Here is a 142,363-nt window from a genome sequence, read left to right as displayed (position 1 = left end):
CCTTTCAGGCTCACTACTGGGCTCAAAACATGCAGCCCTGATGTCTCTCATGATAGCAGGTGGTTAAGTAGAAATTTGCTGCTCGGCTGACCCAGCAGGAGCAAACGTATGCTATAAATGTATGCAGAACCAGCTTTTCAGTGAAGAGCAGCCAGGCACATTTTAGTAATTTTCACTTGTAAGTGGGGTTGGAAACGCCTTTCAGGCTCAGTATTGGGCTCAAAAGATGCAGCCCTGATGTCTCTCATGATAGCAGGTGGTTAAGTAGAAATTCGCTGCTCGGCTGACCCAGCAGGAGCAAACGTATACCAAAAATGTATGCAGAACCAAGCTTTTCAGTGAAGAGCAGCCAGGCACATTTTAGCAAGTTTCACTTGTAATTGGGGTTGGAAACGCCTTTCAGGCTCAGTACTGGGCTCAAAAGATGCAGCCTGATGTCTCTCATGATAGCAGGTGGTTAAGTAGACATTTGCTGCTCGGCTGACCCAGCAGGAGCAAACGTATGCTAAAAATGTATGCAGAACCAGCTTTTCAGTGAAGAGCAGCCAGGCACATTTTAGCAATTTTCACTTGTAAGTGGGGTTGGAAACACCTTTCAGGCTCAATACTGGGCTCAAAAGATGCAGCCCTGATGTATCTCATGATAGCAGAAGTAGAAAGTAGAAATTCGCTTCTCGGCTGACTCAGCAGGAGCAAACGTATGCTAAAAATGTATGCAGAACCAGATTTTCAGTGAAGAGCAGCCAGGCACATTTTAGCAAGTTTCCTTGTAAGTGGGGTTGGAAACGCCTTTCAGGCTCACTACTGGGCTCAAAACATGCAGCCCTGATGTCTCTCATGATAGCAGGTGGTTAAGTAGAAATCGCTGCTCGGCTGACCCAGCAGGAGCAAACGTATGCCAAAAATGTATGCAGAACCAAGCTTTTCAGTGAGGAGCAGCCAGGCACATTTTAGCAAGTTTCACTTGTAAGTGGAGTTGGAAACGCCTTACAGGCTCAGTACTGGGCTCAAAAGATGCAGCCTGATGTCTCTCATGATAGCAGGTGGTTAAGTAGACATTTGCTGCTCGGCTGACCCAGCAGGAGCAAACGTATGCCAAAAATGTATGCAGAACCAGCTTTTCAGTGAAAAGCAGCCAGGCACATTTTAGCAAGTTTCACTTGTAAGTGGGGTTGTAAACGCCTTTCAGGATCAGTACTGGGCTCAAAAGATGCAGCCCTGATGTCTCTCATGATAGCAGGTGGTTAAGTAGACATTTGCTGCTCGGCTGACCCAGCAGGAGCAAACGTATGCCAAAAATGTATGCAGAACCAGCTTTTCAGTGAAAAGCAGCCAGGACATTTTAGCAAGTTTCACTTGTAAGTGGGGTTGGAAACGCTTTTCAGGCTCATTACTGGGCTCAAAACATGCAGCCCTTGATGTCTCTCATGATAGCAGGTGGTTAAGTGGAAATTTGCTGCTCGGCTGACCCAGCAGGAGCAAACGTATGCCAAAAATGTATGCAGAACCAGCTTTTCAGTGAAGAGCAGCCAGGCACATTTTAGCAATTTTCACTTGTAAGTGGGGTTGGAAACGCCTTTCAGGCTCACTACTGGGCTCAAAACATGCAGCCCTTATGTCTCTCATGATAGCAGGTGGTTAAGTAGAAATTTGCTGCTCGGCTGACCCAGCAGGAGCAAACGTATGCTAAAAATATATGCAGAACCAGCTTTTCAGTGACGAGCAGCCAGGCACATTTTAGCAATTTTCACTTGTAAGTGGGGTTGGAAACGCCTTTCAGGCTCAGTAGTGGGCTCAAAAGATGCAGCCCTGATGTCTCTCATGATAGCAGGTGGTTAGTAGAAATTGCTGCTCGGCTGACCCAGCAGGAGTAAACGTATGCCAAAAATATATGCAGAACCAGCTTTTCAGTGAAGAGCAGCCAGGCACATTTTAGCACTTTTCACTTGTAAGTGGGGTTGGAAACGCCTTTCAGGCTCACTACTGGGCTCAAAAGATGCAGCCCTGATGTCTCTCATGATAGCAGAAGTAGAAAGTAGAAATTCACTTCTCGGCTGACTCAGCAGGAGCAAACGTATGCTAAAAATGTATGCAGAACCAGATTTTCAGTGAAGAGCAGCCAGGCACATTTTAGCAAGTTTCCTTGTAAGTGGGGTTGGAAACGCCTTTCAGGCTCACTACTGGGCTCAAAACATGCAGCCCTGATGTCTCTCATGATAGCAGGTGGTTAAGTAGAAATTTGCTGCTCAGCTGACCCAGCAGGAGCAAACGTATGCTATAAATGTATGCAGAACCAGCTTTTCAGTGAAGAGCAGCCAGGCACATTTTAGTAATTTTCACTTGTAAGTGGGGTTGGAAACGCCTTTCAGGCTCAGTATTGGGCTCAAAAGATGCAGCCCTGATGTCTCTCATGATAGCAGGTGGTTAAGTAGAAATTCGCTGCTCGGCTGACCCAGCAGGAGCAAATGTATACCAAAAATGTATGCAGAACCAGCTTTTCAGTGAAGAGCAGCCAGGCACATTTTAGTAATTTTCACTTGTAAGTGGGGTTGGAAACGCCTTTCAGGCTCAGTATTGGGCTCAAAAGATGCAGCCCTGATGTCTCTCATGATAGCAGGTGGTTAAGTAGAAATTCGCTGCTCGGCTGACCCAGCAGGAGCAAATGTATACCAAAAATGTATGCAGAACCAGCTTTTCAGTGAAGAGCAGCCAGGCACATTTTAGCAAGTTTCACTTGTAATTGGGGTTGGAAACGCCTTTCAGGCTCAGTACTGGGCTCAAAAGTTGCAGCCCTGATGTCTCTCATGATAGCAGGTGGTTAAGTAGAAATTTGCTGCTCGGCTGACCCAGCAGGAGCAAACGTATGCTAAAAATGTATGCAAAACCAGCTTTTCAGTGAAGAGCAGCCAGGCACATTTTTTAGCAAGTTTCACTTGTAAGTGGGGTTGGAAACGCTTTTCAGGCTCAGTACTGGGCTCAAAACATGCAGCCCTTATGTCTCTCATGATAGCAGGTGATTAAGTAGAAATTTGCTGCTCGGCTGACCCAGCAGGAGCAAACGTATGCTAAAAATATATGCAGAACCAGCTTCTCAGTGAAGAGCAGCCAGGCACATTTTAGCAATTTTCACTTGTAAGTGGGGTTGGAAACGCCTTTCAGGCTCAGTACTGGGCTCAAAACATGCAGCCCTGATGTTTCTCATGATAGCAGGTGGTTAAGTAGAAATCGCTGCTCGGCTGACCCAGCAGGAGTAAACGTATGCCAAAAATGTATGCAGAACCAAGCTTTTCAGTGAAGAGCAGCCAGGCACAGTTTAGCAATTTTCACTTGTAAGTGGGGTTGGAAACGCCTTTCAGGCTCAGTACTGGGCTCAAAAGATGCAGCCTGATGTCTCTCATGATAGCAGGTGGTTAAGTAGACATTTGCTGCTCGGCTGACCCAGCAGGAGCAAACGTATGCTAAAAAGTATGCAGAACCAGCTTTTCAGTGAAGAGCAGCCAGGCACATTTTAGCAAGTTTCACTTGTAAGTGGGGTTGGAAACGCTTTTCAGGCTCAGTACTGGGCTCAAAACATGCAGCCCTTTATGTCTCTCATGATAGCAGGTGGTTAAGTAGAAAGTTGCTGCTCGGCTGACCCAGCAGGAGCAAACGTATGCCAAAAATGTATGCAGAACCAGCTTTTCAGTGAAAAGCAGCCAGGCACATTTTAGCAAGTTTCACTTGTAAGTGGGGTTGTAAACGCCTTTCAGGATCAGTACTGGGCTCAAAACATGCAGCCCTGATGTCTCTCATGATAGCAGAAGTAGAAAGTAGAAATTCACTTCTCGGCTGACTCAGCAGGAGCAAACGTATGCTAAAAATGTATGCAGAACCAGATTTTCAGTGAAGAGCAGCCAGGCACATTTTAGCAAGTTTCCTTGTAAGTGGGGTTGGAAACGCCTTTCAGGCTCAGTACTGGGCTCAAAAGATGCAGCCCTGATGTCTCCCATGATAGCAGGAGGTTTAGTAGAAATCGCTGCTCGGCTGACCCAGCAGGAGCAAACGTATGCCAAAAATGTATGCAGAACCAGCTCTTCAGTGAAGAGCAGCCAAGCATATTTTAGCAAGTTTCTCTTGTAAGTGGGGTTGGAAACGCCTTTCAGGCTCAGTACTGGGCTCAAAAGATGCAGCCCTGATGTCTCCCATGATAGCAGGTGGTTAAGTAGAAATCGCTGCTCGGCTGACCCAGCAGGAGCAAACGTATGCCAAAAATGTATGCAGAACCAAGCTTTTCAGTGAAGAGCAGCCAGGCACATTTTAGCAAGTTTCACTTGTAAGTGGGGTTGGAAACACCTTTCAGGCTCAATACTGAGCTCAAAAGATGCAGCCCTGATGTCTCTCATGATAGCACGTGGTTAAGTAGAAATTTGCTGCTCGGCTGACCCAGCAAGAGCAAACGTATGCTAAAAATGTATGCAGAACCAGATTTTCAGTGAAGAGCAGCCAGGCACATTTTAGCAAGTTTCACTTGTAAGTGGGGTTGGAAACACCTTTCAGGCTCACTATTGGGTTCAAAACATGCAGCCCTTATGTCTCTCATGATAGCAGGTGGTTAAGTAGAAATTTGCTGCTCGGCTGACCCAGCAGAAGCAAACGTATGCTAAAAACTGTATGCAGAACCAGCTTTTCAGTGAAGAGCAGCCAGGCACATTTTAGCAAGTTTCACTTGTAAGTGGGGTTGGAAACGCCTTTCAGGCTCAGTACTGGGCTCAAAAGATGCAGCCTGATGTCTCTCATGATAGCAGGTGGTTAAGTAGACATTTGCTGCTCGGCTGACCCAGCAGGAGCAAACGTATGCTAAAAATGTATGCAGAACCAGCTTTTCAGTGAAGAGCATGCCAGGTACATTTTAGCAATTTTCACTTGTAAGTGGGTTGGAAACGCCTTTCAGGCTCAGTACTGGGCTCAAAAGTTGCAGCCCTGATGTCTCTCATGATAGCAGGTGGTTAAGTAGAAAGTTGCTGCTCGGCTGACCCAGCAGGAGCAAACGTATGCCAAAAATGTATGCAGAACCAGCTTTTCAGTGAAGAGCAGCAAGGCACATTTTAGCAAGTTTCACTTGTAAGTAGGGTTGGAAACGCCTTTCAGGCTCAGTACTGGGCTCAAAAGATGCAGCCTGATGTCTCTCATGATAGCAGGTGGTTAAGTAGACATTTGCTGCTCGGCTGACCCAGCAGGAGCAAACGTATGCTAAAAATGTATGCAGAACCAGCTTTTCAGTGAAGAGCAGCCAGGCACATTTTAGCAAGTTTCACTTGTAAGTGGGGTTGGAAACACCTTTCAGGCTCAATACTGGGCTCAAAAGATGCAGCCCTGATGTATCTCATGATAGCAGAAGTAGAAAGTAGAAATTCGCTTCTCGGCTGACTCAGCAGGAGCAAACGTATGCTAAAAATGTATGCAGAACCAGATTTTCAGTGAAGAGCAGCCAGGCACATTTTAGCAAGTTTCCTTGTAAGTGGGGTTGGAAACGCCTTTCAGGCTCACTACTGGGCTCAAAACATGCAGCCCTGATGTCTCTCATGATAGCAGGTGGTTAAGTAGAAATCGCTGCTCGGCTGACCCAGCAGGAGCAAACGTATGCCAAAAATGTATGCAGAACCAAGCTTTTCAGTGAGGAGCAGCCAGGCACATTTTAGCAAGTTTCACTTGTAAGTGGAGTTGGAAACGCCTTACAGGCTCAGTACTGGGCTCAAAAGATGCAGCCCTGATGTTTCTCATGATAGCAGGTGGTTAAGTAGAAATCGCTGCTCGGCTGACCCAGCAGGAGTAAACGTATGCCAAAAATGTATGCAGAACCAAGCTTTTCAGTGAAGAGCAGCCAGGCACAGTTTAGCAATTTTCACTTGTAAGTGGGGTTGGAAACGCCTTTCAGGCTCAGTACTGGGCTCAAAAGATGCAGCCTGATGTCTCTCATGATAGCAGGTGGTTAAGTAGACATTTGCTGCTCGGCTGACCCAGCAGGAGCAAACGTATGCTAAAAAGTATGCAGAACCAGCTTTTCAGTGAAGAGCAGCCAGGCACATTTTAGCAAGTTTCACTTGTAAGTGGGGTTGGAAACACCTTTCAGGCTCACTATTGGGTTCAAAACATGCAGCCCTTATGTCTCTCATGATAGCAGGTGGTTAAGTAGAAATTTGCTGCTCGGCTGACCCAGCAGAAGCAAACGTATGCTAAAAACTGTATGCAGAACCAGCTTTTCAGTGAAGAGCAGCCAGGCACATTTTAGCAAGTTTCACTTGTAAGTGGGGTTGGAAACGCCTTTCAGGCTCAGTACTGGGCTCAAAAGATGCAGCCTGATGTCTCTCATGATAGCAGGTGGTTAAGTAGACATTTGCTGCTCGGCTGACCCAGCAGGAGCAAACGTATGCTAAAAATGTATGCAGAACCAGCTTTTCAGTGAAGAGCAGCCAGGCACATTTTAGCAAGTTTCACTTGTAAGTGGGTTGGAAACGCCTTTCAGGCTCAGTACTGGGCTCAAAAGTTGCAGCCCTGATGTCTCTCATGATAGCAGGTGGTTAAGTAGAAATTTGCTGCTCGGCTGACCCAGCAGGAGCAAACGTATGCTAAAAATGTATGCAAAACCAGCTTTTCAGTGAAGAGCATGCCAGGTACATTTTAGCAATTTTCACTTGTAAGTGGGGTTGGAAACGCCTTTCAGGCTCAGTACTGGGCTCAAAAGATGCAGCCTGATGTCTCTCATGATAGCAGGTGGTTAAGTAGACATTTGCTGCTCGGCTGACCCAGCAGGAGCAAACGTATGCTAAAAATGTATGCAGAACCAGCTTTTCAGTGAAGAGCAGCCAGGCACATTTTAGCAAGTTTCACTTGTAAGTGGGGTTGGAAACGCTTTTCAGGCTCAGTACTGGGCTCAAAACATGCAGCCCCGTATGTCTCTCATGATAGCAGGTGGTTAAGTAGAAAGTTGCTGCTCGGCTGACCCAGCAGGAGCAAACGTATGCCAAAAATGTATGCAGAACCAGCTTTTCAGTGAAGAGCAGCAAGGCACATTTTAGCAAGTTTCACTTGTAAGTGGGGTTGTAAACGCCTTTCAGGATCAGTACTGGGCTCAAAAGATGCAGCCCTGATGTCTCTCATGATAGCAAGTAGAAATTCGCTGCTCGACTGACCCAATAGGAGCAAACGTATGCCAAAAATGTATGCAGAACCAGCTTTTCAGTGAAGAGCAGCCAGGCACATTTTAGCAATTTTCACTTGTAAGTGGGGTTGGAAACGCCTTTCAGGCTCACTACTGGGCTCAAAACATGCAGCCCTGATGTCTCTCATGATAGCAGAAGTAGAAAGTAGAAATTCACTTCTCGGCTGACTCAGCAGGAGCAAACGTATGCTAAAAATGTATGCAGAACCAGATTTTCAGTGAAGAGCAGCCAGGCACATTTTAGCAAGTTTCCTTGTAAGTGGGGTTGGAAACGCCTTTCAGGCTCACTACTGGGCTCAAAACATGCAGCCCTGATGTCTCTCATGATAGCAGGTGGTTAAGTAGAAATTTGCTGCTCGGCTGACCCAGCAGGAGCAAACGTATGCTATAAATGTATGCAGAACCAGCTTTTCAGTGAAGAGCAGCCAGGCACATTTTAGTAATTTTCACTTGTAAGTGGGGTTGGAAACGCCTTTCAGGCTCAGTATTGGGCTCAAAAGATGCAGCCCTGATGTCTCTCATGATAGCAGGTGGTTAAGTAGAAATTCGCTGCTCGGCTGACCCAGCAGGAGCAAACGTATACCAAAAATGTATGCAGAACCAAGCTTTTCAGTGAAGAGCAGCCAGGCACATTTTAGCAAGTTTCACTTGTAATTGGGGTTGGAAACGCCTTTCAGGCTCAGTACTGGGCTCAAAAGATGCAGCCCTGATGTCTCTCATGATAGCAGGTGGTTAAGTAGAAATTTGCTGCTCGGCTGACCCAGCAGGAGCAAACGTATGCCAAAAATGTATGCAGAACCAGCTTTTAGTGAAGAGCAGCCAGGCACATTTTAGCAAGTTTCACTTGTAAGTAGGGTTGGAAACGCCTTTCAGGCTCAGTACTGGGCTCAAAAGATGCAGCCTGATGTCTCTCATGATAGCAGGTGGTTAAGTAGACATTTGCTGCTCGGCTGACCCAGCAGGAGCAAACGTATGCTAAAAATGTATGCAGAACCAGCTTTTCAGTGAAGAGCAGCCAGGCACATTTTAGCAATTTTCACTTGTAAGTGGGGTTGGAAACACCTTTCAGGCTCAATACTGGGCTCAAAAGATGCAGCCCTGATGTATCTCATGATAGCAGAAGTAGAAAGTAGAAATTCGCTTCTCGGCTGACTCAGCAGGAGCAAACGTATGCTAAAAATGTATGCAGAACCAGATTTTCAGTGAAGAGCAGCCAGGCACATTTTAGCAAGTTTCCTTGTAAGTGGGGTTGGAAACGCCTTTCAGGCTCACTACTGGGCTCAAAACATGCAGCCCTGATGTTTCTCATGATAGCAGGTGGTTAAGTAGAAATCGCTGCTCGGCTGACCCAGCAGGAGCAAACGTATGCCAAAAATGTATGCAGAACCAAGCTTTTCAGTGAGGAGCAGCCAGGCACATTTTAGCAAGTTTCACTTGTAAGTGGAGTTGGAAACGCCTTACAGGCTCAGTACTGGGCTCAAAAGATGCAGCCCTGATGTTTCTCATGATAGCAGGTGGTTAAGTAGAAAGTTGCTGCTCGGCTGACCCAGCAGGAGCAAACGTATGCCAAAAATGTATGCAGAACCAGCTTTTCAGTGAAAAGCAGCCAGGCACATTTTAGCAAGTTTCACTTGTAAGTGGGGTTGTAAACGCCTTTCAGGATCAGTACTGGGCTCAAAAGATGCAGCCCTGATGTCTCTCATGATAGCAGGTGGTTAAGTAGACATTTGCTGCTCGGCTGACCCAGCAGGAGCAAACGTATGCCAAAAATGTATGCAGAACCAGCTTTTCAGTGAAGAGCAGCCAGGCACATTTTAGCAATTTTCACTTGTAAGTGGGGTTGGAAACGCTTTTCAGGCTCATTACTGGGCTCAAAACATGCAGCCCTTTATGTCTCTCATGATAGCAGGTGGTTAAGTGGAAATTTGCTGCTCGGCTGACCCAGCAGGAGCAAACGTATGCTAAAAATTTATGCAGAACCAGCTTTTCAGTGAAGAGCAGCCAGGCACATTTTAGCAATTTTCACTTGTAAGTGGGGTTGGAAACGCCTTTCAGGCTCAGTAGTGGGCTCAAAAGATGCAGCCCTGATGTCTCTCATGATAGCAGGTGGTTAGTAGAAATTGCTGCTCGGCTGACCCAGCAGGAGTAAACGTATGCCAAAAATATATGCAGAACCAGCTTTTCAGTGAAGAGCAGCCAGGCACATTTTAGCAATTTTCACTTGTAAGTGGGGTTGGAAACGCCTTTCAGGCTCACTACTGGGCTCAAAAGATGCAGCCTGATGTCTCTCATGATAGCAGGTGGTTAAGTAGACATTTGCTGCTCGGCTGACCCAGCAGGAGCAAACGTATGCTAAAAATGTATGCAGAACCAGCTTTTCAGTGAAGAGCAGCCAGGCACATTTTAGCAAGTTTCACTTGTAAGTGGGGTTGGAAACGCTTTTCAGGCTCAGTACTGGGCTCAAAACATGCAGCCCCGTATGTCTCTCATGATAGCAGGTGGTTAAGTAGAAAGTTGCTGCTCGGCTGACCCAGCAGGAGTAAACGTATGCCAAAAATGTATGCAGAACCAGCTTTTCAGTGAAGAGCAGCAAGGCACATTTTAGCAAGTTTCACTTGTAAGTGGGGTTGTAAACGCCTTTCAGGATCAGTACTGGGCTCAAAAGATGCAGCCCTGATGTCTCTCATGATAGCAGGTGGTTAAGTAGAAATTCGCTGCTCGACTGACCCAATAGGAGCAAACGTATGCCAAAAATGTATGCAGAACCAGCTTTTCAGTGAAGAGCAGCCAGGCACATTTTAGCAATTTTCACTTGTAAGTGGGGTTGGAAACGCCTTTCAGGCTCACTACTGGGCTCAAAACATGCAGCCCTGATGTCTCTCATGATAGCAGAAGTAGAAAGTAGAAATTCACTTCTCGGCTGACTCAGCAGGAGCAAACGTATGCTAAAAATGTATGCAGAACCAGATTTTCAGTGAAGAGCAGCCAGGCACATTTTAGCAAGTTTCCTTGTAAGTGGGGTTGGAAACGCCTTTCAGGCTCACTACTGGGCTCAAAAGATGCAGCCCTGATGTCTCTCATGATAGCAGGTGGTTAAGTAGAAATTTGCTGCTCGGCTGACCCAGCAGGAGCAAACGTATGCCAAAAATGTATGCAGAACCAGCTTTTAGTGAAGAGCAGCCAGGCACATTTTAGCAAGTTTCACTTGTAAGTGGGGTTGGAAACGCCTTTCAGGCTCAGTATTGGGCTCAAAAGATGCAGCCCTGATGTCTCTCATGATAGCAGGTGCTTAAGTAGACATTTGCTGCTCGGCTGACCCAGCAGGAGCAAACGTATGCCAAAAATGTATGCAGAACCAGCTTTTAGTGAAGAGCAGCCAGGCACATTTTAGTAATTTTCACTTGTAAGTGGGGTTGGAAACGCCTTTCAGGCTCAGTATTGGGCTCAAAAGATGCAGCCCTGATGTCTCTCATGATAGCAGGTGCTTAAGTAGACATTTGCTGCTCGGCTGACCCAGCAGGAGCAAACGTATGCCAAAAATGTATGCAGAACCAGCTTTTCAGTGAAAAGCAGCCAGGCACATTTTAGCAAGTTTCACTTGTAAGTGGGGTTGGAAACGCTTTTCAGGCTCATTACTGGGCTCAAAACATGCAGCCCTTTATGTCTCTCATGATAGCGGGTGGTTAAGTAGAAATCGCTGCTCGGCTGACCCAGCAGGAGCAAACGTATGCCAAAAATGTATGCAGAACCAGCTTTTCAGTGAAAAGCAGCCAGGCACATTTTAGCAAGTTTCACTTGTAAGTGGGGTTGGAAACGCTTTTCAGGCTCATTACTGGGCTCAAAACATGCAGCCCTGATGTCTCTCATGATAGCAGGTGGTTAAGTAGAAATTCGCTGCTCGACTGACTCAGTAGGAGCAAACGTATGCCAAAAATGTATGCAGAACCAGCTTTTCAGTGAAGAGCAGCCAGGCACATTTTAGCAAGTTTCACTTGTAAGTGGGGTTGGAAACGCCTTTCAGGCTCAGTACTGGGCTCAAAAGATGCAGCCTGATGTCTCTCATGATAGCAGGTGGTAAGTAGACATTTGCTGCTCGGCTGACCCAGCAGGAGCAAACGTATGCTAAAAATGTATGCAGAACCAGCTTTTCAGTGAAGAGCAGCCAGGCACATTTTAGCAATTTTCACTTGTAAGTGGGGTTGGAAACGCCTTTCAGGCTCAGTAGTGGGCTCAAAAGATGCAGCCCTGATGTCTCTCATGATAGCAGGTGGTTAGTAGAAATTGCTGCTCGGCTGACCCAGCAGGAGTAAACGTATGCCAAAAATATATGCAGAACCAGCTTTTCAGTGAAGAGCAGCCAGGCACATTTTAGCAATTTTCACTTGTAAGTGGGGTTGGAAACGCCTTTCAGGCTCACTACTGGGCTCAAAACATGCAGCCCTGATGTCTCTCATGATAGCAGAAGTAGAAAGTAGAAATTCACTTCTCGGCTGACTCAGCAGGAGCAAACGTATGCTAAAAATGTATGCAGAACCAGATTTTCAGTGAAGAGCAGCCAGGCACATTTTAGCAAGTTTCCTTGTAAGTGGGGTTGGAAACGCCTTTCAGGCTCAGTATTGGGCTCAAAACATCCAGCCCTGATGTCTCTCATGATAGCAGGTGCTTAAGTAGACATTTGCTGCTCGGCTGACCCAGCAGGAGCAAACGTATGCCAAAAATGTATGCAGAACCAGCTTTTCAGTGAAAAGCAGCCAGGCACATTTTAGCAAGTTTCACTTGTAAGTGGGGTTGGAAACGCTTTTCAGGCTCATTACTGGGCTCAAAACATGCAGCCCTTTATGTCTCTCATGATAGCAGGTGGTTAAGTGGAAATTTGCTGCTCGGCTGACCCAGCAGGAGCAACAAACGTATGCCAAAAATGTATGCAGAACCAGCTTTTCAGTGAAGAGCAGCCAGGCACATTTTAGCAAGTTTCACTTGTAAGTGGGGTTGGAAACGCTTTTCAGGCTCATTACTGGGCTCAAAACATGCAGCCCTTTATGTCTCTCATGATAGCAGGTGGTTAAGTGGAAATTTGCTGCTCGGCTGACCCAGCAGGAGCAACAAACGTATGCCAAAAATGTATGCAGAACCAGCTTTTCAGTGAAGAGCAGCCAGGCACATTTTAGCAAGTTTCACTTGTAAGTGGGGTTGGAAACGCTTTTCAGGCTCAATACTGAGCTCAAAAGATGCAGCCCTGATGTCTCTCATGATAGCACGTGGTTAAGTAGAAATTTGCTGCTCGGCTGACCCAGCAGAAGCAAACGTATGCTAAAAACTGTATGCAGAACCAGCTTTTCAGTGAAGAGCAGCCAGGCACATTTTAGCAAGTTTCACTTGTAAGTGGGGTTGGAAACGCCTTTCAGGCTCAGTACTGGGCTCAAAAGTTGCAGCCCTGATGTCTCTCATGATAGCAGGTGGTTAAGTAGAAATTTGCTGCTCGGCTGACCCAGCAGGAGCAAACGTATGCTAAAAATATATGCAGAACCAGCTTTTCAGTGAAGAGCAGCCAGGCACATTTTAGCAAGTTTCACTTGTAAGTGGGGTTGGAAACGCCTTTCAGGCTCAGTACTGGGCTCAAAAGTTGCAGCCCTGATGTCTCTCATGATAGCAGGTGGTTAAGTAGAAATTTGCTGCTCGGCTGACCCAGCAGGAGCAAACGTATGCTAAAAATGTATGCAAAACCAGCTTTTCAGTGAAGAGCAGCCAGGTACATTTTAGCAAGTTTCACTTGTAAGTGGAGTTGGAAACGCCTTACAGGCTCAGTACTGGGCTCAAAAGATGCAGCCCTGATGTTTCTCATGATAGCAGGTGGTTAAGTAGAAATCGCTGCTCGGCTGACCCAGCAGGAGTAAACGTATGCCAAAAATGTATGCAGAACCAAGCTTTTCAGTGAAGAGCAGCCAGGCACAGTTTAGCAATTTTCACTTGTAAGTGGGGTTGGAAACGCCTTTCAGGCTCAGTACTGGGCTCAAAAGATGCAGCCTGATGTCTCTCATGATAGCAGGTGGTTAAGTAGACATTTGCTGCTCGGCTGACCCAGCAGGAGCAAACGTATGCTAAAAAGTATGCAGAACCAGCTTTTCAGTGAAGAGCAGCCAGGCACATTTTAGCAAGTTTCACTTGTAAGTGGGGTTGGAAACGCTTTTCAGGCTCAGTACTGGGCTCAAAACATGCAGCCCTTTATGTCTCTCATGATAGCAGGTGGTTAAGTAGAAAGTTGCTGCTCGGCTGACCCAGCAGGAGCAAACGTATGCCAAAAATGTATGCAGAACCAGCTTTTCAGTGAAAAGCAGCCAGGCACATTTTAGCAAGTTTCACTTGTAAGTGGGGTTGTAAACGCCTTTCAGGATCAGTACTGGGCTCAAAACATGCAGCCCTGATGTCTCTCATGATAGCAGAAGTAGAAAGTAGAAATTCACTTCTCGGCTGACTCAGCAGGAGCAAACGTATGCTAAAAATGTATGCAGAACCAGATTTTCAGTGAAGAGCAGCCAGGCACATTTTAGCAAGTTTCCTTGTAAGTGGGGTTGGAAACGCCTTTCAGGCTCAGTACTGGGCTCAAAAGATGCAGCCCTGATGTCTCCCATGATAGCAGGAGGTTTAGTAGAAATCGCTGCTCGGCTGACCCAGCAGGAGCAAACGTATGCCAAAAATGTATGCAGAACCAGCTCTTCAGTGAAGAGCAGCCAAGCATATTTTAGCAAGTTTCTCTTGTAAGTGGGGTTGGAAACGCCTTTCAGGCTCAGTACTGGGCTCAAAAGATGCAGCCCTGATGTCTCCCATGATAGCAGGTGGTTAAGTAGAAATCGCTGCTCGGCTGACCCAGCAGGAGCAAACGTATGCCAAAAATGTATGCAGAACCAAGCTTTTCAGTGAAGAGCAGCCAGGCACATTTTAGCAAGTTTCACTTGTAAGTGGGGTTGGAAACACCTTTCAGGCTCAATACTGAGCTCAAAAGATGCAGCCCTGATGTCTCTCATGATAGCACGTGGTTAAGTAGAAATTTGCTGCTCGGCTGACCCAGCAAGAGCAAACGTATGCTAAAAATGTATGCAGAACCAGATTTTCAGTGAAGAGCAGCCAGGCACATTTTAGCAAGTTTCACTTGTAAGTGGGTTGGAAACGCCTTTCAGGCTCAGTACTGGGCTCAAAAGTTGCAGCCCTGATGTCTCTCATGATAGCAGGTGGTTAAGTAGAAATTTGCTGCTCGGCTGACCCAGCAGGAGCAAACGTATGCTAAAAATGTATGCAAAACCAGCTTTTCAGTGAAGAGCATGCCAGGTACATTTTAGCAATTTTCACTTGTAAGTGGGGTTGGAAACGCCTTTCAGGCTCAGTACTGGGCTCAAAAGATGCAGCCTGATGTCTCTCATGATAGCAGGTGGTTAAGTAGACATTTGCTGCTCGGCTGACCCAGCAGGAGCAAACGTATGCTAAAAATGTATGCAGAACCAGCTTTTCAGTGAAGAGCAGCCAGGCACATTTTAGCAAGTTTCACTTGTAAGTGGGGTTGGAAACGCTTTTCAGGCTCAGTACTGGGCTCAAAACATGCAGCCCCGTATGTCTCTCATGATAGCAGGTGGTTAAGTAGAAAGTTGCTGCTCGGCTGACCCAGCAGGAGCAAACGTATGCCAAAAATGTATGCAGAACCAGCTTTTCAGTGAAGAGCAGCAAGGCACATTTTAGCAAGTTTCACTTGTAAGTGGGGTTGTAAACGCCTTTCAGGATCAGTACTGGGCTCAAAAGATGCAGCCCTGATGTCTCTCATGATAGCAAGTAGAAATTCGCTGCTCGACTGACCCAATAGGAGCAAACGTATGCCAAAAATGTATGCAGAACCAGCTTTTCAGTGAAGAGCAGCCAGGCACATTTTAGCAATTTTCACTTGTAAGTGGGGTTGGAAACGCCTTTCAGGCTCACTACTGGGCTCAAAACATGCAGCCCTGATGTCTCTCATGATAGCAGAAGTAGAAAGTAGAAATTCACTTCTCGGCTGACTCAGCAGGAGCAAACGTATGCTAAAAATGTATGCAGAACCAGATTTTCAGTGAAGAGCAGCCAGGCACATTTTAGCAAGTTTCCTTGTAAGTGGGGTTGGAAACGCCTTTCAGGCTCACTACTGGGCTCAAAACATGCAGCCCTGATGTCTCTCATGATAGCAGGTGGTTAAGTAGAAATTTGCTGCTCGGCTGACCCAGCAGGAGCAAACGTATGCTATAAATGTATGCAGAACCAGCTTTTCAGTGAAGAGCAGCCAGGCACATTTTAGTAATTTTCACTTGTAAGTGGGGTTGGAAACGCCTTTCAGGCTCAGTATTGGGCTCAAAAGATGCAGCCCTGATGTCTCTCATGATAGCAGGTGGTTAAGTAGAAATTCGCTGCTCGGCTGACCCAGCAGGAGCAAACGTATACCAAAAATGTATGCAGAACCAAGCTTTTCAGTGAAGAGCAGCCAGGCACATTTTAGCAAGTTTCACTTGTAATTGGGGTTGGAAACGCCTTTCAGGCTCAGTACTGGGCTCAAAAGATGCAGCCCTGATGTCTCTCATGATAGCAGGTGGTTAAGTAGAAATTTGCTGCTCGGCTGACCCAGCAGGAGCAAACGTATGCCAAAAATGTATGCAGAACCAGCTTTTAGTGAAGAGCAGCCAGGCACATTTTAGCAAGTTTCACTTGTAAGTAGGGTTGGAAACGCCTTTCAGGCTCAGTACTGGGCTCAAAAGATGCAGCCTGATGTCTCTCATGATAGCAGGTGGTTAAGTAGACATTTGCTGCTCGGCTGACCCAGCAGGAGCAAACGTATGCTAAAAATGTATGCAGAACCAGCTTTTCAGTGAAGAGCAGCCAGGCACATTTTAGCAATTTTCACTTGTAAGTGGGGTTGGAAACACCTTTCAGGCTCAATACTGGGCTCAAAAGATGCAGCCCTGATGTATCTCATGATAGCAGAAGTAGAAAGTAGAAATTCGCTTCTCGGCTGACTCAGCAGGAGCAAACGTATGCTAAAAATGTATGCAGAACCAGATTTTCAGTGAAGAGCAGCCAGGCACATTTTAGCAAGTTTCCTTGTAAGTGGGGTTGGAAACGCCTTTCAGGCTCACTACTGGGCTCAAAACATGCAGCCCTGATGTTTCTCATGATAGCAGGTGGTTAAGTAGAAATCGCTGCTCGGCTGACCCAGCAGGAGCAAACGTATGCCAAAAATGTATGCAGAACCAAGCTTTTCAGTGAGGAGCAGCCAGGCACATTTTAGCAAGTTTCACTTGTAAGTGGAGTTGGAAACGCCTTACAGGCTCAGTACTGGGCTCAAAAGATGCAGCCCTGATGTTTCTCATGATAGCAGGTGGTTAAGTAGAAAGTTGCTGCTCGGCTGACCCAGCAGGAGCAAACGTATGCCAAAAATGTATGCAGAACCAGCTTTTCAGTGAAAAGCAGCCAGGCACATTTTAGCAAGTTTCACTTGTAAGTGGGGTTGTAAACGCCTTTCAGGATCAGTACTGGGCTCAAAAGATGCAGCCCTGATGTCTCTCATGATAGCAGGTGGTTAAGTAGACATTTGCTGCTCGGCTGACCCAGCAGGAGCAAACGTATGCCAAAAATGTATGCAGAACCAGCTTTTCAGTGAAGAGCAGCCAGGCACATTTTAGCAATTTTCACTTGTAAGTGGGGTTGGAAACGCTTTTCAGGCTCATTACTGGGCTCAAAACATGCAGCCCTTTATGTCTCTCATGATAGCAGGTGGTTAAGTGGAAATTTGCTGCTCGGCTGACCCAGCAGGAGCAAACGTATGCTAAAAATTTATGCAGAACCAGCTTTTCAGTGAAGAGCAGCCAGGCACATTTTAGCAATTTTCACTTGTAAGTGGGGTTGGAAACGCCTTTCAGGCTCAGTAGTGGGCTCAAAAGATGCAGCCCTGATGTCTCTCATGATAGCAGGTGGTTAGTAGAAATTGCTGCTCGGCTGACCCAGCAGGAGTAAACGTATGCCAAAAATATATGCAGAACCAGCTTTTCAGTGAAGAGCAGCCAGGCACATTTTAGCAATTTTCACTTGTAAGTGGGGTTGGAAACGCCTTTCAGGCTCACTACTGGGCTCAAAAGATGCAGCCTGATGTCTCTCATGATAGCAGGTGGTTAAGTAGACATTTGCTGCTCGGCTGACCCAGCAGGAGCAAACGTATGCTAAAAATGTATGCAGAACCAGCTTTTCAGTGAAGAGCAGCCAGGCACATTTTAGCAAGTTTCACTTGTAAGTGGGGTTGGAAACGCTTTTCAGGCTCAGTACTGGGCTCAAAACATGCAGCCCCGTATGTCTCTCATGATAGCAGGTGGTTAAGTAGAAAGTTGCTGCTCGGCTGACCCAGCAGGAGTAAACGTATGCCAAAAATGTATGCAGAACCAGCTTTTCAGTGAAGAGCAGCAAGGCACATTTTAGCAAGTTTCACTTGTAAGTGGGGTTGTAAACGCCTTTCAGGATCAGTACTGGGCTCAAAAGATGCAGCCCTGATGTCTCTCATGATAGCAGGTGGTTAAGTAGAAATTCGCTGCTCGACTGACCCAATAGGAGCAAACGTATGCCAAAAATGTATGCAGAACCAGCTTTTCAGTGAAGAGCAGCCAGGCACATTTTAGCAATTTTCACTTGTAAGTGGGGTTGGAAACGCCTTTCAGGCTCACTACTGGGCTCAAAACATGCAGCCCTGATGTCTCTCATGATAGCAGAAGTAGAAAGTAGAAATTCACTTCTCGGCTGACTCAGCAGGAGCAAACGTATGCTAAAAATGTATGCAGAACCAGATTTTCAGTGAAGAGCAGCCAGGCACATTTTAGCAAGTTTCCTTGTAAGTGGGGTTGGAAACGCCTTTCAGGCTCACTACTGGGCTCAAAAGATGCAGCCCTGATGTCTCTCATGATAGCAGGTGGTTAAGTAGAAATTTGCTGCTCGGCTGACCCAGCAGGAGCAAACGTATGCCAAAAATGTATGCAGAACCAGCTTTTAGTGAAGAGCAGCCAGGCACATTTTAGCAAGTTTCACTTGTAAGTGGGGTTGGAAACGCCTTTCAGGCTCAGTATTGGGCTCAAAAGATGCAGCCCTGATGTCTCTCATGATAGCAGGTGCTTAAGTAGACATTTGCTGCTCGGCTGACCCAGCAGGAGCAAACGTATGCCAAAAATGTATGCAGAACCAGCTTTTAGTGAAGAGCAGCCAGGCACATTTTAGTAATTTTCACTTGTAAGTGGGGTTGGAAACGCCTTTCAGGCTCAGTATTGGGCTCAAAAGATGCAGCCCTGATGTCTCTCATGATAGCAGGTGCTTAAGTAGACATTTGCTGCTCGGCTGACCCAGCAGGAGCAAACGTATGCCAAAAATGTATGCAGAACCAGCTTTTCAGTGAAAAGCAGCCAGGCACATTTTAGCAAGTTTCACTTGTAAGTGGGGTTGGAAACGCTTTTCAGGCTCATTACTGGGCTCAAAACATGCAGCCCTTTATGTCTCTCATGATAGCGGGTGGTTAAGTAGAAATCGCTGCTCGGCTGACCCAGCAGGAGCAAACGTATGCCAAAAATGTATGCAGAACCAGCTTTTCAGTGAAAAGCAGCCAGGCACATTTTAGCAAGTTTCACTTGTAAGTGGGGTTGGAAACGCTTTTCAGGCTCATTACTGGGCTCAAAACATGCAGCCCTTTATGTCTCTCATGATAGCGGGTGGTTAAGTAGAAATCGCTGCTCGGCTGACCCAGCAGGAGCAAACGTATGCCAAAAATGTATGCAGAACCAGCTTTTCAGTGAAAAGCAGCCAGGCACATTTTAGCAAGTTTCACTTGTAAGTGGGGTTGGAAACGCTTTTCAGGCTCATTACTGGGCTCAAAACATGCAGCCCTGATGTCTCTCATGATAGCAGGTGGTTAAGTAGAAATTCGCTGCTCGACTGACTCAGTAGGAGCAAACGTATGCCAAAAATGTATGCAGAACCAGCTTTTCAGTGAAGAGCAGCCAGGCACATTTTAGCAAGTTTCACTTGTAAGTGGGGTTGGAAACGCCTTTCAGGCTCAGTACTGGGCTCAAAAGATGCAGCCTGATGTCTCTCATGATAGCAGGTGGTAAGTAGACATTTGCTGCTCGGCTGACCCAGCAGGAGCAAACGTATGCTAAAAATGTATGCAGAACCAGCTTTTCAGTGAAGAGCAGCCAGGCACATTTTAGCAATTTTCACTTGTAAGTGGGGTTGGAAACGCCTTTCAGGCTCAGTAGTGGGCTCAAAAGATGCAGCCCTGATGTCTCTCATGATAGCAGGTGGTTAGTAGAAATTGCTGCTCGGCTGACCCAGCAGGAGTAAACGTATGCCAAAAATATATGCAGAACCAGCTTTTCAGTGAAGAGCAGCCAGGCACATTTTAGCAATTTTCACTTGTAAGTGGGGTTGGAAACGCCTTTCAGGCTCACTACTGGGCTCAAAACATGCAGCCCTGATGTCTCTCATGATAGCAGAAGTAGAAAGTAGAAATTCACTTCTCGGCTGACTCAGCAGGAGCAAACGTATGCTAAAAATGTATGCAGAACCAGATTTTCAGTGAAGAGCAGCCAGGCACATTTTAGCAAGTTTCCTTGTAAGTGGGGTTGGAAACGCCTTTCAGGCTCAGTATTGGGCTCAAAACATCCAGCCCTGATGTCTCTCATGATAGCAGGTGCTTAAGTAGACATTTGCTGCTCGGCTGACCCAGCAGGAGCAAACGTATGCCAAAAATGTATGCAGAACCAGCTTTTCAGTGAAAAGCAGCCAGGCACATTTTAGCAAGTTTCACTTGTAAGTGGGGTTGGAAACGCTTTTCAGGCTCATTACTGGGCTCAAAACATGCAGCCCTTTATGTCTCTCATGATAGCAGGTGGTTAAGTGGAAATTTGCTGCTCGGCTGACCCAGCAGGAGCAACAAACGTATGCCAAAAATGTATGCAGAACCAGCTTTTCAGTGAAGAGCAGCCAGGCACATTTTAGCAAGTTTCACTTGTAAGTGGGGTTGGAAACGCTTTTCAGGCTCATTACTGGGCTCAAAACATGCAGCCCTTTATGTCTCTCATGATAGCAGGTGGTTAAGTGGAAATTTGCTGCTCGGCTGACCCAGCAGGAGCAACAAACGTATGCCAAAAATGTATGCAGAACCAGCTTTTCAGTGAAGAGCAGCCAGGCACATTTTAGCAAGTTTCACTTGTAAGTGGGGTTGGAAACGCTTTTCAGGCTCAATACTGAGCTCAAAAGATGCAGCCCTGATGTCTCTCATGATAGCACGTGGTTAAGTAGAAATTTGCTGCTCGGCTGACCCAGCAGAAGCAAACGTATGCTAAAAACTGTATGCAGAACCAGCTTTTCAGTGAAGAGCAGCCAGGCACATTTTAGCAAGTTTCACTTGTAAGTGGGGTTGGAAACGCCTTTCAGGCTCAGTACTGGGCTCAAAAGTTGCAGCCCTGATGTCTCTCATGATAGCAGGTGGTTAAGTAGAAATTTGCTGCTCGGCTGACCCAGCAGGAGCAAACGTATGCTAAAAATATATGAAGAACCAGCTTTTCAGTGAAGAGCAGCCAGGCACATTTTAGCAAGTTTCACTTGTAAGTGGGGTTGGAAACGCCTTTCAGGCTCAGTACTGGGCTCAAAAGTTGCAGCCCTGATGTCTCTCATGATAGCAGGTGGTTAAGTAGAAATTTGCTGCTCGGCTGACCCAGCAGGAGCAAACGTATGCTAAAAATGTATGCAAAACCAGCTTTTCAGTGAAGAGCAGCCAGGTACATTTTAGCAAGTTTCACTTGTAAGTGGAGTTGGAAACGCCTTACAGGCTCAGTACTGGGCTCAAAAGATGCAGCCCTGATGTTTCTCATGATAGCAGGTGGTTAAGTAGAAATCGCTGCTCGGCTGACCCAGCAGGAGTAAACGTATGCCAAAAATGTATGCAGAACCAAGCTTTTCAGTGAAGAGCAGCCAGGCACAGTTTAGCAATTTTCACTTGTAAGTGGGGTTGGAAACGCCTTTCAGGCTCAGTACTGGGCTCAAAAGATGCAGCCTGATGTCTCTCATGATAGCAGGTGGTTAAGTAGACATTTGCTGCTCGGCTGACCCAGCAGGAGCAAACGTATGCTAAAAAGTATGCAGAACCAGCTTTTCAGTGAAGAGCAGCCAGGCACATTTTAGCAAGTTTCACTTGTAAGTGGGGTTGGAAACGCTTTTCAGGCTCAGTACTGGGCTCAAAACATGCAGCCCTTTATGTCTCTCATGATAGCAGGTGGTTAAGTAGAAAGTTGCTGCTCGGCTGACCCAGCAGGAGCAAACGTATGCCAAAAATGTATGCAGAACCAGCTTTTCAGTGAAAAGCAGCCAGGCACATTTTAGCAAGTTTCACTTGTAAGTGGGGTTGTAAACGCCTTTCAGGATCAGTACTGGGCTCAAAACATGCAGCCCTGATGTCTCTCATGATAGCAGAAGTAGAAAGTAGAAATTCACTTCTCGGCTGACTCAGCAGGAGCAAACGTATGCTAAAAATGTATGCAGAACCAGATTTTCAGTGAAGAGCAGCCAGGCACATTTTAGCAAGTTTCCTTGTAAGTGGGGTTGGAAACGCCTTTCAGGCTCAGTACTGGGCTCAAAAGATGCAGCCCTGATGTCTCCCATGATAGCAGGAGGTTTAGTAGAAATCGCTGCTCGGCTGACCCAGCAGGAGCAAACGTATGCCAAAAATGTATGCAGAACCAGCTCTTCAGTGAAGAGCAGCCAAGCATATTTTAGCAAGTTTCTCTTGTAAGTGGGGTTGGAAACGCCTTTCAGGCTCAGTACTGGGCTCAAAAGATGCAGCCCTGATGTCTCCCATGATAGCAGGTGGTTAAGTAGAAATCGCTGCTCGGCTGACCCAGCAGGAGCAAACGTATGCCAAAAATGTATGCAGAACCAAGCTTTTCAGTGAAGAGCAGCCAGGCACATTTTAGCAAGTTTCACTTGTAAGTGGGGTTGGAAACACCTTTCAGGCTCAATACTGAGCTCAAAAGATGCAGCCCTGATGTCTCTCATGATAGCACGTGGTTAAGTAGAAATTTGCTGCTCGGCTGACCCAGCAAGAGCAAACGTATGCTAAAAATGTATGCAGAACCAGATTTTCAGTGAAGAGCAGCCAGGCACATTTTAGCAAGTTTCACTTGTAAGTGGGTTGGAAACGCCTTTCAGGCTCAGTACTGGGCTCAAAAGTTGCAGCCCTGATGTCTCTCATGATAGCAGGTGGTTAAGTAGAAATTTGCTGCTCGGCTGACCCAGCAGGAGCAAACGTATGCTAAAAATGTATGCAAAACCAGCTTTTCAGTGAAGAGCATGCCAGGTACATTTTAGCAATTTTCACTTGTAAGTGGGGTTGGAAACGCCTTTCAGGCTCAGTACTGGGCTCAAAAGATGCAGCCTGATGTCTCTCATGATAGCAGGTGGTTAAGTAGACATTTGCTGCTCGGCTGACCCAGCAGGAGCAAACGTATGCTAAAAATGTATGCAGAACCAGCTTTTCAGTGAAGAGCAGCCAGGCACATTTTAGCAAGTTTCACTTGTAAGTGGGGTTGGAAACGCTTTTCAGGCTCAGTACTGGGCTCAAAACATGCAGCCCCGTATGTCTCTCATGATAGCAGGTGGTTAAGTAGAAAGTTGCTGCTCGGCTGACCCAGCAGGAGCAAACGTATGCCAAAAATGTATGCAGAACCAGCTTTTCAGTGAAGAGCAGCAAGGCACATTTTAGCAAGTTTCACTTGTAAGTGGGGTTGTAAACGCCTTTCAGGATCAGTACTGGGCTCAAAAGATGCAGCCCTGATGTCTCTCATGATAGCAGGTGGTTAAGTAGAAATTCGCTGCTCGACTGACCCAATAGGAGCAAACGTATGCCAAAAATGTATGCAGAACCAGCTTTTCAGTGAAGAGCAGCCAGGCACATTTTAGCAATTTTCACTTGTAAGTGGGGTTGGAAACGCCTTTCAGGCTCACTACTGGGCTCAAAACATGCAGCCCTGATGTCTCTCATGATAGCAGAAGTAGAAAGTAGAAATTCACTTCTCGGCTGACTCAGCAGGAGCAAACGTATGCTAAAAATGTATGCAGAACCAGATTTTCAGTGAAGAGCAGCCAGGCACATTTTAGCAAGTTTCCTTGTAAGTGGGGTTGGAAACGCCTTTCAGGCTCACTACTGGGCTCAAAACATGCAGCCCTGATGTCTCTCATGATAGCAGGTGGTTAAGTAGAAATTTGCTGCTCGGCTGACCCAGCAGGAGCAAACGTATGCTATAAATGTATGCAGAACCAGCTTTTCAGTGAAGAGCAGCCAGGCACATTTTAGTAATTTTCACTTGTAAGTGGGGTTGGAAACGCCTTTCAGGCTCAGTACTGGGCTCAAAAGATGCAGCCCTGATGTCTCTCATGATAGCAGGTGGTTAAGTAGAAATTCGCTGCTCGGCTGACCCAGCAGGAGCAAACGTATACCAAAAATGTATGCAGAACCAAGCTTTTCAGTGAAGAGCAGCCAGGCACATTTTAGCAAGTTTCACTTGTAAGTAGGGTTGGAAACGCCTTTCAGGCTCAGTACTGGGCTCAAAAGATGCAGCCTGATGTCTCTCATGATAGCAGGTGGTTAAGTAGACATTTGCTGCTCGGCTGACCCAGCAGGAGCAAACGTATGCTAAAAATGTATGCAGAACCAGCTTTTCAGTGAAGAGCAGCCAGGCACATTTTAGCAATTTTCACTTGTAAGTGGGGTTGGAAACACCTTTCAGGCTCAATACTGGGCTCAAAAGATGCAGCCCTGATGTATCTCATGATAGCAGAAGTAGAAAGTAGAAATTCGCTTCTCGGCTGACTCAGCAGGAGCAAACGTATGCTAAAAATGTATGCAGAACCAGATTTTCAGTGAAGAGCAGCCAGGCACATTTTAGCAAGTTTCCTTGTAAGTGGGGTTGGAAACGCCTTTCAGGCTCACTACTGGGCTCAAAACATGCAGCCCTGATGTCTCTCATGATAGCAGGTGGTTAAGTAGAAATCGCTGCTCGGCTGACCCAGCAGGAGCAAACGTATGCCAAAAATGTATGCAGAACCAAGCTTTTCAGTGAGGAGCAGCCAGGCACATTTTAGCAAGTTTCACTTGTAAGTGGAGTTGGAAACGCCTTACAGGCTCAGTACTGGGCTCAAAAGATGCAGCCCTGATGTTTCTCATGATAGCAGGTGGTTAAGTAGAAATCGCTGCTCGGCTGACCCAGCAGGAGTAAACGTATGCCAAAAATGTATGCAGAACCAAGCTTTTCAGTGAAGAGCAGCCAGGCACAGTTTAGCAATTTTCACTTGTAAGTGGGGTTGGAAACGCCTTTCAGGCTCAGTACTGGGCTCAAAAGATGCAGCCCTGATGTTTCTCATGATAGCAGGTGGTTAAGTAGAAATCGCTGCTCGGCTGACCCAGCAGGAGTAAACGTATGCCAAAAATGTATGCAGAACCAAGCTTTTCAGTGAAGAGCAGCCAGGCACAGTTTAGCAATTTTCACTTGTAAGTGGGGTTGGAAACGCCTTTCAGGCTCAGTACTGGGCTCAAAAGATGCAGCCCTGATGTCTCTCATGATAGCAGGTGGTTAAGTAGACATTTGCTGCTCGGCTGACCCAGCAGGAGCAAACGTATGCCAAAAATGTATGCAGAACCAGCTTTTCAGTGAAAAGCAGCCAGGACATTTTAGCAAGTTTCACTTGTAAGTGGGGTTGGAAACGCTTTTCAGGCTCATTACTGGGCTCAAAACATGCAGCCCTTTATGTCTCTCATGATAGCAGGTGGTTAAGTGGAAATTTGCTGCTCGGCTGACCCAGCAGGAGCAAACGTATGCTAAAAATGTATGCAGAACCAGCTTTTCAGTGAAGAGCAGCCAGGCACATTTTAGCAATTTTCACTTGTAAGTGGGGTTGGAAACGCCTTTCAGGCTCAGTAGTGGGCTCAAAAGATGCAGCCCTGATGTCTCTCATGATAGCAGGTGGTTAATAGAAATTGCTGCTCGGCTGACCCAGCAAGAGTAAACGTATGCCAAAAATATATGCAGAACCAGCTTTTCAGTGAAGAGCAGCCAGGCACATTTTAGCAATTTTCACTTGTAAGTGGGGTTGGAAACGCCTTTCAGGCTCACTACTGGGCTCAAAACATGCAGCCCTGATGTCTCTCATGATAGCAGAAGTAGAAAGTAGAAATTCACTTCTCGGCTGACTCAGCAGGAGCAAACGTATGCTAAAAATGTATGCAGAACCAGATTTTCAGTGAAGAGCAGCCAGGCACATTTTAGCAAGTTTCCTTGTAAGTGGGGTTGGAAACGCCTTTCAGGCTCAGTATTGGGCTCAAAACATCCAGCCCTGATGTCTCTCATGATAGCAGGTGCTTAAGTAGACATTTGCTGCTCGGCTGACCCAGCAGGAGCAAACGTATGCCAAAAATGTATGCAGAACCAGCTTTTCAGTGAAAAGCAGCCAGGCACATTTTAGCAAGTTTCACTTGTAAGTGGGGTTGGAAACGCTTTTCAGGCTCATTACTGGGCTCAACATGCAGCCCTTTATGTCTCTCATGATAGCAGGTGGTTAAGTGGAAATTTGCTGCTCGGCTGACCCAGCAGGAGCAAACGTATGCTAAAAATGTATGCAGAACCAGCTTTTCAGTGAAGAGCAGCCAGGCACATTTTAGCAAGTTTCACTTGTAAGTGGGGTTGGAAACGCTTTTCAGGCTCAGTACTGGGCTCAAAACATGCAGCCCTTATGTCTCTCATGATAGCAGGTGGTTAAGTAGAAATTTGCTGCTCGGCTGACCCAGCAGGAGCAAACGTATGCTAAAAATATATGCAGAACCAGCTTTTCAGTGAAGAGCAGCCAGGCACATTTTAGCAATTTTCACTTGTAAGTGGGGTTGGAAACGCCTTTCAGGCTCAGTAGTGGGCTCAAAAGATGCAGCCTTGATGTCTCTCATGATAGCAGGTGGTTAGTAGAAATTGCTGCTCGGCTGACCCAGCAGGAGTAAACGTATGCCAAAAATATATGCAGAACCAGCTTTTCAGTGAAGAGCAGCCAGGCACATTTTAGCAATTTTCACTTGTAAGTGGGGTTGGAAACGCCTTTCAGTCTCACTACTGGGCTCAAAACATGCAGCCCTGATGTCTCTCATGATAGCAGAAGTAGAAAGTAGAAATTCACTTCTCGGCTGACTCAGCAGGAGCAAACGTATGCTAAAAATGTATGCAGAACCAGATTTTCAGTGAAGAGCAGCCAGGCACATTTTAGCAAGTTTCCTTGTAAGTGGGGTTGGAAACGCCTTTCAGGCTCAGTACTGGGCTCAAAAGATGCAGCCCTGATGTCTCTCATGATAGCAGGTGGTTAAGTAGAAATTTGCTGCTCGACTGACCCAGCAGGAGCAAACGTATGCTAAAAATGTATGCAGAACCAGCTCTTCAGTGAAGAGCAGCCAAGCATATTTTAGCAAGTTTCTCTTGTAAGTGGGGTTGGAAACGCCTTTCAGGCTCACTACTGGGCTCAAAAGATGCAGCCCTGATGTCTCTCATGATAGCACGTGGTTAAGTAGAAATTTGCTGCTCGGCTGACCCAGCAGAAGCAAACGTATGCTAAAAACTGTATGCAGAACCAGCTTTTCAGTGAAGAGCAGCCAGGCACATTTTAGCAAGTTTCACTTGTAAGTGGGGTTGGAAACGCCTTTCAGGCTCAGTACTGGGCTCAAAAGTTGCAGCCCTGATGTCTCTCATGATAGCAGGTGGTTAAGTAGAAATTTGCTGCTCGGCTGACCCAGCAGGAGTAAACGTATGCCAAAAATGTATGCAGAACCAAGCTTTTCAGTGAAGAGCAGCCAGGCACAGTTTAGCAATTTTCACTTGTAAGTGGGGTTGGAAACGCCTTTCAGGCTCAGTACTGGGCTCAAAAGATGCAGCCTGATGTCTCTCATGATAGCAGGTGGTTAAGTAGACATTTGCTGCTCGGCTGACCCAGCAGGAGCAAACGTATGCTAAAAAGTATGCAGAACCAGCTTTTCAGTGAAGAGCAGCCAGGCACATTTTAGCAAGTTTCACTTGTAAGTGGGGTTGGAAACGCTTTTCAGGCTCATTACTGGGCTCAAAACATGCAGCCCTTTATGTCTCTCATGATAGCAGGTGGTTAAGTAGAAATTCGCTGCTCGGCTGACCCAGCAGGAGCAAACGTATACCAAAAATGTATGCAGAACCAAGCTTTTCAGTGAAGAGCAGCCAGGCACATTTTAGCAAGTTTCACTTGTAATTGGGGTTGGAAACGCCTTTCAGGCTCAGTACTGGGCTCAAAAGATGCAGCCCTGATGTCTCTCATGATAGCAGGTGGTTAAGTAGAAATTTGCTGCTCGGCTGACCCAGCAGGAGCAAACGTATGCCAAAAATGTATGCAGAACCAGCTTTTAGTGAAGAGCAGCCAGGCACATTTTAGCAAGTTTCACTTGTAAGTAGGGTTGGAAACGCCTTTCAGGCTCAGTACTGGGCTCAAAAGATGCAGCCTGATGTCTCTCATGATAGCAGGTGGTTAAGTAGAAATTCGCTGCTCGGCTGACCCAGCAGGAGCAAACGTATACCAAAAATGTATGCAGAACCAAGCTTTTCAGTGAAGAGCAGCCAGGCACATTTTAGCAAGTTTCACTTGTAATTGGGGTTGGAAACGCCTTTCAGGCTCAGTACTGGGCTCAAAAGATGCAGCCCTGATGTCTCTCATGATAGCAGGTGGTTAAGTAGAAATTTGCTGCTCGGCTGACCCAGCAGGAGCAAACGTATGCCAAAAATGTATGCAGAACCAGCTTTTAGTGAAGAGCAGCCAGGCACATTTTAGCAAGTTTCACTTGTAAGTAGGGTTGGAAACGCCTTTCAGGCTCAGTACTGGGCTCAAAAGATGCAGCCTGATGTCTCTCATGATAGCAGGTGGTTAAGTAGACATTTGCTGCTCGGCTGACCCAGCAGGAGCAAACGTATGCTAAAAATGTATGCAGAACCAGCTTTTCAGTGAAGAGCAGCCAGGCACATTTTAGCAATTTTCACTTGTAAGTGGGGTTGGAAACACCTTTCAGGCTCAATACTGGGCTCAAAAGATGCAGCCCTGATGTATCTCATGATAGCAGAAGTAGAAAGTAGAAATTCGCTTCTCGGCTGACTCAGCAGGAGCAAACGTATGCTAAAAATGTATGCAGAACCAGATTTTCAGTGAAGAGCAGCCAGGCACATTTTAGCAAGTTTCCTTGTAAGTGGGGTTGGAAACGCCTTTCAGGCTCACTACTGGGCTCAAAACATGCAGCCCTGATGTCTCTCATGATAGCAGGTGGTTAAGTAGAAATCGCTGCTCGGCTGACCCAGCAGGAGCAAACGTATGCCAAAAATGTATGCAGAACCAAGCTTTTCAGTGAGGAGCAGCCAGGCACATTTTAGCAAGTTTCACTTGTAAGTGGAGTTGGAAACGCCTTACAGGCTCAGTACTGGGCTCAAAAGATGCAGCCCTGATGTTTCTCATGATAGCAGGTGGTTAAGTAGAAATCGCTGCTCGGCTGACCCAGCAGGAGTAAACGTATGCCAAAAATGTATGCAGAACCAAGCTTTTCAGTGAAGAGCAGCCAGGCACAGTTTAGCAATTTTCACTTGTAAGTGGGGTTGGAAACGCCTTTCAGGCTCAGTACTGGGCTCAAAAGATGCAGCCTGATGTCTCTCATGATAGCAGGTGGTTAAGTAGAAAGTTGCTGCTCGGCTGACCCAGCAGGAGCAAACGTATGCCAAAAATGTATGCAGAACCAGCTTTTCAGTGAAAAGCAGCCAGGCACATTTTAGCAAGTTTCACTTGTAAGTGGGGTTGTAAACGCCTTTCAGGATCAGTACTGGGCTCAAAAGATGCAGCCCTGATGTCTCTCATGATAGCAGGTGGTTAAGTAGACATTTGCTGCTCGGCTGACCCAGCAGGAGCAAACGTATGCCAAAAATGTATGCAGAACCAGCTTTTCAGTGAAAAGCAGCCAGGACATTTTAGCAAGTTTCACTTGTAAGTGGGGTTGGAAACGCTTTTCAGGCTCATTACTGGGCTCAAAACATGCAGCCCTTTATGTCTCTCATGATAGCAGGTGGTTAAGTGGAAATTTGCTGCTCGGCTGACCCAGCAGGAGCAAACGTATGCTAAAAATGTATGCAGAACCAGCTTTTCAGTGAAGAGCAGCCAGGCACATTTTAGCAATTTTCACTTGTAAGTGGGGTTGGAAACGCCTTTCAGGCTCAGTAGTGGGCTCAAAAGATGCAGCCCTGATGTCTCTCATGATAGCAGGTGGTTAATAGAAATTGCTGCTCGGCTGACCCAGCAAGAGTAAACGTATGCCAAAAATATATGCAGAACCAGCTTTTCAGTGAAGAGCAGCCAGGCACATTTTAGCAATTTTCACTTGTAAGTGGGGTTGGAAACGCCTTTCAGGCTCACTACTGGGCTCAAAACATGCAGCCCTGATGTCTCTCATGATAGCAGAAGTAGAAAGTAGAAATTCACTTCTCGGCTGACTCAGCAGGAGCAAACGTATGCTAAAAATGTATGCAGAACCAGATTTTCAGTGAAGAGCAGCCAGGCACATTTTAGCAAGTTTCCTTGTAAGTGGGGTTGGAAACGCCTTTCAGGCTCAGTATTGGGCTCAAAACATCCAGCCCTGATGTCTCTCATGATAGCAGGTGCTTAAGTAGACATTTGCTGCTCGGCTGACCCAGCAGGAGCAAACGTATGCCAAAAATGTATGCAGAACCAGCTTTTCAGTGAAAAGCAGCCAGGCACATTTTAGCAAGTTTCACTTGTAAGTGGGGTTGGAAACGCTTTTCAGGCTCATTACTGGGCTCAACATGCAGCCCTTTATGTCTCTCATGATAGCAGGTGGTTAAGTGGAAATTTGCTGCTCGGCTGACCCAGCAGGAGCAAACGTATGCTAAAAATGTATGCAGAACCAGCTTTTCAGTGAAGAGCAGCCAGGCACATTTTAGCAAGTTTCACTTGTAAGTGGGGTTGGAAACGCTTTTCAGGCTCAGTACTGGGCTCAAAAGATGCAGCCCTTATGTCTCTCATGATAGCAGGTGGTTAAGTAGAAATTTGCTGCTCGGCTGACCCAGCAAGAGCAAACGTATGCTAAAAATGTATGCAGAACCAGATTTTCAGTGAAGAGCAGCCAGGCACATTTTAGCAAGTTTCACTTGTAAGTGGGTTGGAAACGCCTTTCAGGCTCAGTACTGGGCTCAAAAGTTGCAGCCCTGATGTCTCTCATGATAGCAGGTGGTTAAGTAGAAATTTGCTGCTCGGCTGACCCAGCAGGAGCAAACGTATGCTAAAAATGTATGCAAAACCAGCTTTTCAGTGAAGAGCATGCCAGGTACATTTTAGCAATTTTCACTTGTAAGTGGGGTTGGAAACGCCTTTCAGGCTCAGTACTGGGCTCAAAAGATGCAGCCTGATGTCTCTCATGATAGCAGGTGGTTAAGTAGACATTTGCTGCTCGGCTGACCCAGCAGGAGCAAACGTATGCTAAAAATGTATGCAGAACCAGCTTTTCAGTGAAGAGCAGCCAGGCACATTTTAGCAAGTTTCACTTGTAAGTGGGGTTGGAAACGCTTTTCAGGCTCAGTACTGGGCTCAAAACATGCAGCCCCGTATGTCTCTCATGATAGCAGGTGGTTAAGTAGAAAGTTGCTGCTCGGCTGACCCAGCAGGAGCAAACGTATGCCAAAAATGTATGCAGAACCAGCTTTTCAGTGAAGAGCAGCAAGGCACATTTTAGCAAGTTTCACTTGTAAGTGGGGTTGTAAACGCCTTTCAGGATCAGTACTGGGCTCAAAAGATGCAGCCCTGATGTCTCTCATGATAGCAGGTGGTTAAGTAGAAATTCGCTGCTCGACTGACCCAATAGGAGCAAACGTATGCCAAAAATGTATGCAGAACCAGCTTTTCAGTGAAGAGCAGCCAGGCACATTTTAGCAATTTTCACTTGTAAGTGGGGTTGGAAACGCCTTTCAGGCTCACTACTGGGCTCAAAACATGCAGCCCTGATGTCTCTCATGATAGCAGAAGTAGAAAGTAGAAATTCACTTCTCGGCTGACTCAGCAGGAGCAAACGTATGCTAAAAATGTATGCAGAACCAGATTTTCAGTGAAGAGCAGCCAGGCACATTTTAGCAAGTTTCCTTGTAAGTGGGGTTGGAAACGCCTTTCAGGCTCACTACTGGGCTCAAAACATGCAGCCCTGATGTCTCTCATGATAGCAGGTGGTTAAGTAGAAATTTGCTGCTCGGCTGACCCAGCAGGAGCAAACGTATGCTATAAATGTATGCAGAACCAGCTTTTCAGTGAAGAGCAGCCAGGCACATTTTAGTAATTTTCACTTGTAAGTGGGGTTGGAAACGCCTTTCAGGCTCAGTATTGGGCTCAAAAGATGCAGCCCTGATGTCTCTCATGATAGCAGGTGGTTAAGTAGAAATTCGCTGCTCGGCTGACCCAGCAGGAGCAAACGTATACCAAAAATGTATGCAGAACCAAGCTTTTCAGTGAAGAGCAGCCAGGCACATTTTAGCAAGTTTCACTTGTAATTGGGGTTGGAAACGCCTTTCAGGCTCAGTACTGGGCTCAAAAGATGCAGCCCTGATGTCTCTCATGATAGCAGGTGGTTAAGTAGAAATTTGCTGCTCGGCTGACCCAGCAGGAGCAAACGTATGCCAAAAATGTATGCAGAACCAGCTTTTAGTGAAGAGCAGCCAGGCACATTTTAGCAAGTTTCACTTGTAAGTAGGGTTGGAAACGCCTTTCAGGCTCAGTACTGGGCTCAAAAGATGCAGCCTGATGTCTCTCATGATAGCAGGTGGTTAAGTAGACATTTGCTGCTCGGCTGACCCAGCAGGAGCAAACGTATGCTAAAAATGTATGCAGAACCAGCTTTTCAGTGAAGAGCAGCCAGGCACATTTTAGCAATTTTCACTTGTAAGTGGGGTTGGAAACACCTTTCAGGCTCAATACTGGGCTCAAAAGATGCAGCCCTGATGTATCTCATGATAGCAGAAGTAGAAAGTAGAAATTCGCTTCTCGGCTGACTCAGCAGGAGCAAACGTATGCTAAAAATGTATGCAGAACCAGATTTTCAGTGAAGAGCAGCCAGGCACATTTTAGCAAGTTTCCTTGTAAGTGGGGTTGGAAACGCCTTTCAGGCTCACTACTGGGCTCAAAACATGCAGCCCTGATGTCTCTCATGATAGCAGGTGGTTAAGTAGAAATCGCTGCTCGGCTGACCCAGCAGGAGCAAACGTATGCCAAAAATGTATGCAGAACCAAGCTTTTCAGTGAGGAGCAGCCAGGCACATTTTAGCAAGTTTCACTTGTAAGTGGAGTTGGAAACGCCTTACAGGCTCAGTACTGGGCTCAAAAGATGCAGCCCTGATGTTTCTCATGATAGCAGGTGGTTAAGTAGAAATCGCTGCTCGGCTGACCCAGCAGGAGTAAACGTATGCCAAAAATGTATGCAGAACCAAGCTTTTCAGTGAAGAGCAGCCAGGCACAGTTTAGCAATTTTCACTTGTAAGTGGGGTTGGAAACGCCTTTCAGGCTCAGTACTGGGCTCAAAAGATGCAGCCTGATGTCTCTCATGATAGCAGGTGGTTAAGTAGAAAGTTGCTGCTCGGCTGACCCAGCAGGAGCAAACGTATGCCAAAAATGTATGCAGAACCAGCTTTTCAGTGAAAAGCAGCCAGGCACATTTTAGCAAGTTTCACTTGTAAGTGGGGTTGTAAACGCCTTTCAGGATCAGTACTGGGCTCAAAAGATGCAGCCCTGATGTCTCTCATGATAGCAGGTGGTTAAGTAGACATTTGCTGCTCGGCTGACCCAGCAGGAGCAAACGTATGCTAAAAATGTATGCAGAACCAGCTTTTCAGTGAAAAGCAGCCAGGACATTTTAGCAAGTTTCACTTGTAAGTGGGGTTGGAAACGCTTTTCAGGCTCATTACTGGGCTCAAAACATGCAGCCCTTTATGTCTCTCATGATAGCAGGTGGTTAAGTGGAAATTTGCTGCTCGGCTGACCCAGCAGGAGCAAACGTATGCCAAAAATGTATGCAGAACCAGCTTTTCAGTGAAGAGCAGCCAGGCACATTTTAGCAATTTTCACTTGTAAGTGGGGTTGGAAACGCCTTTCAGGCTCACTACTGGGCTCAAAACATGCAGCCCTTATGTCTCTCATGATAGCAGGTGGTTAAGTAGAAATTTGCTGCTCGGCTGACCCAGCAGGAGCAAACGTATGCTAAAAATATATGCAGAACCAGCTTTTCAGTGACGAGCAGCCAGGCACATTTTAGCAATTTTCACTTGTAAGTGGGGTTGGAAACGCCTTTCAGGCTCAGTAGTGGGCTCAAAAGATGCAGCCCTGATGTCTCTCATGATAGCAGGTGGTTAGTAGAAATTGCTGCTCGGCTGACCCAGCAGGAGTAAACGTATGCCAAAAATATATGCAGAACCAGCTTTTCAGTGAAGAGCAGCCAGGCACATTTTAGCACTTTTCACTTGTAAGTGGGGTTGGAAACGCCTTTCAGGCTCACTACTGGGCTCAAAAGATGCAGCCCTGATGTCTCTCATGATAGCAGAAGTAGAAAGTAGAAATTCACTTCTCGGCTGACTCAGCAGGAGCAAACGTATGCTAAAAATGTATGCAGAACCAGATTTTCAGTGAAGAGCAGCCAGGCACATTTTAGCAAGTTTCCTTGTAAGTGGGGTTGGAAACGCCTTTCAGGCTCACTACTGGGCTCAAAACATGCAGCCCTGATGTCTCTCATGATAGCAGGTGGTTAAGTAGAAATTTGCTGCTCAGCTGACCCAGCAGGAGCAAACGTATGCTATAAATGTATGCAGAACCAGCTTTTCAGTGAAGAGCAGCCAGGCACATTTTAGTAATTTTCACTTGTAAGTGGGGTTGGAAACGCCTTTCAGGCTCAGTATTGGGCTCAAAAGATGCAGCCCTGATGTCTCTCATGATAGCAGGTGGTTAAGTAGAAATTCGCTGCTCGGCTGACCCAGCAGGAGCAAATGTATACCAAAAATGTATGCAGAACCAGCTTTTCAGTGAAGAGCAGCCAGGCACATTTTAGTAATTTTCACTTGTAAGTGGGGTTGGAAACGCCTTTCAGGCTCAGTATTGGGCTCAAAAGATGCAGCCCTGATGTCTCTCATGATAGCAGGTGGTTAAGTAGAAATTCGCTGCTCGGCTGACCCAGCAGGAGCAAATGTATACCAAAAATGTATGCAGAACCAGCTTTTCAGTGAAGAGCAGCCAGGCACATTTTAGCAAGTTTCACTTGTAATTGGGGTTGGAAACGCCTTTCAGGCTCAGTACTGGGCTCAAAAGTTGCAGCCCTGATGTCTCTCATGATAGCAGGTGGTTAAGTAGAAATCGCTGCTCGGCTGACCCAGCAGGAGCAAACGTATGCCAAAAATGTATGCAGAACCAAGCTTTTCAGTGAGGAGCAGCCAGGCACATTTTAGCAAGTTTCACTTGTAAGTGGAGTTGGAAACGCCTTACAGGCTCAGTACTGGGCTCAAAAGATGCAGCCCTGATGTTTCTCATGATAGCAGGTGGTTAAGTAGAAATCGCTGCTCGGCTGACCCAGCAGGAGTAAACGTATGCCAAAAATGTATGCAGAACCAAGCTTTTCAGTGAAGAGCAGCCAGGCACAGTTTAGCAATTTTCACTTGTAAGTGGGGTTGGAAACGCCTTTCAGGCTCAGTACTGGGCTCAAAAGATGCAGCCTGATGTCTCTCATGATAGCAGGTGGTTAAGTAGAAAGTTGCTGCTCGGCTGACCCAGCAGGAGCAAACGTATGCCAAAAATGTATGCAGAACCAGCTTTTCAGTGAAAAGCAGCCAGGCACATTTTAGCAAGTTTCACTTGTAAGTGGGGTTGTAAACGCCTTTCAGGATCAGTACTGGGCTCAAAAGATGCAGCCCTGATGTCTCTCATGATAGCAGGTGGTTAAGTAGACATTTGCTGCTCGGCTGACCCAGCAGGAGCAAACGTATGCCAAAAATGTATGCAGAACCAGCTTTTCAGTGAAAAGCAGCCAGGACATTTTAGCAAGTTTCACTTGTAAGTGGGGTTGGAAACGCTTTTCAGGCTCATTACTGGGCTCAAAACATGCAGCCCTTTATGTCTCTCATGATAGCAGGTGGTTAAGTGGAAATTTGCTGCTCGGCTGACCCAGCAGGAGCAAACGTATGCCAAAAATGTATGCAGAACCAGCTTTTCAGTGAAGAGCAGCCAGGCACATTTTAGCAATTTTCACTTGTAAGTGGGGTTGGAAACGCCTTTCAGGCTCACTACTGGGCTCAAAACATGCAGCCCTTATGTCTCTCATGATAGCAGGTGGTTAAGTAGAAATTTGCTGCTCGGCTGACCCAGCAGGAGCAAACGTATGCTAAAAATTTATGCAGAACCAGCTTTTCAGTGAAGAGCAGCCAGGCACATTTTAGCAATTTTCACTTGTAAGTGGGGTTGGAAACGCCTTTCAGGCTCAGTAGTGGGCTCAAAAGATGCAGCCCTGATGTCTCTCATGATAGCAGGTGGTTAGTAGAAATTGCTGCTCGGCTGACCCAGCAGGAGTAAACGTATGCCAAAAATATATGCAGAACCAGCTTTTCAGTGAAGAGCAGCCAGGCACATTTTAGCAATTTTCACTTGTAAGTGGGGTTGGAAACGCCTTTCAGGCTCACTACTGGGCTCAAAAGATGCAGCCTGATGTCTCTCATGATAGCAGGTGGTTAAGTAGACATTTGCTGCTCGGCTGACCCAGCAGGAGCAAACGTATGCTAAAAATGTATGCAGAACCAGCTTTTCAGTGAAGAGCAGCCAGGCACATTTTAGCAAGTTTCACTTGTAAGTGGGGTTGGAAACGCTTTTCAGGCTCAGTACTGGGCTCAAAACATGCAGCCCCGTATGTCTCTCATGATAGCAGGTGGTTAGTAGAAATTGCTGCTCGGCTGACCCAGCAGGAGTAAACGTATGCCAAAAATATATGCAGAACCAGCTTTTCAGTGAAGAGCAGCCAGGCACATTTTAGCAATTTTCACTTGTAAGTGGGGTTGGAAACGCCTTTCAGGCTCACTACTGGGCTCAAAAGATGCAGCCTGATGTCTCTCATGATAGCAGGTGGTTAAGTAGACATTTGCTGCTCGGCTGACCCAGCAGGAGCAAACGTATGCTAAAAATGTATGCAGAACCAGCTTTTCAGTGAAGAGCAGCCAGGCACATTTTAGCAAGTTTCACTTGTAAGTGGGGTTGGAAACGCTTTTCAGGCTCAGTACTGGGCTCAAAACATGCAGCCCCGTATGTCTCTCATGATAGCAGGTGGTTAAGTAGAAAGTTGCTGCTCGGCTCCAGCAGGAGTAAACGTATGCCAAAAATGTATGCAGAACCAGCTTTCAGTGAAGAGCAGCAAGGCACATTTTAGCAAGTTTCACTTGTAAGTGGGGTTGTAAACGCCTTTCAGGATCAGTACTGGGCTCAAAAGATGCAGACCTGATGTCTCTCATGATAGCAGGTGGTTAAGTAGAAATTCGCTGCTCGACTGACCCAATAGGAGCAAACGTATGCCAAAAATGTATGCAGAACCAGCTTTTCAGTGAAGAGCAGCCAGGCACATTTTAGCAATTTTCACTTGTAAGTGGGGTTGGAAACGCCTTTCAGGCTCACTACTGGGCTCAAAACATGCAGCCCTGATGTCTCTCATGATAGCAGAAGTAGAAAGTAGAAATTCACTTCTCGGCTGACTCAGCAGGAGCAAACGTATGCTAAAAATGTATGCAGAACCAGATTTTCAGTGAAGAGCAGCCAGGCACATTTTAGCAAGTTTCCTTGTAAGTGGGGTTGGAAACGCCTTTCAGGCTCACTACTGGGCTCAAAAGATGCAGCCCTGATGTCTCTCATGATAGCAGGTGGTTAAGTAGAAATTCGCTGCTCGACTGACCCAATAGGAGCAAACGTATGCCAAAAATGTATGCAGAACCAGCTTTTCAGTGAAGAGCAGCCAGGCACATTTTAGCAAGTTTCACTTGTAAGTGGGTTGGAAACGCCTTTCAGGCTCAGTACTGGGCTCAAAAGTTGCAGCCCTGATGTCTCTCATGATAGCAGGTGGTTAAGTAGAAATTTGCTGCTCGGCTGACCCAGCAGGAGCAAACGTATGCTAAAAATGTATGCAAAACCAGCTTTTCAGTGAAGAGCATGCCAGGTACATTTTAGCAATTTTCACTTGTAAGTGGGGTTGGAAACGCCTTTCAGGTTCAGTACTGGGCTCAAAAGATGCAGCCTGATGTCTCTCATGATAGCAGGTGGTTAAGTAGACATTTGCTGCTCGGCTGACCCAGCAGGAGCAAACGTATGCTAAAAATGTATGCAGAACCAGCTTTTCAGTGAAGAGCAGCCAGGCACATTTTAGCAAGTTTCACTTGTAAGTGGGGTTGGAAACGCTTTTCAGGCTCAGTACTGGGCTCAAAACATGCAGCCCCGTATGTCTCTCATGATAGCAGGTGGTTAAGTAGAAAGTTGCTGCTCGGCTGACCCAGCAGGAGCAAACGTATGCCAAAAATGTATGCAGAACCAGCTTTTCAGTGAAGAGCAGCAAGGCACATTTTAGCAAGTTTCACTTGTAAGTGGGGTTGTAAACGCCTTTCAGGATCAGTACTGGGCTCAAAAGATGCAGCCCTGATGTCTCTCATGATAGCAGGTGGTTAAGTAGAAATTCGCTGCTCGACTGACCCAATAGGAGCAAACGTATGCCAAAAATGTATGCAGAACCAGCTTTTCAGTGAAGAGCAGCCAGGCACATTTTAGCAATTTTCACTTGTAAGTGGGGTTGGAAACGCCTTTCAGGCTCACTACTGGGCTCAAAACATGCAGCCCTGATGTCTCTCATGATAGCAGAAGTAGAAAGTAGAAATTCACTTCTCGGCTGACTCAGCAGGAGCAAACGTATGCTAAAAATGTATGCAGAACCAGATTTTCAGTGAAGAGCAGCCAGGCACATTTTAGCAAGTTTCCTTGTAAGTGGGGTTGGAAACGCCTTTCAGGCTCACTACTGGGCTCAAAACATGCAGCCCTGATGTCTCTCATGATAGCAGGTGGTTAAGTAGAAATTTGCTGCTCGGCTGACCCAGCAGGAGCAAACGTATGCTATAAATGTATGCAGAACCAGCTTTTCAGTGAAGAGCAGCCAGGCACATTTTAGTAATTTTCACTTGTAAGTGGGGTTGGAAACGCCTTTCAGGCTCAGTATTGGGCTCAAAAGATGCAGCCCTGATGTCTCTCATGATAGCAGGTGGTTAAGTAGAAATTCGCTGCTCGGCTGACCCAGCAGGAGCAAACGTATACCAAAAATGTATGCAGAACCAAGCTTTTCAGTGAAGAGCAGCCAGGCACATTTTAGCAAGTTTCACTTGTAATTGGGGTTGGAAACGCCTTTCAGGCTCAGTACTGGGCTCAAAAGATGCAGCCCTGATATCTCTCATGATAGCAGGTGGTTAAGTAGAAATTTGCTGCTCGGCTGACCCAGCAGGAGCAAACGTATGCCAAAAATGTATGCAGAACCAGCTTTTAGTGAAGAGCAGCCAGGCACATTTTAGCAAGTTTCACTTGTAAGTAGGGTTGGAAACGCCTTTCAGGCTCAGTACTGGGCTCAAAAGATGCAGCCTGATGTCTCTCATGATAGCAGGTGGTTAAGTAGACATTTGCTGCTCGGCTGACCCAGCAGGAGCAAACGTATGCTAAAAATGTATGCAGAACCAGCTTTTCAGTGAAGAGCAGCCAGGCACATTTTAGCAATTTTCACTTGTAAGTGGGGTTGGAAACACCTTTCAGGCTCAATACTGGGCTCAAAAGATGCAGCCCTGATGTATCTCATGATAGCAGAAGTAGAAAGTAGAAATTCGCTTCTCGGCTGACTCAGCAGGAGCAAACGTATGCTAAAAATGTATGCAGAACCAGATTTTCAGTGAAGAGCAGCCAGGCACATTTTAGCAAGTTTCCTTGTAAGTGGGGTTGGAAACGCCTTTCAGGCTCACTACTGGGCTCAAAACATGCAGCCCTGATGTCTCTCATGATAGCAGGTGGTTAAGTAGAAATCGCTGCTCGGCTGACCCAGCAGGAGCAAACGTATGCCAAAAATGTATGCAGAACCAAGCTTTTCAGTGAGGAGCAGCCAGGCACATTTTAGCAAGTTTCACTTGTAAGTGGAGTTGGAAACGCCTTACAGGCTCAGTACTGGGCTCAAAAGATGCAGCCCTGATGTTTCTCATGATAGCAGGTGGTTAAGTAGAAATCGCTGCTCGGCTGACCCAGCAGGAGTAAACGTATGCCAAAAATGTATGCAGAACCAAGCTTTTCAGTGAAGAGCAGCCAGGCACAGTTTAGCAATTTTCACTTGTAAGTGGGGTTGGAAACGCCTTTCAGGATCAGTACTGGGCTCAAAAGATGCAGCCCTGATGTCTCTCATGATAGCAGGTGGTTAAGTAGACATTTGCTGCTCGGCTGACCCAGCAGGAGCAAACGTATGCCAAAAATGTATGCAGAACCAGCTTTTCAGTGAAAAGCAGCCAGGACATTTTAGCAAGTTTCACTTGTAAGTGGGGTTGGAAACGCTTTTCAGGCTCATTACTGGGCTCAAAACATGCAGCCCTTTATGTCTCTCATGATAGCAGGTGGTTAAGTGGAAATTTGCTGCTCGGCTGACCCAGCAGGAGCAAACGTATGCCAAAAATGTATGCAGAACCAGCTTTTCAGTGAAGAGCAGCCAGGCACATTTTAGCAATTTTCACTTGTAAGTGGGGTTGGAAACGCCTTTCAGGCTCACTACTGGGCTCAAAACATGCAGCCCTTATGTCTCTCATGATAGCAGGTGGTTAAGTAGAAATTTGCTGCTCGGCTGACCCAGCAGGAGCAAACGTATGCTAAAAATTTATGCAGAACCAGCTTTTCAGTGAAGAGCAGCCAGGCACATTTTAGCAATTTTCACTTGTAAGTGGGGTTGGAAACGCCTTTCAGGCTCAGTAGTGGGCTCAAAAGATGCAGCCCTGATGTCTCTCATGATAGCAGGTGGTTAGTAGAAATTGCTGCTCGGCTGACCCAGCAGGAGTAAACGTATGCCAAAAATATATGCAGAACCAGCTTTTCAGTGAAGAGCAGCCAGGCACATTTTAGCAATTTTCACTTGTAAGTGGGGTTGGAAACGCCTTTCAGGCTCACTACTGGGCTCAAAAGATGCAGCCTGATGTCTCTCATGATAGCAGGTGGTTAAGTAGACATTTGCTGCTCGGCTGACCCAGCAGGAGCAAACGTATGCTAAAAATGTATGCAGAACCAGCTTTTCAGTGAAGAGCAGCCAGGCACATTTTAGCAAGTTTCACTTGTAAGTGGGGTTGGAAACGCTTTTCAGGCTCAGTACTGGGCTCAAAACATGCAGCCCCGTATGTCTCTCATGATAGCAGGTGGTTAAGTAGAAAGTTGCTGCTCGGCTGACCCAGCAGGAGTAAACGTATGCCAAAAATGTATGCAGAACCAGCTTTCAGTGAAGAGCAGCAAGGCACATTTTAGCAAGTTTCACTTGTAAGTGGGGTTGTAAACGCCTTTCAGGATCAGTACTGGGCTCAAAAGATGCAGCCCTGATGTCTCTCATGATAGCAGGTGGTTAAGTAGAAATTCGCTGCTCGACTGACCCAATAGGAGCAAACGTATGCCAAAAATGTATGCAGAACCAGCTTTTCAGTGAAGAGCAGCCAGGCACATTTTAGCAATTTTCACTTGTAAGTGGGGTTGGAAACGCCTTTCAGGCTCACTACTGGGCTCAAAACATGCAGCCCTGATGTCTCTCATGATAGCAGAAGTAGAAAGTAGAAATTCACTTCTCGGCTGACTCAGCAGGAGCAAACGTATGCTAAAAATGTATGCAGAACCAGATTTTCAGTGAAGAGCAGCCAGGCACATTTTAGCAAGTTTCCTTGTAAGTGGGGTTGGAAACGCCTTTCAGGCTCACTACTGGGCTCAAAAGATGCAGCCCTGATGTCTCTCATGATAGCAGGTGGTTAAGTAGAAATTTGCTGCTCGGCTGACCCAGCAGGAGCAAACGTATGCCAAAAATGTATGCAGAACCAGCTTTTAGTGAAGAGCAGCCAGGCACATTTTAGCAAGTTTCACTTGTAAGTGGGGTTGGAAACGCCTTTCAGGCTCAGTATTGGGCTCAAAAGATGCAGCCCTGATGTCTCTCATGATAGCAGGTGCTTAAGTAGACATTTGCTGCTCGGCTGACCCAGCAGGAGCAAACGTATGCCAAAAATGTATGCAGAACCAGCTTTTAGTGAAGAGCAGCCAGGCACATTTTAGTAATTTTCACTTGTAAGTGGGGTTGGAAACGCCTTTCAGGCTCAGTATTGGGCTCAAAAGATGCAGCCCTGATGTCTCTCATGATAGCAGGTGCTTAAGTAGACATTTGCTGCTCGGCTGACCCAGCAGGAGCAAACGTATGCCAAAAATGTATGCAGAACCAGCTTTTCAGTGAAAAGCAGCCAGGCACATTTTAGCAAGTTTCACTTGTAAGTGGGGTTGGAAACGCTTTTCAGGCTCATTACTGGGCTCAAAACATGCAGCCCTTTATGTCTCTCATGATAGCGGGTGGTTAAGTAGAAATCGCTGCTCGGCTGACCCAGCAGGAGCAAACGTATGCCAAAAATGTATGCAGAACCAGCTTTTCAGTGAAGAGCAGCCAGGCACATTTTAGCAAGTTTCACTTGTAAGTGGGGTTGGAAACGCCTTTCAGGCTCAGTACTGGGCTCAAAAGATGCAGCCTGATGTCTCTCATGATAGCAGGAGGTTAAGTAGACATTTGCTGCTCGGCTGACCCAGCAGGAGCAAACGTATGCTAAAAATGTATGCAGAACCAGCTTTTCAGTGAAGAGCAGCCAGGCACATTTTAGCAAGTTTCACTTGTAAGTGGGGTTGGAAACGCTTTTCAGGCTCATTACTGGGCTCAAAACATGCAGCCCTTTATGTCTCTTATGATAGCAGGTGGTTAAGTGGAAATTTGCTGCTCGGCTGACCCAGCAGGAGCAACAAACGTATGCCAAAAATGTATGCAGAACCAGCTTTTCAGTGAAGAGCAGCCAGGCACATTTTAGCAAGTTTCACTTGTAAGTGGGGTTGGAAACGCTTTTCAGGCTCATTACTGGGCTCAAAACATGCAGCCCTTTATGTCTCTCATGATAGCAGGTGGTTAAGTAGAAATCGCTGCTCGGCTGACCCAGCAGGAGTAAACGTATGCCAAAAATGTATGCAGAACCAGCTTTTCAGTGAAGAGCAGCCATGCACAGTTTAGCAAGTTTCAATTGTAAGTGGAATTGGAAACGCCTTACAGGCTCAGTACTGGGCTCAAAACATGCAGCCCTGATGTCTCTCATGATAGCAGGTGGTTAAGTAGAAATTCGCTGCTCGACTGACTCAGTAGGAGCAAACGTATGCCAAAAATGTATGCAGAACCAGCTTTTCAGTGAAGAGCTGCCAGGCACATTTTAGCAAGTTTCACTTGTAAGTGGGGTTGGAAACGCCTTTCAGGCTCAGTACTGGGCTCAAAAGATGCAGCCTGATGTCTCTCATGATAGCAGGTGGTTAAGTAGACATTTGCTGCTCGGCTGACCCAGCAGGAGCAAACGTATGCTAAAAATGTATGCAGAACCAGCTTTTCAGTGAAGAGCAGCCAGGCACATTTTAGCAATTTTCACTTGTAAGTGGGGTTGGAAACGCCTTTCAGGCTCAGTAGTGGGCTCAAAAGATGCAGCCCTGATGTCTCTCATGATAGCAGGTGGTTAATAGAAATTGCTGCTCGGCTGACCCAGCAAGAGTAAACGTATGCCAAAAATATATGCAGAACCAGCTTTTCAGTGAAGAGCAGCCAGGCACATTTTAGCAATTTTCACTTGTAAGTGGGGTTGGAAACGCCTTTCAGGCTCACTACTGGGCTCAAAACATGCAGCCCTGATGTCTCTCATGATAGCAGAAGTAGAAAGTAGAAATTCACTTCTCGGCTGACTCAGCAGGAGCAAACGTATGCTAAAAATGTATGCAGAACCAGATTTTCAGTGAAGAGCAGCCAGGCACATTTTAGCAAGTTTCCTTGTAAGTGGGGTTGGAAACGCCTTTCAGGCTCAGTATTGGGCTCAAAACATCCAGCCCTGATGTCTCTCATGATAGCAGGTGCTTAAGTAGACATTTGCTGCTCGGCTGACCCAGCAGGAGCAAACGTATGCCAAAAATGTATGCAGAACCAGCTTTTCAGTGAAAAGCAGCCAGGCACATTTTAGCAAGTTTCACTTGTAAGTGGGGTTGGAAACGCTTTTCAGGCTCATTACTGGGCTCAACATGCAGCCCTTTATGTCTCTCATGATAGCAGGTGGTTAAGTGGAAATTTGCTGCTCGGCTGACCCAGCAGGAGCAAACGTATGCTAAAAATGTATGCAGAACCAGCTTTTCAGTGAAGAGCAGCCAGGCACATTTTAGCAAGTTTCACTTGTAAGTGGGGTTGGAAACGCTTTTCAGGCTCAGTACTGGGCTCAAAACATGCAGCCCTTATGTCTCTCATGATAGCAGGTGGTTAAGTAGAAATTTGCTGCTCGGCTGACCCAGCAGGAGCAAACGTATGCTAAAAATATATGCAGAACCAGCTTTTCAGTGAAGAGCAGCCAGGCACATTTTAGCAATTTTCACTTGTAAGTGGGGTTGGAAACGCCTTTCAGGCTCAGTAGTGGGCTCAAAAGATGCAGCCCTGATGTCTCTCATGATAGCAGGTGGTTAGTAGAAATTGCTGCTCGGCTGACCCAGCAGGAGTAAACGTATGCCAAAAATATATGCAGAACCAGCTTTTCAGTGAAGAGCAGCCAGGCACATTTTAGCAATTTTCACTTGTAAGTGGGGTTGGAAACGCCTTTCAGTCTCACTACTGGGCTCAAAACATGCAGCCCTGATGTCTCTCATGATAGCAGAAGTAGAAAGTAGAAATTCACTTCTCGGCTGACTCAGCAGGAGCAAACGTATGCTAAAAATGTATGCAGAACCAGATTTTCAGTGAAGAGCAGCCAGGCACATTTTAGCAAGTTTCCTTGTAAGTGGGGTTGGAAACGCCTTTCAGGCTCAGTACTGGGCTCAAAAGATGCAGCCCTGATGTCTCCCATGATAGCAGGTGGTTAAGTAGAAATCGCTGCTCGGCTGACCCAGCAGGCACAAACGTATGCCAAAAATGTATGCAGAACCAGCTCTTCAGTGAAGAGCAGCCAAGCATATTTTAGCAAGTTTCTCTTGTAGTGGGGTTGGAAACGCCTTTCAGGCTCAGTACTGGGCTCAAAAGATGCAGCCCTGATGTCTCCCATGATAGCAGGTGGTTAAGTAGAAATCGCTGCTCGGCTGACCCAGCAGGAGCAAACGTATGCCAAAAATGTATGCAGAACCAGCTCTTCAGTGAAGAGCAGCCAAGCATATTTTAGCAAGTTTCTCTTGTAAGTGGGGTTGGAAACGCCTTTCAGGCTCACTACTGGGCTCAAAAGATGCAGCCCTGATGTCTCTCATGATAGCAGGTGGTTAAGTAGAAATTTGCTGCTCGACTGACCCAGCAGGAGCAAACGTATGCTAAAAATGTATGCAGAACCAGCTTTTCAGTGAAGAGCAGCCAGGCACATTTTTAGCAAGTTTCACTTGTAAGTGGGGTGGAAACGCCTTTCAGGCTCAGTACTGGGCTCAAAAGATGCAGCCCTGATGTCTCTCATGATAGCAGGTGGTTAAGTAGAAATTCGCTGCTCGGCTGACCCAGCAGGAGCAAACGTATGCTAAAAATGTATGCAGAACCAGCTCTTCAGTGAAGAGCAGCCAGGCATATTTTAGCAAGTTTCACCTGTAAGTGGGGTTGGAAACACCTTTCAGGCTCAATACTGAGCTCAAAAGATGCAGCCCTGATGTCTCTCATGATAGCAGGTGGTTAAGTAGAAATTTGCTGCTCGGCTGACCCAGCAGGAGCAAACGTATGCTAAAAATATATGCAGAACCAGCTTTTCAGTGAAGAGCAGCCAGGCACATTTTAGCAAGTTTCACTTGTAAGTGGGGTTGGAAACGCCTTTCAGGCTCAGTACTGGGCTCAAAAGTTGCAGCCCTGATGTCTCTCATGATAGCAGGTGGTTAAGTAGAAATTTGCTGCTCGGCTGACCCAGCAGGAGCAAACGTATGCTAAAAATGTATGCAAAACCAGCTTTTCAGTGAAGAGCAGCCAGGTACATTTTAGCAAGTTTCACTTGTAAGTGGAGTTGGAAACGCCTTACAGGCTCAGTACTGGGCTCAAAAGATGCAGCCCTGATGTTTCTCATGATAGCAGGTGGTTAAGTAGAAATCGCTGCTCGGCTGACCCAGCAGGAGTAAACGTATGCCAAAAATGTATGCAGAACCAAGCTTTTCAGTGAAGAGCAGCCAGGCACAGTTTAGCAATTTTCACTTGTAAGTGGGGTTGGAAACGCCTTTCAGGCTCAGTACTGGGCTCAAAACATGCAGCCCTTTATGTCTCTCATGATAGCAGGTGGTTAAGTAGAAAGTTGCTGCTCGGCTGACCCAGCAGGAGCAAACGTATGCTAAAAAGTATGCAGAACCAGCTTTTCAGTGAAGAGCAGCCAGGCACATTTTAGCAAGTTTCACTTGTAAGTGGGGTTGTAAACGCCTTTCAGGATCAGTACTGGGCTCAAAAGATGCAGCCCTGATGTCTCTCATGATAGCAGGTGGTTAAGTAGACATTTGCTGCTCGGCTGACCCAGCAGGAGCAAACGTATGCCAAAAATGTATGCAGAACCAGCTTTTCAGTGAAGAGCAGCCAGGCACATTTTAGCAATTTTCACTTGTAAGTGGGGTTGGAAACGCCTTTCAGGCTCACTACTGGGCTCAAAACATGCAGCCCTTATGTCTCTCATGATAGCAGGTGGTTAAGTAGAAATTTGCTGCTCGGCTGACCCAGCAGGAGCAAACGTATGCTAAAAATATATGCAGAACCAGCTTATCTGTGAAGAGCAGCCAGGCACATTTTAGCAATTTTCACTTGTAAGTGGGGTTGGAAACGCCTTTCAGGCTCAGTAGTGGGCTCAAAAGATGCAGCCCTGATGTCTCTCATGATAGCAGGTGGTTAGTAGAAATTGCTGCTCGGCTGACCCAGCAGGAGTAAACGTATGCCAAAAATATATGCAGAACCAGCTTTTCAGTGAAGAGCAGCCAGGCACATTTTAGCAATTTTCACTTGTAAGTGGGGTTGGAAACGCCTTTCAGGCTCACTACTGGGCTCAAAACATGCAGCCCTGATGTCTCTCATGATAGCAGAAGTAGAAAGTAGAAATTCACTTCTCGGCTGACTCAGCAGGAGCAAACGTATGCCAAAAATGTATGCAGAACCAGATTTTCAGTGAAAAGCAGCCAGGACATTTTAGCAAGTTTCACTTGTAAGTGGGGTTGGAAACGCTTTTCAGGCTCATTACTGGGCTCAAAACATGCAGCCTTATGTCTCTCATGATAGCAGGTGGTTAAGTGGAAATTTGCTGCTCGGCTGACCCAGCAGGAGCAAACGTATGCCAAAAATGTATGCAGAACCAGCTTTTCAGTGAAGAGCAGCAAGGCACATTTTAGCAAGTTTCACTTGTAAGTGGGGTTGTAAACGCCTTTCAGGATCAGTACTGGGCTCAAAAGATGCAGCCCTGATGTCTCTCATGATAGCAGGTGGTTAAGTAGAAATTCGCTGCTCGACTGACCCAATAGGAGCAAACGTATGCCAAAAATGTATGCAGAACCAGCTTTTCAGTGAAGAGCAGCCAGGCACATTTTAGCAATTTTCACTTGTAAGTGGGGTTGGAAACGCCTTTCAGGCTCACTACTGGGCTCAAAACATGCAGCCCTGATGTCTCTCATGATAGCAGAAGTAGAAAGTAGAAATTCACTTCTCGGCTGACTCAGCAGGAGCAAACGTATGCTAAAAATGTATGCAGAACCAGATTTTCAGTGAAGAGCAGCCAGGCACATTTTAGCAAGTTTCCTTGTAAGTGGGGTTGGAAACGCCTTTCAGGCTCAGTATTGGGCTCAAAAGATGCAGCCCTGATGTCTCTCATGATAGCAGGTGGTTAAGTAGAAATTCGCTGCTCGGCTGACCCAGCAGGAGCAAACGTATACCAAAAATGTATGCAGAACCAAGCTTTTCAGTGAAGAGCAGCCAGGCACATTTTAGCAAGTTTCACTTGTAATTGGGGTTGGAAACGCCTTTCAGGCTCAGTATTGGGCTCAAAAGATGCAGCCTGATGTTTCTCATGATAGCAGGTGGTTAAGTAGAAATCGCTGCTCGGCTGACCCAGCAGGAGTAAACGTATGCCAAAAATGTATGCAGAACCAAGCTTTTCAGTGAAGAGCAGCCAGGCACATTTTAGCAAGTTTCACTTGTAAGTGGGGTTGGAAACGCTTTTCAGGCTCAGTACTGGGCTCAAAACATGCAGCCCTTTATGTCTCTCATGATAGCAGGTGGTTAAGTAGAAATCGCTGCTCGGCTGACCCAGCAGGAGCAAACGTATGCCAAAAATGTATGCAGAACCAAGCTTTTCAGTGAGGAGCAGCCAGGCACATTTTAGCAAGTTTCACTTGTAAGTGGGGTTGGAAACACCTTTCAGGCTCAATACTGGGCTCAAAAGATGCAGCCCTGATGTATCTCATGATAGCAGAAGTAGAAAGTAGAAATTCGCTTCTCGGCTGACTCAGCAGGAGCAAACGTATGCTAAAAATGTATGCAGAACCAGATTTTCAGTGAAGAGCAGCCAGGCACATTTTAGCAAGTTTCCTTGTAAGTGGGGTTGGAAACGCCTTTCAGGCTCACTACTGGGCTCAAAACATGCAGCCCTGATGTCTCTCATGATAGCAGGTGGTTAAGTAGAAATCGCTGCTCGGCTGACCCAGCAGGAGCAAACGTATGCCAAAAATGTATGCAGAACCAAGCTTTTCAGTGAGGAGCAGCCAGGCACATTTTAGCAAGTTTCACTTGTAAGTGGAGTTGGAAACGCCTTACAGGCTCAGTACTGGGCTCAAAAGATGCAGCCCTGATGTTTCTCATGATAGCAGGTGGTTAAGTAGAAATCGCTGCTCGGCTGACCCAGCAGGAGTAAACGTATGCCAAAAATGTATGCAGAACCAAGCTTTTCAGTGAAGAGCAGCCAGGCACAGTTTAGCAATTTTCACTTGTAAGTGGGGTTGGAAACGCCTTTCAGGCTCAGTACTGGGCTCAAAAGATGCAGCCTGATGTCTCTCATGATAGCAGGTGGTTAAGTAGACATTTGCTGCTCGGCTGACCCAGCAGGAGCAAACGTATGCTAAAAAGTATGCAGAACCAGCTTTTCAGTGAAGAGCAGCCAGGCACATTTTAGCAAGTTTCACTTGTAAGTGGGGTTGGAAACGCTTTTCAGGCTCAGTACTGGGCTCAAAACATGCAGCCCTTTATGTCTCTCATGATAGCAGGTGGTTAAGTAGAAAGTTGCTGCTCGGCTGACCCAGCAGGAGCAAACGTATGCCAAAAATATATGCAGAACCAGCTTTTCAGTGTAGAGCAGCCAGGCACATTTTAGCAATTTTCACTTGTAAGTGGGGTTGGAAACGCCTTTCAGGCTCACTACTGGGCTCAAAACATGCAGCCCTGATGTCTCTCATGATAGCAGGTGGTTAAGTAGAAATTTGCTGCTCAGCTGACCCAGCAGGAGCAAACGTATGCTATAAATGTATGCAGAACCAGCTTTTCAGTGAAGAGCAGCCAGGCACATTTTAGTAATTTTCACTTGTAAGTGGGGTTGGAAACGCCTTTCAGGCTCAGTATTGGGCTCAAAAGATGCAGCCCTGATGTCTCTCATGATAGCAGGTGGTTAAGTTAGAAATTCGCTGCTCGGCTGACCCAGCAGGAGCAAATGTATACCAAAAATGTATGCAGAACCAAGCTTTTCAGTGAAGAGCAGCCAGGCACATTTTAGCAAGTTTCACTTGTAATTGGGGTTGGAAACGCCTTTCAGGCTCAGTACTGGGCTCAAAAGATGCAGCACTGATGTCTCTCATGATAGCAGGTGGTTAAGTAGAAATTTGCTGCTCGGCTGACCCAGCAGGAGCAAACGTATGCCAAAAATGTATGCAGAACCAGCTTTTCAGTGAAAAGCAGCCAGGCACATTTTAGCAAGTTTCACTTGTAAGTGGGGTTGTAAACGCCTTTCAGGATCAGTACTGGGCTCAAAAGATGCAGCCCTGATGTCTCTCATGATAGCAGGTGGTTAAGTAGACATTTGCTGCTCGGCTGACCCAGCAGGAGCAAACGTATGCCAAAAATGTATGCAGAACCAGCTTTTCAGTGAAAAGCAGCCAGGCACATTTTAGCAAGTTTCACTTGTAAGTGGGGTTGGAAACGCTTTTCAGGCTCATTACTGGGCTCAAAACATGCAGCCCTTTATGTCTCTCATGATAGCAGGTGGTTAAGTGGAAATTTGCTGCTCGGCTGACCCAGCAGGAGCAAACGTATGCCAAAAATGTATGCAGAACCAGCTTTTCAGTGAAGAGCAGCCAGGCACATTTTAGCAAGTTTCACTTGTAAGTGGGGTTGGAAACGCCTTTCAGGCTCAGTACTGGGCTCAAAAGATGCAGCCTGATGTCTCTCATGATAGCAGGAGGTTAAGTAGACATTTGCTGCTCGGCTGACCCAGCAGGAGCAAACGTATGCTAAAAATATATGCAGAACCAGCTTTTCAGTGAAGAGCAGCCAGGCACATTTTAGCAATTTTCACTTGTAAGTGGGGTTGGAAACGCCTTTCAGGCTCACTACTGGGCTCAAAACATGCAGCCCTGATGTCTCTCATGATAGCAGAAGTAGAAAGTAGAAATTCACTTCTCGGCTGACTCAGCAGGAGCAAACGTATGCTAAAAATGTATGCAGAACCAGATTTTCAGTGAAGAGCAGCCAGGCACATTTTAGCAAGTTTCCTTGTAAGTGGGGTTGGAAACGCCTTTCAGGCTCACTACTGGGCTCAAAACATGCAGCCCTGATGTCTCTCATGATAGCAGGTGGTTAAGTAGAAATTCGCTGCTCGGCTGACCCAGTAGGAGCAAACGTATGCCAAAAATGTATGCAGAACCAGCTTTTCAGTGAAGAGCAGCCAGGCACATTTTAGCAAGTTTCACCTGTAAGTGGGTTTGGAAACGCCTTTCAAGCTCAGTACTGGGCTCAAAAGACGCAGCCCTGCTGTCTCTCATGATAGCAGGTGGTTAAGTAGAAATTTGCTGCTCGGCTGACCCAGCAGGAGCAAACGTATGCCAAAAATGTATGCAGAACCAGCTTTTCAGTGAAGAGCAGCCAGGCACATTTTAGCAAGTTTCACTTGTAAGTGGGGTTGGAAACGCCTTTCAGGCTCACTACTGGGCTCAAAAGATGCAGCACTGATATGATAGCACGTGGTTAAGTAGAAATTTGCTGCTCGGCTGACCCAGCAAGAGCAAACGTATGCTAAAAATGTATGCAGAACCAGATATTCAGTGAAGAGCAGCCAGGCACATTTTAGCAAGTTTCACTTGTAAGTGGGGTTGGAAACACCTTTCAGGCTCACTATTGGGTTCAAAACATGCAGCCCTTATGTCTCTCATGATAGCAGGTGCTTAAGTAGAAATTTGCTGCTCGGCTGACCCAGCAGGAGCAAACGTATGCTAAAAATGTATGCAGAACCAGATTTTCAGTGAAGAGCAGCCAGGCACATTTTTGCAAGTTTCACTTGTAAGTGGGGTTGGAAACGCCTTTCAGGCTCAGTACTGGGCTCAAAACATGCAGCCCTGATGTCTCTCATGATAGCAGGTGGTTAAGTAGAAATTTGCTGCTCGGCTGACATGCCAAAAATGTATGCAGAACCAGCTTTTCAGTGAAGAGCAGCCAGGCACATTTTAGCAATTTTCACTTGTAAGTGGGGTTGGAAACGCCTTTTTAGGCTCACTACTGGGCTAAAAACATGCAGCCCTGATGTCTCTCATGATAGCAGGTGGTTAAGTAGAAATTTGCTGCTCGACTGACCCAGTAGGAGCAAACGTATGCCAAAAATGTATGATGAACCAGATTTTCAGTGAAGAGCAGCCAGGCACATTTTAGCAAGTTTTACCTGTAAGTGGGGTTGGAAACACCTTTCAGGCTCAATACTGGGCTCAAAAGATGCAGCCCTGATGTCTCTCATGATAGCAGAAGTAGAAAGTAGAAATTCGCTTCTCGGCTGACTCAGCAGGAGCAAACGTATGCTAAAAATGTATGCAGAACCACATTTTCAGTGAAGAGCAGCCAGGCACATTAGCAAGTTTCCTTGTACATGGGGTTGGAAACGCCTTTCAGGCTCACTACTGGGCTCAAAACATGCAGCCCTGATGTCTCTCATGATAGCAGGTGGTTAAGTAGAAATTTGCTGCTGGGCTGACCCAGCAGGAGCAAACGTATGCTATAAATGTATGCAGAACTAGCTTTTCAGTGAAGAGCAGCCAGGCACATTTTAGTAATTTTCACTTGTAAGTGGGGTTGGAAACGCCTTTCAGGCTCAGTATTGGGCTCAAAAGATGCAGCCCTGATGTCTCTCATGATAGCAGGTGGTTAAGTAGAAATCGCTGCCTGGCTGACCCAGCAGGAGTAAACGTATGCCAAAAATTTATGCAGAGCCAAGCTTTTCAGTGAAGAGCAGCCAGGCACAGTTTAGCAAGTTTCAATTGTAAGTGGAATTGGAAACGCCTTCCAGGCTCAGTGCTGGGCTCAAAACATGCAGCCCTGATGTCTCTCATGATAGCAGGTGGTTAAGTAGAAATTCGCTGCTCGACTGACCCAGTAGGAGCAAACGTATGCCAAAAATGTATGCAGAACCAGCTTTTCAGTGAAGAGCAGCCAGGCACATTTTAGCAAGTTTCACCTGTAAGTGCGGTTGGAAACGCCTTTCAGGCTCAGTACTGGGCTCAAAAGATGCAGCCCTGATGTCTCTCATGATAGCAGGTGGTTAAGTAGACATTTGCTGCTCGGCTGACCCAGCAGGAGCAAACGTATGCCAAAAATGTATGCAGAACCAGCTTTTCAGTAAAAAGCAGCCAGGCACATTTTAGCAAGTTTCACTTGTAAGTGGGGTTGGAAACGCTTTTCAGGCTCAGTACTGGGCTCAAAACATGCAGCCCTTTATGTCTCTCATGATAGCAGGTGGTTAAGTAGAAATTTGCTGCTCGGCTGACCCAGCAGGAGCAAACGTATGCCAAAAATGTATGCAGAACCAGCTTTTCAGTGAAGAGCAGCCAGGCACATTTTAGCAAGTTTCACTTGTAAGTGGGGTTGGAAACGCCTTTCAGGCTCAGTACTGGGCTCAAAAGATGCAGCCTGATGTCTCTCATGATAGCAGGTGGTTAAGTAGACATTTGCTGCTCGGCTGACCCAGCAGGAGCAAACGTATGCCAAAAATGTATGCAGAACCAGCTTTTCAGTGAAGAGCAGCCAGGCACATTTTAGCAAGTTTCACTTGTAAGTGGGGTTGGAAACGCTTTTCAGGCTCAGTACTGGGCTCAAAACATGCAGCCCTTATGTCTCTCATGATAGCAGGTGGTTAAGTAGAAATTTGCTGCTCGGCTGACCAAGCAGGAATAAACGTATGCCATAAATGTATGCAGAACCAAGCTTTTCAGTCAAGAGCATCCAGGCATATTGTAGCAATTTTCACTTGTAAGTGGGGTTGGAAACGCCTTTCAGGCTCAGTAGTGGGCTCAAAACATGCAGCCCTGATGTCTCTCATGATAGCAGAAGTAGAAAGTAGAAATTCGCTTCTCGGCTGACTCAGCAGGAGCAAACATATGCTAAAAATGTATGCAGAACCAGATTTTCAGTGAAGAGCAGACTGGCACATTTTAGCAAGTTTCCTTGTAAGTGGGGTTGGAAAGGCCTTTCAGGCTCACTACTGGGCTCAAAACATGCAGCCCTGATGTCTCTCATGATAGCAGGTGGTTAAGTAGAAATTTGCTGCTCGGCTGACCCAGAAGGAGCAAACGTATGCTAAAAAAGAATGCAGAACCAAGCTTTTCAGTCAAGAGCATCCAGGCATATTGTAGCAATTTTCACTTGTAAGTGGGGTTGGAAACGCCTTTCAGGCTCAGTAGTGGGCTCAAAACATGCAGCCCTGATGTCTCTCATGATAGCAGAAGTAGAAAGTAGAAATTCGCTTCTCGGCTGACTCAGCAGGAGCAAACATATGCTAAAAATGTATGCAGAACCAGATTTTCAGTGAAGAGCAGACTGGCACATTTTAGCAAGTTTCCTTGTAAGTGGGGTTGGAAAGGCCTTTCAGGCTCACTACTGGGCTCAAAACATGCAGCCCTGATGTCTCTCATGATAGCAGGTGGTTACGTAGAAATTTGCTGCTCGGCTGACCCAGCAGGAGCAAACGTATGCCAAAAATGTATGCAGAACCAGCTTTTCAGTGAAGAGCAGCCAGGCACATTTTAGCAAGTTTCACTTGTAAGTGGGGTTGGAAACGCCTTTCAGGCTCAGTACTGGGCTGAAAACATGCAGCCCTGATGTCTCTCATGATAGCAGGTGGTTAAGTAGACATTTGCTGTTTGGCTGACCCAGCAGGAGCAAACGTATGCTAAAAATGTATGCAGAACCAGCTTTTCAGTGAAGAGCAGCCAGGCACATTTTAGCAAGTTTCACTTGTAAGTGGGATTGGAAACGCTTTTCAGGCTCAGTACTGGGCTCAAAACATGCTTATGTCTCTCATGATAGCAGGTGATTAAGTAGAGATTTGCTGCTCGGCTGACCCAGCAGGAGCAAACGTATGCTAAAAATATATGGAGAACCAGCTTTTCAGTGAAGAGCAGCCAGGCACATTTTAGCAAGTTTCACTTGTTAAGTGGGGTTGGAAACGCCTTTCAGGCTCAGTACTGGGCTCAAAAGATGCAGCCTGATGTCTCTCATGATAGCAGGTGGTTAAGTAGACATTTGCTGCTCGGCTGACCCAGCAGGAGCAAACGTATGCTAATAATGTATGCAGAACCAGCTTTTCAGTGAAGAGCAGCCAGGCACATTTTAGCAAGTTTCACTTGTAAGTGGGGTTGGAAACGCTTTTCAGGCTCAGTACTGGGCTCAAAACATGCAGCCCTTATGTCTCTCATGATAGCAGGTGGTTAAGTAGAAATTTGCTGCTCGGCTGACCAAGCAGGAATAAACGTATGCCATAAATGTATGCAGAAACCAAGCTTTTCAGTCAAGAGCATCCAGGCATATTGTAGCAATTTTCACTTGTAAGTGGGGTTGGAAACGCCTTTCAGGCTCAGTAGTGGGCTCAAAACATGCAGCCCTGATGTCTCTCATGATAGCAGAAGTAGAAAGTAGAAATTCGCTTCTCGGCTGACTCAGCAGGAGCAAACATATGCTAAAAATGTATGCAGAACCAGATTTTCAGTGAAGAGCAGACTGGCACATTTTAGCAAGTTTCCTTGTAAGTGGGGTTGGAAAGGCCTTTCAGGCTCACTACTGGGCTCAAAACATGCAGCCCTGATGTCTCTCATGATAGCAGGTGGTTAAGTAGAAATTTGCTGCTCGGCTGACCCAGAAGGAGCAAACGTATGCTAAAAAAGAGAATGCAAAACCAGCTTTTTAGTGAAGAGCAGCCAGGCACAGTTTAGCAAGTTTCACTTGTAAGTGGAATTGGAAACGCCTTACAGGCTCAGTACTGGGCTCAAAAGATGCAGCCCTGATGTCTCTCATGATAGCAGGTGGTTAAGTAGAAATCGCTGCTCGGCTGACCCAGCAGGAGTAAACGTATGCCAAAAATGTATGCAGAACCAAGCTTTTCAGTCAAGAGCATCCAGGCTCACTACTGGGCTCAAAAGATGCAGCCCTGATGTCTCTCATGATAGGAGGTGGTTAAGTAGAAATTTGCCTCTCGGCTGACCCAGCAGGAGCAAACGTATGCCAAAAATTTATGCAGAACCAGCTTTTCAGTGAAGTGGAGCTGGGCACATTTTAGCCAGTTTCACTTGTAAGTGGGGTTGGAAACGCCTTTCAGGCCATAGCCTGGGCTCAAAAGATGCAGCCCTGGTGTCTCTCATGATAGCACTTGGTTAAGTAGAAATTTCCTGCTCGGCTGACCCAGCAGGAGCAAACGTATGCTAAAAATGTATGCAAAACCAGCTTTTCAGTGAAGAGCAGCCAGGCCCATTTTAGCAAGTTTCACTTGTAAGTGGGGTTGGAAATGCCTTTCAGGCTCACTACTGGGCTCAAAAGCTGCAGCCCTGATGTCTCTCATGATAGCAGGTGGTTAAGTAGAAATTCGCTGCTCGGCTGACCCAGCAAGAGCAAACGTATGCTAAAAATGTATGCAGAACCAGATTTTCAGTGAAGAGCAGCCAGGCACATTTTAGCAAGTTTCACTTGTAAGTGGGGTTGGAAACACCTTTCAGGCTCACTATTGGGTTCAAAACATGCAGCCCTTATGTCTCTCATGATAGCAGGTGCTTAAGTAGAAATTTGCTGCTCGGCTGACCCAGCAGGAGCAAACGTATGCTAAAAATGTATGCAGAACCAGCTTTTTAGTGAAGAGCAGCCAGGCACATTTTAGCAAGTTTCACTTGTAAGTGGAGTTGGAGACGCCTTTCAGGCTCACTATTGGGTTCAAAACATGCAGCCCTGATGTTTCCCATGATAGCAGGTGGTTAAGTAGAAATCGCTGCTCGGCTGACCCAGCAGGAGCAAACGTATGCCAAAACTGTATGCAGAACCAGCTTTTCAGTGAAGAGCAGCCAGGCACATTTTAGCAAGTTTCACTTGTAAGTGGGGTTGGAAACGCCTTTCAGGCTCACTACTGGGCTCAAAAGATGCAGCCCTGATGTCTCTCATGATAGCAGGTGGTTAAGTAGACATTTGCTGCTCGGCTGACCCAGCAGAAGCAAACGTATGCTAAAAACTGTATGCAGAACCAGCTTTTCAGTGAAGAGCAGCCAGGCACATTTTAGCAAGTTTCACTTGTAAGTGGGGTTGGAAACGCCTTTCAGGCTCAGTACTGGGCTCAAAAGTTGCAGCCCTTATGTCTCTCATGATAGCAGGTGGTTAAGTAGACATTTGCTGCTCGGCTGACCCAGCAGGAGCAAACGTATGCCAAAAATGTATGCAGAACCAGCTTTTCAGTGAAGAGCAGCCAGGCACATTTTAGCAAGTTTCACTTTAAGTGGGGTTGGAAACGCCTTTCAGGCTCAGTACTGGGCTCAAAAGATGCAGCCTGATGTCTCTCATGATAGCAGGTGGTTAAGTAGACATTTGCTGCTCGGCTGACCCAGCAGGAGCAAACGTATGCTAAAAATGTATGCAGAACCAGCTTTTCAGTGAAGAGCAGCCAGGCACATTTTAGCAAGTTTCACTTGTAAGTGGGGTTGGAAACGCTTTTCAGGCTCAGTACTGGGCTCAAAACATGCAGCCCTTATGTCTCTCATGATAGCAGGTGGTTAAGTAGAAATTTGCTGCTCGGCTGACCAAGCAGGAATAAACGTATGCCATAAATGTATGCAGAACCAAGCTTTTCAGTCAAGAGCATCCAGGCATATTGTAGCAATTTTCACTTGTAAGTGGGGTTGGAAACGCCTTTCAGGCTCAGTAGTGGGCTCAAAACATGCAGCCCTGATGTCTCTCATGAAAGCAGAAGTAGAAAGTAGAAATTCGCTTCTCGGCTGACTCAGCAGGAGCAAACATATGCTAAAAATGTATGCAGAACCAGATTTTCAGTGAAGAGCAGACTGGCACATTTTAGCAAGTTTCCTTGTAAGTGGGGTTGGAAAGGCCTTTCAGGCTCACTACTGGGCTCAAAACATGCAGCCCTGATGTCTCTCATGATAGCAGGTGGTTAAGTAGAAATTTGCTGCTCGGCTGACCCAGAAGGAGCAAACGTATGCTAAAAAAGAATGCAAAACCAGCTTTTTAGTGAAGAGCAGCCAGGCACAGTTTAGCAAGTTTCACTTGTAAGTGGAATTGGAAACGCCTTACAGGCTCAGTACTGGGCTCAAAAGATGCAGCCCTGATGTCTCTCATGATAGCAGGTGGTTAAGTAGAAATTCGCTGCTCGACTGACCCAGCAAGAGCAAACGTATGCTAAAAATGTATGCAGAACCAGCTTTTCAGTGAAGAGCAGCCTGGCACATTTTAGCAAGTTTCACTTGTAAGTGGGGTTGGAAACACCTTTCAGGCTCACTACTGGGCTCAAAACATGCAGCCCTGATGTCTCTCATGATAGCAGAAGTAGAAAGTAGAAATTCGCTTCTCGGCTGACTCAGCAGGAGCAAACATATGCTAAAAATGTATGCAGAACCAGATTTTCAGTGAAGAGCAGACTGGCACATTTTAGCAAGTTTCCTTGTAAGTGGGGTTGGAAAGGCCTTTCAGGCTCACTACTGGGCTCAAAACATGCAGCCCTGATGTCTCTCATGATAGCAGGTGGTTAAGTAGAAATTTGCTGCTCGGCTGACCCAGAAGGAGCAAACGTATGCTAAAAAAGAGAATGCAAAACCAGCTTTTTAGTGAAGAGCAGCCAGGCACAGTTTAGCAAGTTTCACTTGTAAGTGGAATTGGAAACGCCTTACAGGCTCAGTACTGGGCTCAAAAGATGCAGCCCTGATGTCTCTCATGATAGCAGGTGGTTAAGTAGAAATCGCTGCTCGGCTGACCCAGCAGGAGTAAACGTATGCCAAAAATGTATGCAGAACCAAGCTTTTCAGTCAAGAGCATCCAGGCTCACTACTGGGCTCAAAAGATGCAGCCCTGATGTCTCTCATGATAGGAGGTGGTTAAGTAGAAATTTGCCTCTCGGCTGACCCAGCAGGAGCAAACGTATGCCAAAAATTTATGCAGAACCAGCTTTTCAGTGAAGTGGAGCTGGGCACATTTTAGCCAGTTTCACTTGTAAGTGGGGTTGGAAACGCCTTTCAGGCCATAGCCTGGGCTCAAAAGATGCAGCCCTGGTGTCTCTCATGATAGCACTTGGTTAAGTAGAAATTTCCTGCTCGGCTGACCCAGCAGGAGCAAACGTATGCTAAAAATGTATGCAAAACCAGCTTTTCAGTGAAGAGCAGCCAGGCCCATTTTAGCAAGTTTCACTTGTAAGTGGGGTTGGAAATGCCTTTCAGGCTCACTACTGGGCTCAAAAGCTGCAGCCCTGATGTCTCTCATGATAGCAGGTGGTTAAGTAGAAATTCGCTGCTCGGCTGACCCAGCAAGAGCAAACGTATGCTAAAAATGTATGCAGAACCAGATTTTCAGTGAAGAGCAGCCAGGCACATTTTAGCAAGTTTCACTTGTAAGTGGGGTTGGAAACACCTTTCAGGCTCACTATTGGGTTCAAAACATGCAGCCCTTATGTCTCTCATGATAGCAGGTGCTTAAGTAGAAATTTGCTGCTCGGCTGACCCAGCAGGAGCAAACGTATGCTAAAAATGTATGCAGAACCAGCTTTTTAGTGAAGAGCAGCCAGGCACATTTTAGCAAGTTTCACTTGTAAGTGGAGTTGGAGACGCCTTTCAGGCTCACTATTGGGTTCAAAACATGCAGCCCTGATGTTTCCCATGATAGCAGGTGGTTAAGTAGAAATCGCTGCTCGGCTGACCCAGCAGGAGCAAACGTATGCCAAAACTGTATGCAGAACCAGCTTTTCAGTGAAGAGCAGCCAGGCACATTTTAGCAAGTTTCACTTGTAAGTGGGGTTGGAAACGCCTTTCAGGCTCACTACTGGGCTCAAAAGATGCAGCCCTGATGTCTCTCATGATAGCAGGTGGTTAAGTAGACATTTGCTGCTCGGCTGACCCAGCAGAAGCAAACGTATGCTAAAAACTGTATGCAGAACCAGCTTTTCAGTGAAGAGCAGCCAGGCACATTTTAGCAAGTTTCACTTGTAAGTGGGGTTGGAAACGCCTTTCAGGCTCAGTACTGGGCTCAAAAGTTGCAGCCCTTATGTCTCTCATGATAGCAGGTGGTTAAGTAGACATTTGCTGCTCGGCTGACCCAGCAGGAGCAAACGTATGCCAAAAATGTATGCAGAACCAGCTTTTCAGTGAAGAGCAGCCAGGCACATTTTAGCAAGTTTCACTTTAAGTGGGGTTGGAAACGCCTTTCAGGCTCAGTACTGGGCTCAAAAGATGCAGCCTGATGTCTCTCATGATAGCAGGTGGTTAAGTAGACATTTGCTGCTCGGCTGACCCAGCAGGAGCAAACGTATGCTAAAAATGTATGCAGAACCAGCTTTTCAGTGAAGAGCAGCCAGGCACATTTTAGCAAGTTTCACTTGTAAGTGGGGTTGGAAACGCTTTTCAGGCTCAGTACTGGGCTCAAAACATGCAGCCCTTATGTCTCTCATGATAGCAGGTGGTTAAGTAGAAATTTGCTGCTCGGCTGACCAAGCAGGAATAAACGTATGCCATAAATGTATGCAGAACCAAGCTTTTCAGTCAAGAGCATCCAGGCATATTGTAGCAATTTTCACTTGTAAGTGGGGTTGGAAACGCCTTTCAGGCTCAGTAGTGGGCTCAAAACATGCAGCCCTGATGTCTCTCATGAAAGCAGAAGTAGAAAGTAGAAATTCGCTTCTCGGCTGACTCAGCAGGAGCAAACATATGCTAAAAATGTATGCAGAACCAGATTTTCAGTGAAGAGCAGACTGGCACATTTTAGCAAGTTTCCTTGTAAGTGGGGTTGGAAAGGCCTTTCAGGCTCACTACTGGGCTCAAAACATGCAGCCCTGATGTCTCTCATGATAGCAGGTGGTTAAGTAGAAATTTGCTGCTCGGCTGACCCAGAAGGAGCAAACGTATGCTAAAAAAGAATGCAAAACCAGCTTTTTAGTGAAGAGCAGCCAGGCACAGTTTAGCAAGTTTCACTTGTAAGTGGAATTGGAAACGCCTTACAGGCTCAGTACTGGGCTCAAAAGATGCAGCCCTGATGTCTCTCATGATAGCAGGTGGTTAAGTAGAAATTCGCTGCTCGACTGACCCAGCAAGAGCAAACGTATGCTAAAAATGTATGCAGAACCAGCTTTTCAGTGAAGAGCAGCCTGGCACATTTTAGCAAGTTTCACTTGTAAGTGGGGTTGGAAACACCTTTCAGGCTCACTACTGGGCTCAAAAGATGCAGCCCTGATGTCTCTCATGATAGCAGGTGGTTAAGTAGACATTTGCTGCTCGGCTGACCCTGCAGAAGCAAACGTATGCTAAAAACTGTATGCAGAACCAGCTTTTCAGTGAAGAGCAGCCAGGCACATTTTAGCAAGTTTCACTTGTAAGTGGGGTTGGAAACGCCTTTCAGGCTCAGTACTGGGCTCAAAAGTTGCAGCCCTGATGTCTCTCATGATAGCAGGTGGTTAAGTAGACATTTGCTGCTCGGCTGACCCAGCAGGAGCAAACGTATGCCAAAAATGTATGCAGAACCAGCTTTTCAGTGAAGAGCAGCCAGGCACATTTTAGCAAGTTTCACTTGTAAGTGGGGTTGGAAACGCCTTTCAGGCTCACTATTGGGCTCAAAACATGCAGCCCTGATGTCTCTCATGATAGCAGGTGGTTAAGTAGAAATTCGCTGCTCGACTGACCCAGTAGGAGCAAACGTATGCCAAAAATGTATGCAGAACCAGCTTTTCAGTGAAGAGCAGCCAGGCACATTTTAGCAAGTTTCACCTGTAAGTGGGTTTGGAAACGCCTTTCAGGCTCAGTACTGGGCTCAAAAGACGCAGCCCTGCTGTCTCTCATGATAGCAGGTGGTTAAGTAGAAATTTGCTGCTCGGCTGACCCAGCAGGAGCAAACGTATGCCAAAAATGTATGCAGAACCAGCTTTTCAGTGAAGAGCAGCCAGGCACATTTTAGCAAGTTTCACTTGTAAGTGGGGTTGGAAACGCCTTTCAGGCTCACTACTGGGCTCAAAAGATGCAGCACTGATGTCTCTCATGATAGCACGTGGTTAAGTAGAAATTTGCTGCTCGGCTGACCCAGCAAGAGCAAACGTATGCTAAAAATGTATGCAGAACCAGATATTCAGTGAAGAGCAGCCAGGCACATTTTAGCAAGTTTCACTTGTAAGTGGGGTTGGAAACACCTTTCAGGCTCACTATTGGGTTCAAAACATGCAGCCCTTATGTCTCTCATGATAGCAGGTGCTTAAGTAGAAATTTGCTGCTCGGCTGACCCAGCAGGAGCAAACGTATGCTAAAAATGTATGCAGAACCAGATTTTCAGTGAAGAGCAGCCAGGCACATTTTTGCAAGTTTCACTTGTAAGTGGGGTTGGAAACGCCTTTCAGGCTCAGTACTGGGCTCAAAACATGCAGCCCTGATGTCTCTCATGATAGCAGGTGGTTAAGTAGAAATTTGCTGCTCGGCTGACATGCCAAAAATGTATGCAGAACCAGCTTTTCAGTGAAGAGCAGCCAGGCACATTTTAGCAATTTTCACTTGTAAGTGGGGTTGGAAACGCCTTTTTAGGCTCACTACTGGGCTCAAAACATGCAGCCCTGATGTCTCTCATGATAGCAGGTGGTTAAGTAGAAATTTGCTGCTCGACTGACCCAGTAGGAGCAAACGTATGCCAAAAATGTATGATGAACCAGATTTTCAGTGAAGAGCAGCCAGGCACATTTTAGCAAGTTTTACCTGTAAGTGGGGTTGGAAACACCTTTCAGGCTCAATACTGGGCTCAAAAGATGCAGCCCTGATGTCTCTCATGATAGCAGAAGTAGAAAGTAGAAATTCGCTTCTCGGCTGACTCAGCAGGAGCAAACGTATGCTAAAAATGTATGCAGAACCAGATTTTCAGTGAAGAGCAGCCAGGCACATTAGCAAGTTTCCTTGTACATGGGGTTGGAAACGCCTTTCAGGCTCACTACTGGGCTCAAAACATGCAGCCCTGATGTCTCTCATGATAGCAGGTGGTTAAGTAGAAATTTGCTGCTGGGCTGACCCAGCAGGAGCAAACGTATGCTATAAATGTATGCAGAACTAGCTTTTCAGTGAAGAGCAGCCAGGCACATTTTAGTAATTTTCACTTGTAAGTGGGGTTGGAAACGCCTTTCAGGCTCAGTATTGGGCTCAAAAGATGCAGCCCTGATGTCTCTAATGATAGCAGGTGGTTAAGTAGAAATCGCTGCCTGGCTGACCCAGCAGGAGTAAACGTATGCCAAAAATGTATGCAGAGCCAAGCTTTTCAGTGAAGAGCAGCCAGGCACAGTTTAGCAAGTTTCAATTGTAAGTGGAATTGGAAACGCCTTCCAGGCTCAGTGCTGGGCTCAAAACATGCAGCCCTGATGTCTCTCATGATAGCAGGTGGTTAAGTAGAAATTCGCTGCTCGACTGACCCAGTAGGAGCAAACGTATGCCAAAAATGTATGCAGAACCAGCTTTTCAGTGAAGAGCAGCCAGGCACATTTTAGCAAGTTTCACCTGTAAGTGCGGTTGGAAACGCCTTTCAGGCTCAGTACTGGGCTCAAAAGATGCAGCCCTGATGTCTCTCATGATAGCAGGTGGTTAAGTAGACATTTGCTGCTCGGCTGACCCAGCAGGAGCAAACGTATGCCAAAAATGTATGCAGAACCAGCTTTTCAGTAAAAAGCAGCCAGGCACATTTTAGCAAGTTTCACTTGTAAGTGGGGTTGGAAACGCCTTTCAGGCTCAGTACTGGGCTCAAAAGATGCAGCCTGATGTCTCTCATGATAGCAGGTGGTTAAGTAGACATTTGCTGCTCGGCTGACCCAGCAGGAGCAAACGTATGCCAAAACTGTATGCAGAACCAGCTTTTCAGTGAAGAGCAGCCAGGCACATTTTAGCAAGTTTCACTTGTAAGTGGGGTTGGAAACGCCTTTCAGGCTCACTACTGGGCTCAAAAGATGCAGCCCTGATGTCTCTCATGATAGCAGGTGGTTAAGTAGACATTTGCTGCTCGGCTGACCCAGCAGAAGCAAACGTATGCTAAAAACTGTATGCAGAACCAGCTTTTCAGTGAAGAGCAGCCAGGCACATTTTAGCAAGTTTCACTTGTAAGTGGGGTTGGAAACGCCTTTCAGGCTCAGTACTGGGCTCAAAAGTTGCAGCCCTTATGTCTCTCATGATAGCAGGTGGTTAAGTAGACATTTGCTGCTCGGCTGACCCAGCAGGAGCAAACGTATGCCAAAAATGTATGCAGAACCAAGCTTTTCAGTAAAAAGCAGCCAGGCACATTTTAGCAAGTTTCACTTGTAAGTGGGGTTGGAAACGCTTTTCAGGCTCAGTACTGGGCTCAAAACATGCAGCCCTTTATGTCTCTCATGATAGCAGGTGGTTAAGTAGAAATTTGCTGCTCGGCTGACCCAGCAGGAGCAAACGTATGCCAAAAATGTATGCAGAACCAGCTTTTCAGTGAAGAGCAGCCAGGCACATTTTAGCAAGTTTCACTTTAAGTGGGGTTGGAAACGCCTTTCAGGCTCAGTACTGGGCTCAAAAGATGCAGCCTGATGTCTCTCATGATAGCAGGTGGTTAAGTAGACATTTGCTGCTCGGCTGACCTAGCAGGAGCAAACGTATGCTAAAAATGTATGCAGAACCAGCTTTTCAGTGAAGAGCAGCCAGGCACATTTTAGCAAGTTTCACTTGTAAGTGGGGTTGGAAACGCTTTTCAGGCTCAGTACTGGGCTCAAAACATGCAGCCCTTATGTCTCTCATGATAGCAGGTGGTTAAGTAGAAATTTGCTGCTCGGCTGACCAAGCAGGAATAAACGTATGCCATAAATGTATGCAGAACCAAGCTTTTCAGTCAAGAGCATCCAGGCATATTGTAGCAATTTTCACTAGTAAGTGGGGTTGGAAACGCCTTTCAGGCTCAGTAGTGGGCTCAAAACATGCAGCCCTGATGTCTCTCATGATAGCAGAAGTAGAAAGTAGAAATTCGCTTCTCGGCTGACTCAGCAGGAGCAAACATATGCTAAAAATGTATGCAGAACCAGATTTTCAGTGAAGAGCAGACTGGCACATTTTAGCAAGTTTCCTTGTAAGTGGGGTTGGAAAGGCCTTTCAGGCTCACTACTGGGCTCAAAACATGCAGCCCTGATGTCTCTCATGATAGCAGGTGGTTAAGTAGAAATTTGCTGCTCGGCTGACCCAGAAGGAGCAAACGTATGCTAAAAAAGAATGCAAAACCAGCTTTTTAGTGAAGAGCAGCCAGGCACAGTTTAGCAAGTTTCACTTGTAAGTGGAATTGGAAACGCCTTACAGGCTCAGTACTGGGCTCAAAAGATGCAGCCCTGATGTCTCTCATGATAGCAGGTGGTTAAGTAGAAATTCGCTGCTCGACTGACCCAGCAAGAGCAAACGTATGCTAAAAATGTATGCAGAACCAGCTTTTCAGTGAAGAGCAGCCTGGCACATTTTTAGCAAGTTTCACTTGTAAGTGGGGTTGGAAACGCCTTTCAGGCTCACTACTGGGCTCAAAAGATGCAGCCCTGATGTCTCTCATGATAGCAGGTGGTTAAGTAGACATTTGCTGCTCGGCTGACCCAGCAGAAGCAAACGTATGCTAAAAACTGTATGCAGAACCAGCTTTTCAGTGAAGAGCAGCCAGGCACATTTTAGCAAGTTTCACTTGTAAGTGGGGTTGGAAACGCCTTTCAGGCTCAGTACTGGGCTCAAAAGTTGCAGCCCTGATGTCTCTCATGATAGCAGGTGGTTAAGTAGACATTTGCTGCTCGGCTGACCCAGCAGGAGCAAACGTATGCCAAAAATGTATGCAGAACCAGCTTTTCAGTGAAGAGCAGCCAGGCACATTTTAGCAAGTTTCACTTGTAAGTGGGGTTGGAAACGCCTTTCAGGCTCACTATTGGGCTCAAAACATGCAGCCCTGATGTCTCTCATGATAGCAGGTGGTTAAGTAGAAATTCGCTGCTCGACTGACCCAGTAGGAGCAAACGTATGCCAAAAATGTATGCAGAACCAGCTTTTCAGTGAAGAGCAGCCAGGCACATTTTAGCAAGTTTCACCTGTAAGTGGGTTTGGAAACGCCTTTCAGGCTCAGTACTGGGCTCAAAAGACGCAGCCCTGCTGTCTCTCATGATAGCAGGTGGTTAAGTAGAAATTTGCTGCTCGGCTGACCCAGCAGGAGCAAACGTATGCCAAAAATGTATGCAGAACCAGCTTTTCAGTGAAGAGCAGCCAGGCACATTTTAGCAAGTTTCACTTGTAAGTGGGGTTGGAAACGCCTTTCAGGCTCACTACTGGGCTCAAAAGATGCAGCACTGATGTCTCTCATGATAGCACGTGGTTAAGTAGAAATTTGCTGCTCGGCTGACCCAGCAAGAGCAAACGTATGCTAAAAATGTATGCAGAACCAGATATTCAGTGAAGAGCAGCCAGGCACATTTTAGCAAGTTTCACTTGTAAGTGGGGTTGGAAACACCTTTCAGGCTCACTATTGGGTTCAAAACATGCAGCCCTTATGTCTCTCATGATAGCAGGTGCTTAAGTAGAAATTTGCTGCTCGGCTGACCCAGCAGGAGCAAACGTATGCTAAAAATGTATGCAGAACCAGATTTTCAGTGAAGAGCAGCCAGGCACATTTTTGCAAGTTTCACTTGTAAGTGGGGTTGGAAACGCCTTTCAGGCTCAGTACTGGGCTCAAAACATGCAGCCCTGATGTCTCTCATGATAGCAGGTGGTTAAGTAGAAATTTGCTGCTCGGCTGACATGCCAAAAATGTATGCAGAACCAGCTTTTCAGTGAAGAGCAGCCAGGCACATTTTAGCAATTTTCACTTGTAAGTGGGGTTGGAAACGCCTTTTTAGGCTCACTACTGGGCTCAAAACATGCAGCCCTGATGTCTCTCATGATAGCAGGTGGTTAAGTAGAAATTTGCTGCTCGACTGACCCAGTAGGAGCAAACGTATGCCAAAAATGTATGATGAACCAGATTTTCAGTGAAGAGCAGCCAGGCACATTTTAGCAAGTTTTACCTGTAAGTGGGGTTGGAAACACCTTTCAGGCTCAATACTGGGCTCAAAAGATGCAGCCCTGATGTCTCTCATGATAGCAGAAGTAGAAAGTAGAAATTCGCTTCTCGGCTGACTCAGCAGGAGCAAACGTATGCTAAAAATGTATGCAGAACCAGATTTTCAGTGAAGAGCAGCCAGGCACATTAGCAAGTTTCCTTGTACATGGGGTTGGAAACGCCTTTCAGGCTCACTACTGGGCTCAAAACATGCAGCCCTGATGTCTCTCATGATAGCAGGTGGTTAAGTAGAAATTTGCTGCTGGGCTGACCCAGCAGGAGCAAACGTATGCTATAAATGTATGCAGAACTAGCTTTTCAGTGAAGAGCAGCCAGGCACATTTTAGTAATTTTCACTTGTAAGTGGGGTTGGAAACGCCTTTCAGGCTCAGTATTGGGCTCAAAAGATGCAGCCCTGATGTCTCTAATGATAGCAGGTGGTTAAGTAGAAATCGCTGCCTGGCTGACCCAGCAGGAGTAAACGTATGCCAAAAATGTATGCAGAGCCAAGCTTTTCAGTGAAGAGCAGCCAGGCACAGTTTAGCAAGTTTCAATTGTAAGTGGAATTGGAAACGCCTTCCAGGCTCAGTGCTGGGCTCAAAACATGCAGCCCTGATGTCTCTCATGATAGCAGGTGGTTAAGTAGAAATTCGCTGCTCGACTGACCCAGTAGGAGCAAACGTATGCCAAAAATGTATGCAGAACCAGCTTTTCAGTGAAGAGCAGCCAGGCACATTTTAGCAAGTTTCACCTGTAAGTGCGGTTGGAAACGCCTTTCAGGCTCAGTACTGGGCTCAAAAGATGCAGCCCTGATGTCTCTCATGATAGCAGGTGGTTAAGTAGACATTTGCTGCTCGGCTGACCCAGCAGGAGCAAACGTATGCTAAAAATGTATGCAGAACCAGCTTTTCAGTGAAGAGCAGCCAGGCACATTTTAGCAAGTTTCACTTGTAAGTGGGGTTGGAAACGCTTTTCAGGCTCAGTACTGGGCTCAAAACATGCAGCCCTTATGTCTCTCATGATAGCAGGTGGTTAAGTAGAAATTTGCTGCTGGGCTGACCCAGCAGGAGCAAACGTATGCTATAAATGTATGCAGAACTAGCTTTTCAGTGAAGAGCAGCCAGGCACATTTTAGTAATTTTCACTTGTAAGTGGGGTTGGAAACGCCTTTCAGGCTCAGTATTGGGCTCAAAAGATGCAGCCCTGATGTCTCTAATGATAGCAGGTGGTTAAGTAGAAATCGCTGCCTGGCTGACCCAGCAGGAGTAAACGTATGCCAAAAATGTATGCAGAGCCAAGCTTTTCAGTGAAGAGCAGCCAGGCACAGTTTAGCAAGTTTCAATTGTAAGTGGAATTGGAAACGCCTTCCAGGCTCAGTGCTGGGCTCAAAACATGCAGCCCTGATGTCTCTCATGATAGCAGGTGGTTAAGTAGAAATTCGCTGCTCGACTGACCCAGTAGGAGCAAACGTATGCCAAAAATGTATGCAGAACCAGCTTTTCAGTGAAGAGCAGCCAGGCACATTTTAGCAAGTTTCACCTGTAAGTGCGGTTGGAAACGCCTTTCAGGCTCAGTACTGGGCTCAAAAGATGCAGCCCTGATGTCTTTCATGATAGCAGGTGGTTAAGTAGACATTTGCTGCTCGGCTGACCCAGCAGGAGCAAACGTATGCCAAAAATGTATGCAGAACCAGCTTTTCAGTAAAAAGCAGCCAGGCACATTTTAGCAAGTTTCACTTGTAAGTGGGGTTGGAAACGCCTTTCAGGCTCAGTACTGGGCTCAAAAGATGCAGCCTGATGTCTCTCATGATAGCAGGTGGTTAAGTAGACATTTGCTGCTCGGCTGACCCAGCAGGAGCAAACGTATGCTAAAAATGTATGCAGAACCAGCTTTTCAGTGAAGAGCAGCCAGGCACATTTTAGCAAGTTTCACTTGTAAGTGGGGTTGGAAACGCTTTTCAGGCTCAGTACTGGGCTCAAAACATGCAGCCCTTATGTCTCTCATGATAGCAGGTGGTTAAGTAGAAATTTGCTGCTCGGCTGACCAAGCAGGAATAAACGTATGCCATAAATGTATGCAGAACCAAGCTTTTCAGTCAAGAGCATCCAGGCATATTGTAGCAATTTTCACTTGTAAGTGGGGTTGGAAACGCCTTTCAGGCTCAGTAGTGGGCTCAAAACATGCAGCCCTGATGTCTCTCATGATAGCAGAAGTAGAAATTAGAAATTCGCTTCTCGGCTGACTCAGCAGGAGCAAACATATGCTAAAAATGTATGCAGAACCAGATTTTCAGTGAAGAGCAGACTGTTCCTTGTAAGTGGGGTTGGAAAGGCCTTTCAGGCTCACTACTGGGCTCAAAACATGCAGCCCTGATGTCTCTCATGATAGCAGGTGGTTAAGTAGAAATTTGCTGCTTGGCTGACCCAGAAGGAGCAAACGTATGCTAAAAAAGAATGCAAAACCAGCTTTTCAGTGAAGAGCAGCCAGGCACAGTTTAGCAAGTTTCACTTGTAAGTGGAATTGGAAACGCCTTACAAGCTCAGTACTGGGCTCAAAAGATGCAGCCCTGATGTCTCTCATGATAGCAGGTGGTTAAGTAGAAATCGCTGCTCGGCTGACCCAGCAGGAGTAAACGTATGCCAAAAATGTATGCAGAACCAAGCTTTTCAGTGAAGAGCAGCCAGGCATATTGTGTAGCAAGTTTCACTTGTAAGTGGGGTTGGAAACGCCTTTCAGGCTCAGTACTGGGCTCAAAAGATGCAGCCCTGATGTCTCTCATGATAGCAGGTGGTTAAGTAGAAATCGCTGCTCGGCTGACCCAGCAGGAGTAAACGTTTGCCAAAAATGTATGCAGAACCAAGCTTTTCAGTGAAGAGCAGCCAGGCACAGTTTAGCAAGTTTCACTTGTAAGTGGAATTGGAAACGCTTACAGGCTCAGTACTGGGCTGAAAACATGCAGCCCTGATGTCTCTCATGATAGCAGGTGGTTACGTAGAAATTTGCTGCTCGGCTGACCCAGCAGGAGCAAACGTATGCCAAAAATGTATGCAGAACCAGCTTTTCAGTGAAGAGCAGCCAGGCACATTTTAGCAAGTTTCACTTGTAAGTGGGGTTGGAAACGCCTTTCAGGCTCAGTACTGGGCTGAAAACATGCAGCCCTGATGTCTCTCATGATAGCAGGTGGTTAAGTAGACATTTGCTGTTTGGCTGACCCAGCAGGAGCAAACGTATGCTAAAAATGTATGCAGAACCAGCTTTTCAGTGAAGAGCAGCCAGGCACATTTTAGCAAGTTTCACTTGTAAGTGGGATTGGAAACGCTTTTCAGGCTCATTACTGGGCTCAAAACATGCTTATGTCTCTCATGATAGCAGGTGATTAAGTAGAGATTTGCTGCTCGGCTGACCCAGCAGGAGCAAACGTATGCTAAAAATATATGGAGAACCAGCTTTTCAGTGAAGAGCAGCCAGGCACATTTTAGCAAGTTTCACTTGTAAGTGGGGTTGGAAACGCCTTTCAGGCTCAGTACTGGGCTCAAAAGATGCAGCCTGATGTCTCTCATGATAGCAGGTGGTTAAGTAGACATTTGCTGCTCGGCTGACCCAGCAGGAGCAAACGTATGCTAAAAATGTATGCAGAACCAGCTTTTCAGTGAAGAGCAGCCAGGCACATTTTAGCAAGTTTCACTTGTAAGTGGGGTTGGAAACGCTTTTCAGGCTCAGTACTGGGCTCAAAACATGCAGCCCTTATGTCTCTCATGATAGCAGGTGGTTAAGTAGAAATTTGCTGCTCGGCTGACCAAGCAGGAATAAACGTATGCCATAAATGTATGCAGAACCAAGCTTTTCAGTCAAGAGCATCCAGGCATATTGTAGCAATTTTCACTTGTAAGTGGGGTTGGAAACGCCTTTCAGGCTCAGTAGTGGGCTCAAAACATGCAGCCCTGATGTCTCTCATGATAGCAGAAGTAGAAAGTAGAAATTCGCTTCTCGGCTGACTCAGCAGGAGCAAACATATGCTAAAAATGTATGCAGAACCAGATTTTCAGTGAAGAGCAGACTGGCACATTTTAGCAAGTTTCCTTGTAAGTGGGGTTGGAAAGGCCTTTCAGGCTCACTACTGGGCTCAAAACATGCAGCCCTGATGTCTCTCATGATAGCAGGTGGTTAAGTAGAAATTTGCTGCTCGGCTGACCCAGAAGGAGCAAACGTATGCTAAAAAAGAATGCAAAACCAGCTTTTTAGTGAAGAGCAGCCAGGCACAGTTTAGCAAGTTTCACTTGTAAGTGGAATTGGAAACGCCTTACAGGCTCAGTACTGGGCTCAAAAGATGCAGCCCTGATGTCTCTCATGATAGCAGGTGGTTAAGTAGAAATCGCTGCTCGGCTGACCCAGCAGGAGTAAACGTATGCCAAAAATGTATGCAGAACCAAGCTTTTCAGTGAAGAGCAGCCAGGCACAGTTTAGCAAGTTTCACTTGTAAGTGGAATTGGAAACGCTTACAGGCTCAGTACTGGGCTGAAAACATGCAGCCCTGATGTCTCTCATGATAGCAGGTGGTTACGTAGAAATTTGCTGCTCGGCTGACCCAGCAGGAGCAAACGTATGCCAAAAATGTATGCAGAACCAAGCTTTTCAGTGAAGAGCAGCCAGGCACATTTTAGCAAGTTTCACTTGTAAGTGGGGTTGGAAACGCCTTTCAGGCTCAGTACTGGGCTGAAAACATGCAGCCCTGATGTCTCTCATGATAGCAGGTGGTTAAGTAGACATTTGCTGCTCGGCTGACCCAGCAGGAGCAAACGTATGCTAAAAATGTATGCAGAACCAGATTTTCAGTGAAGAGCAGACTGGCACATTTTAGCAAGTTTCCTTGTAAGTGGGGTTGGAAAGGCCTTTCAGGCTCACTACTGGGCTCAAAACATGCAGCCCTGATGTCTCTCATGATAGCAGGTGGTTAAGTAGAAATTTGCTGCTCGGCTGACCCAGAAGGAGCAAACGTATGCTAAAAAAGAATGCAAAACCAGCTTTTTAGTGAAGAGCAGCCAGGCACAGTTTAGCAAGTTTCACTTGTAAGTGGAATTGGAAACGCCTTACAGGCTCAGTACTGGGCTCAAAAGATGCAGCCCTGATGTCTCTCATGATAGCAGGTGGTTAAGTAGAAATCGCTGCTCGGCTGACCCAGCAGGAGTAAACGTATGCCAAAAATGTATGCAGAACCAAGCTTTTCAGTGAAGAGCAGCCAGGCACATTTTAGCAAGTTTCACTTGTAAGTGGGGTTGGAAACGCCTTTCAGGCTCAGTACTGGGCTGGAAACATGCAGCCCTGATGTCTCTCATGATAGCAGGTGGTTAAGTAGACATTTGCTGCTCGGCTGACCCAGCAGGAGCAAACGTATGCTAAAAATGTATGCAGAACCAGCTTTTCAGTGAAGAGCAGCCAGGCACATTTTAGCAAGTTTCACTTGTAAGTGGGATTGGAAACGCTTTTCAGGCTCAGTACTGGGCTCAAAACATGCTTATGTCTCTCATGATAGCAGGTGATTAAGTAGAGATTTGCTGCTCGGCTGACCCAGCAGGAGCAAACGTATGCTAAAAATATATGGAGAACCAGCTTTTCAGTGAAGAGCAGCCAGGCACATTTTAGCAATTTTCACTTGTAAGTGGGGTTGGAAACGCCTTTCAGGCTCACTATTGGGTTCAAAACATGCAGCCCTGATGTTTCCCATGATAGCAGGTGGTTAAGTAGAAATCGCTGCTCGGCTGACCCAGCAGGAGCAAACGTATGCCAAAACTGTATGCAGAACCAGCTTTTCAGTGAAGAGCAGCCAGGCACATTTTAGCAAGTTTCACTTGTAAGTGGAATTGGAAACGCCTTTCAGGCTCAGTACTGGGCTCAAAAGATGCAGCCCTGATGTCTCTCATGATAGCAGGTGGTTAAGTAGAAATTTGCTGCTCGGCTGACCCAGCAGGAGCAAACGTATGCCAAAAATGTATGCAGAACCAGCTTTTTAGTGAAGAGCAGCCAGGCACATTTTAGCAAGTTTCACTTGTAAGTGGGGTTGGAAACGCCTTTCAGGCTCAGTACTGGGCTCAAAAGATGCAGCCTGATGTCTCTCATGATAGCAGGTGGTTAAGTAGACATTTGCTGCTCGGCTGACCCAGCAGGAGCAAACGTATGCTAAAAATGTATGCAGAACCAGATTTTCAGTGAAGAGCAGACTGGCACATTTTTTAGCAAGTTTCCTTGTAAGTGGGGTTGGAAAGGCCTTTAAGGCTCACTACTGGGCTCAAAACATGCAGCCCTGATGTCTCTCATGATAGCAGGTGGTTAAGTAGAAATTTGCTGCTCGGCTGACCCAGAAGGAGCAAACGTATGCTAAAAAAGAATGCAAAACCAGCTTTTTAGTGAAGAGCAGCCAGGCACAGTTTAGCAAGTTTCACTTGTAAGTGGAATTGGAAACGCCTTACAGGCTCAGTACTGGGCTCAAAAGATGCAGCCCTGATGTCTCTCATGATAGCAGGTGGTTAAGTAGAAATCGCTGCTCGGCTGACCCAGCAGGAGTAAACGTATGCCAAAAATGTATGCAGAACCAAGCTTTTCAGTGAAGAGCAGCCAGGCACAGTTTAGCAAGTTTCACTTGTAAGTGGAATTGGAAACGCTTACAGGCTCAGTACTGGGCTGAAAACATGCAGCCCTGATGTCTCTCATGATAGCAGGTGGTTACGTAGAAATTTGCTGCTCGGCTGACCCAGCAGGAGCAAACGTATGCCAAAAATGTATGCAGAACCAAGCTTTTCAGTGAAGAGCAGCCAGGCACATTTTAGCAAGTTTCACTTGTAAGTGGGGTTGGAAACGCCTTTCAGGCTCAGTACTGGGCTGAAAACATGCAGCCCTGATGTCTCTCATGATAGCAGGTGGTTAAGTAGACATTTGCTGCTCGGCTGACCCAGCAGGAGCAAACGTATGCTAAAAATGTATGCAGAACCAGCTTTTCAGTGAAGAGCAGCCAGGCACATTTTAGCAAGTTTCACTTGTAAGTGGGATTGGAAACGCTTTTCAGGCTCAGTACTGGGCTCAAAACATGCTTATGTCTCTCATGATAGCAGGTGATTAAGTAGAGATTTGCTGCTCGGCTGACCCAGCAGGAGCAAACGTATGCTAAAAATATATGGAGAACCAGCTTTTCAGTGAAGAGCAGCCAGGCACATTTTAGCAATTTTCACTTGTAAGTGGGGTTGGAAACGCCTTTCAGGCTCACTATTGGGTTCAAAACATGCAGCCCTGATGTTTCCCATGATAGCAGGTGGTTAAGTAGAAATCGCTGCTCGGCTGACCCAGCAGGAGCAAACGTATGCCAAAACTGTATGCAGAACCAGCTTTTCAGTGAAGAGCAGCCAGGCACATTTTAGCAAGTTTCACTTGTAAGTGGGGTTGGAAACGCCTTTCAGGCTCAGTACTGGGCTCAAAAGTTGCAGCCCTGATGTCTCTCATGATAGCAGGTGGTTAAGTAGACATTTGCTGCTCGGCTGACCCAGCAGGAGCAAACGTATGCCAAAAATGTATGCAGAACCAGCTTTTCAGTGAAGAGCAGCCAGGCACATTTTAGCAAGTTTCACTTGTAAGTGGGGTTGTAAACGCCTTTCAGGATCAGTACTGGGCTCAAAAGATGCAGCCCTGATGTCTCTCATGATAGCAGAAGTAGAAAGTAGAAATTCACTTCTCGGCTGACTCAGCAGGAGCAAACGTATGCTAAAAATGTATGCAGAACCAGATTTTCAGTGAAGAGCAGCCAGGCACATTTTAGCAAGTTTCCTTGTAAGTGGGGTTGGAAACGCCTTTCAGGCTCAGTATTGGGCTCAAAAGATGCAGCCCTGATGTCTCTCATGATAGCAGGTGGTTAAGTAGAAATTCGCTGCTCGGCTGACCCAGCAGGAGCAAACGTATACCAAAAATGTATGCAGAACCAAGCTTTTCAGTGAAGAGCAGCCAGGCACATTTTAGCAAGTTTCACTTGTAATTGGGGTTGGAAACGCCTTTCAGGCTCAGTATTGGGCTCAAAAGATGCAGCCCTGATGTCTCTCATGATAGCAGGTGGTTAAGTAGAAATTTGCTGCTCGACTGACCCAGCAGGAGCAAACGTATGACAAAAATGTATGCAGAACCAAGCTTTTTAGTGAAGAGCAGCCAGGCACATTTTAGCAAGTTTCACTTGTAAGTGGGGTTGGAAACGCCTTTCAGGCTCAGTACTGGGCTCAAAAGATGCAGCCCTGATGTCTCTCATGATAGCAGGTGGTTAAGTAGACATTTGCTGCTCGGCTGACCCAGCAGGAGCAAACGTATGCCAAAAATGTATGCAGAACCAAGCTTTTTAGTGAAGAGCAGCCAGGCACATTTTAGCAAGTTTCACTTGTAAGTGGGGTTGGAAACGCCTTTCAGGCTCAGTACTGGGCTCAAAAGATGCAGCCCTGATGTCTCTCATGATAGCAGGTGGTTAAGTAGACATTTGCTGCTCGGCTGACCCAGCAGGAGCAAACGTATGCTAAAAATGTATGCAGAACCAGCTTTTCAGTGAAGAGCAGCCAGGCACATTTTAGCAATTTTCACTTGTAAGTGGGGTTGGAAACGCCTTTCAGGCTCAGTAGTGGGCTCAAAAGATGCAGCCCTGATGTCTCTCATGATAGCAGGTGGTTAGTAGAAATCGCTGCTCGGCTGACCCAGCAGGAGTAAACGTATGCCAAAAATGTATGCAGAACCAAGCTTTTCAGTCAAGAGCATCCAGGCATATTGTAGCAAGTTTCACTTGTAAGTGGGGTTGGAAACGCCTTTCAGGCTCACTACTGGGCTCAAAAAATGCAGCCCTGATGTCTCTCATGATAGCAGGTGGTTAAGTAGAAATTCGCTGCTCGGCTGACCCAGCAGGAGCAAACGTATGCTATAAATGTATGCAGAACCAGCTTTTCAGTGAAGAGCAGCCAGGCACATTTTAGTAATTTTCACTTGTAAGTGGGGTTGGAAACGCCTTTCAGGCTCAGTATTGGGCTCAAAAGATGCAGCCCTGATGTCTCTCATGATAGCAGGTGGTTAAGTAGACATTTGCTGCTCGGCTGACCCAGCAGGAGCAAACGTATGCCAAAAATGTATGCAGAACCAGATTTTCAGTGAAGAGCAGCCAGGCACATTTTAGCAAGTTTCACCTGTAAGTGGGGTTGGAAACACCTTTCAGGCTCATACTGGGCTCAAAAGATGCAGCCCTGATGTCTCTCATGATAGCAGAAGTAGAAAGTAGAAATTCGCTTATCGGCTGACTCAGCAGGAGCAAACGTATGCTAAAAATGTATGCAGAACCAGATTTTCAGTGAAGAGCAGCCAGGCACATTTTAGCAAGTTTCCTTGTAAGTGTGGTTGGAAACACCTTTCAGGCTCACTACTGGGCTCAAAAGATGCAGCCCTGATGTCTCTCATGATAACAGGTGGTTAAGTAGAAATCGCTGCTCGGCTGACCCAGCAGGAGCAAACGTATGCCAAAAATGTATGCAGAACCAAGCTTTTCAGTGAGGAGCAGCCAGGCACATTTTAGCAAGTTTCACTTGTAAGTGGAGTTGGAAACGCCTTACAGGCTCAGTACTGGGCTCAAAAGATGCAGCCTGATGTCTCTCATGATAGCAGGTGGTTAAGTAGAAATCGCTGCTCGGCTGACCCAGCAGGAGTAAACGTATGCCAAAAATGTATGCAGAACCAAGCTTTTCAGTGAAGAGCAGCCAGGCACATTTTAGCAAGTTTCACTTGTAAGTGGGGTTGGAAACGCTTTTCAGGCTCAGTACTGGGCTCAAAACATGCAGCCCTTATGTCTCTCATGATAGCAGGTGGTTAAGTAGAAATTCGCTGCTCGACTGACCCAGTAGGAGCAAACGTATGCCAAAAATGTATGCAGAACCAGATTTTCAGTGAAGAGCAGCCAGGCACATTTTAGCAAGTTTCACCTGTAAGTGGGGTTGGAAACACCTTTCAGGCTCATACTGGGCTCAAAAGATGCAGCCCTGATGTCTCTCATGATAGCAGAAGTAGAAAGTAGAAATTCGCTTATCGGCTGACTCAGCAGGAGCAAACGTATGCTAAAAATGTATGCAGAACCAGATTTTCAGTGAAGAGCAGCCAGGCACATTTTAGCAAGTTTCCTTGTAAGTGTGGTTGGAAACACCTTTCAGGCTCACTACTGGGCTCAAAAGATGCAGCCCTGATGTCTCTCATGATAACAGGTGGTTAAGTAGAAATCGCTGCTCGGCTGACCCAGCAGGAGCAAACGTATGCCAAAAATGTATGCAGAACCAAGCTTTTCAGTGAGGAGCAGCCAGGCACATTTTAGCAAGTTTCACTTGTAAGTGGAGTTGGAAACGCCTTACAGGCTCAGTCTGGGCTCAAAAGATGCAGCCCTGATGTCTCTCATGATAGCAGGTGGTTAAGTAGAAATTCGCTGCTCGGCTGACCCAGCAGGAGCAAACGTATACCAAAAATGTATGCAGAACCAAGCTTTTCAGTGAAGAGCAGCCAGGCACATTTTAGCAAGTTTCACTTGTAATTGGGGTTGGAAACGCCTTTCAGGCTCAGTACTGGGCTCAAAAGATGCAGCCCTGATGTCTCTCATGATAGCAGGTGGTTAAGTAGAAATTTGCTGCTAGGCTGACATGCCAAAAATGTATGCAGAACCAGCTTTTCAGTGAAGAGCAGCCAGGCACATTTTAGCAATTTTCACTTGTAAGTGGGGTTGGAAACGCCTTTTTAGGCTCACTACTGGGCTCAAAAGATGCAGCCTGATGTCTCTCATGATAGCAGGTGGTTAAGTAGACATTTGCTGCTCGGCTGACCCAGCAGGAGCAAACGTATGCTAAAAATGTATGCAGAACCAGCTTTTCAGTGAAGAGCAGCCAGGCACATTTTAGCAAGTTTCACTTGTAAGTGGGGTTGGAAACGCTTTTCAGGCTCAGTACTGGGCTCAAAACATGCAGCCCTTATGTCTCTCATGATAGCAGGTGGTTAAGTAGAAATTTGCTGCTCGGCTGACCAAGCAGGAATAAACGTATGCCATAAATGTATGCAGAACCAAGCTTTTCAGTCAAGAGCATCCAGGCATATTGTAGCAATTTTCACTTGTAAGTGGGGTTGGAAACGCCTTTCAGGCTCAGTAGTGGGCTCAAAACATGCAGCCCTGATGTCTCTCATGATAGCAGAAGTAGAAAGTAGAAATTCGCTTCTCGGCTGACTCAGCAGGAGCAAACATATGCTAAAAATGTATGCAGAACCAGATTTTCAGTGAAGAGCAGACTGGCACATTTTAGCAAGTTTCCTTGTAAGTGGGGTTGGAAAGGCCTTTCAGGCTCACTACTGGGCTCAAAACATGCAGCCCTGATGTCTCTCATGATAGCAGGTGGTTAAGTAGAAATTTGCTGCTCGGCTGACCCAGAAGGAGCAAACGTATGCTAAAAAAGAATGCAAAACCACTTTTTAGTGAAGAGCAGCCAGGCACAGTTTAGCAAGTTTCACTTGTAAGTGGAATTGGAAACGCCTTACAGGCTCAGTACTGGGCTCAAAAGATGCAGCCCTGATGTCTCTCATGATAGCAGGTGGTTAAGTAGAAATCGCTGCTCGGCTGACCCAGCAGGAGTAAACGTATGCCAAAAATGTATGCAGAACCAAGCTTTTCAGTGAAGAGCAGCCAGGCATATTGTAGCAAGTTTCACTTGTAAGTGGGGTTGGAAACGCCTTTCAGGCTCAGTACTGGGCTCAAAAGATGCAGCCCTGATGTCTCTCATGATAGGAGGTGGTTAAGTAGAAATTTGCTGCTCGGCTGACCCAGCAGGAGCAAACGTATGCCAAAAATTTATGCAGAACCAGCTTTTCAGTGAAGTGGAGCTGGGCACATTTTAGCCAGTTTCACTTGTAAGTGGGGTTGGAAACGCCTTTCAGGCTATGTACTGGGCTCAAAAGATGCAGCCCTGGTGTCTCTCATGATAGCACTTGGTTAAGTAGAAATTTCCTGCTCGGCAGGAGCAAACGTATGCTAAAAATGTATGCAGAACCAGCTTTTCAGTGAAGAGCAGCCAGGCCCATTTTAGCAAGTTTCACTTGTAAGTGGGGTTGGAAATGCATTTCAGGCTCACTACTGGGCTCAAAAGATGCAGCCCTGATGTCTCTCATGATAGCAGGTGGTTAAGTAGAAATTCGCTGCTCGGCTGACCCAGCAGGAGCAAACGTATGCTAAAAATGTATGCAGAACCAGATTTTCAGTGAAGAGCAGCCAGGCACATTTTAGCAAGTTTCACTTGTAAGTGGAGTTGGAAACGCCTTTCAGGCTCACTATTGGGTTCAAAACATGCAGCCCTTATGTCTCTCATGATAGCAGGTGCTTAAGTAGAAATTTGCTGCTCGGCTGACCCAGCAGGAGCAAACGTATGCTAAAAATGTATGCAGAACCAGCTTTTTAGTGAAGAGCAGCCAGGCACATTTTAGCAAGTTTCACTTGTAATTGGGGTTGGAAACGCCTTTCAGGCTCAGTACTGGGCTCAAAAGATGCAGCCCTGATGTCTCTCATGATAGCAGGTGGTTAAGTAGAAATTTGCTGCTCGGCTGACATGCCAAAAATGTATGCAGAACCAGCTTTTCAGTGAAGAGCAGCCAGGCCCATTTTAGCAAGTTTCACTTGTAAGTGGGGTTGGAAATGCCTTTCAGGCTCAGTACTGGGCTCAAAAGATGCAGCCCTGATGTCTCTCATGATAGCAGGTGGTTAAGTAGAAATTCGCTGCTCGGCTGACCCAGCAAGAGCAAACGTATGCCAAAAATGTATGATGAACCAGATTTTCAGTGAAGAGCAGCCAGGCACATTTTAGCAAGTTTCACTTGTAAGTGGGGTTGGAAACGCCTTTCAGGCTCAGTACTGGGCTCAAAAGATGCAGCCTGATCATGATAGCAGGTGGTTAAGTAGACATTTGCTGCTCGGCTGACCCAGCAGGAGCAAACGTATGCTAAAAATGTATGCAGAACCAGCTTTTCAGTGAAGAGCAGCCAGGCACATTTTAGCAAGTTTCACTTGTAAGTGGGGTTGGAAACGCTTTTCAGGCTCAGTACTGGGCTCAAAACATGCAGCCCTTATGTCTCTCATGATAGCAGGTGGTTAAGTAGAAATTTGCTGCTGGGCTGACCCAGCAGGAGCAAACGTATGCTATAAATGTATGCAGAACTAGCTTTTCAGTGAAGAGCAGCCAGGCACATTTTAGTAATTTTCACTTGTAAGTGGGGTTGGAAACGCCTTTCAGGCTCAGTATTGGGCTCAAAAGATGCAGCCCTGATGTCTCTAATGATAGCAGGTGGTTAAGTAGAAATCGCTGCCTGGCTGACCCAGCAGGAGTAAACGTATGCCAAAAATGTATGCAGAGCCAAGCTTTTCAGTGAAGAGCAGCCAGGCACAGTTTAGCAAGTTTCAATTGTAAGTGGAATTGGAAACGCCTTCCAGGCTCAGTGCTGGGCTCAAAACATGCAGCCCTGATGTCTCTCATGATAGCAGGTGGTTAAGTAGAAATCGCTGCTCGGCTGACCCAGCAGGAGTAAACGTATGCCAAAAATGTATGCAGAACCAAGCTTTTCAGTGAAGAGCAGCCAGGCATATTGTAGCAAGTTTCACTTGTAAGTGGGGTTGGAAACGCCTTTCAGGCTCACTACTGGGCTCAAAACATGCAGCCCTGATGTCTCTCATGATAGCAGGTGGTTAAGTAGACATTTGCTGCTCGGCTGACCCAGCAGGAGCAAACGTATGCCAAAAATGTATGCAGAACCAGCTTTTCAGTGAAGAGCAGCCAGGCACATTTTAGCAAGTTTCACTTGTAAGTGGGGTTGGAAACGCCTTTCAGGCTCACTACTGGGCTCAAAACATGCAGCCCTGATGTCTCTCATGATAGCAGAAGTAGAAAGTAGAAATTCACTTCTCGGCTGACTCAGCAGGAGCAAACGTATGCTAAAAATGTATGCAGAACCAGATTTTCAGTGAAGAGCAGCCAGGCACATTTTAGCAAGTTTCCTTGTAAGTGGGGTTGGAAACGCCTTTCAGGCTCACTACTGGGCTCAAAACATGCAGCCCTGATGTCTCTCATGATAGCAGGTGGTTAAGTAGAAATTTGCTGCTCGGCTGACCCAGCAGGAGCAAACGTATGCTATAAATGTATGCAGAACCAGCTTTTCAGTGAAGAGCAGCCAGGCACATTTTAGTAATTTTCACTTGTAAGTGGGGTTGGAAACGCCTTTCAGGCTCAGTATTGGGCTCAAAAGATGCAGCCCTGATGTCTCTCATGATAGCAGGTGGTTAAGTAGAAATTCGCTGCTCGGCTGACCCAGCAGGAGCAAACGTATACCAAAAATGTATGCAGAACCAAGCTTTTCAGTGAAGAGCAGCCAGGCACATTTTAGCAAGTTTCACTTGTAATTGGGGTTGGAAACGCCTTTCAGGCTCAGTACTGGGCTCAAAAGATGCAGCCCTGATGTCTCTCATGATAGCAGGTGGTTAAGTAGAAATTTGCTGCTCGGCTGACATGCCAAAAATGTATGCAGAACCAGCTTTTCAGTGAAGAGCAGCCAGGCACATTTTAGCAATTTTCACTTGTAAGTGGGGTTGGAAACGCCTTTTTAGGCTCACTACTGGGCTCAAAAGATGCAGCCTGATGTCTCTCATGATAGCAGGTGGTTAAGTAGACATTTGCTGCTCGGCTGACCCAGCAGGAGCAAACGTATGCTAAAAATGTATGCAGAACCAGCTTTTCAGTGAAGAGCAGCCAGGCACATTTTAGCAAGTTTCACTTGTAAGTGGGGTTGGAAACGCTTTTCAGGCTCAGTACTGGGCTCAAAACATGCAGCCCTTATGTCTCTCATGATAGCAGGTGGTTAAGTAGAAATTTGCTGCTCGGCTGACCAAGCAGGAATAAACGTATGCCATAAATGTATGCAGAACCAAGCTTTTCAGTCAAGAGCATCCAGGCATATTGTAGCAATTTTCACTTGTAAGTGGGGTTGGAAACGCCTTTCAGGCTCAGTAGTGGGCTCAAAACATGCAGCCCCGATGTCTCTCATGATAGCAGAAGTAGAAAGTAGAAATTCGCTTCTCGGCTGACTCAGCAGGAGCAAACATATGCTAAAAAAGAATGCAAAACCACTTTTTAGTGAAGAGCAGCCAGGCACAGTTTAGCAAGTTTCACTTGTAAGTGGAATTGGAAACGCCTTACAGGCTCAGTACTGGGCTCAAAAGATGCAGCCCTGATGTCTCTCATGATAGCAGGTGGTTAAGTAGAAATCGGTGCTCGGCTGACCCAGCAGGAGTAAACGTATGCCAAAAATGTATGCAGAACCAAGCTTTTCAGTGAAGAGCAGCCAGGCATATTGTAGCAAGTTTCACTTGTAAGTGGGGTTGGAAACGCCTTTCAGGCTCAGTACTGGGCTCAAAAGATGCAGCCCTGATGTCTCTCATGATAGCAGGTGGTTAAGTAGAAATTTGCTGCTCGGCTGACATGCCAAAAATGTATGCAGAACCAGCTTTTCAGTGAAGAGCAGCCAGGCACATTTTAGCAATTTTCACTTGTAAGTGGGGTTGGAAACGCCTTTTTAGGCTCACTACTGGGCTCAAAAGATGCAGCCTGATGTCTCTCATGATAGCAGGTGGTTAAGTAGACATTTGCTGCTCGGCTGACCCAGCAGGAGCAAACGTATGCTAAAAATGTATGCAGAACCAGCTTTTCAGTGAAGAGCAGCCAGGCACATTTTAGCAAGTTTCACTTGTAAGTGGGGTTGGAAACGCTTTTCAGGCTCAGTACTGGGCTCAAAACATGCAGCCCTTATGTCTCTCATGATAGCAGGTGGTTAAGTAGAAATTTGCTGCTCGGCTGACCAAGCAGGAATAAACGTATGCCATAAATGTATGCAGAACCAAGCTTTTCAGTCAAGAGCATCCAGGCATATTGTAGCAATTTTCACTTGTAAGTGGGGTTGGAAACGCCTTTCAGGCTCAGTATTGGGCTCAAAAGATGCAGCCCTGATGTCTCTCATGATAGCAGGTGGTTAAGTAGACATTTGCTGCTCGGCTGACCCAGCAGGAGCAAACGTATGCCAAAAATGTATGCAGAACCAGATTTTCAGTGAAGAGCAGCCAGGCACATTTTAGCAAGTTTCACCTGTAAGTGGGGTTGGAAACACCTTTCAGGCTCATACTGGGCTCAAAAGATGCAGCCCTGATGTCTCTCATGATAGCAGAAGTAGAAAGTAGAAATTCGCTTATCGGCTGACTCAGCAGGAGCAAACGTATGCTAAAAATGTATGCAGAACCAGATTTTCAGTGAAGAGCAGCCAGGCACATTTTAGCAAGTTTCCTTGTAAGTGTGGTTGGAAACACCTTTCAGGCTCACTACTGGGCTCAAAAGATGCAGCCCTGATGTCTCTCATGATAACAGGTGGTTAAGTAGAAATCGCTGCTCGGCTGACCCAGCAGGAGCAAACGTATGCCAAAAATGTATGCAGAACCAAGCTTTTCAGTGAGGAGCAGCCAGGCACATTTTAGCAAGTTTCACTTGTAAGTGGAGTTGGAAACGCCTTACAGGCTCAGTACTGGGCTCAAAAGATGCAGCCTGATGTCTCTCATGATAGCAGGTGGTTAAGTAGAAATCGCTGCTCGGCTGACCCAGCAGGAGTAAACGTATGCCAAAAATGTATGCAGAACCAAGCTTTTCAGTGAAGAGCAGCCAGGCACATTTTAGCAAGTTTCACTTGTAAGTGGGGTTGGAAACGCTTTTCAGGCTCAGTACTGGGCTCAAAACATGCAGCCCTTATGTCTCTCATGATAGCAGGTGGTTAAGTAGAAATTCGCTGCTCGACTGACCCAGTAGGAGCAAACGTATGCCAAAAATGTATGCAGAACCAGATTTTCAGTGAAGAGCAGCCAGGCACATTTTAGCAAGTTTCACCTGTAAGTGGGGTTGGAAACACCTTTCAGGCTCATACTGGGCTCAAAAGATGCAGCCCTGATGTCTCTCATGATAGCAGAAGTAGAAAGTAGAAATTCGCTTATCGGCTGACTCAGCAGGAGCAAACGTATGCTAAAAATGTATGCAGAACCAGATTTTCAGTGAAGAGCAGCCAGGCACATTTTAGCAAGTTTCCTTGTAAGTGTGGTTGGAAACACCTTTCAGGCTCACTACTGGGCTCAAAAGATGCAGCCCTGATGTCTCTCATGATAACAGGTGGTTAAGTAGAAATCGCTGCTCGGCTGACCCAGCAGGAGCAAACGTATGCCAAAAATGTATGCAGAACCAAGCTTTTCAGTGAGGAGCAGCCAGGCACATTTTAGCAAGTTTCACTTGTAAGTGGAGTTGGAAACGCCTTACAGGCTCAGTCTGGGCTCAAAAGATGCAGCCCTGATGTCTCTCATGATAGCAGGTGGTTAAGTAGAAATTCGCTGCTCGGCTGACCCAGCAGGAGCAAACGTATACCAAAAATGTATGCAGAACCAAGCTTTTCAGTGAAGAGCAGCCAGGCACATTTTAGCAAGTTTCACTTGTAATTGGGGTTGGAAACGCCTTTCAGGCTCAGTACTGGGCTCAAAAGATGCAGCCCTGATGTCTCTCATGATAGCAGGTGGTTAAGTAGAAATTTGCTGCTAGGCTGACATGCCAAAAATGTATGCAGAACCAGCTTTTCAGTGAAGAGCAGCCAGGCACATTTTAGCAATTTTCACTTGTAAGTGGGGTTGGAAACGCCTTTTTAGGCTCACTACTGGGCTCAAAAGATGCAGCCTGATGTCTCTCATGATAGCAGGTGGTTAAGTAGACATTTGCTGCTCGGCTGACCCAGCAGGAGCAAACGTATGCTAAAAATGTATGCAGAACCAGCTTTTCAGTGAAGAGCAGCCAGGCACATTTTAGCAAGTTTCACTTGTAAGTGGGGTTGGAAACGCTTTTCAGGCTCAGTACTGGGCTCAAAACATGCAGCCCTTATGTCTCTCATGATAGCAGGTGGTTAAGTAGAAATTTGCTGCTCGGCTGACCAAGCAGGAATAAACGTATGCCATAAATGTATGCAGAACCAAGCTTTTCAGTCAAGAGCATCCAGGCATATTGTAGCAATTTTCACTTGTAAGTGGGGTTGGAAACGCCTTTCAGGCTCAGTAGTGGGCTCAAAACATGCAGCCCTGATGTCTCTCATGATAGCAGAAGTAGAAAGTAGAAATTCGCTTCTCGGCTGACTCAGCAGGAGCAAACATATGCTAAAAATGTATGCAGAACCAGATTTTCAGTGAAGAGCAGACTGGCACATTTTAGCAAGTTTCCTTGTAAGTGGGGTTGGAAAGGCCTTTCAGGCTCACTACTGGGCTCAAAACATGCAGCCCTGATGTCTCTCATGATAGCAGGTGGTTAAGTAGAAATTTGCTGCTCGGCTGACCCAGAAGGAGCAAACGTATGCTAAAAAAGAATGCAAAACCACTTTTTAGTGAAGAGCAGCCAGGCACAGTTTAGCAAGTTTCACTTGTAAGTGGAATTGGAAACGCCTTACAGGCTCAGTACTGGGCTCAAAAGATGCAGCCCTGATGTCTCTCATGATAGCAGGTGGTTAAGTAGAAATCGCTGCTCGGCTGACCCAGCAGGAGTAAACGTATGCCAAAAATGTATGCAGAACCAAGCTTTTCAGTGAAGAGCAGCCAGGCATATTGTAGCAAGTTTCACTTGTAAGTGGGGTTGGAAACGCCTTTCAGGCTCAGTACTGGGCTCAAAAGATGCAGCCCTGATGTCTCTCATGATAGGAGGTGGTTAAGTAGAAATTTGCTGCTCGGCTGACCCAGCAGGAGCAAACGTATGCCAAAAATTTATGCAGAACCAGCTTTTCAGTGAAGTGGAGCTGGGCACATTTTAGCCAGTTTCACTTGTAAGTGGGGTTGGAAACGCCTTTCAGGCTATGTACTGGGCTCAAAAGATGCAGCCCTGGTGTCTCTCATGATAGCACTTGGTTAAGTAGAAATTTCCTGCTCGGCAGGAGCAAACGTATGCTAAAAATGTATGCAGAACCAGCTTTTCAGTGAAGAGCAGCCAGGCCCATTTTAGCAAGTTTCACTTGTAAGTGGGGTTGGAAATGCATTTCAGGCTCACTACTGGGCTCAAAAGATGCAGCCCTGATGTCTCTCATGATAGCAGGTGGTTAAGTAGAAATTCGCTGCTCGGCTGACCCAGCAGGAGCAAACGTATGCTAAAAATGTATGCAGAACCAGATTTTCAGTGAAGAGCAGCCAGGCACATTTTAGCAAGTTTCACTTGTAAGTGGAGTTGGAAACGCCTTTCAGGCTCACTATTGGGTTCAAAACATGCAGCCCTTATGTCTCTCATGATAGCAGGTGCTTAAGTAGAAATTTGCTGCTCGGCTGACCCAGCAGGAGCAAACGTATGCTAAAAATGTATGCAGAACCAGCTTTTTAGTGAAGAGCAGCCAGGCACATTTTAGCAAGTTTCACTTGTAATTGGGGTTGGAAACGCCTTTCAGGCTCAGTACTGGGCTCAAAAGATGCAGCCCTGATGTCTCTCATGATAGCAGGTGGTTAAGTAGAAATTTGCTGCTCGGCTGACATGCCAAAAATGTATGCAGAACCAGCTTTTCAGTGAAGAGCAGCCAGGCCCATTTTAGCAAGTTTCACTTGTAAGTGGGGTTGGAAATGCCTTTCAGGCTCAGTACTGGGCTCAAAAGATGCAGCCCTGATGTCTCTCATGATAGCAGGTGGTTAAGTAGAAATTCGCTGCTCGGCTGACCCAGCAAGAGCAAACGTATGCCAAAAATGTATGATGAACCAGATTTTCAGTGAAGAGCAGCCAGGCACATTTTAGCAAGTTTCACTTGTAAGTGGGGTTGGAAACGCCTTTCAGGCTCAGTACTGGGCTCAAAAGATGCAGCCTGATCATGATAGCAGGTGGTTAAGTAGACATTTGCTGCTCGGCTGACCCAGCAGGAGCAAACGTATGCTAAAAATGTATGCAGAACCAGCTTTTCAGTGAAGAGCAGCCAGGCACATTTTAGCAAGTTTCACTTGTAAGTGGGGTTGGAAACGCTTTTCAGGCTCAGTACTGGGCTCAAAACATGCAGCCCTTATGTCTCTCATGATAGCAGGTGGTTAAGTAGAAATTTGCTGCTGGGCTGACCCAGCAGGAGCAAACGTATGCTATAAATGTATGCAGAACTAGCTTTTCAGTGAAGAGCAGCCAGGCACATTTTAGTAATTTTCACTTGTAAGTGGGGTTGGAAACGCCTTTCAGGCTCAGTATTGGGCTCAAAAGATGCAGCCCTGATGTCTCTAATGATAGCAGGTGGTTAAGTAGAAATCGCTGCCTGGCTGACCCAGCAGGAGTAAACGTATGCCAAAAATGTATGCAGAGCCAAGCTTTTCAGTGAAGAGCAGCCAGGCACAGTTTAGCAAGTTTCAATTGTAAGTGGAATTGGAAACGCCTTCCAGGCTCAGTGCTGGGCTCAAAACATGCAGCCCTGATGTCTCTCATGATAGCAGGTGGTTAAGTAGAAATCGCTGCTCGGCTGACCCAGCAGGAGTAAACGTATGCCAAAAATGTATGCAGAACCAAGCTTTTCAGTGAAGAGCAGCCAGGCATATTGTAGCAAGTTTCACTTGTAAGTGGGGTTGGAAACGCCTTTCAGGCTCACTACTGGGCTCAAAACATGCAGCCCTGATGTCTCTCATGATAGCAGGTGGTTAAGTAGACATTTGCTGCTCGGCTGACCCAGCAGGAGCAAACGTATGCCAAAAATGTATGCAGAACCAGCTTTTCAGTGAAGAGCAGCCAGGCACATTTTAGCAAGTTTCACTTGTAAGTGGGGTTGGAAACGCCTTTCAGGCTCACTACTGGGCTCAAAACATGCAGCCCTGATGTCTCTCATGATAGCAGAAGTAGAAAGTAGAAATTCACTTCTCGGCTGACTCAGCAGGAGCAAACGTATGCTAAAAATGTATGCAGAACCAGATTTTCAGTGAAGAGCAGCCAGGCACATTTTAGCAAGTTTCCTTGTAAGTGGGGTTGGAAACGCCTTTCAGGCTCACTACTGGGCTCAAAACATGCAGCCCTGATGTCTCTCATGATAGCAGGTGGTTAAGTAGAAATTTGCTGCTCGGCTGACCCAGCAGGAGCAAACGTATGCTATAAATGTATGCAGAACCAGCTTTTCAGTGAAGAGCAGCCAGGCACATTTTAGTAATTTTCACTTGTAAGTGGGGTTGGAAACGCCTTTCAGGCTCAGTATTGGGCTCAAAAGATGCAGCCCTGATGTCTCTCATGATAGCAGGTGGTTAAGTAGAAATTCGCTGCTCGGCTGACCCAGCAGGAGCAAACGTATACCAAAAATGTATGCAGAACCAAGCTTTTCAGTGAAGAGCAGCCAGGCACATTTTAGCAAGTTTCACTTGTAATTGGGGTTGGAAACGCCTTTCAGGCTCAGTACTGGGCTCAAAAGATGCAGCCCTGATGTCTCTCATGATAGCAGGTGGTTAAGTAGAAATTTGCTGCTCGGCTGACATGCCAAAAATGTATGCAGAACCAGCTTTTCAGTGAAGAGCAGCCAGGCACATTTTAGCAATTTTCACTTGTAAGTGGGGTTGGAAACGCCTTTTTAGGCTCACTACTGGGCTCAAAAGATGCAGCCTGATGTCTCTCATGATAGCAGGTGGTTAAGTAGACATTTGCTGCTCGGCTGACCCAGCAGGAGCAAACGTATGCTAAAAATGTATGCAGAACCAGCTTTTCAGTGAAGAGCAGCCAGGCACATTTTAGCAAGTTTCACTTGTAAGTGGGGTTGGAAACGCTTTTCAGGCTCAGTACTGGGCTCAAAACATGCAGCCCTTATGTCTCTCATGATAGCAGGTGGTTAAGTAGAAATTTGCTGCTCGGCTGACCAAGCAGGAATAAACGTATGCCATAAATGTATGCAGAACCAAGCTTTTCAGTCAAGAGCATCCAGGCATATTGTAGCAATTTTCACTTGTAAGTGGGGTTGGAAACGCCTTTCAGGCTCAGTAGTGGGCTCAAAACATGCAGCCCCGATGTCTCTCATGATAGCAGAAGTAGAAAGTAGAAATTCGCTTCTCGGCTGACTCAGCAGGAGCAAACATATGCTAAAAATGTATGCAGAACCAGATTTTCAGTGAAGAGCAGACTGGCACATTTTAGCAAGTTTCCTTGTAAGTGGGGTTGGAAAGGCCTTTCAGGCTCACTACTGGGCTCAAAACATGCAGCCCTGATGTCTCTCATGATAGCAGGTGGTTAAGTAGAAATTTGCTGCTCGGCTGACCCAGAAGGAGCAAACGTATGCTAAAAAAGAATGCAAAACCACTTTTTAGTGAAGAGCAGCCAGGCACAGTTTAGCAAGTTTCACTTGTAAGTGGAATTGGAAACGCCTTACAGGCTCAGTACTGGGCTCAAAAGATGCAGCCCTGATGTCTCTCATGATAGCAGGTGGTTAAGTAGAAATCGGTGCTCGGCTGACCCAGCAGGAGTAAACGTATGCCAAAAATGTATGCAGAACCAAGCTTTTCAGTGAAGAGCAGCCAGGCATATTGTAGCAAGTTTCACTTGTAAGTGGGGTTGGAAACGCCTTTCAGGCTCAGTACTGGGCTCAAAAGATGCAGCCCTGATGTCTCTCATGATAGGAGGTGGTTAAGTAGAAATTTGCTGCTCGGCTGACCCAGCAGGAGCAAACGTATGCCAAAAATTTATGCAGAACCAGCTTTTCAGTGAAGTGGAGCTGGGCACATTTTAGCCAGTTTCACTTGTAAGTGGGGTTGGAAACGCCTTTCAGGCTATGTACTGGGCTCAAAAGATGCAGCCCTGGTGTCTCTCATGATAGCACTTGGTTAAGTAGAAATTTCCTGCTCGGCAGGAGCAAACGTATGCTAAAAATGTATGCAAAACCAGCTTTTCAGTGAAGAGCAGCCAGGCCCATTTTAGCAAGTTTCACTTGTAAGTGGGGTTGGAAATGCCTTTCAGGCTCACTACTGGGCTCAAAAGATGCAGCCCTGATGTCTCTCATGATAGCAGGTGGTTAAGTAGAAATTCGCTGCTCGGCTGACCCAGCAAGAGCAAACGTATGCTAAAAATGTATGCAGAACCAGATTTTCAGTGAAGAGCAGCCAGGCACATTTTAGCAAGTTTCACTTGTAAGTGGGGTTGGAAACACCTTTCAGGCTCACTATTGGGTTCAAAACATGCAGCCCTTATGTCTCTCATGATAGCAGGTGCTTAAGTAGAAATTTGCTGCTCGGCTGACCCAGCAGGAGCAAACGTATGCTAAAAATGTATGCAGAACCAGATTTTCAGTGAAGAGCAGCCAGGCACATTTTAGCAAGTTTCACTTGTAAGTGGAGTTGGAAACGCCTTTCAGGCTCACTATTGGGTTCAAAACATGCAGCCCTGAAGTCTCCCATGATAGCAGGTGGTTAAGTAGAAATTTGCTGCTCGGCTGACCCAGCAGAAGCAAACGTATGCTAAAAACTGTATGCAGAACCAGCTTTTCAGTGAAGAGCAGCCAGGCACATTTTAGCAAGTTTCACTTGTAAGTGGGGTTGGAAACGCCTTTCAGGCTCAGTACTGGGCTCAAAAGATGCAGCCTGATGTCTCTCATGATAGCAGGTGGTTAAGTAGACATTTGCTGCTCGGCTGACCCAGCAGGAGCAAACGTATGCCAAAAATGTATGCAGAACCAGCTTTTCAGTGAAGAGCAGCCAGGCACATTTTAGCAAGTTTCACTTGTAAGTGGGGTTGTAAACGCCTTTCAGGATCAGTACTGGGCTCAAAAGATGCAGCCCTGATGTCTCTCATGATAGCAGGTGGTTAAGTAGAAATTCGCTGCTCGACTGACCCAATAGGAGCAAACGTATGCCAAAAATGTATGCAGAACCAGCTTTTCAGTGAAGAGCAGCCAGGCACATTTTAGCAATTTTCACTTGTAAGTGGGGTTGGAAACGCCTTTCAGGCTCACTACTGGGCTCAAAACATGCAGCCCTGATGTCTCTCATGATAGCAGGTGGTTAAGTAGACATTTGCTGCTCGGCTGACCCAGCAGGAGCAAACGTATGCCAAAAATGTATGCAGAACCAGCTTTTCAGTGAAGAGCAGCCAGGCACATTTTAGCAAGTTTCACTTGTAAGTGGGGTTGTAAACGCCTTTCAGGATCAGTACTGGGCTCAAAAGATGCAGCCCTGATGTCTCTCATGATAGCAGGTGGTTAAGTAGAAATTCGCTGCTCGACTGACCCAATAGGAGCAAACGTATGCCAAAAATGTATGCAGAACCAGCTTTTCAGTGAAGAGCAGCCAGGCACATTTTAGCAATTTTCACTTGTAAGTGGGGTTGGAAACGCCTTTCAGGCTCACTACTGGGCTCAAAACATGCAGCCCTGATGTCTCTCATGATAGCAGAAGTAGAAAGTAGAAATTCACTTCTCGGCTGACTCAGCAGGAGCAAACGTATGCTAAAAATGTATGCAGAACCAGATTTTCAGTGAAGAGCAGCCAGGCACATTTTAGCAAGTTTCCTTGTAAGTGGGGTTGGAAACGCCTTTCAGGCTCACTACTGGGCTCAAAACATGCAGCCCTGATGTCTCTCATGATAGCAGGTGGTTAAGTAGAAATTTGCTGCTCGGCTGACCCAGCAGGAGCAAACGTATGCTATAAATGTATGCAGAACCAGCTTTTCAGTGAAGAGCAGCCAGGCACATTTTAGTAATTTTCACTTGTGAGTGGGGTTGGAAACGCCTTTCAGGCTCAGTATTGGGCTCAAAAGATGCAGCCCTGATGTCTCTCATGATAGCAGGTGGTTAAGTAGAAATTCGCTGCTCGGCTGACCCAGCAGGAGCAAACGTATACCAAAAATGTATGCAGAACCAAGCTTTTCAGTGAAGAGCAGCCAGGCACATTTTAGCAAGTTTCACTTGTAATTGGGGTTGGAAACGCCTTTCAGGCTCAGTACTGGGCTCAAAAGATGCAGCCCTGATGTCTCTCATGATAGCAGGTGGTTAAGTAGAAATTTGCTGCTCGGCTGACATGCCAAAAATGTATGCAGAACCAGCTTTTCAGTGAAGAGCAGCCAGGCCCATTTTAGCAAGTTTCACTTGTAAGTGGGGTTGGAAATGCCTTTCAGGCTCAGTACTGGGCTCAAAAGATGCAGCCCTGATGTCTCTCATGATAGCAGGTGGTTAAGTAGAAATTCGCTGCTCGGCTGACCCAGCAAGAGCAAACGTATGCCAAAAATGTATGATGAACCAGATTTTCAGTGAAGAGCAGCCAGGCACATTTTAGCAAGTTTCACTTGTAAGTGGGGTTGGAAACGCCTTTCAGGCTCAGTACTGGGCTCAAAAGATGCAGCCTGATCATGATAGCAGGTGGTTAAGTAGACATTTGCTGCTCGGCTGACCCAGCAGGAGCAAACGTATGCTAAAAATGTATGCAGAACCAGCTTTTCAGTGAAGAGCAGCCAGGCACATTTTAGCAAGTTTCACTTGTAAGTGGGGTTGGAAACGCTTTTCAGGCTCAGTACTGGGCTCAAAACATGCAGCCCTTATGTCTCTCATGATAGCAGGTGGTTAAGTAGAAATTTGCTGCTCGGCTGACCAAGCAGGAATAAACGTATGCCATAAATGTATGCAGAACAAAGCTTTTCAGTCAAGAGCATCCAGGCATATTGTAGCAATTTTCACTTGTAAGTGGGGTTGGAAACGCCTTTCAGGCTCAGTAGTGGGCTCAAAACATGCAGCCCTGATGTCTCTCATGATAGCAGAAGTAGAAAGTAGAAATTCGCTTCTCGGCTGACTCAGCAGGAGCAAACATATGCTAAAAATGTATGCAGAACCAGATTTTCAGTGAAGAGCAGACTGGCACATTTTAGCAAGTTTCCTTGTAAGTGGGGTTGGAAAGGCCTTTCAGGCTCACTACTGGGCTCAAAACATGCAGCCCTGATGTCTCTCATGATAGCAGGTGGTTAAGTAGAAATCGCTGCTCGGCTGACCCAGCAGGAGTAAACGTATGCCAAAAATGTATGCAGAACCAAGCTTTTCAGTGAAGAGCAGCCAGGCATATTGTAGCAAGTTTCACTTGTAAGTGGGGTTGGAAACGCCTTTCAGGCTCAGTACTGGGCTCAAAAGATGCAGCCCTGATGTCTCTCATGATAGCAGGTGGTTAAGTAGAAATCGCTGCTCGGCTGACCCAGCAGGAGTAAACGTATGCCAAAAATGTATGCAGAACCAAGCTTTTCAGTGAAGAGCAGCCAGGCACAGTTTAGCAAGTTTCACTTGTAAGTGGAATTGGAAACGCTTACAGGCTCAGTACTGGGCTGAAAACATGCAGCCCTGATGTCTCTCATGATAGCAGGTGGTTACGTAGAAATTTGCTGCTCGGCTGACCCAGCAGGAGCAAACGTATGCCAAAAATGTATGCAGAACCAGCTTTTCAGTGAAGAGCAGCCAGGCACATTTTAGCAAGTTTCACTTGTAAGTGGGGTTGGAAACGCCTTTCAGGCTCAGTACTGGGCTGAAAACATGCAGCCCTGATGTCTCTCATGATAGCAGGTGGTAAGTAGACATTTGCTGCTCGGCTGACCCAGCAGGAGCAAACGTATGCTAAAAATGTATGCAGAACCAGCTTTTCAGTGAAGAGCAGCCAGGCACATTTTAGCAAGTTTCACTTGTAAGTGGGATTGGAAACGCTTTTCAGGCTCAGTACTGGGCTCAAAACATGCTTATGTCTCTCATGATAGCAGGTGATTAAGTAGAGATTTGCTGCTCGGCTGACCCAGCAGGAGCAAACGTATGCTAAAAATGTATGCAGAACCAGCTTTTCAGTGAAGAGCAGCCAGGCACATTTTAGCAATTTTCACTTGTAAGTGGGGTTGGAAACGCCTTTCAGGCTCAGTAGTGTGCTCAAAAGATGCAGCCCTGATGTCTCTCATGATAGCAGGTGGTTAGTAGAAATCGCTGCTCGGCTGACCCAGCAGGAGTAAACGTATGCCAAAAATGTATGCAGAACCAAGCTTTTCAGTCAAGAGCATCCAGGCTCACTACTGGGCTCAAAAGATGCAGCCCTGATGTCTCTCATGATAGGAGGTGGTTAAGTAGAAATTTGCTGCTCGGCTGACCCAGCAGGAGCAAACGTATGCCAAAAATTTATGCAGAACCAGCTTTTCAGTGAAGTGGAGCTGGGCACATTTTAGCCAGTTTCACTTGTAAGTGGGGTTGGAAACGCCTTTCAGGCTCAGTACTGGGCTCAAAAGTTGCAGCCCTGATGTCTCTCATGATAGCAGGTGGTTAAGTAGACATTTGCTGCTCGGCTGACCCAGCAGGAGCAAACGTATGCTAAAAACTGTATGCAGAACCAGCTTTTCAGTGAAGAGCAGCCAGGCACATTTTAGCAAGTTTCACTTGTAAGTGGGGTTGTAAACGCCTTTCAGGATCAGTACTGGGCTCAAAAGATGCAGCCCTGATGTCTCTCATGATAGCAGGTGGTTAAGTAGAAATTCGCTGCTCGACTGACCCAATAGGAGCAAACGTATGCCAAAAATGTATGCAGAACCAGCTTTTCAGTGAAGAGCAGCCAGGCACATTTTAGCAATTTTCACTTGTAAGTGGGGTTGGAAACGCCTTTCAGGCTCACTACTGGGCTCAAAACATGCAGCCCTGATGTCTCTCATGATAGCAGAAGTAGAAAGTAGAAATTCACTTCTCGGCTGACTCAGCAGGAGCAAACGTATGCTAAAAATGTATGCAGAACCAGATTTTCAGTGAAGAGCAGCCAGGCACATTTTAGCAAGTTTCCTTGTAAGTGGGGTTGGAAACGCCTTTCAGGCTCACTACTGGGCTCAAAACATGCAGCCCTGATGTCTCTCATGATAGCAGGTGGTTAAGTAGAAATTTGCTGCTCGGCTGACCCAGCAGGAGCAAACGTATGCTATAAATGTATGCAGAACCAGCTTTTCAGTGAAGAGCAGCCAGGCACATTTTAGTAATTTTCACTTGTAAGTGGGGATGGAAACGCCTTTCAGGCTCAGTATTGGGCTCAAAAGATGCAGCCCTGATGTCTCTCATGATAGCAGGTGGTTAAGTAGAAATTCGCTGCTCGGCTGACATGCCAAAAATGTATGCAGAACCAGCTTTTCAGTGAAGAGCAGCCAGGCACATTTTAGCAATTTTCACTTGTAAGTGGGGTTGGAAACGCCTTTTTAGGCTCACTACTGGGCTCAAAACATGCAGCCCTGATGTCTCTCATGATAGCAGGTGGTTAAGTAGAAATTTGCTGCTCGACTGACCCAGTAGGAGCAAACGTATGCCAAAAATGTATGATGAACCAGATTTTCAGTGAAGAGCAGCCAGGCACATTTTAGCAAGTTTTACCTTTAAGTGGGGTTGGAAACACCTTTCAGGCTCAATACTGGGCTCAAAAGATGCAGCCCTGATGTCTCTCATGATAGCAGAAGTAGAAAGTAGAAATTCGCTTCTCGGCTGACTCAGCAGGATCAAACGTATGCTAAAAATGTATGCAGAACCAGATTTTCAGTGAAGAGCAGCCAGGCACATTAGCAAGTTTCCTTGTACGTGGGGTTGGAAACGCCTTTCAGGCTCACTACTGGGCTCAAAACATGCAGCCCTGATGTCTCTCATGATAGCAGGTGGTTAAGTAGAAATTTGCTGCTGGGCTGACCCAGCAGGAGCAAACGTATGCTATAAATGTATGCAGAACTAGCTTTTCAGTGAAGAGCAGCCAGGCACATTTTAGTAATTTTCACTTGTAAGTGGGGTTGGAAACGCCTTTCAGGCTCAGTATTGGGCTCAAAAGATGCAGCCCTGATGTCTCTCATGATAGCAGGTGGTTAAGTAGAAATCGCTGCCTGGCTGACCCAGCAGGAGTAAACGTATGCCAAAAATGTATGCAGAGCCAAGCTTTTCAGTGAAGAGCAGCCAGGCACAGTTTAGCAAGTTTCACTTGTAAGTGGGGTTGGAAACGCTTTTCAGGCTCAGTACTGGGCTCAAAACATGCAGCCCTTTATGTCTCTCATGATAGCAGGTGGTTAAGTAGAAATTTGCTGCTCGGCTGACCCAGCAGGAGCAAACGTATGCCAAAAATGTATGCAGAACCAGCTTTTCAGTGAAGAGCAGCCAGGCACATTTTAGCAAGTTTCACTTGTAAGTGGGGTTGGAAACGCCTTTCAGGCTCAGTACTGGGCTCAAAACATGCTTATGTCTCTCATGATAGCAGGTGATTAAGTAGAGATTTGCTGCTCGGCTGACCCAGCAGGAGCAAACGTATGCTAAAAATATATGGAGAACCAGCTTTTCAGTGAAGAGCAGCCAGGCACATTTTAGCAATTTTCACTTGTAAGTGGGGTTGGAAACGCCTTTCAGGCTCAGTAGTGGGCTCAAAAGATGCAGCCCTGATGTCTCTCATGATAGCAGGTGGTTAGTAGAAATCGCTGCTCGGCTGACCCAGCAGGAGTAAACGTATGCCAAAAATGTATGCAGAACCAAGCTTTTCAGTCAAGAGCATCCAGGCTCACTACTGGGCTCAAAAGATGCAGCCCTGATGTCTCTCATGATAGGAGGTGGTTAAGTAGAAATTTGCTGCTCGGCTGACCCAGCAGGAGCAAACGTATGCCAAAAATTTATGCAGAACCAGCTTTTCAGTGAAGTGGAGCTGGGCACATTTTAGCCAGTTTCACTTGTAAGTGGGGTTGGAAACGCCTTTCAGGCTATGTACTGGGCTCAAAAGATGCAGCCCTGGTGTCTCTCATGATAGCACTTGGTTAAGTAGAAATTTCCTGCTCGGCTGACCCAGCAGGAGCAAACGTATGCTAAAAATGTATGCAAAACCAGCTTTTCAGTGAAGAGCAGCCAGGCCCATTTTAGCAAGTTTCACTTGTAAGTGGGGTTGGAAATGCCTTTCAGGCTCACTACTGGGCTCAAAAGATGCAGCCCTGATGTCTCTCATGATAGCAGGTGGTTAAGTAGAAATTCGCTGCTCGGCTGACCCAGCAAACGTATGCCAAAAATGTATGCAGAACCAGCTTTTCAGTGAAGAGCAGCCAGGCACATTTTAGCAAGTTTCACTTGTAAGTGGGGTTGGAAACGCCTTTCAGGCTCAGTACTGGGCTCAAAAGATGCAGCCCTTCTGTCTCTCATGATGGCAGGTGGTTAGGTAGAAATTTGCAGCTCGGCTGACCCAGCAGGAGCAAACGTATGCTAAAAATGTATGCAGAACCAGCTTTTTAGTGAAGTGGAGCCAGGCACAGTTTAGCAAGTTTCACTTGTAAGTGGAGTTGGAAACGCCTTACAGGCTCAGTACTGGGCTCAAAAGATGCAGCCCTGATGCCTCTCATGATAGCAGGTGGTTAAGTAGAAATCGCTGCTCGGCTGACCCAGCAGGAGCAAACGTATGCCAAAAATGTATGCAGAACCAGCTTTTCAGTGAAGAGCAGCCAGGCACATTTTAGCAAGTTTCACTTGTAAGTGGGGTTGGAAACCTTTTTCAGGCTCAGTACTGGGCTCAAAACATGCAGCCCTTATGTCTCTCATGATAGCAGGTGGTTAAGTAGAAACGTATGCCAAAAATGTATGCAGAACCAGCTTTTCAGTGAAGTAGAGCCGGGAACATTTTAGCAAGTTTCACTTGTAAGTGGGGTTGGAAACGCCTTTCAGGCTCACTACTGGGCTCAAAAGATGCAGCCCTTATGTCTCTCAGGATAGCAGGTGGTTAAGTAGAAATCGCTGCCCGGCTGACCCAGCAGGAGCAAACATATGCCAAAAATGTATGCAGAACCAAGCTTTTCAGTGAAGAGCAGCCAGGCACATTTTAGCAAGTTTCACTTGTAAGTGGGGTTGGAAACGCCTTTCAGGCTCCTTACTGGGCTCAAAAGATGCAGCCCTGATATCTCTCATGATAGCAGGTGGTTAAGTAGAAATTCGCTGCTCCGCTGACCCAGCAGGAGCAAACGTATGCTAAAAATGTATGCAGAACCAGATTTTCAGTGAAGAGCAGCCAGGCACATTTTAGCAAGTTTCACTTGTAAGTGGGGTTGGAAACGCCTTTCAGGCTCAGTACTGGGCTCAAAAGATGCAGCCCTGATATCTCTCATGATAGCAGGTGGTTAAGTAGAAATTTGCTGCTCGGCTGACCCAGCAGGAGCAAACGTATGCTAAAAATGTATGCAGAACCAGCTTTTCAGTGAAGAGCAGCCAGGCACATTTTAGCAAGTTTCACTTGTAAGTGGGGTTGGAAACGCCTTTCAGGCTCAGTACTGGGCTCAAAACATGCAGCCCTTATGTCTCTCATGATAGCACGTGGTTAAGTAGAAATTTGCTGCTCGGCTGACCCAGCTGGAGCAAACGTATGCTAAAAATGTATGCAGAACCAGCTTTTCAGTGAAGAGCAGCCAGGCACATTTTAGTAATTTTCACTTGTAAGTGGGGTTGGAAACGCCTTTCAGGCTCAGTATTGGGCTCAAAAGATGCAGCCCTGATGTCTCTCATGATAGCAGGTGGTTAAGTAGAAATCGCTGCCTGGCTGACCCAGCAGGAGTAAACGTATGCCAAAAATGTATGCAGAGCCAAGCTTTTCAGTGAAGAGCAGCCAGGCACAGTTTAGCAAGTTTCACTTGTAAGTGGGGTTGGAAACGCTTTTCAGGCTCAGTACTGGGCTCAAAACATGCAGCCCTTTATGTCTCTCATGATAGCAGGTGGTTAAGTAGAAATTTGCTGCTCGGCTGACCCAGCAGGAGCAAACGTATGCCAAAAATGTATGCAGAACCAGCTTTTCAGTGAAGAGCAGCCAGGCACATTTTAGCAAGTTTCACTTGTAAGTGGGGTTGGAAACGCCTTTCAGGCTCAGTACTGGGCTCAAAACATGCTTATGTCTCTCATGATAGCAGGTGATTAAGTAGAGATTTGCTGCTCGGCTGACCCAGCAGGAGCAAACGTATGCTAAAAATATATGGAGAACCAGCTTTTCAGTGAAGAGCAGCCAGGCACATTTTAGCAATTTTCACTTGTAAGTGGGGTTGGAAACGCCTTTCAGGCTCAGTAGTGGGCTCAAAAGATGCAGCCCTGATGTCTCTCATGATAGCAGGTGGTTAGTAGAAATCGCTGCTCGGCTGACCCAGCAGGAGTAAACGTATGCCAAAAATGTATGCAGAACCAAGCTTTTCAGTCAAGAGCATCCAGGCTCACTACTGGGCTCAAAAGATGCAGCCCTGATGTCTCTCATGATAGGAGGTGGTTAAGTAGAAATTTGCTGCTCGGCTGACCCAGCAGGAGCAAACGTATGCCAAAAATTTATGCAGAACCAGCTTTTCAGTGAAGTGGAGCTGGGCACATTTTAGCCAGTTTCACTTGTAAGTGGGGTTGGAAACGCCTTTCAGGCTATGTACTGGGCTCAAAAGATGCAGCCCTGGTGTCTCTCATGATAGCACTTGGTTAAGTAGAAATTTCCTGCTCGGCTGACCCAGCAGGAGCAAACGTATGCTAAAAATGTATGCAAAACCAGCTTTTCAGTGAAGAGCAGCCAGGCCCATTTTAGCAAGTTTCACTTGTAAGTGGGGTTGGAAATGCCTTTCAGGCTCACTACTGGGCTCAAAAGATGCAGCCCTGATGTCTCTCATGATAGCAGGTGGTTAAGTAGAAATTCGCTGCTCGGCTGACCCAGCAAACGTATGCCAAAAATGTATGCAGAACCAGCTTTTCAGTGAAGAGCAGCCAGGCACATTTTAGCAAGTTTCACTTGTAAGTGGGGTTGGAAACGCCTTTCAGGCTCAGTACTGGGCTCAAAAGATGCAGCCCTTCTGTCTCTCATGATGGCAGGTGGTTAGGTAGAAATTTGCAGCTCGGCTGACCCAGCAGGAGCAAACGTATGCTAAAAATGTATGCAGAACCAGCTTTTTAGTGAAGTGGAGCCAGGCACAGTTTAGCAAGTTTCACTTGTAAGTGGAGTTGGAAACGCCTTACAGGCTCAGTACTGGGCTCAAAAGATGCAGCCCTGATGCCTCTCATGATAGCAGGTGGTTAAGTAGAAATCGCTGCTCGGCTGACCCAGCAGGAGCAAACGTATGCCAAAAATGTATGCAGAACCAGCTTTTCAGTGAAGAGCAGCCAGGCACATTTTAGCAAGTTTCACTTGTAAGTGGGGTTGGAAACCTTTTTCAGGCTCAGTACTGGGCTCAAAACATGCAGCCCTTATGTCTCTCATGATAGCAGGTGGTTAAGTAGAAACGTATGCCAAAAATGTATGCAGAACCAGCTTTTCAGTGAAGTAGAGCCGGGAACATTTTAGCAAGTTTCACTTGTAAGTGGGGTTGGAAACGCCTTTCAGGCTCACTACTGGGCTCAAAAGATGCAGCCCTTATGTCTCTCAGGATAGCAGGTGGTTAAGTAGAAATCGCTGCCCGGCTGACCCAGCAGGAGCAAACATATGCCAAAAATGTATGCAGAACCAAGCTTTTCAGTGAAGAGCAGCCAGGCACATTTTAGCAAGTTTCACTTGTAAGTGGGGTTGGAAACGCCTTTCAGGCTCCTTACTGGGCTCAAAAGATGCAGCCCTGATATCTCTCATGATAGCAGGTGGTTAAGTAGAAATTCGCTGCTCCGCTGACCCAGCAGGAGCAAACGTATGCTAAAAATGTATGCAGAACCAGATTTTCAGTGAAGAGCAGCCAGGCACATTTTAGCAAGTTTCACTTGTAAGTGGGGTTGGAAACGCCTTTCAGGCTCAGTACTGGGCTCAAAAGATGCAGCCCTGATATCTCTCATGATAGCAGGTGGTTAAGTAGAAATTTGCTGCTCGGCTGACCCAGCAGGAGCAAACGTATGCTAAAAATGTATGCAGAACCAGCTTTTCAGTGAAGAGCAGCCAGGCACATTTTAGCAAGTTTCACTTGTAAGTGGGGTTGGAAACGCCTTTCAGGCTCAGTACTGGGCTCAAAACATGCAGCCCTTATGTCTCTCATGATAGCACGTGGTTAAGTAGAAATTTGCTGCTCGGCTGACCCAGCTGGAGCAAACGTATGCTAAAAATGTATGCAAAACCAGTTTTTCAGTGAAGAGCAGCCAGGCACATTTTAGCAAGTTTCACTTGTAAGTGGGGTTGGAAACGCCTTTCAGGCTCACTACTTTTTTTTTTTTTTTTTTTAAATATTTTTATTTAGGTTTTTTCCCCCCTCCCATACAATTTTTCTGTTAACTCCAGTACAATGTTTACAGTACAGATTTGTTTACCAAGTTATACATATAAAGTACAATCATCTTCATATCTGGCAAAACCAAAGTTAATATAGCCCATAAAGAGCCATAAACACAAAACAAAAAGCATAACATCTCATGTACTTTTAATTCTTTCTACTCTTCCATTGCTCGATGGGTATCCAAATCTTACCCCCCAGAGCCCTTGCCCTTTTGCCTTTCCTCTCATAAATAGCTTTCTCCAGATTATATGTGGAAAGTAGTCTTGCTATCCATGTCTGAAACGTCGGTGCCGTTTTATCAATCCAGGCTTTCGCAATAATGATCCTAAAAACTGCTGTAGCCATAAACAAGAATTCTGGATGTGTGTTATTATCTCCTATACTTATGCCTAATATTATCATCTCATCCGTTAATTTAATTTTTAACCCCAGAGAGCTCTCCAAAAATGTCTCTATTGCCAATTTTAACGTATAGAGTTGTGGACATTATGGAAACATGTGAGTAATGTTGGCGCTTGATGAGTTACAGCGTGGGCAAGTTATTCCAGTGCTTCCCCCCCATTGTGCAATTCTAGCCGGTGTATGGTATAACGAGTAGACTGTCTTGTAATGTTGAGTTTGTAGTGTTGCTGAGCACAGCACAGTTCGGGCTAGGTCTAATGAGGCTTGAAGAGCTTCAGGGTGAGCCCTTACTTGTTCCACCCATTTTTTGCCATATTTCTCTATATCATCTATTTTGTAATCCTGTAGTTCTGCATATAATTGTCTGATTGTGAACTGTGGGCTGCTTCCCAGGTAGTCCATTATCCTACAGCTTGTCATTCCTACCGTCCCCCCCTGTTTTGTATGAAAGTAGCTCCTCACTTGTAAATATTTAAAAAAGTTATTCCCAGCTATTTTAAATCTGTGTTGAATCTCTTGGAACAGTAAAAACCCTCCATTTACATCCAATAAGTCTCCTAGTTTTTTGATCCCTCTGCCATCCCACTCTTTCATAACTGTATCCCTAAAAATCTCTGCCGGAAGCTCGTTATTCGTATACAACCTTAGGTATCTATTGTACCTTCCCAGCCCTAGCTTTTTCTTAATTGTTCTCCAGATTTTATATACCGCGTTCAGGGTCTTGAACCTCGTGTGCTTGAAGTAGGCAAAATCCACAGTTGTGACTAAGGCATTCTCTGCTGCCTTTCCCAGGAGTGCTTCATATACGTTCACTGGACTTTCTCTCTCATCCTGTTGGTCACTCCCACCTAATAGCCCTTTAGAATATTGGAGAGCTGCAGCCCAGTAATAAAATCTAAAATCCGGTGCCCCCCAGCCTCCCTTCTCTCTTGAAAGTGTCAAAAAACGATATGCCCTACGTGTCTTCCCCTGTGCCCAGATTAATCTATTCACTGTTGATTCTATTCTATTAAACCATGTGCCATCAAAATATAAGGGTATTGCTCTAAAAAGATATAAAAATTTTGGGAAAGTGACCATTTTAATAAAATTAATGCGGCCCATTAGTGTCAAATGTAGATTGTTGACTCTGTCCATGTTCCTTTTAACCTTCCCTAACAAAGGTTCCATGTTAATCTCTACTAATTTCTCTAAGTCCGCAGTCACCCTGACCCCCAGGTACATTGCTTCTGAAACCACTCTTGTGTCTACAAGTGTCGTATATCTATTCTGTACTATTTGTGTCTTCCCTCTATTATTAGATACCCTGAGACCGCACCGAATTTCCTTGCCTCCTGTTCAATTTCAATCAGTGCTCCCTCCGGTGCTGGTGTTATAATAGCCACGTCATCCGCATAGGCGAATAGCTTGTAATCCTTCTCGTGCAATGTAACTGGGGGAATCCTAATATTATGAGTGAGTCTTCTTAAAAACGGGTCTAGATACTTAGCAAAAAGTAAAGGTGAGGCTGGACATCCCTGCCTAGTCCCTCGTCTAATCTGTACCTCCTTTGAATAGGATTTATTAATTCTTATCCTGGCATTAGGTTGTTTATAAAGTGCCTGGATTGCTGTTATATACCCCTTGCCTATACCTGCCCATTCCATGGCTTTCCATAGATAAGCCCAGGAGACCCTGTCGAAGGCCTTCTCAGCATCCAGAAAGATAGCCGCGACAGGGTTTCCTGCAGCCTCCACTGCGTCTAGGATAGTGATCATCTGCCTAGTATGTTGGGTGGTCCCCTTGCCAGGTATAAATCCATGTTGCGTTGGGGATACTACCCCCTCTATCACCTTGCTCAACCTATTAGCTAACGATTTGGAGAATATCTTAGCATCTGCATTTAACAATGTAATTGGCCTATATGAACCCGGTTCTGTTGATGGTTTATCTTTTTTTAGATTGTGGGACTATTCTGCCCCCCTGTGCCAAACAACAAATTACCCACATGTCCTTAGCTAACACATCCCAAAAGGTTTTGTAAAACTCTGCAGGTATTTGGTCTTGTCCTGTTGCTTTGCCAGATGGAAGGCTGAATACCGCATCTCTTACCTCCTGTACTGATAACTGCCCATCTAGCTTATCCCTCTCCTCTGTACTTAACCCTTCCTGTGGCCCTTGTAACAAATATTCCATGCTTTCTGCCTCCAGATTTCCACTGTTTGTGTCTTGTTCGTATAAGATCTCGTAAAACCTTCTAAACACCTCCTCTACCTCCTCCACCTTATTGACAATCGTCCCAGAGCTATCCTTAATTTCCTTTATCTCCCCTGCCGCTAAGGTTTGTCTGGTCCTGATTGCCAGCAAATGACCGACCCTCTCATTAAATTCATAACATTTCTCTTTTTTTGCTAGATAGTTCCTTGCAGTTTTCTGCGCCAGAGTAGTTCCTGCTTCTGCCTTCTGTACCTCCAAAGTTAACAGAATCTGTTCAATAGGTTCTTGTCTACTTATTGCATCCACTAGAGCCTCTTCTAATTCCACCAGAACCCTAATCCCCTCTTCCATTTTCTCCTTTTCCCTCTTACTTCTTACTAGTGTGTAACTTAGTGTCTCCCCCCTCACTCCTGCCTTAGCTGTCCCATACCATATCCGCTGAGGCCGAATACCTATTCATGTCCCAGAATTGTGTTATCCAATCTTGCATTCTTGTAATATACTCCTTCTCCTTCAGCAGCCCTCGTTCAAATGTCCAGATAGATCTTGGTATTTCCTTAATTTTAGGCACTGCTATACTTAGTACCAGCGGATTATGGTCTGACACTATTCTGGGAAGGCGTTCTATTCTGGCTCCACCTACAAGTGAGCTAGATATGAAGAAGTAATCCAGTCTGGCTATGGTTTTGTGTGGGGCTGAGTAAAAAGTACTTCCTGTACCTATAGGGTTCATTTCTGCCCACATATCCACCAGCGCATTATGTCGAACAAGATTTTGTACGGCTTTATATATCTTTTTTTTCCTCCCTTGATATTTACCCCCATTCTTAGCTATTAGTCCATCCAAACCATTGATATTAAAATCCCCACAGCATATCACAGGTTCTGGCCACAATGCTAATTCACCATCCATAAATTCCATTAATTCCGGTTCATCCTCATTTGGGCCATTCAATGAGGTAAGTGTAATACTACCTGCCATAGTTTCCATATCTAGCATTACCCATCTCCCGTCACAGTCCTCCTTTTTCTTTTTAATTTTTACAGTATTTTTCCTAGCCAGAACTGCCACTCCCTTGCTTCTCCCTTCCTGACCTGTATAAGCAAGAACCTCAAAACCCATTTGATCCAGCATAAACTTGTCTTTAGCGGCTACATGCGTTTCCTGTAAACAAATTATATCAATTCTCCAGAATCATAACAATGCAGCGAGCTTTTGTCTTTTCTCCCCGTTATTTAGACCACAAATATTAATCGTGATTATCCTGATTGCCATAACTCATGTTTTACTTTTACCATCCCTTCAACTGAACTCTTAAGGTTATCCACGCATTTTCTCTCTTCCTCATATATTCTACGAATCTGTACTGTGTAACTACACCAACCTTCACCAGTGCCCCTACCCCTCCACCCCCCCCTTTTAGCCCCCCCTCCCACACTGCTGACCCACCCCCCCTGTGACAGGCAAATAGGTCACTCCTGACCTATGCGTGTCCACTGAGCGTTGTAGCGTCGCCCCCCTCTCCTCCCCTCAGCCCACCTTCACCCATTGATATACCTATCTACCATTTTACTTCCTTCTGGCTTCTGTAAGTTCCACCAAAAATTCTCCTGCTTTAATCTCCGAGAAAAACATTCTTGACCGACCTGCGGAAATAACTTTTAACTTTGCTGGGAACATTAAGTAGGCCTCTACTCCTTGGTTCTGAAATGCTCCAATCAATTGTCTAAGTCTCCATCGCCTCTCCACCGTTACGTGGCAAAAGTCTGGTCTAGCAAAGAATGTTATTCCATCGACAGTCTTCCTAAAATCCGGTCTAGCTTTTTCCATCAGTTCTTGTCTTGCTAGAAAGTTTCCAAAAAATACTTGCATGGCTCTTGGAAGTACCCCTGTACCCTCTTCACGTCTTTTCTTTACCGTGAGTGGGAACCTATGGGCTCTCTGTACTTCTTGCTCCCACTGCCATGGCGCCTCCGGGAAAGCTCCTTTTAGCAGCTTGATAACGAAGCCTCTGGGATCCTGCCCCTCCACCCCTCAATTCCAAGGAGTCTGGCATTATTGCGCCTTTGGCGGTTTTCCAAATCCTCCACCTTCCATTGTAGATCCTCCACAATCTTTGTCTGCTCTTCTCTAGATGTCTGCCAGTCTGTCACTTCATCCTCTAGCCTCCCAGTTCTCTCTTCAACTCCTATAACTCTCTCCTCCACTTCCTCAAACTTCTTATTTACTTTCCTGATTGAGGCTTGGATTTTTTTGGTGTCATGCCTAGCTCTCCGACTTTCAGCTATAGCTTCTGTTTGCATCTGTTTTAGTGTGGCAAACATTATATCCAATTTCCCTCCTTCATTTTGTCCATCTTGGCCATGAATTTGAATTTTAAATTTTAATGAATTTCTAGAGCGCACTATTACCGAGACGGTTTCCTGGCGCTAGGTAGCGGTGAACCGGAGGAGTCAAGGGCGGAGGCTAGACTGCTGGGGATCTGGGAAACAGGAAGGTTTTGAGGAGTTTACGGAATTCCCCATAAGAAGTGGAAGCTCTGCGGGCAAAAGGTAGGGAATTCCAAAAAGAAGGGGCTAGGACCGCAAATCTCGTCCCCCCAGACCTCTTCTTCCTGAAGCGAGGGACTGTCAATAGAGCTTGGTTAGAGGAACGAAGCTCTCTGGCCGGGAGGTAAGGAGATATGATCTCGCAAAGGAAGGCAGGGGCGGTCCCAGACCTAGCCTGGTATGTCATACAGCCCAGCTTGAAGAGAGCCCTCTCCTTCACCGGTAGCCAATGCAATGATTGCAACAGGGGGGTGGTGTGGTGAAATTTGGGGAGTCCAAAAATCAGGCGGGCAGCCTGATTTTGTATCTGCTGGAGTCGGTGAATCAGGTAGTCTGGGGCGCCGTTATAGACCACATTCCCATAGTCAAGGCGCGATAGCACCATGGCCATGAGGATGAGCTTCAGGGCAGGGACAGAGAAAAAACGGGAAACCTTACGGATAGTGCGGAGGGAAAAGAAACAGGAGGACACCACCGAGTGAACCTGTGTGTGGAGCGAAAGCTGGGAATTGATGAAGATGCCTAGGGTTTTGACCTTGGGGACCGGGGGGGAGGGGGACCGAGTGAGTCAGGCCAGAAAGACGGGGACCATGGACTGCAACCACTCCCAGTCAAAACCAACTCTGTTTTGTCAGGATTTAACTTGAGGTGGTTGCAGTTCATCCAGTTTTGGATGAAGAGCATCACCCTCTGAAAATTCTGGGCGGAAGAAGGAGAATTGGAAAGTTTGAAGATGAGTTGGAGGTCATCGGCGTAATTGAACACCGAGACCTCCATCTGCTGTAAAGAAAAAATGAGGGGTGAGATGTATAAATTAAATAACAAAGGGGACAGAGAGGAGCCCTGGGGGACGCCGCATGTCACTCTGCGAGGGGGGGCGGCAAAGCCTGCCAGGTGGACTGCCTGCTCCCTGTCCGTAGGAAAGGATCGGAGCCAGGCGTGGGCCGTGCCCCCAATGCCCGCCGCCTCGACACGGTTCAGAAGAATGTCATGATCCACCGTGTCGAACGCGGCGGACAAATCTAAGAGGACCAGGGCCTGGGGGAGGCAGATGTCAATGCCCTCCCTCAGTTTGTCCATCACCGACACTACCCCTTCTCGGTTGAGTGCAGCGGACGGAAACCTGCCTGACAAGAGGAGAGGCGACCTGTGGACTCTACAAAGGAACTCAGAGTCCGGGTGACATGAGCCTCTGAGACCTTCGCCAGATAAGGGAGCAAGGAGATGGGACGATAATTGGCAGGCAGAGATGGATCAGCGCCTGCCTTTTTTAGAATAGGAATAATAACTGCTGATTTGCGGGCAGTTGGGACGATGCCAGTAGTGAGGGAGTGATTGATTAGTGTGAGAGGGGGGGAGTAACAGCTGGAGAAGATCTCTTTTAGGGCGAATGCTGGGCCGATGTCGTGCGGTGAGCCCGATTTAACCCGGGCCAGTAAGGGGAGAAGAGTTTCCCGTGTCAGAGGGGGGAAGTGAGTGAGAGGTGGGGCCGCAGGAAGCGGTTCCACAGTGAACGGAATAGGAAGTGAGGGAGGAATGTTAGCCTTGATGAGAGCCACCTTCTCTATAAAAAAGGAGTTGAGGGAATTACATAGTGATTGGGACGGGGGAATTTTGGAGATCACCCTATCGGAGGCAGCGAGCTCGTGCACCGTGGCGAATATTTCCTTCGATTGATTTTCAGCTGCCAGGATTTTACCGGAGAAGTACTCAGCATTAGCAGTTAATATGTCTCGTTTGTATTCCTTGAGTACAAGGCAGTACTTGGCTTTAAGAAGGGGGCAGTAGGTGCGTCGCCATGATCGTTCTGCTCTACGCGCCTCCAGCTTCTTGTCTTTAAGGAGGGGGGAGAACCATCTGTTAGCAGCGTGAGCACGCTTAATGGCCACTCTCTTAAGGGGAACAATGCTGTTGCATGCCTTTTGCAGCCAGGTGTTGATGGCTGTGAGCTGAGTGGGAAGGGATAGATCACAGAGCTCAGGGCAGGATACCGCAAGGGAGGAACAGACATCAGGGAGGTTGGCCTTGTCCCACTTTCTAATCCAGGTGTTTTTGGGCAGAGGGGGTTTAGGCGGAGACCGAGGTTCATCGCAAAGGAGATAAGGGAATGGTCTGACCAAGGACAGAGCGAAATGATGGGGGAGTTGGTAGGGATGTTAAGGATCCATATTTGGTCAAGCTGATGACCTAGGGTATGAGTAGGTGTGGCAAGCTGGGGAAGGAAGTTGAGACTAGTGAGCAGGGCAGTGAACTCCTTAGATCTGGCATCCTCGGCCGGGTCATTAGGCCAATAGTTTAGATCCCCGAGGAGCAAGACTGCTGAATTGTTCACCACTAAGGTGGCCAAGAGGTCCTCAATGGAACTGAGGAATTGGGGGGTGGACTGGGGGGGACGGTAGATCAGAACACAGGTCAAGGGGACCCCAAATGAGGTGGAGCGGACTACTAGACAGTCCACAGCGGGGATAGGGGAGGAGGGAAGTGTCTGAAAATGAAAATCAGAGTGGGTAATCAGGGCAACGCCTCCTCCTGTCTTTCCCCCAGGGCGATCCATTCTGATGGCTGAATAAGTCGGGGGCAGCATGGCTAATAGGCTCGGGAGAGAGTCGTCCCTGAACCAAGTTTCAGTAAGAAACAATAGGTGGGGTTGACGAGAGTCGAGCAGGTGAAATAGCTCCAGCTGGTGCCCGACCGCAGACCTGGTGTTCAGAAGGATCGCATTGATGGTGGGCTGAGGGGGGGGGAAGAGGGGTGGAAGCGGGGGAAGGTGACAGGTGAACGAAGGGAGGAGGAGCATCAAGCAGCTGGTGTAATGGCAGATCAGGACATGACTGTGTAGAGGGGGATCTGCACAGCCCAAGAGAGGTGATACGCTCAAGGACTGTGAGAGATGGAGGGCGCGGATGACAAAGTGAGAGCATAGTGGCCGGGAGGTAACTAATGACTGGAGGAGCAGAGAGGCGGGCCCCTAGCCCTGGCCATCCTCTTTGTACATATTAGAGGTAGCGGAGTAATCCCATAGCAGCTTCTTGTGGTGTACTCTTATATGAACTCGGTGGGGAGCCTACTTTTCTTGATGCCATTTTGCGCCTTTTTTGAGTGCCCCTTCCCCTGGAGCCACCACTATCACCAGAGCTTGAGCATGAGTCTGAATCTGCAGAGTCTCTTTCTTCGTTGCTACTTGCCATTGTTGATTCTGAATCCTCAGGAACTGAGAAGAATTTGTCCCCCTCAGCTCCCTCCGCAACATCAGCCTCTGCCTCTGCCTGCTCATTCTGTAGTCTGTAGCTAGCAGCGCCACCACTCTTTGAAGCGCTATCCTTTTTTTGTTGAGCTCTTTGAGGGCTTCTAACATTTGACCCGTGTTCAGAGTCTCTGCCCTGCCAGCCCCACCAACAGCCTCTCTCACCTCTCACTCGACATCGCTCCGCTCATCCTGGCTCCCCTGCTCCAGCTCTCGCCCAGCGTCATCCGCCCAGCTCACCAGCGGGAGCTCCGCAGTACGCGTGAGTTCTGTGTGTCCTAGTTGCCCAGCAACGCTTCCGCGTGCATCCTCGAGGACGTTGCTGCCTGATCCCTCGGTCGGCAGGGCTACCGCGCTCGGCAAGGCTGCTGTGGCTGATCCTGATACCCCTGGAGGTGCCTTGGCGCTGAAAACTTCTGATACCGACGGCTGGCGGTAAACGGGGTCTTTCTCGTTCTTCTTCTTTTCTGGGGGCTCCCTTGCCGCTTGATTGTTGTTACCGCTTCGGTATTTTTGCACTGCTTGAGCTCTTTCTCCTTTTCGCTGGCTCTCTCCAACTTTCGCTGTTGGGCTTTAGTTGCTGTGGATATTGTGGGAGTCGATCGTTTGACAGGAGGAGGCATTTTAGTTTTCGGGATGGTACCCGATCTCCCCACATCTTTCTGGCATGTGTCTGTGTTTAAGCCACAAGGCAAGGGCTGCTGCATGGGCTGCTGTTTGTCTCTCCCACGAGACGCCATCTCTGCCTGAAGTGCTTTATAGACTGCAACAGATACTGACTTTACTCTTCCCAGAATACGTAAGAATCTGTAAAATCCGCCGTTATATTTCTTCAACCTCGATCTGTTATTACTCTCTTGCTGACTCCAAAAGATAAGTTGCATCCTGCATATCACGATTCCATCTGGTGCCTGGGACTAAGCATGGGTCGGAGAGGGGTCAAAATGCGACTTACTCCTACAGCGCTTCAGCGGCCATCTTGCCTCCCTGCTCGCTCTACACCCAGGCTCACTACTGGGCTCAAAACATGCAGCCCTTATGTCTCTCATGATAGCAGGTAGTTAAGTAGAAATTCGCTGCTCGGCTGACCCAGCAGGAGCAAACGTATGCTAAAAATGTATACAGAACCAGATTTTCAGTGAAGAGCAGCCAGGCACATTTTAGCAAGTTTCACTTGTAAGTGGGGTTGGAAACACCTTTCAGGCTCAGTACTGGGCTCAAAAGATGCAGCCCTGATGTCTCTCATGATAGCAGGTGGTTAGTAGAAATTCGCTGCTCGACTGACCCAGCAGGAGCAAACGTATGCCAAAAATGTATGCAGAACCAGCTTTTCAGTGAAGAGCAGCCAGGCACATTTTAGCAAGTTTCACTTGTAAGTGGGGTTGGAAACACCTTTCAGGCTCAGTACTGGGCTCAAAAGATGCAGCCCTGATGTCTCTCATGATAGCAGGTGGTTAAGTAGACATTTGCTGCTCGGCTGACCCAGCAGGAGCAAACGTATGCCAAAAATGTATGCAGAACCAGCTTTTCAGTGAAGAGCAGCCAGGCACATTTTAGCAAGTTTCACTTGTAAGTGGAGGTGGAAATGCCTTACAGGCTCCGTACTGGGCTCAAAAGATGCAGCCCTGATGCCTCTCATGGCCACTTGCCTCCCTGCTCGCTCTACACCCAGGCTCACTACTGGGCTCAAAACATGCAGCCCTTATGTCTCTCATGATAGCAGGTAGTTAAGTAGAAATTAGCTGCTCATCTGACCCAGCAGGAGCAAACGTATGCCAAAAATGTATGCAGAGCCAGCTTTTTAGTGAAGAGCAGCCAGGCACATTTTAGCAAGTTTCACTTGTAAGTGGAGTTGGAAACGCCTTACAGGCACAGTACTGGGCTCAAAAGATGCAGCCCTGATGCCTCTCATGATAGCAGGTGGTTAAGTAGAAATCGCTGCTCGGCTGACCCAGCAGGAGCAAACGTATGCCAAAAATGTATGCAGAACCAGCTTTTCAGTGAAGAGCAGCCAGGCACATTTTAGCAAGTTTCACTTGTAAGTGGAGTTGGAAATGCCTTACAGGCTCCGTACTGGGCTCAAAAGATGCAGCCCTGATGCCTCTCATGATAGCAGGTGGTTAAGTAGAAATTCGCTGCTCGGCTGACCCAGCAGGAGCAAACGTATGCCAAAAATGTATGCAGAACCAGCTTTTCAGTGAAGAGCAGCCAGGCACATTTTAGCAAGTTTCACTTGTAAGTGGAGGTGGAAACGCCTTACAGGCTCCGTACTGGGCTCAAAACATGCAGCCCTGATGTCTCTCATGATAGCAGGTGGTTAAGTAGAAATTCGCTGCTCGACTGACCCAGCAGGAGCAAACGTATGCCAAAAATGTATGCAGAACCAGCTTTTCAGTGAAGAGCAGCCAGGCACATTTTAGCAAGTTTCACTTGTAAGTGGGGTTGGAAACGCCTTTCAGGCTCAATACTGGGCTCAAAAGATGCAGCCCTGATGTCTCTCATGATAGCAGGTGGTTAAGTAGACATTTGCTGCTCGGCTGACCCAGCAGGAGCAAACGTATGCCAAAAATGTATGCAGAACCAGCTTTTCAGTGAAGAGCAGCCAGGCACATTTTAGCAAGTTTCACTTGTAAGTGGGGTTGGAAACACCTTTCAGGCTCAGTACTGGGCTCAAAAGATGCAGCCCTGGTGTCCCTCATGATAGCAGGTGGTTAAGTAGAAATTCGCTGCTCGGCTGACACAGCAGGAGCAAACGTATGCTAAAAATGTATGCAGAACCAGCTTTTTAGTGAAGAGCAGCCAGGCACATTTTAGCAAGTTTCACTTGTAAGTGGAGTTGGAAACGCCTTACAGGCTCTGTACTGGGCTCAAAACATGCAGCCCTTATGTCTCTCATGATAGCAGAAGTAGAAAGTAGAAATTCGCTGCTCGGCTGACCCAGCAGGAGCAAACGTATGCTAAAAATGTATGCACAACCAGATTTTCAGTGAAGAGCAGCCAGGCACATTTTAGCAAGTTTCACTTGTAAGTGGGGTTGGAAACACGTTCCAGCTCTGTACTGGGCTCAAAAGATGCAGCCCTGATGTCTCTCATGATAGCAGGTGGTTAAGTAGACATTTGCTGCTCGGCTGACCCAGCAGGAGCAAACGTATGCCAAAAATGTATGCAGAACCAAGCTTTTCAGTGAAGAGCAGCCAGGCACATTTTAGCAAGTTTCACTTGTAAGTGGGGTTGGAAACGCCTTTCAGGCTCAATACTGGGCTCAAAAGATGCAGCCCTGTGATGTCTCTCATGATAGCAGAAGTAGAAAGTAGAAATCCGCTGCTCGGCTGACCCAGCAGGAGCAAACGTATGCTAAAAATGTATGCAGAACCAGATTTTCAGTGAAGAGCAGCCAGGCACATTTTAGCAAGTTTCACTTGTAAGTGGGGTTGGAAACACCTTTCAGGCTCAGTACTGGGCTCAAAAGATGCAGCCCTGATGTCTCTCATGATAGCAGGTGGTTAAGTAGACATTTGCTGCTCGGCTGACCCAGCAGGAGCAAACGTATGCCAAAAATGTATGCAGAACCAGCTTTTCAGTGAAGAGCAGCCAGGCACATTTTAGCAAGTTTCACTTGTAAGTGGGGTTGGAAACGCTTTTCAGGCTCACTACTGGGCTCAAAACATGCAGCCCTGATGTCTCTCATGATAGCAGGTGGTTAAGTATAAATTTGCTGCTCGGCTGACCCAGCAGGAGCAAACGTATGCCAAAAATGTATGCATAACCAGATTTTCAGTGAAGAGCAGCCAGGCACATTTTAGCAAGTTTCACCTGTAAGTGGGGTTAGAAACGACTTTCAGGCTCACTACTGGGCTCAAAAGATGCAGCCCTGATGTCTCTCATGATAGCACGTGGTTAAGTAGAAATTTGCTACCCGGCTGACCCAGCAGGAGCAAACATATGCTAAAAATGTATGCAAAACCAGCTTTTCAGTGAAGAGCAGCCAGGCACATTTTAGCAAGTTTCACTTGTAAGTGGGGTTTGGAAACGCCTTTCAGGCTCAGTACTGGGCTCAAAAGATGCAGCCCTGATATCTCTAATGATAGCAGGTGGTTAAGTAGAAATTCGCTGCTCGGCTGACCCAGCAGGAGCAAACGTATGCTAAAAATGTATGCAGAACCAGCTTTTTAGTGAAGAGCAGCCAGGCACATTTTAGCAAGTTTCACTTGTAAGTGGAGTTGGAAACGCCTTTCAGGCTCAATACTGGGCTCAAAAGATGCAGCCCTGATGTCTCTCATGATAGCAGAAGTAGAAAGTAGAAATCCGCTGCTCGGCTGACCCAGCAGGAGCAAACGTATGCTAAAAATGTATGCAGAACCAGATTTTCAGTGAAGAGCAGCCAGGCACATTTTAGCAAGTTTCACTTGTAAGTGGGGTTGGAAACACCTTTCAGGCTCAGTACTGGGCTCAAAAGATGCAGCCCTGATGTCTCTCATGATAGCAGGTGGTTAAGTAGACATTTGCTGCTCGGCTGACCCAGCAGGAGCAAACGTATGCCAAAAATGTATGCAGAACCAGCTTTTCAGTGAAGAGCAGCCAGGCACATTTTAGCAAGTTTCACTTGTAAGTGGGGTTGGAAACGCTTTTCAGGTTCAGTACTGGGCTCAAAAGATGCAGCCCTGGTGTCCCTCATGATAGCAGGTGGTTAAGTAGAAATTCGCTGCTCGGCTGACCCAGCAGGAGCAAACGTATGCTAAAAATGTATGCAGAACCAGCTTTTCAGTGAAGAGCAGCCAGGCACATTTTAGCAAGTTTCACTTGTAAGTGGGGTTGGAAACGCCTTTCAGGCTCAGTACTGGGCTCAAAACATGCAGCCCTGATGTCTCTCATGATAGCAGGTGGTTAAGTATAAATTTGCTGCTCGGCTGACCCAGCAGGAGTAAACGTATGCCAAAAATGTATGCATAACCAGATTTTCAGTGAAGAGCAGCCAGGCACATTTTAGCAAGTTTCACCTGTAAGTGGGGTTAGAAACGACTTTCAGGCTCACTACTGGGCTCAAAAGATGCAGCCCTGATGTCTCTCATGATAGCACGTGGTTAAGTAGAAATTTGCTACCCGGCTGACCCAGCAGGAGCAAACATATGCTAAAAATGTATGCAAAACCAGCTTTTCAGTGAAGAGCAGCCAGGCACATTTTAGCAAGTTTCACTTGTAAGTGGGGTTTGGAAACGCCTTTCAGGCTCAGTACTGGGCTCAAAAGATGCAGCCCTGATATCTCTAATGATAGCAGGTGGTTAAGTAGAAATTCGCTGCTCGGCTGACCCAGCAGGAGCAAACGTATGCTAAAAATGTATGCAGAACCAGCTTTTTAGTGAAGAGCAGCCAGGCACATTTTAGCAAGTTTCACTTGTAAGTGGAGTTGGAAACGCCTTACAGGCTCTGTACTGGGCTCAAAACATGCAGCCCTTATGTCTCTCATGATAGCAGGTGGTTAAGTAGAAATTTTCTGCTCGGCTGACCCAGCAGGAGCAAACGTATGCTAAAAATGTATGCAGAACCTGCTTTTCAGTGAAGAGCAGCCAGGCACATTTTAGCAAGTTTCACTTGTAAGTGGAGTTGGAAATGCCTTACAGGCTCAGTATTGGGCTCAAAAGATGCAGCCCTGATGCCTCTCATGATAGCAGGTGGTTAAGTAGAAATTCGCTGCTCGACTGACCCAGCAGGAGCAAATGTATGCCAAAAATGTATGCAGAACCAGCTTTTCAGTGAAGAGCAGCCAGGCACATTTTAGCAAGTTTCACTTGTAAGTGGGGTTGGAAACGCTTTTCAGGCTCTGTACTGGGCTCAAAACATGCAGCCCTTATGTCTCTCATGATAGCAGGTGGTTAAGTAGAAATTCGCTGCTCGGCTGACCCAGCAGGAGCAAACGTATGCTAAAAATGTATGCAGAACCAGCTTTTCAGTGAAGAGCAGCAAGGCACATTTTAGCAAGTTTCACTTGTAAGTGGGGTTGTAAACGCCTTTCAGGATCAGTACTGGGCTCAAAAGATGCAGCCCTGATGTCTCTCATGATAGCTGGTGGTTAAGTAGAAATTCGCTGCTCAGCTGACCCAGCAGGAGTAAACGTATTCCAAAAATGTATGCAGAACCAGATTTTCAGTGAAGAGCAGCCAGGCACATTTTAGCAAGTTTCACTTGTACGTGGGGTTGGAAACGCCTCTCAGGCTCACTACTGGGCTCAAAACATGCAGCCCTGATGTCTCTCATGATAGCAGGTGGTTAAGTAGACATTTGCTGCTCGGCTGACCCAGCAGGAGCAAACGTATGCCAAAAATGTATGCAGAACCAAGCTTTTCAGTGAAGAGCAGCCAGGCACATTTTAGAAAGTTTCACTTGTAAGTGGGGTTGTAAACGCCTTTCAGGATCAGTACTGGGCTCAAAAGATGCAGCCCTGATGTCTCTCATGATAGCAGGTGGTTAAGTAGAAATTCGCTGCCCGGCTGACACAGCAGGAGCAAACGTATGCCAAAAATGTATGCAGAACCAGCTTTTCAGTGAAGAGCAGCCAGGCACATTTTAGCAAGTTTCACTTGTAAGTGGGGTTGGAAACGCCTTTCAGGCTCAATACTGGGCTCAAAAGATGCAGCCCTGATGTCTCTCATGATAGCAGAAGTAGAAAGTAGAAATCCGCTGCTCGGCTGACCCAGCAGGAGCAAACGTATGCTAAAAATGTATGCAGAACCAGATTTTCAGTGAAGAGCAGCCAGGCACATTTTAGCAAGTTTCACTTGTAAGTGGGGTTGGAAACACCTTTCAGGCTCAGTACTGGGCTCAAAAGATGCAGCCCTGATGTCTCTCATGATAGCAGGTGGTTAAGTAGACATTTGCTGCTCGGCTGACCCAGCAGGAGCAAACGTATGCCAAAAATGTATGCAGAACCAGCTTTTCAGTGAAGAGCAGCCAGGCACATTTTAGCAAGTTTCACCTGTAAGTGGGGTTAGAAACGACTTTCAGGCTCACTACTGGGCTCAAAAGATGCAGCCCTGATGTCTCTCATGATAGCACGTGGTTAAGTAGAAATTTGCTACCCGGCTGACCCAGCAGGAGCAAACATATGCTAAAAATGTATGCAAAACCAGCTTTTCAGTGAAGAGCAGCCAGGCACATTTTAGCAAGTTTCACTTGTAAGTGGGGTTTGGAAACGCCTTTCAGGCTCAGTACTGGGCTCAAAAGATGCAGCCCTGATATCTCTAATGATAGCAGGTGGTTAAGTAGAAATTCGCTGCTCGGCTGACCCAGCAGGAGCAAACGTATGCTAAAAATGTATGCAGAACCAGCTTTTTAGTGAAGAGCAGCCAGGCACATTTTAGCAAGTTTCACTTGTAAGTGGAGTTGGAAACGCCTTTCAGGCTCAATACTGGGCTCAAAAGATGCAGCCCTGATGTCTCTCATGATAGCAGAAGTAGAAAGTAGAAATCCGCTGCTCGGCTGACCCAGCAGGAGCAAACGTATGCTAAAAATGTATGCAGAACCAGATTTTCAGTGAAGAGCAGCCAGGCACATTTTAGCAAGTTTCACTTGTAAGTGGGGTTGGAAACACCTTTCAGGCTCAGTACTGGGCTCAAAAGATGCAGCCCTGATGTCTCTCATGATAGCAGGTGGTTAAGTATAAATTTGCTGCTCGGCTGACCCAGCAGGAGTAAACGTATGCCAAAAATGTATGCATAACCAGATTTTCAGTGAAGAGCAGCCAGGCACATTTTAGCAAGTTTCACCTGTAAGTGGGGTTAGAAACGACTTTCAGGCTCACTACTGGGCTCAAAAGATGCAGCCCTGATGTCTCTCATGATAGCACGTGGTTAAGTAGAAATTTGCTACCCGGCTGACCCAGCAGGAGCAAACATATGCTAAAAATGTATGCAAAACCAGCTTTTCAGTGAAGAGCAGCCAGGCACATTTTAGCAAGTTTCACTTGTAAGTGGGGTTTGGAAACGCCTTTCAGGCTCAGTACTGGGCTCAAAAGATGCAGCCCTGATATCTCTAATGATAGCAGGTGGTTAAGTAGAAATTCGCTGCTCGGCTGACCCAGCAGGAGCAAACGTATGCTAAAAATGTATGCAGAACCAGCTTTTTAGTGAAGAGCAGCCAGGCACATTTTAGCAAGTTTCACTTGTAAGTGGAGTTGGAAACGCCTTACAGGCTCTGTACTGGGCTCAAAACATGCAGCCCTTATGTCTCTCATGATAGCAGGTGGTTAAGTAGAAATTTTCTGCTCGGCTGACCCAGCAGGAGCAAACGTATGCTAAAAATGTATGCAGAACCTGCTTTTCAGTGAAGAGCAGCCAGGCACATTTTAGCAAGTTTCACTTGTAAGTGGAGTTGGAAATGCCTTACAGGCTCAGTATTGGGCTCAAAAGATGCAGCCCTGATGCCTCTCATGATAGCAGGTGGTTAAGTAGAAATTCGCTGCTCGACTGACCCAGCAGGAGCAAATGTATGCCAAAAATGTATGCAGAACCAGCTTTTCAGTGAAGAGCAGCCAGGCACATTTTAGCAAGTTTCACTTGTAAGTGGGGTTGGAAACGCTTTTCAGGCTCTGTACTGGGCTCAAAACATGCAGCCCTTATGTCTCTCATGATAGCAGGTGGTTAAGTAGAAATTTTCTGCTCGGCTGACCCAGCAGGAGCAAACGTATACTAAAAATTTATGCAAAACCAGCTTTTCAGTTAAGAGCAGCCAGGTACATTTTAGCAAGTTTCACTTGTAAGTGGGGTTGGAAACGCCTTTCAGGCTCAATACTGGGCTCAAAAGATGCAGCCCTGATGTCTCTCATGATAGCAGAAGTAGAAAGTAGAAATTCGCTGCTCGGCTGACCCAGCAGGAGCAAACGTATGCTAAAAATGTATGCAGAACCAGATTTTCAGTTAAGAGCAGCCAGGTACATTTTAGCAAGTTTCACTTGTAAGTGGGGTTGGAAACGCCTTTCAGGCTCAATACTGGGCTCAAAAGATGCAGCCCTGATGTCTCTCATGATAGCACAAGTAGAAGGTAGAAATTCGCTGCTCGGCTGACCCAGCAGGAGCAAACGTATGCCAAAAATGTATGCAGAACCAGCTTTTCAGTGAAGAGCAGCCAGGCACATTTTAGCAAGTTTCACTTGTAAGTGGGGTTGGAAACGCTTTTCAGGTTCAGTACTGGGCTCAAAACATGCAGCCCTTATGTCTCTCATGATAGCACGTGGTTAAGTAGAAATTTGCTGCTCGGCTGACCCAGCAGGAGCAAACGTATACTAAAAATTTATGCAAAACCAGCTTTTCAGTTAAGAGCAGCCAGGTACATTTTAGCAAGTTTCACTTGTAAGTGGGGTTGGAAACGCCTTTCAGGCTCAATACTGGGCTCAAAAGATGCAGCCCTGATGTCTCTCATGATAGCACAAGTAGAAAGTAGAAATTTGCTGCTCGGCTGACCCAGCAGGAGCAAACGTATGCTAAAAATGTATGCAGAACCAGCTTTTCAGTGAAGAGCAGCCAGGCACATTTTAGTAATTTTTACTTGTAAGTGGGGTTGGAAACGCCTTTCAGGCTCAATACTGGGCTCAAAAGATGCAGCCCTGATGTCTCTCATGATAGCACAAGTAGAAAGTAGAAATTCGCTGCTCGGCTGACCCAGCAGGAGCAAACGTATGCCAAAAATGTATGCAGAACCAGCTTTTCAGTGAAGAGCAGCCAGGCACATTTTAGCAAGTTTCACTTGTAAGTGGGGTTGGAAATGCCTTTCAGGCTCAGAACTGGGCTCAAAACATGCAGCCCTGATGTCTCTCATGATAGCAGGTGGTTAAGTAGAAATTTGCTGCTCGGCTGACCCAGCAGAAACAAACGTATGCCAAAAATGTATGCAGAACCAGCTTTTCAGTGAAGTAGAGCCGGGAACATTTTAGCAAGTTTCACTTGTAAGTGGGGTTGGAAACGCCTTTCAGGCTCAATACTGGGCTCAAAAGATGCAGCCCTGATGTCTCTCATGATAGCAGAAGTAGAAAGTAGAAATTCGCTGCTCGGCTGACCCAGCAGGAGCAAACGTATGCTAAAAATGTATGCACAACCAGCTTTTCAGTGAAGAGCAGCCAGGCACATTTTAGCAAGTTTCACTTGTAAGTGGGGTTGGAAACACCTTTCAGGCTCAGTACTGGGCTCAAAAGATGCAGCCCTGATGTCTCTCATGATAGCAGGTGGTTAAGTAGACATTTGCTGCTCGGCTGACCCAGCAGGAGCAAACGTATGCCAAAAATGTATGCAGAACCAAGCTTTTCAGTGAGGAGCAGCCAGGCACATTTTAGAAAGTTTCACTTGTAAGTGGGGTTGGAAACGCCTCTCAGGCTCAGTACTGGGCTCAAAACATGCAGCCCTGATGTCTCTCATGATAGCAGGTGGTTAATAGAAATTCGCTGCCCGGCTGACACAGCAGGAGCAAACGTATGCCAAAAATGTATGCAGAACCAAGCTTTTCAGTGAAGAGCAGCCAGGCACATTTTAGCAAGTTTCACTTGTAAGTGGGGTTGGAAACGCCTTTCAGGCTCAGTACTGGGCTCAAAAGATGCAGCCCTGATGCCTCTCATGATAGCAGGTGGTTAAGTAGAAATTCGCTGCTCGACTGACCCAGCAGGAGCAAACGTATGCCAAAAATGTATGCAGAACCAGCTTTTCAGTGAAGAGCAGCCAGGCACATTTTAGCAAGTTTCACTTGTAAGTGGGGTTGGAAACGCCTTTCAGGCTCAATACTGGGCTCAAAAGATGCAGCCCTGATGTCTCTCATGATAGCAGGTGGTTAAGTAGACATTTGCTGCTCGGCTGACCCAGCAGGAACAAACGTATGCTAAAAATGTATGCAGAACCAGCTTTTCAGTGAAGAGCAGCCAGGCACATTTTAGCAAGTTTCACTTGTAAGTGGGGTTGGAAACGCCTTTCAGGCTCAGTACTGGGCTCAAAACATGCAGCCCTGATGTCTCTCATGATAGCAGGTGGTTAAGTATAAATTTGCTGCTCGGCTGACCCAGCAGGAGTAAACGTATGCCAAAAATGTATGCATAACCAGATTTTCAGTGAAGAGCAGCCAGGCACATTTTAGCAAGTTTCACCTGTAAGTGGGGTTAGAAACGACTTTCAGGCTCACTACTGGGCTCAAAAGATGCAGCCCTGATGTCTCTCATGATAGCACGTGGTTAAGTAGAAATTTGCTACCCGGCTGACCCAGCAGGAGCAAACATATGCTAAAAATGTATGCAAAACCAGCTTTTCAGTGAAGAGCAGCCAGGCACATTTTAGCAAGTTTCACTTGTAAGTGGGGTTTGGAAACGCCTTTCAGGCTCAGTACTGGGCTCAAAAGATGCAGCCCTGATATCTCTAATGATAGCAGGTGGTTAAGTAGAAATTCGCTGCTCGGCTGACCCAGCAGGAGCAAACGTATGCTAAAAATGTATGCAGAACCAGCTTTTTAGTGAAGAGCAGCCAGGCACATTTTAGCAAGTTTCACTTGTAAGTGGAGTTGGAAACGCCTTACAGGCTCTGTACTGGGCTCAAAACATGCAGCCCTTATGTCTCTCATGATAGCAGGTGGTTAAGTAGAAATTTTCTGCTCGGCTGACCCAGCAGGAGCAAACGTATGCTAAAAATGTATGCAGAACCTGCTTTTCAGTGAAGAGCAGCCAGGCACATTTTAGCAAGTTTCACTTGTAAGTGGAGTTGGAAATGCCTTACAGGCTCAGTATTGGGCTCAAAGATGCAGCCCTGATGCCTCTCATGATAGCAGGTGGTTAAGTAGAAATTCGCTGCTCGACTGACCCAGCAGGAGCAAATGTATGCCAAAAATGTATGCAGAACCAGCTTTTCAGTGAAGAGCAGCCAGGCAACTTTTTAGCAAGTTTCACTTGTAAGTGGGGTTGGAAACGCTTTTCAGGCTCTGTACTGGGCTCAAAACATGCAGCCCTTATGTCTCTCATGATAGCAGGTGGTTAAGTAGAAATTTTCTGCTCGGCTGACCCAGCAGGAGCAAACGTATACTAAAAATTTATGCAAAACCAGCTTTTCAGTTAAGAGCAGCCAGGTACATTTTAGCAAGTTTCACTTGTAAGTGGGGTTGGAAACGCCTTTCAGGCTCAATACTGGGCTCAAAAGATGCAGCCCTGATGTCTCTCATGATAGCAGAAGTAGAAAGTAGAAATTCGCTGCTCGGCTGACCCAGCAGGAGCAAACGTATGCTAAAAATGTATGCAGAACCAGATTTTCAGTTAAGAGCAGCCAGGTACATTTTAGCAAGTTTCACTTGTAAGTGGGGTTGCAAACGCCTTTCAGGCTCAATACTGGGCTCAAAAGATGCAGCCCTGATGTCTCTCATGATAGCACAAGTAGAAAGTAGAAATTCGCTGCTCGGCTGACCCAGCAGGAGCAAACGTATGCCAAAAATGTATGCAGAACCAGCTTTTCAGTGAAGAGCAGCCAGGCACATTTTAGCAAGTTTCACTTGTAAGTGGGGTTGGAAATGCCTTTCAGGCTCAATACTGGGCTCAAAAGATGCAGCCCTGATGTCTCTCATGATAGCAGGTGGTTAAGTAGACATTTGCTGCTCGGCTGACCCAGCAGGAGCAAACGTATGCCAAAAATGTATGCAGAACCAGCTTTTCAGTGAAGAGCAGCCAGGCACATTTTAGCAAGTTTCACTTGTAAGTGGGGTTGGAAACGCTTTTCAGGTTCAGTACTGGGCTCAAAAGATGCAGCCCTGGTGTCCCTCATGATAGCAGGTGGTTAAGTAGAAATTCGCTGCTCGGCTGACCCAGCAGGAGCAAACGTATGCCAAAAATGTATGCAGAACCAGCTTTTCAGTGAAGAGCAGCCAGGCACATTTTAGCAAGTTTCACTTGTAAGTGGGGTTGGAAACGCCTTTCAGGCTCAGTACTGGGCTCAAAACATGCAGCCCTGATGTCTCTCATGATAGCAGGTGGTTAAGTAGAAATTCGCTGCTCAGCTGACCCAGCAGGAGTAAACGTATTCTAAAAATGTATGCAGAACCAGCTTTTCAGTGAAGAGCAGCCAGGCACATTTTAGCAAGTTTCACTTGTACGTGGGGTTGGAAACGCCTCTCAGGCTCACTGCTGGGCTCAAAACATGCAGCCCTGATGTCTCTCATGATAGCTGGTGGTTAAGTAGAAATTCGCTGCTCGACTGACCCAGTAGGAGCAAACGTATGCCAAAAATGTATGCAGAACCAGCTTTTCAGTGAAGAGCAGCCAGGCACATTTTAGCAAGTTTCACTTGTAAGTGGAGTTGGAAACGCCTTACAGGCTCAGTACTGGGCTCAAAACATGCAGCCCTGATGTCTCTCATGATAGCAGGTGGTTAAGTAGAAATTTGCTGCTCGGCTGACCCAGCAGAAACAAACGTATGCCAAAAATGTATGCAGAACCAAGCTTTTCAGTGAAGAGCAGCCAGGCACATTTTAGCAAGTTTCACTTGTAAGTGGGGTTGGAAACGCCTTTCAGGCTCAATACTGGGCTCAAAAGATGCAGCCCTGATGTCTCTCATGATAGCAGAAGTAGAAAGTAGAAATTCGCTGCTCGGCTGACCCAGCAGGAGCAAACGTATGCTAAAAATGTATGCACAACCAGATTTTCAGTGAAGAGCAGCCAGGCACATTTTAGCAAGTTTCACTTGTAAGTGGGGTTGGAAACACCTTTCAGGCTCAGTACTGGGCTCAAAAGATGCAGCCCTGATGTCTCTCATGATAGCAGGTGGTTAAGTAGACATTTGCTGCTCGGCTGACCCAGCAGGAGCAAACGTATGCCAAAAATGTATGCAGAACCAAGCTTTTCAGTGAAGAGCAGCCAGGCACATTTTAGAAAGTTTCACTTGTAAGTGGGGGTAAACGCCTTTCAGGATCAGTACTGGGCTCAAAAGATGCAGCCCTGATGTCTCTCATGATAGCAGGTGGTTAAGTAGAAATTCGCTGCTCAGCTGACCCAGCAGGAGTAAACGTATTCTAAAAATGTATGCAGAACCAGATTTTCAGTGAAGAGCAGCCAGGCACATTTTAGCAAGTTTCACTTGTACGTGGGGTTGGAAACGCCTCTCAGGCTCACTGCTGGGCTCAAAACATGCAGCCCTGATGTCTCTCATGATAGCTGGTGGTTAAGTAGAAATTCGCTGCTCGACTGACCCAGTAGGAGCAAACGTATGCCAAAAATGTATGCAGAACCAGCTTTTCAGTGAAGTGGAGCCAGGCACATTTTAGCAAGTTTCACTTGTAAGTGGGGTTGGAAACGCCTTTCAGGCTCACTACTGGGCTCAAAACATGCAGCCCTGATGTCTCTCATGATAGCAGGTGGTTAAGTAGAAATTCGCTGCTCGGCTGACCCAGCAGGAGCAAACGTATGCTAAAAATGTATGCAGAACCAGCTTTTTAGTGAAGAGCAGCCAGGCACATTTTAGCAAGTTTCACTTGTAAGTGGGGTTGGAAACGCTTTTCAGGCTCTGTACTGGGCTCAAAAGATGCAGCCCTGATGTCTCTCATGATAGCTGGTGGTTAAGTAGAAATTCGCTGCTCGACTGACCCAGTAGGAGCAAACGTATGCCAAAAATGTATGCAGAACCAGCTTTTCAGTGAAGAGCAGCCAGGCACATTTTAGCAAGTTTCACTTGTAAGTGGAGTTGGAAACGCCTTACAGGCTCAGTACTGGGCTCAAAACATGCAGCCCTGATGTCTCTCATGATAGCAGGTGGTTAAGTAGAAATTTGCTGCTCGGCTGACCCAGCAGAAACAAACGTATGCCAAAAATGTATGCAGAACCAAGCTTTTCAGTGAAGAGCAGCCAGGCACATTTTAGCAAGTTTCACTTGTAAGTGGGGTTGGAAACGCCTTTCAGGCTCAGTACTGGGCTCAAAAGATGCAGCCCTGATGTCTCTCATGATAGCAGAAGTAGAAAGTAGAAATTCGCTGCTCGGCTGACCCAGCAGGAGCAAACGTATGCTAAAAATGTATGCAGAACCAGATTTTCAGTTAAGAGCAGCCAGGTACATTTTAGCAAGTTTCACTTGTAAGTGGGGTTGGAAACGCCTTCAGGCTCAATACTGGGCTCAAAAGATGCAGCCCTGATGTCTCTCATGATAGCACAAGTAGAAAGTAGAAATTTGCTGCTCGGCTGACCCAGCAGGAGCAAACGTATGCTAAAAATGTATGCAGAACCAGCTTTTCAGTGAAGAGCAGCCAGGCACATTTTAGTAATTTTTACTTGTAAGTGGGGTTGCAAACGCCTTTCAGGCTCAATACTGGGCTCAAAAGATGCAGCCCTGATGTCTCTCATGATAGCACAAGTAGAAGGTAGAAATTCGCTGCTCGGCTGACCCAGCAGGAGCAAACGTATGCCAAAAATGTATGCAGAACCAGCTTTTCAGTGAAGAGCAGCCAGGCACATTTTAGCAAGTTTCACTTGTAAGTGGGGTTGGAAACGCTTTTCAGGTTCAGTACTGGGCTCAAAACATGCAGCCCTTATGTCTCTCATGATAGCACGTGGTTAAGTAGAAATTTGCTGCTCGGCTGACCCAGCAGGAGCAAACGTATACTAAAAATTTATGCAAAACCAGCTTTTCAGTTAAGAGCAGCCAGGTACATTTTAGCAAGTTTCACTTGTAAGTGGGGTTGGAAACGCCTTTCAGGCTCAATACTGGGCTCAAAAGATGCAGCCCTGATGTCTCTCATGATAGCAGAAGTAGAAAGTAGAAATTCGCTGCTCGGCTGACCCAGCAGGAGCAAACGTATGCTAAAAATGTATGCAGAACCAGCTTTTCAGTGAAGAGCAGCCAGGCACATTTTAGCAAGTTTCACTTGTAAGTGGGGTTGGAAACGCCTTTCAGGCTCAGTACTGGGCTCAAAACATGCAGCCCTGATGTCTCTCATGATAGCAGGTGGTTAAGTATAAATTTGCTGCTCGGCTGACCCAGCAGGAGTAAACGTATGCCAAAAATGTATGCATAACCAGATTTTCAGTGAAGAGCAGCCAGGCACATTTTAGCAAGTTTCACTTGTAAGTGGGGTTTGGAAACGCCTTTCAGGCTCAGTACTGGGCTCAAAAGATGCAGCCCTGGTGTCCCTCATGATAGCAGGTGGTTAAGTAGAAATTCGCTGCTCGGCTGACCCAGCAGGAGCAAACGTATGCTAAAAATGTATGCAGAACCAGCTTTTTAGTGAAGAGCAGCCAGGCACATTTTAGCAAGTTTCACTTGTAAGTGGAGTTGGAAACGCCTTACACAGGCTCTGTACTGGGCTCAAAACATGCAGCCCTTATGTCTCTCATGATAGCAGAAGTAGAAAGTAGAAATTCGCTGCTCGGCTGACCCAGCAGGAGCAAACGTATGCCAAAAATGTTGCAGAACCAGCTTTTCAGTGAAGTAGAGCCGGGAACATTTTAGGAAGTTTCACTTGTAAGTGGGGTTGGAAACGCCTTTCAGGCTCAATACTGGGCTCAAAAGATGCAGCCCTGATGTCTCTCATGATAGCAGAAGTAGAAAGTAGAAATTCGCTGCTCGGCTGACCCAGCAGGAGCAAACGTATGCTAAAAATGTATGCAGAACCAGCTTTTCAGTGAAGAGCAGCCAGGCACATTTTAGCAAGTTTCACTTGTAAGTGGGGTTGGAAACGCCTTTCAGGCTCAGTACTGGGCTCAAAACATGCAGCCCTGATGTCTCTCATGATAGCAGGTGGTTAAGTATAAATTTGCTGCTCGGCTGACCCAGCAGGAGTAAACGTATGCCAAAAATGTATGCATAACCAGATTTTCAGTGAAGAGCAGCCAGGCACATTTTAGCAAGTTTCACTTGTAAGTGGGGTTTGGAAACGCCTTTCAGGCTCAGTACTGGGCTCAAAAGATGCAGCCCTGGTGTCCCTCATGATAGCAGGTGGTTAAGTAGAAATTCGCTGCTCGGCTGACCCAGCAGGAGCAAACGTATGCTAAAAATGTATGCAGAACCAGCTTTTTAGTGAAGAGCAGCCAGGCACATTTTAGCAAGTTTCACTTGTAAGTGGAGTTGGAAACGCCTTACAGGCTCTGTACTGGGCTCAAAACATGCAGCCCTTATGTCTCTCATGATAGCAGAAGTAGAAAGTAGAAATTCGCTGCTCGGCTGACCCAGCAGGAGCAAACGTATGCTAAAAATGTATGCACAACCAGATTTTCAGTGAAGAGCAGCCAGGCACATTTTAGCAAGTTTCACTTGTAAGTGGAGTTGGAAACGCCTTACAGGCTCTGTACTGGGCTCAAAACATGCAGCCCTTATGTCTCTCATGATAGCAGAAGTAGAAAGTAGAAATTCGCTGCTCGGCTGACCCAGCAGGAGCAAACGTATGCCAAAAATGTTGCAGAACCAGCTTTTCAGTGAAGTAGAGCCGGGAACATTTTAGGAAGTTTCACTTGTAAGTGGGGTTGGAAACGCCTTTCAGGCTCAATACTGGGCTCAAAAGATGCAGCCCTGATGTCTCTCATGATAGCAGGTGGTTAAGTAGACATTTGCTGCTCGGCTGACCCAGCAGGAGCAAACGTATGCCAAAAATGTATGCAGAACCAGCTTTTTAGTGAAGAGCAGCCAGGCACATTTTAGCAAGTTTCACTTGTAAGTAGAGTTGGAAACGCCTTACAGGCTCAGTACTGGGCTCAAAAGATGCAGCCCTGATGTCTCTCATGATAGCAGGTGGTTAAGTAGACATTTGCTGCTCGGCTGACCCAGCAGGAGCAAACGTATGCCAAAAATGTATGCAGAACCAGCTTTTTAGTGAAGAGCAGCCATGCACATTTTAGCAAGTTTCACTTGTAAGTGGGGTTGGAAACGCCTTACAGGCTCAATACTGGGCTCAAAAGATGCAGCCCTGATGTCTCTCATGATAGCAGAAGTAGAAAGTAGAAATTCGCTGCTCGGCTGACCCAGCAGGAGCAAACGTATGCTAAAAATGTATGCACAACCAGATTTTCAGTGAAGAGCAGCCAGGCACATTTTAGCAAGTTTCACTTGTAAGTGGGGTTGGAAACACCTTTCAGGCTCAGTACTGGGCTCAAAAGATGCAGCCCTGATGTCTCTCATGATAGCAGGTGGTTAAGTAGACATTTGCTGCTCGGCTGACCCAGCAGGAGCAAACGTATGCCAAAAATGTATGCAGAACCAAGCTTTTCAGTGAAGAGCAGCCAGGCACATTTTAGAAAGTTTCACTTGTAAGTGGGGTTGTAAACGCCTTTCAGGATCAGTACTGGGCTCAAAAGATGCAGCCCTGATGTATCTCATGATAGCAGGTGGTTAATAGAAATTCGCTGCCCGGCTGACCCAGCAGGAGCAAACGTATGCTAAAAATGTATGCAGAACCAGCTTTTTAGTGAAGAGCAGCCAGGCACATTTTAGCAAGTTTCACTTGTAAGTGGGGTTGGAAACGCTTTTCAGGCTCTGTACTGGGCTCAAAAGATGCAGCCCTGATGTCTCTCATGATAGCTGGTGGTTAAGTAGAAATTCGCTGCTCGACTGACCCAGTAGGAGCAAACGTATGCCAAAAATGTATGCAGAACCAGCTTTTCAGTGAAGAGCAGCCAGGCACATTTTAGCAAGTTTCACTTGTAAGTGGAGTTGGAAACGCCTTACAGGCTCAGTACTGGGCTCAAAACATGCAGCCCTGATGTCTCTCATGATAGCAGGTGGTTAAGTAGAAATTTGCTGCTCGGCTGACCCAGCAGAAACAAACGTATGCCAAAAATGTATGCAGAACCAAGCTTTTCAGTGAAGAGCAGCCAGGCACATTTTAGCAAGTTTCACTTGTAAGTGGGGTTGGAAACGCCTTTCAGGCTCAGTACTGGGCTCAAAAGATGCAGCCCTGATGTCTCTCATGATAGCAGAAGTAGAAAGTAGAAATTCGCTGCTCGGCTGACCCAGCAGGAGCAAACGTATGCTAAAAATGTATGCAGAACCAGATTTTCAGTTAAGAGCAGCCAGGTACATTTTAGCAAGTTTCACTTGTAAGTGGGGTTGGAAACGCCTTCAGGCTCAATACTGGGCTCAAAAGATGCAGCCCTGATGTCTCTCATGATAGCACAAGTAGAAAGTAGAAATTTGCTGCTCGGCTGACCCAGCAGGAGCAAACGTATGCTAAAAATGTATGCAGAACCAGCTTTTCAGTGAAGAGCAGCCAGGCACATTTTAGTAATTTTTACTTGTAAGTGGGGTTGCAAACGCCTTTCAGGCTCAATACTGGGCTCAAAAGATGCAGCCCTGATGTCTCTCATGATAGCACAAGTAGAAGGTAGAAATTCGCTGCTCGGCTGACCCAGCAGGAGCAAACGTATGCCAAAAATGTATGCAGAACCAGCTTTTCAGTGAAGAGCAGCCAGGCACATTTTAGCAAGTTTCACTTGTAAGTGGGGTTGGAAACGCTTTTCAGGTTCAGTACTGGGCTCAAAACATGCAGCCCTTATGTCTCTCATGATAGCACGTGGTTAAGTAGAAATTTGCTGCTCGGCTGACCCAGCAGGAGCAAACGTATACTAAAAATTTATGCAAAACCAGCTTTTCAGTTAAGAGCAGCCAGGTACATTTTAGCAAGTTTCACTTGTAAGTGGGGTTGGAAACGCCTTTCAGGCTCAATACTGGGCTCAAAAGATGCAGCCCTGATGTCTCTCATGATAGCAGAAGTAGAAAGTAGAAATTCGCTGCTCGGCTGACCCAGCAGGAGCAAACGTATGCTAAAAATGTATGCAGAACCAGCTTTTCAGTGAAGAGCAGCCAGGCACATTTTAGCAAGTTTCACTTGTAAGTGGGGTTGGAAACGCCTTTCAGGCTCAGTACTGGGCTCAAAACATGCAGCCCTGATGTCTCTCATGATAGCAGGTGGTTAAGTATAAATTTGCTGCTCGGCTGACCCAGCAGGAGTAAACGTATGCCAAAAATGTATGCATAACCAGATTTTCAGTGAAGAGCAGCCAGGCACATTTTAGCAAGTTTCACTTGTAAGTGGGGTTTGGAAACGCCTTTCAGGCTCAGTACTGGGCTCAAAAGATGCAGCCCTGGTGTCCCTCATGATAGCAGGTGGTTAAGTAGAAATTCGCTGCTCGGCTGACCCAGCAGGAGCAAACGTATGCTAAAAATGTATGCAGAACCAGCTTTTTAGTGAAGAGCAGCCAGGCACATTTTAGCAAGTTTCACTTGTAAGTGGAGTTGGAAACGCCTTACACAGGCTCTGTACTGGGCTCAAAACATGCAGCCCTTATGTCTCTCATGATAGCAGAAGTAGAAAGTAGAAATTCGCTGCTCGGCTGACCCAGCAGGAGCAAACGTATGCCAAAAATGTTGCAGAACCAGCTTTTCAGTGAAGTAGAGCCGGGAACATTTTAGGAAGTTTCACTTGTAAGTGGGGTTGGAAACGCCTTTCAGGCTCAATACTGGGCTCAAAAGATGCAGCCCTGATGTCTCTCATGATAGCAGAAGTAGAAAGTAGAAATTCGCTGCTCGGCTGACCCAGCAGGAGCAAACGTATGCTAAAAATGTATGCAGAACCAGCTTTTCAGTGAAGAGCAGCCAGGCACATTTTAGCAAGTTTCACTTGTAAGTGGGGTTGGAAACGCCTTTCAGGCTCAGTACTGGGCTCAAAACATGCAGCCCTGATGTCTCTCATGATAGCAGGTGGTTAAGTATAAATTTGCTGCTCGGCTGACCCAGCAGGAGTAAACGTATGCCAAAAATGTATGCATAACCAGATTTTCAGTGAAGAGCAGCCAGGCACATTTTAGCAAGTTTCACTTGTAAGTGGGGTTTGGAAACGCCTTTCAGGCTCAGTACTGGGCTCAAAAGATGCAGCCCTGGTGTCCCTCATGATAGCAGGTGGTTAAGTAGAAATTCGCTGCTCGGCTGACCCAGCAGGAGCAAACGTATGCTAAAAATGTATGCAGAACCAGCTTTTTAGTGAAGAGCAGCCAGGCACATTTTAGCAAGTTTCACTTGTAAGTGGAGTTGGAAACGCCTTACAGGCTCTGTACTGGGCTCAAAACATGCAGCCCTTATGTCTCTCATGATAGCAGAAGTAGAAAGTAGAAATTCGCTGCTCGGCTGACCCAGCAGGAGCAAACGTATGCTAAAAATGTATGCACAACCAGATTTTCAGTGAAGAGCAGCCAGGCACATTTTAGCAAGTTTCACTTGTAAGTGGAGTTGGAAACGCCTTACAGGCTCTGTACTGGGCTCAAAACATGCAGCCCTTATGTCTCTCATGATAGCAGAAGTAGAAAGTAGAAATTCGCTGCTCGGCTGACCCAGCAGGAGCAAACGTATGCCAAAAATGTTGCAGAACCAGCTTTTCAGTGAAGTAGAGCCGGGAACATTTTAGGAAGTTTCACTTGTAAGTGGGGTTGGAAACGCCTTTCAGGCTCAATACTGGGCTCAAAAGATGCAGCCCTGATGTCTCTCATGATAGCAGGTGGTTAAGTAGACATTTGCTGCTCGGCTGACCCAGCAGGAGCAAACGTATGCCAAAAATGTATGCAGAACCAGCTTTTTAGTGAAGAGCAGCCAGGCACATTTTAGCAAGTTTCACTTGTAAGTAGAGTTGGAAACGCCTTACAGGCTCAGTACTGGGCTCAAAAGATGCAGCCCTGATGTCTCTCATGATAGCAGGTGGTTAAGTAGACATTTGCTGCTCGGCTGACCCAGCAGGAGCAAACGTATGCCAAAAATGTATGCAGAACCAGCTTTTTAGTGAAGAGCAGCCATGCACATTTTAGCAAGTTTCACTTGTAAGTGGGGTTGGAAACGCCTTACAGGCTCAATACTGGGCTCAAAAGATGCAGCCCTGATGTCTCTCATGATAGCAGAAGTAGAAAGTAGAAATTCGCTGCTCGGCTGACCCAGCAGGAGCAAACGTATGCTAAAAATGTATGCACAACCAGATTTTCAGTGAAGAGCAGCCAGGCACATTTTAGCAAGTTTCACTTGTAAGTGGGGTTGGAAACACCTTTCAGGCTCAGTACTGGGCTCAAAAGATGCAGCCCTGATGTCTCTCATGATAGCAGGTGGTTAAGTAGACATTTGCTGCTCGGCTGACCCAGCAGGAGCAAACGTATGCCAAAAATGTATGCAGAACCAAGCTTTTCAGTGAAGAGCAGCCAGGCACATTTTAGAAAGTTTCACTTGTAAGTGGGGTTGTAAACGCCTTTCAGGATCAGTACTGGGCTCAAAAGATGCAGCCCTGATGTCTCTCATGATAGCAGGTGGTTAAGTAGAAATTCGCTGCTCAGCTGACCCAGCAGGAGTAAACGTATTCTAAAAATGTATGCAGAACCAGATTTTCAGTGAAGAGCAGCCAGGCACATTTTAGCAAGTTTCACTTGTAAGTGGGGTTGGAAACGCCTTTCAGGCTCACTACTGGGCTCAAAACATGCAGCCCTGATGTCTCTCATGAGAGCAGGTGGTTCAGTAGAAATTTGCTGATCGGCTGACCCAGCAGGAGCAAACGTATGCTAAAAATGTATGCAGAACCAGCTTTTCTGTGAAGAGCAGCCAGGCACATTTTAGTAATTTTCACTTGTAAGTGGGGTTGGAAATGCCTTTCAGGCTCACTACTGGGCTCAAAACATGCAGCCCTGATGTCTCTCATGATAGCAGGTGGTTAAGTAGAAATTCGCTGCTCGACTGACCCAGCAGGAGCAAACGTATGCCAAAAATGTATGCAGAACCAGCTTTTCAGTGAAGTGGAGCCAGGCACATTTTAGCAAGTTTCACTTGTAAGTGGGGTTGGAAACGCCTTTCAGGCTCAATACTGGGCTCAAAAGATGCAGCCCTGATCCTCATGATAGCAGAAGTAGAAAGTAGAAATTCGCAGCTCGGCTGACCCAGCAGGAGCAAACGTATGCTAAAAATGTATGCAGAACCAGATTTTCAGTTAAGAGCAGCCAGGCACATTTTAGCAAGTTTCACTTGTAAGTGGGGTTGGAAACGCCTTTCAGGCTCAGTACTGGGCTCAAAAGATGCAGCCCTGATGTCTCTCATGATAGCAGGTGGTTAAGTAGAAATCGCTGCTCGGCTGACCCAGCAGGAGCAAACGTATTCTAAAAATGTATGCAGAACCAGATTTTCAGTGAAGAGCAGCCAGGCACATTTTAGCAAGTTTCACTTGTAAGTGGGGTTGGAAACGCCTTTCAGGCTCACTACTGGGCTCAAAACATGCAGCCCTGATGTCTCTCATGATAGCAGGTGGTTAAGTAGAAATTTGCTGATCGGCTGACCCAGCAGGAACAAACGTATGCTAAAAATGTATGCAGAACCAGCTTTTCAGTGAAGAGCAGCCAGGCACATTTTAGCAAGTTTCACTTGTAAGTGGGGTTGGAAACGCCTTTCAGGCTCAGTACTGGGCTCAAAACATGCAGCCCTGATGTCTCTCATGATAGCAGGTGGTTAAGTATAAATTTGCTGCTCGGCTGACCCAGCAGGAGTAAACGTATGCCAAAAATGTATGCATAACCAGATTTTCAGTGAAGAGCAGCCAGGCACATTTTAGCAAGTTTCACCTGTAAGTGGGGTTAGAAACGACTTTCAGGCTCACTACTGGGCTCAAAAGATGCAGCCCTGATGTCTCTCATGATAGCACGTGGTTAAGTAGAAATTTGCTACCCGGCTGACCCAGCAGGAGCAAACATATGCTAAAAATGTATGCAAAACCAGCTTTTCAGTGAAGAGCAGCCAGGCACATTTTAGCAAGTTTCACTTGTAAGTGGGGTTTGGAAACGCCTTTCAGGCTCAGTACTGGGCTCAAAAGATGCAGCCCTGATATCTCTAATGATAGCAGGTGGTTAAGTAGAAATTCGCTGCTCGGCTGACCCAGCAGGAGCAAACGTATGCTAAAAATGTATGCAGAACCAGCTTTTTAGTGAAGAGCAGCCAGGCACATTTTAGCAAGTTTCACTTGTAAGTGGAGTTGGAAACGCCTTACAGGCTCTGTACTGGGCTCAAAACATGCAGCCCTTATGTCTCTCATGATAGCAGGTGGTTAAGTAGAAATTTTCTGCTCGGCTGACCCAGCAGGAGCAAACGTATGCTAAAAATGTATGCAGAACCTGCTTTTCAGTGAAGAGCAGCCAGGCACATTTTAGCAAGTTTCACTTGTAAGTGGAGTTGGAAATGCCTTACAGGCTCAGTATTGGGCTCAAAGATGCAGCCCTGATGCCTCTCATGATAGCAGGTGGTTAAGTAGAAATTCGCTGCTCGACTGACCCAGCAGGAGCAAATGTATGCCAAAAATGTATGCAGAACCAGCTTTTCAGTGAAGAGCAGCCAGGCAACTTTTTAGCAAGTTTCACTTGTAAGTGGGGTTGGAAACGCTTTTCAGGCTCTGTACTGGGCTCAAAACATGCAGCCCTTATGTCTCTCATGATAGCAGGTGGTTAAGTAGAAATTTTCTGCTCGGCTGACCCAGCAGGAGCAAACGTATACTAAAAATTTATGCAAAACCAGCTTTTCAGTTAAGAGCAGCCAGGTACATTTTAGCAAGTTTCACTTGTAAGTGGGGTTGGAAACGCCTTTCAGGCTCAATACTGGGCTCAAAAGATGCAGCCCTGATGTCTCTCATGATAGCAGAAGTAGAAAGTAGAAATTCGCTGCTCGGCTGACCCAGCAGGAGCAAACGTATGCTAAAAATGTATGCAGAACCAGATTTTCAGTTAAGAGCAGCCAGGTACATTTTAGCAAGTTTCACTTGTAAGTGGGGTTGCAAACGCCTTTCAGGCTCAATACTGGGCTCAAAAGATGCAGCCCTGATGTCTCTCATGATAGCACAAGTAGAAAGTAGAAATTCGCTGCTCGGCTGACCCAGCAGGAGCAAACGTATGCCAAAAATGTATGCAGAACCAGCTTTTCAGTGAAGAGCAGCCAGGCACATTTTAGCAAGTTTCACTTGTAAGTGGGGTTGGAAATGCCTTTCAGGCTCAATACTGGGCTCAAAAGATGCAGCCCTGATGTCTCTCATGATAGCAGGTGGTTAAGTAGACATTTGCTGCTCGGCTGACCCAGCAGGAGCAAACGTATGCCAAAAATGTATGCAGAACCAGCTTTTCAGTGAAGAGCAGCCAGGCACATTTTAGCAAGTTTCACTTGTAAGTGGGGTTGGAAACGCTTTTCAGGTTCAGTACTGGGCTCAAAAGATGCAGCCCTGGTGTCCCTCATGATAGCAGGTGGTTAAGTAGAAATTCGCTGCTCGGCTGACCCAGCAGGAGCAAACGTATGCCAAAAATGTATGCAGAACCAGCTTTTCAGTGAAGAGCAGCCAGGCACATTTTAGCAAGTTTCACTTGTAAGTGGGGTTGGAAACGCCTTTCAGGCTCAGTACTGGGCTCAAAACATGCAGCCCTGATGTCTCTCATGATAGCAGGTGGTTAAGTAGAAATTCGCTGCTCAGCTGACCCAGCAGGAGTAAACGTATTCTAAAAATGTATGCAGAACCAGCTTTTCAGTGAAGAGCAGCCAGGCACATTTTAGCAAGTTTCACTTGTACGTGGGGTTGGAAACGCCTCTCAGGCTCACTGCTGGGCTCAAAACATGCAGCCCTGATGTCTCTCATGATAGCTGGTGGTTAAGTAGAAATTCGCTGCTCGACTGACCCAGTAGGAGCAAACGTATGCCAAAAATGTATGCAGAACCAGCTTTTCAGTGAAGAGCAGCCAGGCACATTTTAGCAAGTTTCACTTGTAAGTGGAGTTGGAAACGCCTTACAGGCTCAGTACTGGGCTCAAAACATGCAGCCCTGATGTCTCTCATGATAGCAGGTGGTTAAGTAGAAATTTGCTGCTCGGCTGACCCAGCAGAAACAAACGTATGCCAAAAATGTATGCAGAACCAAGCTTTTCAGTGAAGAGCAGCCAGGCACATTTTAGCAAGTTTCACTTGTAAGTGGGGTTGGAAACGCCTTTCAGGCTCAATACTGGGCTCAAAAGATGCAGCCCTGATGTCTCTCATGATAGCAGAAGTAGAAAGTAGAAATTCGCTGCTCGGCTGACCCAGCAGGAGCAAACGTATGCTAAAAATGTATGCACAACCAGATTTTCAGTGAAGAGCAGCCAGGCACATTTTAGCAAGTTTCACTTGTAAGTGGGGTTGGAAACACCTTTCAGGCTCAGTACTGGGCTCAAAAGATGCAGCCCTGATGTCTCTCATGATAGCAGGTGGTTAAGTAGACATTTGCTGCTCGGCTGACCCAGCAGGAGCAAACGTATGCCAAAAATGTATGCAGAACCAAGCTTTTCAGTGAAGAGCAGCCAGGCACATTTTAGAAAGTTTCACTTGTAAGTGGGGGTAAACGCCTTTCAGGATCAGTACTGGGCTCAAAAGATGCAGCCCTGATGTCTCTCATGATAGCAGGTGGTTAAGTAGAAATTCGCTGCTCAGCTGACCCAGCAGGAGTAAACGTATTCTAAAAATGTATGCAGAACCAGATTTTCAGTGAAGAGCAGCCAGGCACATTTTAGCAAGTTTCACTTGTACGTGGGGTTGGAAACGCCTCTCAGGCTCACTGCTGGGCTCAAAACATGCAGCCCTGATGTCTCTCATGATAGCTGGTGGTTAAGTAGAAATTCGCTGCTCGACTGACCCAGTAGGAGCAAACGTATGCCAAAAATGTATGCAGAACCAGCTTTTCAGTGAAGTGGAGCCAGGCACATTTTAGCAAGTTTCACTTGTAAGTGGGGTTGGAAACGCCTTTCAGGCTCACTACTGGGCTCAAAACATGCAGCCCTGATGTCTCTCATGATAGCAGGTGGTTAAGTAGAAATTCGCTGCTCGGCTGACCCAGCAGGAGCAAACGTATGCTAAAAATGTATGCAGAACCAGCTTTTTAGTGAAGAGCAGCCAGGCACATTTTAGCAAGTTTCACTTGTAAGTGGGGTTGGAAACGCTTTTCAGGCTCTGTACTGGGCTCAAAAGATGCAGCCCTGATGTCTCTCATGATAGCTGGTGGTTAAGTAGAAATTCGCTGCTCGACTGACCCAGTAGGAGCAAACGTATGCCAAAAATGTATGCAGAACCAGCTTTTCAGTGAAGAGCAGCCAGGCACATTTTAGCAAGTTTCACTTGTAAGTGGAGTTGGAAACGCCTTACAGGCTCAGTACTGGGCTCAAAACATGCAGCCCTGATGTCTCTCATGATAGCAGGTGGTTAAGTAGAAATTTGCTGCTCGGCTGACCCAGCAGAAACAAACGTATGCCAAAAATGTATGCAGAACCAAGCTTTTCAGTGAAGAGCAGCCAGGCACATTTTAGCAAGTTTCACTTGTAAGTGGGGTTGGAAACGCCTTTCAGGCTCAGTACTGGGCTCAAAAGATGCAGCCCTGATGTCTCTCATGATAGCAGAAGTAGAAAGTAGAAATTCGCTGCTCGGCTGACCCAGCAGGAGCAAACGTATGCTAAAAATGTATGCAGAACCAGATTTTCAGTTAAGAGCAGCCAGGTACATTTTAGCAAGTTTCACTTGTAAGTGGGGTTGGAAACGCCTTCAGGCTCAATACTGGGCTCAAAAGATGCAGCCCTGATGTCTCTCATGATAGCACAAGTAGAAAGTAGAAATTTGCTGCTCGGCTGACCCAGCAGGAGCAAACGTATGCTAAAAATGTATGCAGAACCAGCTTTTCAGTGAAGAGCAGCCAGGCACATTTTAGTAATTTTTACTTGTAAGTGGGGTTGCAAACGCCTTTCAGGCTCAATACTGGGCTCAAAAGATGCAGCCCTGATGTCTCTCATGATAGCACAAGTAGAAGGTAGAAATTCGCTGCTCGGCTGACCCAGCAGGAGCAAACGTATGCCAAAAATGTATGCAGAACCAGCTTTTCAGTGAAGAGCAGCCAGGCACATTTTAGCAAGTTTCACTTGTAAGTGGGGTTGGAAACGCTTTTCAGGTTCAGTACTGGGCTCAAAACATGCAGCCCTTATGTCTCTCATGATAGCACGTGGTTAAGTAGAAATTTGCTGCTCGGCTGACCCAGCAGGAGCAAACGTATACTAAAAATTTATGCAAAACCAGCTTTTCAGTTAAGAGCAGCCAGGTACATTTTAGCAAGTTTCACTTGTAAGTGGGGTTGGAAACGCCTTTCAGGCTCAATACTGGGCTCAAAAGATGCAGCCCTGATGTCTCTCATGATAGCAGAAGTAGAAAGTAGAAATTCGCTGCTCGGCTGACCCAGCAGGAGCAAACGTATGCTAAAAATGTATGCAGAACCAGCTTTTCAGTGAAGAGCAGCCAGGCACATTTTAGCAAGTTTCACTTGTAAGTGGGGTTGGAAACGCCTTTCAGGCTCAGTACTGGGCTCAAAACATGCAGCCCTGATGTCTCTCATGATAGCAGGTGGTTAAGTATAAATTTGCTGCTCGGCTGACCCAGCAGGAGTAAACGTATGCCAAAAATGTATGCATAACCAGATTTTCAGTGAAGAGCAGCCAGGCACATTTTAGCAAGTTTCACTTGTAAGTGGGGTTTGGAAACGCCTTTCAGGCTCAGTACTGGGCTCAAAAGATGCAGCCCTGGTGTCCCTCATGATAGCAGGTGGTTAAGTAGAAATTCGCTGCTCGGCTGACCCAGCAGGAGCAAACGTATGCTAAAAATGTATGCAGAACCAGCTTTTTAGTGAAGAGCAGCCAGGCACATTTTAGCAAGTTTCACTTGTAAGTGGAGTTGGAAACGCCTTACAGGCTCTGTACTGGGCTCAAAACATGCAGCCCTTATGTCTCTCATGATAGCAGAAGTAGAAAGTAGAAATTCGCTGCTCGGCTGACCCAGCAGGAGCAAACGTATGCCAAAAATGTTGCAGAACCAGCTTTTCAGTGAAGTAGAGCCGGGAACATTTTAGGAAGTTTCACTTGTAAGTGGGGTTGGAAACGCCTTTCAGGCTCAATACTGGGCTCAAAAGATGCAGCCCTGATGTCTCTCATGATAGCAGAAGTAGAAAGTAGAAATTCGCTGCTCGGCTGACCCAGCAGGAGCAAACGTATGCTAAAAATGTATGCAGAACCAGCTTTTCAGTGAAGAGCAGCCAGGCACATTTTAGCAAGTTTCACTTGTAAGTGGGGTTGGAAACGCCTTTCAGGCTCAGTACTGGGCTCAAAACATGCAGCCCTGATGTCTCTCATGATAGCAGGTGGTTAAGTATAAATTTGCTGCTCGGCTGACCCAGCAGGAGCAAACGTATGCTAAAAATGTATGCAGAACCAGCTTTTTAGTGAAGAGCAGCCAGGCACATTTTAGCAAGTTTCACTTGTAAGTGGAGTTGGAAACGCCTTACAGGCTCTGTACTGGGCTCAAAACATGCAGCCCTTATGTCTCTCATGATAGCAGAAGTAGAAAGTAGAAATTCGCTGCTCGGCTGACCCAGCAGGAGCAAACGTATGCCAAAAATGTTGCAGAACCAGCTTTTCAGTGAAGAGCAGCCAGGCACATTTTAGCAAGTTTCACTTGTAAGTAGAGTTGGAAACGCCTTACAGGCTCAGTACTGGGCTCAAAACATGCAGCCCTTATGTCTCTCATGATAGCAGAAGTAGAAAGTAGAAATTCGCTGCTCGGCTGACCCAGCAGGAGCAAACGTATGCCAAAAATGTTGCAGAACCAGCTTTTCAGTGAAGAGCAGCCAGGCACATTTTAGCAAGTTTCACTTGTAAGTAGAGTTGGAAACGCCTTACAGGCTCAGTACTGGGCTCAAAAGATGCAGCCCTGATGTCTCTCATGATAGCAGGTGGTTAAGTAGACATTTGCTGCTCGGCTGACCCAGCAGGAGCAAACGTATGCCAAAAATGTATGCAGAACCAGCTTTTTAGTGAAGAGCAGCCAGGCACATTTTAGCAAGTTTCACTTGTAAGTGGGGTTGGAAACGCCTTTCAGGCTCAATACTGGGCTCAAAAGATGCAGCCCTGATGTCTCTCATGATAGCAGAAGTAGAAAGTAGAAATTCGCTGCTCGGCTGACCCAGCAGGAGCAAACGTATGCTAAAAATGTATGCACAACCAGATTTTCAGTGAAGAGCAGCCAGGCACATTTTAGCAAGTTTCACTTGTAAGTGGGGTTGGAAACACCTTTCAGGCTCAGTACTGGGCTCAAAAGATGCAGCCCTGATGTCTCTCATGATAGCAGGTGGTTAAGTAGACATTTGCTGCTCGGCTGACCCAGCAGGAGCAAACGTATGCCAAAAATGTATGCAGAACCAAGCTTTTCAGTGAAGAGCAGCCAGGCACATTTTAGAAAGTTTCACTTGTAAGTGGGGTTGTAAACGCCTTTCAGGATCAGTACTGGGCTCAAAAGATGCAGCCCTGATGTCTCTCATGATAGCAGGTGGTTAAGTAGAAATTCGCTGCTCAGCTGACCCAGCAGGAGTAAACGTATTCTAAAAATGTATGCAGAACCAGATTTTCAGTGAAGAGCAGCCAGGCACATTTTAGCAAGTTTCACTTGTAAGTGGGGTTGGAAACGCCTTTCAGGCTCACTACTGGGCTCAAAACATGCAGCCCTGATGTCTCTCATGAGAGCAGGTGGTTCAGTAGAAATTTGCTGATCGGCTGACCCAGCAGGAGCAAACGTATGCTAAAAATGTATGCAGAACCAGCTTTTCAGTGAAGAGCAGCCAGGCACATTTTAGTAATTTTCACTTGTAAGTGGGGTTGGAAATGCCTTTCAGGCTCACTACTGGGCTCAAAACATGCAGCCCTGATGTCTCTCATGATAGCAGGTGGTTAAGTAGAAATTCGCTGCTCGACTGACCCAGCAGGAGCAAACGTATGCCAAAAATGTATGCAGAACCAGCTTTTCAGTGAAGTGGAGCCAGGCACATTTTAGCAAGTTTCACTTGTAAGTGGGGTTGGAAACGCCTTTCAGGCTCAATACTGGGCTCAAAAGATGCAGCCCTGATCCTCATGATAGCAGAAGTAGAAAGTAGAAATTCGCAGCTCGGCTGACCCAGCAGGAGCAAACGTATGCTAAAAATGTATGCAGAACCAGATTTTCAGTTAAGAGCAGCCAGGCACATTTTAGCAAGTTTCACTTGTAAGTGGGGTTGGAAACGCCTTTCAGGCTCAGTACTGGGCTCAAAAGATGCAGCCCTGATGTCTCTCATGATAGCAGGTGGTTAAGTAGAAATCGCTGCTCGGCTGACCCAGCAGGAGCAAACGTATTCTAAAAATGTATGCAGAACCAGATTTTCAGTGAAGAGCAGCCAGGCACATTTTAGCAAGTTTCACTTGTAAGTGGGGTTGGAAACGCCTTTCAGGCTCACTACTGGGCTCAAAACATGCAGCCCTGATGTCTCTCATGATAGCAGGTGGTTAAGTAGAAATTTGCTGATCGGCTGACCCAGCAGGAGCAAACGTATGCTAAAAATGTATGCAGAACCAGCTTTTCAGTGAAGAGCAGCCAGGCACATTTTAGTAATTTTCACTTGTAAGTGGGGTTGGAAACGCCTTTCAGGCTCAGTATTGGGCTCAAAAGATGCAGCCCTGATGTATCTCATGATAGCAGGTGGTTAATAGAAATTCGCTGCCCGGCTGACACAGCAGGAGCAAACGTATGCCAAAAATGTATGCAGAACCAAGCTTTTCAGTGAAGAGCAGCCAGGCACATTTTAGCAAGTTTCACTTGTAAGTGGGGTTGGAAACGCCTTTCAGGCTCAGTACTGGGCTCAAAAGATGCAGCCCTGATGTCTCTCATGATAGCAGGTGGTTAAGTAGAAATTTGCTGCTCGGCTGACCCAGCAGAAACAAACGTATGCCAAAAATGTATGCAGAACCAAGCTTTTCAGTGAAGAGCAGCCAGGCACATTTTAGAAAGTTTCACTTGTAAGTGGGGTTGTAAACGCCTTTCAGGATCAGTACTGGGCTCAAAAGATGCAGCCCTGATGTCTCTCATGATAGCAGGTGGTTAAGTAGAAATTCGCTGCTCAGCTGACCCAGCAGGAGTAAACGTATTCTAAAAATGTATGCAGAACCAGATTTTCAGTGAAGAGCAGCCAGGCACATTTTAGCAAGTTTCACTTGTACGTGGGGTTGGAAACGCCTCTCAGGCTCACTACTGGGCTCAAAACATGCAGCCCTGATGTCTCTCATGATAGCAGGTGGTTAAGTAGACATTCGCTGCTCGACTGACCCAGCAGGAGCAAACGTATGCCAAAAATGTATGCAGAACCAAGCTTTTCAGTGAAGAGCAGCCAGGCACATTTTAGCAAGTTTCACTTGTAAGTGGGGTTGGAAACGCCTTTCAGGCTCAGTACTGGGCTCAAAAGATGCAGCCCTGATGTCTCATGATAGCAGGTGGTTAAGTAGAAATTCGCTGCTCGGCTGACCCAGCACGAGCAAACGTATGCTAAAAATGTATGCAGAACCAAGCTTTTCAGTGAAGAGCAGCCAGGCACATTTTAGCAAGTTTCACTTGTAAGTGGGGTTGGAAATGCCTTTCAGGCTCAGAACTGGGCTCAAAACATGCAGCCCTGATGTCTCTCATGATAGCTGGTGGTTAAGTAGAAATTCGCTGCTCGACTGACCCAGTAGGAGCAAACGTATGCCAAAAATGTATGCTGAACCAGCTTTTCAGTGAAGTGGAGCCAGGCACATTTTAGCAAGTTTCACTTGTAAGTGGGGTTGGAAACGCCTCTCAGGCTCACTACTGGGCTCAAAACATGCAGCCCTGATGTCTCTCATGATAGCAGGTGGTTAAGTAGACATTTGCTGCTCGGCTGACCCAGCAGGAGCAAACGTATGCTAAAAATGTATGCAGAACCAGCTTTTCAGTGAAGAGCAGCCAGGCACATTTTAGCAAGTTTCACTTGTACGTGGGGTTGGAAACGCCTCTCAGGCTCACTACTGGGCTCAAAACATGCAGCCCTGATGTCTCTCATGATAGCAGGTGGTTAATAGAAATTCGCTGCCCGGCTGACACAGCAGGAGCAAACGTATGCTAAAAATGTATGCAGAACCAAGCTTTTCAGTGAAGAGCAGCCAGGCACATTTTAGCAAGTTTCACTTGTAAGTGGGGTTGGAAACACCTTTCAGGCTCAGTACTGGGCTCAAAAGATGCAGCCCTGATGTCTCTCATGATAGCAGGTGGTTAAGTAGACATTTGCTGCTCGGCTGACCCAGCAGGAGCAAACGTATGCCAAAAATGTATGCAGAACCAGCTTTTCAGTGAAGAGCAGCCAGGCACATTTTAGCAAGTTTCACTTGTAAGTGGGGTTGGAAACGCCTTTCAGGCTCAGTACTGGGCTCAAAACATGCAGCCCTGGTGTCTCTCATGATAGCAGGTGGTTAAGTATAAATTTGCTGC

This window comes from Lissotriton helveticus, chromosome 4_1 (assembly GCF_964261635.1).
Source record: "Lissotriton helveticus chromosome 4_1, aLisHel1.1, whole genome shotgun sequence".
Classification (NCBI taxonomy): Eukaryota; Metazoa; Chordata; class Amphibia; order Caudata; family Salamandridae; genus Lissotriton; species Lissotriton helveticus.
The sequence above is the reverse complement of the archived record's forward strand: the minus strand, read 5'-3'. Positions refer to the sequence as shown.